Raw genomic sequence first — 121,896 nt, 5'->3', positions numbered from 1 at the left:
GCAATTGCAAATAAACACGGTGACCAACTGTGTCCTGTTCCTGTTTTCCACCACCGAGCTTTATTCATAAGGATTTGGTGGACAGATTGAAACAAACCCATCCCAGTCTATGAGTCCCTTCACGGGGATTATTCACAGTGAGTGAGTGGTCACCAAAGTCACATGGTATTGTTTCTGCTCTATGATTGGAGGACTGATTTGTAAACGGACAAATAATAAAGACCAAATAACTAGAGCAAGTTGAAAAATACAGAAAGCGGGGGAAGAGAGGAGGGAAAAATCGGCATTCCTATTTTTCATATTTTATTAGAATTCAAAATTTCAGTGAAATTCTCCAACTAAGTCAAAACCAAATATCGAACATCACTACAAATAGCGAACAGCAAGTTTTCTTGTGAGCTAATGAATATCCTTGTGGCTTCGAACAGCATCTGGTCCCCAACCAAGAACCTAGGTGTGTGAAGCAGGGATTCAAACCAAACAGCTGGAGCTCCCTTCATAGCTCTTAGTCTGGGTTTTATATGATGATTCCTTCTATTTACATTCTGATTCTCTCATTATAACCTTTGTTTCCTAGTCAGCTTTATGACACCACCTGAAAATACAGCAGGTGCCCAGCTTATTATCTGTGTTGTCATTTATCTCCCAAACTACTGTCCGCTAGCTATCCATCTGAGCTGGAGCTGGGTGAAATGTTTCAGTCAAACAGTTTATTCACTGAAAAATTCAGTTTTGAGGTGACCAAAGCTATCAATTAATTCAGCTTGAGTTCAGCAAACAGTTTTAGCTGATTAAACCGATGGCAAACATTTTTCTGAAAAGTCAAAGTGGTTCATTTTGATTCTTTTTTAACTGAAATGTTTCAACTTTTCATTTGGAAAGGTTTCATTTTGAAATTTAGCTAGATTGGTTTACAAAAAAATTAAAGGGTAAAAAACACCCAAAAACGTCACAAAATCAGAAATCGAGGAAAATAGATCTGTGTTAAATGTAACATTTCATATGACCCAGAACAATTTTTCTTTGTTTTGGCCAAAAAACCAAAAAAATCAGTTATTTGCTCAACTCTGCTACATGTTATTAGAGTCCATTTAGCTCTGAACACTAGCCTAATGTCATTGAAGCCAAGAACTTACCAAGATTCAAAACGGGATTGGACAATTATGTGAATATAGAGAATTATCATTATTAATTACAATTTTTTTTGGCAGGAATACTAAACCTTGTGTTTCAAATCTTAATTCAGTCTCTAACTATTAGAGACCAGGATGAGACCTTCATGGGGAGCAGATTATTCCACATTTACTACTCTGTGTTCTTACACCTTTGTCTCAAGCATCTGGTGTTGGCCAGTGTTGGAGATGAGATACAGGACTGGATGGCCCTTGGGTCTGATCCAGTCTGGCAATTCCTATGCTGCTAAGATCATGAATAGGTTGAAACATGTTGCTTTATGAGTGCAAGGTCCTACTTCTCCTACCACCTCTGTTTCAAGGCAATAAAAAGAAACTACAAAAAACAAATACTGGACAAGGGGCACTTCCTGTCACAGCATTATATTCATGGCACAAAATCATACAGCCTCAGTGTATAGGATTTTCTTGCATTAATAGTGCTGAAATACAGGACAAAACGCATCCTATATTCACTTGAGATGGGACACAGCAAATTAAACCCCAGTTAAGGCACACCCTTGGATCCAAATCCAGCTCCGAACTCTGCGAGTTGGGGCCTGCAGGCCAAAACCAGAACAGTCCCCAGTGCCTTCAAACCACTAGCTAAGTTTGGAACTGGATCCAGATCCAGACCCAACATTCACAGCTGGGCCCAGCTGTATAAAAGTCTTAAATTAGATGCCTAGATCCAAACCCAAACTTTGGGTCCTGTCCTGAACTTTCTAGGGCAGACCCAGAGCAGAACAGTGTATCCAAACACCCCAAAATTCTGGGGAAGAGTGGGCTGGAGTTGGGGTCCAAATCCTTCTGAGCTTGGTCTCATCTCCTGGAAAAGAGTGAGCTCTAAACACAGGCATCTGATGACTCTATCGAATAGTAACGCACCACCTAACCTATGATTTCGCTGCCCTGGCACCTTACGCTTTTGAAATGGATGAATGGGCATTAATTGAAGCGGATGGCTTTCTATTCCTGTGCCTGAGATCAGTGATAGGCCCAGAATGACAGGACCCTGGACACCGCAGGAGAAGAACGTTGAGAGGTTGTTCACATCCTGGTCTGAAGCTCTCATTGGAAAGAGGAGATGTTCCTGGAGATCTGTGGCTGGGCCGTTCCTCAAGCTGTTTTGCTGCTCTTTAAGGAAGGCAATAGACTGTATAGTTATCACCTGAAATGGGATGAAATCCCTCCCACCAAACTATACAACCTACTACCTCACCTCCACAGAGCAGTACAGAGGCCTGCTGAGTGCCACAGCCCCAACCTGGGACAGGGTTGCGCCCGAGCTTGGCTGCGTCTCCACTGGCAGCACTGGGGTGGTTGTGTGATGACCTGACTGTCTCCTTAGGAAAGACAGTAGATTGTATAGTTAGCTCAAAGGGAGGGTAGGACTCCACAACTATTCAATCTACTACCTCAGCCTCAAGGACAGCACAGGGCCGTGATGGCCCATCCTGGCGGCAACAGCTCCGGGAGGAGGTGGGCCATGTGGGTTCTGCAAAGAGAAAAAACAAGCAGGGTCAGCCTTCATGGTGACTGAGGCAACAGCGAGTGCAAAGCATTAGTTCTGCCCCCATTGCCCCTCACTCGGGCTCCCTCTCCTTCCTTAAATGCCCTTTGATTTGCACAGGCCAAATGAACCCCAGACAGCAATTAAGTTGCCTGCAAACTTTAGCCATTTGAACTATCTGAGTGCTTCTGAATGTACCATCGGTACCCAGGGACCCATTGTAAACTGCATCAGGGCGACTGCAGAATATAGGGAGATCCATGCAGGCAGAATGTCCCTGCTGCAGTACCAAGTCTACCAGGTACCATCTATCCAGTTAGAATGCAATGTCTGAATGTACCAGGTGAGTTTGGAACACACCTGCAGGGCCACAGAAATGGACCAAGTCAGACAAGGCAGAACACATCTGCTGAGGCACTGAGCGTACCAATTAGATGAACAGACTAGATATAAGCAGGTACAATGCAGCTTCCCAATGTACCTGGTGTCAGGTACATCTAGGTAGAGCTCATTTGCAGAGCTAGTGAATGCACCAATGCAAGCTACAATGTTCCTTCAATGTTATAACAGAGGGCGGCAGCACAGGAGGGCAAAGTTTAACAAGGGATGAAAACATGCTGGCTTTCATCCAGTCCCAAGTGCTTGATGTATTTCTCCTCCACTTAGCACACAATGAGCACCATTTTTATTCCCCAGCCACCCAAATACTGATGCAAACTGGCTGGGGGGGTGCATTTGATTTAAAGAAAATTAATGAGTCTGGGTGTAGTAACAATAGCTAGCTGCAAACAAACTAAAGTTCTCTGGAAGGGCAAAGAACATCTGGGGCATAAGCAAAAGACTACTCATTTTAGCATAACAAATGAGGTGAGCATGTAGACCATTTTTTCTAAAGAGATCAGGTCCAAATCCTCCAGATTTCAGCACCTAATTCCCATTGATTTCAGTAGGAATTAGGTGCCTAAATATGTCTGAAGATTTGGGCACTTTTTTTTGTAAAGTGGCCAGATTTTCAGAATTGCTCAGTATGTTGGATGCACATTGGGTGCTGAGCTCTTCTGAAACTATGCCCATAATGTGGGTCCAATGAGAGCTGAGCCCTTGAAAATCTGGCCCTCGGTGTAGGTTATAGTGCTCGTTAAAAAATGCCAGTTATTTTGGTGGAAAACTTTCAAAATAATGTGGAGGGTTGTGGGTTTTTTTAATTTCCTGTGAATGTTTCATTTTTTCAATGAAAAAATAAAACCTGAAAAAAATCACTTTTTGAAAATTGTTTCCAGCATAAAATTTCCTTTTTTTTTTAAATATATACATAACCCAAAGCCAAATATTTTTACCAGAGCCTTCTCCCCCAAAATTTTCAGCGTTTTATTACAAAAAGAAAAGAAAAAAGAAAAAATTTTAACCAAATCAGGGAAAAAAATTGCTTTGGTCAAAAAGATATTTTTCACCCTCCCCCCGAAAGGGTTGATGAAAATTTTTCAACCAACTCTAGTAAGTTACTGTAGTAGTTAAGTTAATTCAAAGCAATAGTGGGGAAGGTGCAGAGGAAGAGAGAAAGTATACTATGGAAAAGTGGGCAAGCACTGAGATGCCCAGATACCTTCAGCATATTCTGTCCAACTCATCTATTCCAGCAGTCGCTTGTTCTGGGGAAATTGGGTTGAAATTTCCCAGTTTCCTCGCATCTCCCAGCTAACAGTTGGACTGATCAGAGCTCTGATAAACATTTCCGTCTCTGCATCCTCAGTGCAAGCATCTCCATAGTTAGACTCATTCATTGCTCTCATTTTAGGAAATACCAAGTCTAGATTCCAAATGCTGAATGGCTGCAAACTGGATGGTCCCCCAGGGCATCTCAGGACATTAAGGTCCAGCTCCTCAAAGGTATTTTGATGCCTACCTCCCATTGATTTCAGCGGGAGTTAGGCACCTAAATACCTTTTAAAATCTGGTCCCACTGTTTTGAAAACATTACCCTCTGAACAGAGAGTTCAGAGGAAGTGACACCAGCTTCTTCCCTTCCAGATGCACATACAAATGCACCAGAATCAGCCCAAACTGAAAACCTGCATGAATTTTTAAAAGTTTGGTTCTCCGTCTTTGTATCTAACAGTTTCTGAGAGGAACAACCCCAAGATTTCAATACTCACACTATTACCTAGCCAGGAATCTGAAGCATTATACATGGGAATCTAAATTCATTTGGGGATGAGGGCTTGGGCAGAAATACTAATAAGTTCCCCCAAAGCCCATAGTAACAGCAAGTTCCTCAGGGTAGCAAAGAATTTGATGCATACTCATTTCTGGGGGAAATGACTGCTCTTCTTTTGTTTGGGATCAATAAACCACTGACCATGATCAGCACTTCAGATTCCTTAAGAGAAGCCCCATAACGGTGTCCTCAGAGTTTTTAAACATCAGCATATGAGGCAAGTTTGAGCACGAGTCAATGATCTGATCTGAAAACATTGGAGGCACGGCGAGATACTGAGGTCACCTCAAAGGCTCTGAAAATATCAGGAAAGGCTCTGAAGGTCTGACGTGCTGATCTAGTTTATTAAAGAGTCCTGAGTGAATGGGAGAGGATGGACGGGAGAGCCACGAAACAACAAATTAGCTGCTTTAAAAGCAGACACTGCTTTCAGCTTTTGTTTAGTCACAGGCCTTGCGAGACAGTGCCAAAACGATCTGGGGACAGGTGGAGTTTTCCAGCAAGAAATCAGGGCCTTGCTTCTCTTACAACTTTTTCAATCTCCTCAAGCAACAGCTGAACTGGGACAGAACCAGCCTCAGCTTTTAAAAAAAAAATCGGTATTAAGTCAGCTGTCTGCATTGACACAAAATGGCTGCCTGTCAGCCATTTTGTTTCCTTACACTTACCTATATGGAAGCATGCAGCCCCTTAACATTGCATTCGCCTCACTGTTTTGCTAAAGAGGAAAAAAAAGTGTCAGTCCCAAACTTTTCAACGGCCCGAGAAGTTCTTCTTGTTGCAGTAACATCATTTGTCTGTATAAGCCCCTTCTGCTGTGTGTAGTTCCTTCATTTCCTCAACTCACAGCAGCTGTTTACATGTTTTGATTTGCCGTGCTTCCTGTGACAATACGGTATTGGTTTTGTGCATCTGGGCATGGCACCATTTAGAACTGGCTCAGTTGCACATGCCAGCAGAGTGAGAAACCTGACTATAGAAAGCAACCCGTGGTCTAGCATTCACCTGGAGTTGTCCCCACATGAAGACAAAAAGATCATTTCCAAACTAGCTAAAGAGAGCAACAGGTCTCCTTTAAGTATTTTAGTTTAACTTTGTGTAGAAAAGCAACAGAACCTAACTTCATTTCACAATCCGGACTCAAGAGTGTGACTTAAACTAATACACTTACAAGAGTTAATCAGACGTGCAGTATACAGGGAAAGAGAGAAGACAAATGCAAGCAGAGATTCTTAAAATTCATTCTTAAAACCGTCTTGGTGCATCTGTGGTAATTTTTCTCCTCCGTGTTTTATTAATGAAACAGATCACACTTTATAATAAGGATACATTTATAAAGGGCTAATACATGATTAAAAGATGTTTCTATAAACGGCTAATCAATTGTTAGAAATTGCTCTGGACTCCAATAGGCTGTTAATAAGCATCTATACCATCTTCTATGGATGTACTATTCATATCTGTAACAGGCTTATCACATCTGCTCATCCTTTATTAACCTTTTAGAAACCCTTTGCAAATGTGCCCTAAATATAAAGAGTGACCACCAAGATAACACATTGGATAGACTTCCAATCAGTATCTTTACCATATATTCATATATTCTGCTCTCCCTTGCAAAAAAGTTCTATAGAATTTATTAGAATGAAACCAGCAAAGTTCTGTTGACATTTAATAGAAGTCTAGAGACATTTATTCTAAAATAGAGTAATTTTAATAGAGAACGGGACCCTATGGATTGCTCTATTTTAACAGTTCTATAGATTTTGATAGGAGGGATAGAATTCTCTATTAAAGTCCATACGCTGGTTTGAAAATCCTACAAAAATAGGGTGACCAGACAGCAAATGTGAAAAACCAGGACAGGAGGTCAGAGGTAATAGGTGGCTGTCTATATAAGAAAAAGACCCAAAAATCGGGACTGTCCCTATAAAATCAGGACCTCTGGTCACCCTATACAGAAAGAAGATTGCTTTCTGTTAAATTCTATAGAGCTTTTCCATAGAGGTTTCATTCAGGTATCGTTATAATTCAGACATTACTCACACACGGTGTCAAATAATGCAAGCACCAGTTGTATACCATCCAAAGTATTTTCATTTAAAATCAGAACTAAACACCCCAAGCCTGCAGATACAGTACCAGCTGCATGATTGCCATTTCCGTTGCAACCGTCCACCTTGTCCTTTTATGACAAAGCTATTTACATATAGAGGCAAATCCCTTTTCAAAAAATAAGTCTCTGTGTGCTGCCCTCAATCCTGGCTCCTTTTTCAAAGTATCTGGGGCTGTAACGTACTCCCCCAAAGAAAGGTGATACTATCACCAAAAACCAATGAACCGCCTGTCTTATCGAAATCTGATTGCTGCTGGACTGAGATATGTTGATCTGAACGTCCACAGACCAACTGAGCAATGTGATTGTTAGCTGATAAACACAATCATGCTACTGGGGGGGAAAATGCAGACATACTACTCTTTTTTTGGATGCACCTTTGCCATGATTCTGCACAGAAACATATGGGAACAGCAGCAAGTTCCCCTCAACTTTCACAGCATACCACTTTTCATGGCGCCTCCACCATATATCACACCTTAAAGGTCACATCTTGGTACTGGAAATGTCTTGTTATTATAGTACCGCACCAGCAGCATGATAAATAACTAAACTATTAGCAGTCAAAAAGCAAGAAAGACATGTTTTTAAAATAAATTCACCTATTATAATGCTGAGCTGAAAATTTTTAAGGGGACGCATTTAAACCAAACCAAGCCAAACCAAACCAGAGAGATCACTTTAGCTAAATCCATGTGTTACTGGATCCGAGGAAAGGTCAAATCCTATTTTCATCTACAGCAAGAGGACACACAACAGGTTAAAGGCATTGATCGGTTCTAATCATACCGAGCCCCTGTGTAATACTGCCTGCCCGTCCAAAAACAAATTAGACAATAGCACTCGCTGGTATTTTATAAACACACAAGAAAGGAGGGTTGCTTTATTGAACATACCAAACAAACCTTTCCATCCGGCTATACTGTGCAGCCACACATTTCTGCATGCCCCAAGTAGCGCTATATTGATAACACAATAGCTCAGTTTGGCAAACCAAGGCATTTTCAATGCTCAGCATATGCCAAAACTACCCACTCTCTGTCTCCGACTTTGGTCTCCTTCCAAACAGGTCCCTTTTTTTTTCCGTTACAGCCGGTGCCACGTAGAGACAGAAGCGTTAGGCTCGAAAATGGCCACCGTCTCCGACAAGAGCCAAGTCCCAGCATCCTCGCTTCCCCCTTCCAGACAGCAAACAAAATGGCCCAGCAGCAGCCATTTTGTTTGCTCTGGAATGGGAGGGAGAAGGGAAGGGAGGGGAGGCGCAAACGGGGGCAGGGGAGTATAAATTAGACAGGAATCAAAGCTCCACAGAGATGTACTGCTGCATGTTTGCTTCCTGACGCTGGGGAGCGAACGGCCCATCCAGCCCAGCAGCAACAGAGAAACGGATCAGGTCCTGAGCTTTCTAACTTCTTATAGGCAACTGAGCTTGAATCTGCTGAACTTAAAAAGGTAACACAGCATTCCCAAGGCCAGCTGGGTGCCCCCACCTCAGCTGTCGGCACAGGCAGGGGTTCTACTCAGTCCACCCACCTGGACGGAGGGGATGCCTGGCTTGCTCTGTGTAAAAGTTCCTGATGAGAACACAGCAGGAGAACGGAAACCAACCCGGGAATGTCAAACTCCTGAACTTCCCTGGACAGGAAACTGTGCAAATAACACCCACGTAAGGGCATGGGGCGGGGAGCCCAGAGCAAGCAAAAGGGCCCTCGGGAGAGAGATTCATTGGCAATAGGGACAGTACAACCTATAGACTGGCTCCTTATGCCAGCTGCATAGCAGTTGCGGGGGAAAACGTTTTTCTGGCATTTATTAGCTAGGTTAAGGTTTCCCCGATAAACCAATTGTTTCTGATACAGCAGCAATACAGAATGGTTTGGCTTAGTACCTGCCACTGTTCTGTGCTCCCAGAGCCAGGTATTTAGTAACACCTCACTTACTGGGAGCTTCTTGAACTAGGGCTGGATCCTAAGCCCAGTGAAAGCAATGGGATCAGGCCCTCAATGCTTGATATTGAAGTACCTAACAGTGCTAGTGAACACGTCCACTTGGTAGTGCCCTATACTGCCTGAAGTAAAGGCCCCACATTCCCACTCAGGCACAGGCAAAGGGCACAAACCTGGGGCAGATTCTTTTGGGGCTGGTGGTCTGCTCTGGTGGAATCGGGAGAAGGATCTTTCCCAGGACCTTGCAAGTAATCCAGTGCTGTTGGCTTTCATTAGCCGCCCTGCGCTCTCTGGGGCTAGAGGGAGCCCGGTCTGACTTAATGCTGAGACTGTGATGAAGGAAAGGCACTTGTTGCATGCATCATCTATGCCTCCTTTTCTATTCCAGCCTGGTGAGGAGGCAGCAGCCCGGCCTTTCACAGAAGTGAACTCCTGGTGAGATAGCTACCAGGGCGTCAGCCTGGGTATGTGAAATGCTGCTGTCAAGGTAAGCCCATGGCAAGGACTGGAGCCCGAGGGAGCAGGGGTGGCCCTCACACCATTGTCCCTCTCACTAGAAGGGAATCTGGATGCATTCTGAGCACCTGTCCAATGTTACGCTACATACAGGCCCATGGGGAGAGAGCTGGAGCATCACCCCAGTAGATCACTCCCTGGTCTACTGCCTGGGGTCACAGCTCACAAACCAGGCTCAGTTAAAGTCTCCCTCCCTTTGGCAGCAGAGAGGACAGGAGAGGTGCAGAGCGAAGCCCGAATTGGGGTGAGGCACCTCTCCAACACACCACTCATCTCCGCCCCTCATTGACAGTCTTAGCAGAGAGGCCCAGGACTGAACTCACCCTGGAGATTGACCTCACCCTAGGCATGGATCCTTCCAGGTCTCAAGCCAAGGGCGATTCTGAGACCGACTGGACGAAGAGGACTGTGAGTGGTAGCAAGTGTTGAACCTCCATAGCTTAGAGGTCTTCCATAAACAGGAGAAACACAGCACTTGCCTGACACACCATGACAATGACAATGGCCGTGAGTTTTAGGATTCTGCCAAAACCCTCTCTGCCCTCACCTCCTGCTCTTGCATTGTAATGGCCCATCGCATCGTGACGTTGTAAGGACACAATGAGATCTGGAGGCGTCTCGTGTGTAGCCCAGTATAAATTCACTCTCAGTCTTTAGGTTTGCAAGATGCAGGACAAATCTATGGGAATCAAGACTGTCCCCTCAGGATTTGGAATGGGTGAGAGCCCTGCTCCAACTATCAGCTCCAGCACCCAGGCTGAAGCAACTGTAAATGCCAAAACCTGGCAGAGAGATTGAAAACCTTAAAGACGCCATGGCAAAATCTCCAAAGAAAGGGTGTTAACTGGGCATGTCACTTAGTCACCCAGTGCCTCAGTCTCCCCATCTGTATAATGGGGGTAAAGAAACTGATCCACCTTTGCAACGTCCCCCAAGATCTTCAGATGAAAAGTGCTATGCAGGACATGGGCCAAGTTCTATTATCTTTTTTAAAAAGCCCTCCTCTTTCTGTCCTGGTGGGGTTGCAGCCTGGCTGTTAAACATCCCTCTCTTGCACCCATTCACACTCTCCTTGCTCGTGCAAACACACCTTCCAGCCCCGTCACTGGCTCAGGCACACACACACTCCCTCCCTTGTGCAGACACGCACCCACTAGGGTGGCCAGATGTCCTGATTTTATAGGGACAGGCCTGATATTTAGGGCTTTGACTTATATAGGTGCCTATTACCCCCTACCCCCATCCCAATTTTTCACACTTGCTGTCTGATCACCCTAGCACGCACACACACATGCATTCAATGTCCCTCACACATGCATGGACCCTCTTTCTTGCTGGCATCCTTCCTTGTACAATTGTCCCTTTCCTTGTGTATACACGCACGCGCCTATAGTGTACATGCACACAGTACCTGGACTAAATTGTACTGACGACACAGCAAGCACTCTGGGGCGGAGTGTGACTCAAGCACTGTTAATTGTCTCTGCCATTCATGCACCATCTCCCTCATGACCCTCATCCCCACCCTCACTGTAATGTTGCCTGGGAGGCTGCCTCGGCAGCCCATAGCCCATGTTCTCAGAGAAGGTTGCCTTGCAGACAAAGTGTCCTCAGTGTGAACTCTTCTGGGCCCGGCTGCAGCTGTTAAGTTTTTATTTAAAATGAGGCTAAAAATAAAACCTGGTGCAAGTTCCCCATTCATCAGAGATCCACTGGGTTTGTTTCCCTCTAACTGAGAGCATGGCAACACGGCCAGATGGGAGTGGCTCCGAGCTGCTCCTGTTTGCTAGCTGAGCTCTGTGCACTGTGCATGTAATAGCACCAGGATCACTTGGCTCAAGAGCCCAGAGCCTTCTGTCTAGGCTCAATGCTCTTTGTTCTGCAGGCTGCCTGGGCACTTCCTTGGGGGGACTTTTGCACAGTCAGTGAAATATACTTTGCCCACAATGGCTGGGATTTCAAATAAGCTTCAGTTAGGCATCCAAATCCCACTACAAGTGACTAGGAGCTACCTCCTGTTCGTTCCAGGAAGAGCTAGGCAATGGCAATGCACATCAGTTCTCGGTGCAACTAATAGAAACCCCAGAATATTTTACATGGAGGTAGGCAGTGACTAAACCAGACACCCCACCACCCAAGTTTTGAGAGACATACTGCAAAGGGTATTGCCAGACGGGAGCTGCTAGGGATTGGTGGAGCAGAGCTATTGAATGGGAAAGGAACAGCCTGGCCCAACCTTGTACTGGGGTGGGAGAAAGTAAATACCTATCACCCCTAACAATCTGCGACTGAAGCCCTTAGGGCTGGGTTTGCAAAGCTGCTTTGGGGATCTGGATGTGCAGTTCCAAATAGTTACCGTGGGAGCTGGGATCCAAATCCCTGAGTCTCAGCCTTGGTCTTTCCCACTTAGGGTGACCAGATGTCCTGATTTATAGGGACAGTCCCAATATTTGGGGCTTTGTCTTATACAGGCTCCCATTACTCCTCACAATGTGTCCCAATTTTTCACACTTGCTGTCTGGTCACCCTATTCGCACTGCAACTGACTAGGGCTAATGAGATCAGCTGCTCACCATCTTGTGGTTCAGCCTTTGGGCCTCCCCGGCATCAAGATCTCATTCAGAGAAATCCCACAGTGAGGATGTTTGCTGGAGTCCCTCCCAGGCTTGTCCTAAATCCTTCTGGCTTATCCAGGGCTCCATGGGCCTTCTGGGACACATCTCTAGTGTCTCTTTGCATAGACGTTCTTCTGTGATGCTCTCTCCCCACAAACACCGACCACATTGCTTCTGGTTTATGTAATATACAACTTCTGCCCATGTGGACAGGTAACAAAAGGGCTTGATTGGTTTCATCAGTGGAAGATGCCTCATGCATCCCCTATAGAAAGGGAGGAACAGGGCTGTTTTCTCCTCACACAGTACAAGTGGGTGGATGCAGAATTAAGTCTTGTTAAACGGATGGAGTTATATCTGTCCAGGTTGTTATGGCAGCACCTTTCATTGTAATATTTGAGCACCTCCCACCCCAAGAGTGTTTAAGAAATCCTAGAATGGCAGCACTTTATAGTAGGGTGTCTTCACAAAGATCATTTGTGAAGAGAAGGCAGAGAGGCAATGTGGTCTGTCAGTCTGAGCATGGGACTGGATTGCATTCACCCCATGTCCTATCTGCCACTGACTTACTGGGTGAGTCACCTTGCCTATCAGTGCCTCAGTTTCTTCATCCGGGAGATTAACACCCGCTCCCTGTGGTGCTGGGAATATTGATTAGCTAATGCCCTACTGTGCTTTGAACAAGTAAAACATTTAAGGTGCTAAATACTGTGAAGCTCTGAACCCAAGACTGGCTTCAAACAAGGGTGGGCTTCCAACTAGTATAAATCTGCAGAGTGCACCCAGTCCTGAAACAAAAAATCAATCTTGTTTTCATTTTTCAAGATCTATTTCCACAACTCTTGAAGCTACTAAGTAAGAGCTGTGCCCAGAGCCCATTCTAATTTACTGAGCCACTGACCTAGTTCAGAGCCCTCTCCTCTGAGGATCCATCACACAGGAGCCTAGAAATGCGGTTGAGGTTCTTCTCTTCCTGGTGTTGGCATTGAGGGTCCGTCCCAGCTGGGCACAGAAATCCAGTTCAGGATCTTCTCCTATGGCCTACAGCCAGAGCCCATTGAACTTGTACATATGACTTTGCCTCTGAACTGTGCCCTGAGTCCATTCTGGATGATTTCCCAATCCCAGCTCCTTCTCTTCCTTCCAGAAAGCTCACCAAATGAGACAGACCTCCACCAGCTAGAAAGAGTGATGCTTTCACCTGGATCAAATAAGTGGGACACATTCCAAATTGGATTTGGATGTATAGTAGATGTGGATGCTGTAGATCAAACTTCTTTAGACATAGGCCTGTGTTGGACACATCAAAAGAGCAATCAGGCATTTTATGCAGCCTCAGACCCATCCGGATGTCTGCCCAGGATTTCTAATAGGGGTCACCTAGCAATTAGATTTACGAATGACTGCTAAGGTCCAGAGTCAACTCTCAGGGTCATAACCTAGCTCTGACGTATCTAAATCAAACACCCGACCACCATGACTGGGTGTCATACAGCAGGGGCAGAAGTGTTGGTTTTGACACTCTTGCACTGATCCTTTCCCATTCATTCCATCTGAATTCTGCACTTCAACATTGCAGAGAAAATCACCTTCCTAGAGCAGAGTTTTTGTACACAGGTGGGCATGGGGTGGAGAGGGGGAAAAAAGCTAGTTTTCTATCACAAAGAATGTTTTGCTCGGAGATGCAAAAAAAAAAAAAAAAAAAAAAAAAAAAAAAAAAAAAAGGTGTTTGTGCCTCAAAGGGAAATCTGCCTTCATATGCCTGGCTTGCAGACCTAGTTTAAGGGGTCTAACAGATGCATCTAATATGTTAATGAAGAAAACAGATACAGCAGCCTCGATCATTCCGCTGCAAGAAATGGCCATCCAGTGATTAAAACCGGCTTAACCGTAAGCCATCGAACTGCATTTCCAGTTAAAGAGCTTTCAGGTATTTGCTGCACAGGTGTTTAACTCATTAGTTTTCAGCACACGTAGGTGGCCCTTGTCTCTTTTGGCCGATCCTGGAGCTGGGCCTTCGATCATGCAAAGAAACGTCCTAAATGGAACCTCTGAAAGTCAAGATCTCCAGTGGGTTCTGCAGGGCTCTTCCCAGACAAGAAGACACAGATCCTGGCCCAAGGATCTCCCCATCTAGGCTGGACAAATGTACTGGCCATAGTGGGAGGGATGGATGGAACATGAAGTCGTGACAATTTGCCTTGTTGGGGACTTGAGTCAGGCATGTCTGTGGCCCTAGAAAAGAGATAGAGCCTGATTCTCTTCTCTCAGCAGTTATGTATATCCATGGATTTCAACTGAGTTACTCCTGCTTTGAAAGAATTGTACAGGGACGAGAATTAACTCATTTTTATAGGTCAAATTTTCAAAATTCCTAGAGTTAGACACCTAACTCCACAGTTGGAACAACTAGGCACTCACAGCCTGATCCAAAACCCTTTGAACTCAATGGAAAACTTTCAATGGATCAGCCCTTACGGCTGAATTTTTGAAAGAGCTCAGATGCTTAAATGGGAACTAACTAGGAGCCAGATTTTCAAACATACCTAGCTGTTCCTAGCGTGACACTATGGCCAGGTTTTCAAAAGAGCCCTGCACCCGAAGTGCTGAGCTCTTCAAAAATCTGGTTCCATCATTGTGCATGCAAAGTTCTTAAAAATTTAGTCAGTAGTGCTAAAATAAGTATATAGGGGGACTACCTTTAGCTTCCACTTTGCAACACATATATTTACAACATAGCCCCAAAACAGTTGCATTTCTCTTTCCTTGCCGTTGTGACTAACAACCTCACAGAGGCTTGTCGTTTATATTTCTTTGCCAACTCACAGAATCCTGTTCAGTTTTGTCCCATCAGCTGTTTGGACGACATCGACAGCTTTTAACCCAGTGCTTCTTATGTTGTTGATCTTCCATACCCTTCTGTGTGTCCTGCCATGCTCCAGGATGTCAGCAGGGCCCGGAGAATAGGGTGGATCTCTTGGAGTTCAGCAGTGGCAGACCACAGAACAGTGCAGGGCCTATGCAAAACAAGGACTGCAGCTTTTGTTTGCTTTTGTTCATCCCTTGTTGACAAACGAGTGCATATCAGAATCATAGAATGATAAAATTTAGAATCCAGAGGACACTCCCATCCAATTTTGAGAGGATTTAAAAGAGGTTAAATGTTGGGCCTAAGCTAGTAGCATTCCTCGAACATCGAGTGAAATGTTTAATTCATACCAAGTCCCTCAAATTGTTTCTGGCTGAAAATGATGCAGTTCCTCTTCAGTATGAATTGTGGAACAATGAGGAAATGTCAGAAGCGCGACGGCTTGGGACGTTTAAAATGACACTGAGCCTAGAGTGTCGACTCTTTGGGGAGGAATTGTCTTTTTGTTCTAGGTTTGTATAGCCCCTGGCACAGCAGGGGCCTGGGCCAGGACTTGGGGCTGCTAGGATGTACTACACTGCAAATAATAAATAATCAAGCACTGAAGCATAATATGTGGGGGGAGGCATAGCTCAGTAGTTTGAGCATTGGCCTGCTAAACCCAGGGTTGTAAGCTCAATCCTTGAGAGGGCCATTTAGGGATCTGGGGCAAAAATCTGTCTGGCGATGGGTCCTGCTTTGAGCAGGGGATTGGACTAGCTGACCTTCTGAGGTCCCTTCCAACCCTGATATTCTATGATCAAGGAGATGGGGCACAGGGGTAGGAAACAGAAGGGCTGGGTGACCTTTCAGAAGTCACCATGCTACTGTACCTCACAGCAGTGTTGTGAAGAATCATTAGCTAATGGGACAGATCCTCCATTAACTTAATTCATACCAGCTGAGACACTGGCCCAGCAGTTGTAAAGCACTTTTGACAAGGTGCTACATAAATGCCAAATTTTTATTATCAGGGTAGGACAAGTCCTGAATAAAGACAGGCTCCAAACTCCATTATTTAGGCCTGATGGGAGCTGCTGGATACTCACTGCTTTTGAAAAGCAGGCCCCTTATTTAGACCCCTGTACAGTATAAGGCCTTTGGAACCTAACTTTAGGCCCCCTTTTAAAAAATCCTGGTGATGAACAGCAAGCTTGCACTGGTGTGTGTGTGTGGGGTGGGGGGTGAACATGATGACATCATCCACCTTGAACTTCTCAGAGTGAAGTCAAGGAGCAACTAGCTGGAAAGCTCAGAGCCTACAACTGTCTTAGAAAGGGCACCCCAAAGACAACTCAGGGATCATAAAGCAGATTCTGATCCCCCCAAATGGGATATCTGCTCTTTCGTGGGTAGAGAGGACATTTTACCCAGGTCACTACTGCAATTCACAACAGCCATACTATTACTGACACTGCCATTCAATTAGCTGTAGTTCTCATTAAGCCGTTTCTGAGCTGCTGAATCACTGATCAGCATTGCTGGCTGGGAGGGGAGGATTGGACTGTGGTAGGGTGTCCTGGCTATTGATGTCAAGCTGTGCTGGTCAAATGTCCCAAAGTATAAAGAAGCCTTCTGCCTGTGACTGGGGAAGCACTGCTGATGTGTAAGGACAAACAGATGGGTCAGTTTCACAGGGAGATTGTGAACTCCAGACTCACCAGCTGAAAGATTTCCTCCTAAGTCCACCTCCATGTCTCTGGGCATTAGTCCCCTTCACCTGGAAATCCCATCTCAGATAATTCCCAAAGATGGGCCCTGTGCTGCAGAGCTGAGATCCAGATGGGAACTCCCACAGAGTTCTGGGGTGTTAGGTCCTAAACCTTAGACTGGATCCAATCTCAAACAGCAGTTTCAAATGCTCCATGCTATGTTTTTCCCTTACTTTGCAGCCTCATGTTATGGCTCTTCCTTCCTCCCTGCATCTCCTAAAACCTGGGGAGCAGGCTGGATTCACAGAAGCAACTCCTTCAGCAAAGAAACCTGCAGGATTCCTGCATCCTGCAGGACTCAGGAGCATAAAACTGCTCCCACAACAAGTCTGATGTTTCTGTTGCCCTGGCCATCATCCCTGAAGAATGCCAAAGTGCTACAGACTGTGCTGTCAATTAATATGTTCAACATAGGTCGGCAAATGTACAGAGTAAGGCAGGTACCTTGGGCAAGACACAGGAAGCGCTGCATCCTCCACTGAAATGCAGCCACCTCTGGGGTAAAATATAGCAAGCGTTGAACAGTGCACAGCAATCCTGCACAGTAAAGGAGTCAAGAATCCCTCAATGTATTGAAACTTCAGAGGGAATCTAAGGGTAGGTGGAATATAATGGATCAGACCCAACATCAGTTCTCTAAGTAATAGTCTTGCTCTATACAACGGGAACTTTAATGCTCGCAAGGGGTTAGGAGCTCAGTTTTACAACTCCCTCAGCACTGGTGCATTGGTACAGTTCTGCCTCAGAGGGAAGAGGCCCAGAGGCTGAATCATGAGCCTTGCAGTGCTCTGGGTTTCCTCTGCACACCTCTGGCAGCCACCTACCATCTCGGCCCCCACCTGGCTTAGCTCATGAGACAGATGAGCCCAGCATGCCTGCAATGCTGGCTGCAAAGAACAACAAAGATTCTGTCTGCATGTATTTTTGCTATTCAGCTTGTTTGTTCCCTCACTAGTCGGCCAGCTGGGCACCTCTGGCGCAAAGGGGAAGCTGAGGTGGATTCCAGGGAACTCCGCTGTATAAATAGCTGCCCTTAAATCAGCAGCTACAGTCCTCTTTAGCATTTGTCCCTCAATGATTAACTCTGCCTGCTGGAGACCAGCTGCTTGAATGGGAGCCCAGCCTGCATTCCAATGGGGCTGCCGGGACTCTCCTCCCACTGCGCACTCAGGGTTCTCCTTCCTCTTCCAGAGAGTTCCTTTCAAATGCCCCCTAGATGCCTGCTGCAGGGTTGGGACAAGCTAATTCCCCCTCCCTGCCCCCATACACGCACTCCCCCAAAGTCATTCCTTGGGTCCCTGCAGCTGAAAGCTTGAGATTCCATGCACTGCCCCAAACTCTCCTATCTCCCTTCCAGCCCCTAGCTGGCACAGATTGTATCCAGAGCTTGTATGCAATGGGGATATAGGGGTCCAGCCCAAGCCAGGGCAGAGATAAAGGAGACACACTCCCTCCCTGAATCCTCGGTGGCAATCATGTTATTCCCATGAGTTCTCAGGCCAGCGGAGGTCACTCACACTCTTCACCACCTGGCCCATGGAACATCCCACAAGTTCTGTTAGGACTCCATGACCCGGAAAGCCCTCGTGCCTCCAGGGCAGCTTTGGCTGAGCTGAGCGTGGACACTGCCCATCAGGCAGAGAGAAGAAATGAGGTGCCCCCGTGCTCTAGTGCACAAACCCTAGGATGGTGGGGGAGGCTGAAGGTTCATGTGGAGCAATCTATCATGCAAGAACCGTTCACTCGGACAAGCCGTAGGGACAGGGCTGTGCTGCTGTGCAAAGAATCCTGGGAGTGGGAGCCTCTCCTTAAGGATCAATGTATTTTTCACTGCTCAAACCTAGAGCGGTGAGGACAAGGTAAGCAGCAGAGCAGAGCCAGTCATGAAGCAGTAATTGCAGGGGGACCTCCAAAGGTGCTGGTCCTCCCACTGCATTAGGTGCCTAAAGACCTTCAGCCATCTGGGCCCCACTCCTTACTCATGTTACAATGCAACACCATCACCACCGCCACAAAGGTCTTTTTGAGCAAGTTCCAACTTAAGGCCAGTAAAAGACACAATGATCCAATTGCAAATTCCCTCTTAATTTAAAGAATTTATTATTATCGTTTAGCCACGGTCTGGGAGCTCAAGTCTTATTTTGCTGCTCGCCGTACAGAACACAACAGCTGCGTCCCTTGGCAGAGCCCTGAAGGGCGCTTGCAGGGGTGCCAGATGTTTTGCTTAGGACACGTCAGAAATTTCTTGCTCCAGCTCAGCCTCGCCCTGAGGGCCTGATCCAAAGCCCACTGGAGTCAATGGGCGTCTTCCCGTTAACTTCAGTGGGCTTTGGATGAGGTCTCATGACTTCTTCTTAAGAAAAAAAAGGGAGGAGTAGCATTTCATGTAGCTTGGGAAATTAATGTCCCTGACCCTAGGCTGTATTTATAACAATAATCTGCTGGGGAGAATGGAGACTATTAAGAGTCCCCTTCTCGTTATCATTGAAGAGTCAGATCCTCTGATGATGTAAACTGGCCTAGCTCCATTGACTTCAACTGAGGCCTGGTCAATCTACACTAAAAAGTTAGGTCAACCCAGCCACGTTGCTCAGGGATGTGAAAAGTCCACACCCCAAGTGACATAATTAAGCCGACCTAACTGCCAGTGCAGACAGTGCTCCCTCAATGGACGAATTCTTCCATCAACCTAGCTCCTGCCTCTCGGGGAGGTGGATTAACTATGCCAACAGGAGAACCCTTGCCATTGGCGTAGGCTGTGTCTACAGTGATGTGCTACTGTAGCATTTCAAGTGTAGACAAGCCCTGAACTAGGCTGATTTAGACCAGATCTTCAGCTGGCACCAAAAGTCCTGTTTGGGACCTGATCCTGAGAACTCCTGAGCAGCCCTAGCTCCTGCTCAAGTTAGCATCAAGCCTTGACTGCCAAATGTATCTGAGGTGAAATCCAGTGACCTGTTTTTCAGAGGTGCTGGGCATCTGCAGCTTTCATTGCCTTCAGCTGGACATATGGGCACTCAGTGCTTATGCAAATCAGGCCTTGGGATTGGACTACCGTCCTTTGAGTCGAATGCGTTATTTCTAGGGTCCAATTTACATGGACGTCATCAGCACTCAAGTCACCACCCACAGCACTTCTAAAGGGATTCTCATCGGGGGGCATCTCAAAAAACAAAATGGTCCATCCTGTGTCCCTTCAGATCATTGAACAAATGGAGAAACTGAGGCTTTGAAAACTTATGATGTATTAATTGCCTGTTGTATGCTCAGCAGTGTACAGAATATGGCTTATGGGCCAGTTTGACTTAATGGGACTTGGCCACCTTGATGCTTTTGAAAATCTAACTAGGCAGCTCTCTGCATCTTCAGGGGCCTAATATCTTTACAAATTTGGCCTTACGTGACTTATCTACAGTCACGCAGTACTGGCATAATGGAGTCCTGACTTGGCTATTGCAATAAAAATAGTACATTACCAGGCGAGGAACCCAGGAGTCCTGGCACCCAGTCACCTTATTCTACTATTCCCCAATGACTTCCTAACTGGTTCACATCCAAGGGGACCAGAAAAGCATTTTTCTTTCCTTCCTCAGTCGGATATTTTAATGCTACCTTAAAGAAGAGGTTTGAGTGTCTTACACATTTTGCCAGGGCAAGCCTAAGGTGAACAGGGGGATCGTTTCACCCTCACTTCCCATTCGGGAGCAGGCGGTGAGTGTTCTGCTGGGAGCGGGTGACAATCTGGAAGTGAAAAAGGGGATTTTCAGAGCCCAGTTTGTGTCTCTGTAGGAAAGGCCTAGTTCAATGAAAGGCCTAGTTTCCCAGTGCTTAAAAGGGACCCTCAGTGCATTTCACACGTTTCTGTTCGGGTTCTTCTATCACCTCAGCACCGTAGTATCTGAGCTCCTGCATGCAGCACTGGTTAAGAGCGCAGCAGTGCTGGGGAACCCAGGCCCAGGTGCTTAGTATTCAGCATGCATGCTCCTTAAAAGAAAAACCAGAGGCCAATTTTAAGATCTCACTGTACACATGGCAGGGGCTTTCTGAGGGATGTATTTGGAGGTGTGGGGGGCGGGGGGGCAGAGGGATGCCCTTACTGCTTACAAACATTTCCAGAAAGAGTTCAGGAGGGAGGAAGGCGCAGTGGGGGGTGGGGGGGGGGGGGAATCTGTTGCTCTCACTGAAACAATCTGCTTTTGTTGCGTACAAAACAGGCCTAAATTAAGTTTGACATAAAGAGGCCAGATTTTTAGAGGCCGGGCCAAAATCCTGAGCTGTGTTATGCCAGAGTCTGGAGTGGAATTGCTCTGGATTTACACCAATTGCCAGGGAGGACAGGGTCTAGCCCCACAAAGGGAGGAGCCCTCCAGCAGGAGAGACAGTGTGCACTCTACAAAGTGCCCTCTGTAATCCTGCCCAGCATTCCCAGATGCCTCTGTTATCTGGGCAGATTCCGCTCAATAAAGCCCCGTCCAGGTCCTTCTCCAAAGGCCACCACTGTGCTCCAGAAACCATCCCTCCTGCACGCCTCGCTCTCCCTCGCGCCTTCTCTTGGCACTTTAACAACCCGAGCCACCTCTGGGCAACACAAGTGGGCAAACCAGAGAAAGATCCCCAGGCACCTCCCACCCCGCTGAGACCTCGCGCCCCAGTAGGCCCCCCCGAATCTCTGCCAAGCAAGCCAAAGGGATGGAAAACGAGCTAGCTTTTAAACAGTTAACGCATCACAAAATGAAGAGAGAGGATCCAGCCATCTTATTTCCCTCCTCCTCCCTCACTCCAGATTAAATTCTCCCCAAAATATTCTCCCCCTCTGCCCCAGCCTGTGCTGGATTCCCTCCCACCCCACCCTGCATGATGGAAAAGGAGCACGGGCCCAGGGGTCGGCTCCGCATTGTAAGCTTCTACCACGTTAGCTGCGGCTGCCATGTTGAATGGCAAATCCGACATGATTCAACATTTTCCCTCTGCGTTGCATAGGGTGGCGAAACGAAACACACACCCAGCCCCAAGCACCTCTTAAGAGCTGCAAATGGCCCAATCTGCAGGTGGAGGGGAAGGGGAGGCCAAAGAAAAACGATCATCGAATCCTGTTTCAAATATGTTTTTTTAAAGGCAGATGTTTTAGCCCCAAGGACCGAAGGAGCAAAAGGAAGAGGAGGGGTGAGGGTTGCAGCAACAATAAAGCAACTGAGCATTTGGACAAATGAAACATTATTTAAAATTAAAAATAAAATAAGACAAATGTAAGAGCTAGGTTTGATTTCGTACCAAGCCAGCGAGAGAGACGCACCGTGGAGGAGAATAGTTTGGTTGTTGAAGTAGCCACTGGATTTAGCTCCGCTTTTCCGGACAATCATCGGGGAAGGATCCTTTTTCGAGAAAGGCCAGTTTGAGGGAGGCAGCTTTTTTTTTCCTCCTCCTCCTCTCTCTCTCTCTCTCTCTCTCTCCCCTTTCCTTCTCCTAACAGCTCGGCGCTAAGAAATGGGCGGTGCCTTCATGCCAGGCTTCATCCAAACGAGACGCCAAAGGCCGAGCAGAGGCTGGCACAAAGGGACACTGGCAGGAATTCCAGCACTCAGGAGCTGCCTTTCCTTGTGCCCTTGGGACAATCTCTCTATTACATAGCTCGAATTTAAAAAAACAAAAAATAAAAAAAACCAACCCCATTCTGGCTGCTCTTCCGAGAGCCATGCTCAGAAAAGTTACCCAAGCCCAGTTGAAAACACCCCAAAGGACAAAAACTTCCTTTAGATCAACACAGGTTAAACAAAAGGCCAGTTTTTACCTCCCCCCCACCCCGCCCCGACCTCCCCAGCATGTCAGCCCAACGTCTGCGTGAAAATAAATCCTGGTTCCCTCCTTCCTGGTTTTCAGGAGGTGGCGGGGTCCTTTAGCAGGAGAGAGAGAATGAGACACACCCAAACAGAGAGAGATCTATAGCGAAAAACCTTACCGCAGAGGAAGAATCGGTTTTTGCTGCCTTTAAGTACCTGGGGGTGTGCCGATAATAAAAGGGGGTTAAGTAGTGGAGGTAGGAGGTGGGGGGGGGCAGCTGGGGCTGGTAACGCAGCTAGGCAGATGCCAAAAAAAAGCAGAACAAAACACGTTTTCGTTTTGTCTGCACCAGCCTGCGACAGAGAGCGAGCGAGAGATGCACAGTGAAAAAGCTGCTGTGCTCGGAAACGGGCCTACAGCCACTTTGGAAGCCTCGGCAATAATTCTCTCCCTTCCTCGCCTTCACCCTGCCCACTCTGGCTCGACTGCCAAGTCAGAGAGTTGGCACGGCTTCCTAGGCAGCGCGGAACAAAGCCATCACCCATCCCTGAACAGGCGCTGATGGCAGGCTAAGTGACAGGCGCATCTTCTGCATGTTAATCCAAGGGGTGAGAAGGAGAGAGCAAAATCCACTGGCTCCCCTGCCACCGGCCACTCCTTTCCAACCCAAGCCCCGGTGGGCCCCGTGCACAGTTCGGAAGGCAGGAGCCCTGGAGAAACAGAGCTGGCCGCACCGGCAAGTCAAGCAAACAACAAGCACAGGATTTAAATACAAACCACCACCCGACCCAGCAGCACCCTGGCAAACAAGGCCGCTCGGCATCTGCTGTACCTGTTCCCGCTGCCTTCATCTCGCCTTGGAACCGTGACAAGAGAGAAGCGTCGCCTCTGGTGGGCTCTCACAGCCTCGGGTCTGCAACCCTGTGCAGGAAGTTGGCACCGATCCCAGGTAGGACTTTACTCCCACATCTCCCCCCCCCCTCGCCTCCCGCGTCTTTCTCTCCCCTCCCCTCCTCCACCCACCCCATTCCTTGGCAAATCCCCCCCACCCCCATTCTTAACTTACTCCCCTCCCTCGGCTGCACCGGCGCAGGGCATGCTAGCGACCAGACATGTTCAATGCCCTTCAGAGCACCAGCCAAGAAACACGCACACGCACACACCCCTTAAGGGTGACCCGGGCAGCACAGAGAAAGCAGCTGGCTCCCCTAAATGCCTGTTTTGACACGAGGTTGGGTTGGGTGAGTCGGGATGGCGGGTTTGGGGGGGGGGGGTTGTTTTGGATTTTTTTGTCCTTGGCAGTCTGGTCCAAACACAAGAGAAAGGGAGGGGAAAAAAAAATATTACAGCCCCGACTCTGTCCAGGACAATCACTAGGGAAGGTGGAGATTAGTGCAACTCCCAGATTACAACCCTCCCTCCCAGCTTCCCCCCCATCCATTCACCCCCCTCCCCTTCGTCTTTTTTAATATTCCCAGCGCCTGCATTATTCCAGTCCACAAGCGGGAAGGAGTTTACAGTACAGGCTCTCTCTTGAGGCTGCCAGCAGGAAAGAGAGGGAGTTCTCACAATCGAACAGCGAGAAGAGCAAGGAGAAATTAACATCCAATTAGCGCCGTGTTTAACGAGGGAGACAGAGGCAGCCGTTGTTTTATTGCCCTGTTCTTTTCATTCGGATCTGACAGGCAGCGCGGCAGGCACCCCCGGTTGCAGTGACGTCATTTTCCCCCCCTTTTTCCTCCTCTAAGTTTCCCAGAGGTGATCGTCAACTCAGCTGGGGAAATTCGTTACTTTGTTGCATTAAAAATTATTCTCCTTCCTCTCCCCCCCCCAAAACGAACAAAAAAACCGTCTCCCTTCGTTCTTGCAAAAGCCAAACCGGGAGAAGATTTCTCTGCGTCTGTCTCGCTCGCTTGTTTTCCTGCTCTGAGACAGCTCTCTCAGCTTGTAAAAGTTTGAGCCATGTGACACTCCACCCAGCCTCCTTTGGCAGCGTGACAAGAACCGCTTTGGTGTATCAAAGAGAACCGGCAGCTTTTAAGGAAGAAACTCGATTCAGAAAGATTAAAGAATTATGATGTTTTAATCAAGGGAGAGAGAGTGGTTGGGGTGGGAAAACTGCTCATTGCATCTGGATCAACATGAGCGGCCTTCACAAAAGGCTGTGGCAGCAGGAGTGTTTGAGGAGGTGGTGGTGGCGGGGGGCTTTGAAGCAGAATCGGGAAAAACATATTTAACAGTTCCAAGCTTGTCATTTTCCCTGCTCCCGCTCCCCTTCTTTAAGCTGCTGTGAAGATAGGCTGGGAAGCGAGCGTCACATTTACAAGGTCTTCACCATCTCTTGTGGAATCCTGCAACCTGTCACAAAACTCTCATGGAACTTTTCCATCTCCAGAGAGGCAGGGACAGAGAAACACACTGCCCAGCACACATACAAACCTAAGTGAGCTTTGCATATGGGAAGATGTGGCTGCCTTTGCTTCTCCTCCACATCCCGGCTCCTTATTCCGGCACCACAGAGCGGATTTGTTGCTGCTTTCACAGCCGACAAAAGGGCTGGCTCCCTATAATCATCCATTAAACCTTCTCAAAATCCTAAAAAGTCTTTGCCACTTCAAAGCTGGTCTTTTTCAGCAGGAACAATAGGACTGGATAAGTCTAACAGGAACCACCCAGCTTGGTATTACTTGTTTTGGGTAGTTTCCCTCCAACTCTAGCATGGGGACGTATTTTCCCCCAATTCCCAAACTGGGCTTACCAACCCTGACAGAAAAACCATCCACCCTCCCTCCAAGACACCTGAGCTGTTCCCCAGCTCCAACAGGCAACTCCAGGCTTAAGCGACAGAATCCCAGGTTTCCAGTACTATCTCGTATGAGCTTTAGGTCTGCTCTACACTACATGGTTAAGTCAACACAAGGCAGTTTACATTGACCAAGTTGTGGATGTGTCATTTAGAAGATCAGTCTCTTCTATATGACTGGCCCCTTCGGCGGTTGCTTAAGACAGATCTTGTTAAGAACATAAGAACGGCCATACTGAGTCCATCTAGCCCAGTATCCTGTCTTCTGACAGTGGTCAATGCCAGGTGCTTCAGAGGAAAATGAACAGAACACGGAATCATCAAGTAATCCATCCCACTGCCCATTCCCAGCTTCTGGCAAACAGAGGCTAGGGACAACATCCCTGCCCATCCTGGCTAACAGCCCTGTATGAACCTATCCTCCATGAATTTATTAGCCTTCACAATGTCCATTGGCAAGGAGTTCCACAGGTTGACTGTGCGTTGTGTGAAGAAATACTTCCTTTTGTTTCTTTTAAACCTGCTGCCTATTAATTTCATTGGGTGACCCATAGTTCTTCTGTTCTGAGGGGGAGTAAATAATACCTCATTTACTTTCTCCCCACTACTCATGATTTTACTCTATCATATCCCCTCTTAGTCATCTCTTTCCCAAGCTGAAAAGTCCCAGTCTTATTTCCTCTCCTCATCGTGCTATATAAGCACAGCCCACTCCTGCAAGATGCTGAGCACCTAGAACTCACAGAGCCAGTGGGACGTCAGGGTACTCGGAAGCTCATAACCAGTAATTGCTACGTCATGGGGGTTAGTACATCCCTGGGTTTTCAAGGGAATTCCAACAAGGCGGAAGGGTCTCAGCAATGAGTCAACCAAGCTTCCTGGCATAGAGGGGATCAGAACCCAGGCTGTTGGCCTCAAACAGGAGGCACAACGGAGGAATTAAGCACTAAAGGCTGTAAATTAGCACTTCAGGCCTCTTCAAAGGCTCCACAAACAGCCATGGCCATCCAAGGAAAGCCACATACTCTTCTGATTGCAAGGAGCACCTATGGTATGGCCTCGTCTTGTCAACATCCCGCTGCCACGTGAGGATACTCTCTTGGGGAGGCCACTCCTCACTCTGCTGATTGTAGCATTATGATTATACCTGTACATCCGATGGCATAAGCCCCAGTGAACCAAGGTTTTGCACACTCACGTATTGAGAAGGGCTTCGTCTCGACTCAGTGACTTTGCGGTCCTGGACCACAAGCTCTTTGAGATGGCACCCACTTCGTGCTCTGTTGCGATTTGGGTTAGGAGTGAGGAGGCCCCAAAAGGAAGATGAATTAGATGTGATTTGGCAAGATCACCTTGATAGGATTCAGTGCCTGAAAAAAGCCCTGAGACTGGATGCTCAAAAAGGTCCTCTACCTCTCTCCCATCCACCCAAGCTGTCTGCCATTCCTGTCTAGGCCCTGCCATCACTTTCCCCACTCCCTCCTCCCAGGTTCCAAGAACCTTCTCTTCTACCATCTACCCTTCCCCACATCTAGGGTGAGATTCTGGCTCAGATCCTCAAAGGTATTTAAATGCCTAAATCCCATTGATTTCAATAGGAGTTATGTGCCTAAACAACTTCAAGGATCTAGGCCTCTGTCCCCATCAGATACTGAATTGGATACCCATATACATACCCAGTTATGCCCCAGGATCCAGTCATTTTGCCCAACTACAAAGGCAGCAATGAGATCCAATTCTATCCCCTCTTCCCAGCCCCTCCGCTGTAGATTTTCTTTCCAACACAACATGAGCACCCAAAATGCTGCTGGCTCATGCCTGCCTTTGCTTCCCCTTCATAAACAGCACCTTACAATGCACCAGGGTGACCAGATGTCCTGATTTTATAGGGACAGTCCCAATATTTGGGACTTTTTCTTATATAGATGCCTATTGCCCCCCACCCCCGTCCCGATTTTTCACACTTGCTGTCTGGTCACCCTACAGTGCGTTCTCTGGGAGCTGCTGGAACCATAACAGGCAAGGCAAGTGGCTAAAATTGCCCATCCCAGCCTAGTCTATCGAATTAGGCGCCTCGCAATGTCCCAGGCTTGCATTGAGCTGGAACGGCTCACCTTCACACTAGGTCAAGCACAAACTGACCAGGATCACTGCTGCCTGAGCACCACCCTGCTCCCCAAGGCACAGCTAGAGCAGGAGAGGAGCTCTTAAGGCTCCTCATGCCTAACAAGCCAGTTTGCCCAACCAGGTGCTGTAACAGCGCCAGACACAGCCAAGCCCTCTCCCCCCACCTTCCAAAGCAGGAAGGATTAAAGCCTGGTGACTCCACCTCCTCAAAAGCAGGAATCAGCCGCTCTTTGCCTACATGCAGCTCCTGTGGGAGGAGAGAAAGCAAACATTCCTATCTGAGTTAAGGGCATACTCTGCAGGAACACGCCTGGGGGCTGCAGTAGGAATGAGACTACAGCTAGCTGGGGACTCATGAGAATCCTCTGTGCATGGGGTGTTGCAGCATCTTCCTTTCTCCTCATGCACTTCGACACCACCGCAACAGGCCCACCAGAACCACTTCTATTTCCCTTCACACAGCACTTGCGTGCGTGAGAATCTTCTCGGACTCTCTTAGCAGAAAGGAGGCTGTGAGAGGCCACAAGGGAGCAGGGCTGTGGGAAGGGAAAAGAAAGTGAAGCCAGGCCAATTGTGGGAGGCTTGGAATGAGACACCAGCCATTATGCTTGGGGCTTTCATAGCTTCCCTGTGCTTAAATGAAAACCTCGGGCTGGTTTGACACCACTGCGGTGAAGTGGAAGCCACACTAACGGAAGCCCAGCTGAGAGAGTCCCATCAGAGCTTCCTTGTAATTAGTGCAACAAAGCCGTGATCACCTAGGACTTTGACAGCCATGCAGTGTCCACAGGGAGAGAACTCAGCCTTCCACTGCAAAAGCCCGAGGCCCTTACCCTTAAGAGAATCACTGTTAGCAGTACAAGGCCCGTGACACATGGTTGGGCAGGGCTGACTCCATCCAGCAGTGCCTAGACACTGTTATTCTTTATTCTTGAGCAACCCTTTCATACTGAATTTGCAAACTAAAACAAATTTGAAGGGTAGTTAGCTACAAGGATTCCATTGCCAGAGGAAAATTAGGTGCAACCCTGATCCACCTTTTGCTTTTTTACCATGTGTGTGATCTCAGTCATGAAGCCCTGTTTCTGGCCTCTCTCCTTCCTAGACATTTGAGAGCTGATAAACCCAATCTCTCTTCCTAGCTAAAGGCTTTTGATAACAGCTGAGCAGCAACAGAGAAGGGTGAGCCCCACCCTTCAGATTCCAGGTAAAAGGTGAGAGAAGAGAATCACTATTCAAACACTGGCTGCTCATTTGCCCACTAGGTGGGAGACGACAAACTCTGAGACATGTTCTCATAGGTACCCATTCTCTGTACTGATGTCTCTGGGGAACTGGGCATCTTTATGTAGCTATAGCGTCACCTCCAATCCCCACTTTGTAGCTGGCTCTGCCCTCTCCAGAATGGACTGACACCTAAATTCTTCCAGTGCTTGGGATCCCAAGCCCAGGTCACCAGAGGTATTTTAGACTCCTAAATTTGATTCAGGTGTATCGGATTCATTTTGCTCAACCCGTACTCGGCCTAGTGAGTTTCCTACGTGGCAAAGTTGGCCTAGAATGATAGAAATGCAGGGGCTGGAAGGGATTCGGAGAGTTCATCTAGTCCACCTCCCTGCACTGAAAGCAAGACCATGTATACCTAGACCACCCCCATCAGTCGCTGAAAGGCTTAACAGAAGGAATCTGAATTTCCAGCAGTCACTCCCCTTTGGAATAACACTGATTGACCTTAAATAAGGAACCTTCAGATGACTGGAAAGCTGACAGACCTGGGGTTTAATAATAAATGAATGCACCACATTATAGACAATGATGAAACTCCCAAAGCCCAAGAGAGGTTGTTCTTAATTTTATTTTAGAGTACAGTGAAATCCTCTGGAACTAATCTCACAGTTACAGAATATGGCCATGCATTTCTTGTTCCTCTTTAACAAAGCATATAAAAGGGATGATGGGGGGGATGGGTAAAGGGAGGCTAGGCCTGATCCCATAACACTGGTGGGAAGTGAGGTTCTTGCTTGAAGTAGCTGGGATTCCAAAGGCTGCAAAGCCTTTCAGTTACGCATCTCACTCAAAACATATCCTGCGGTCAGGCCTTGGAAGTGTGAAAGAAGCCCATCTGTACCAGTGAAGCACCCCAGTAATGACAGCTCAGGACCCTGCGGCCTTAGGTATGGAAGATGCTGGTTGTCCCACTCACCAAATGAATCCCTGCATATTCCAGGAACCACAGTCAATCCAGACAGAGCTTTCTCTGGCCACCCTGGGGGCAGACTATGCAGGAAAGCACCACAGGGCAGCCGTCTCTCACTTCATTGTGCGTTAGGAATATTGCAACAATCACTAATGCATTTGCTCGTGGTCCCAGAAAGCTCTTCTGGGCCCACTTAAGGAAGATGAAAGCACACGTTTGGAATGGAGTACGAGCAAGACAGGGATTAAAATGGAGGGGAAGCTGCCTGTAGTTAGTAACAGCACAGAATCAGGTAAAACCTATCTCAGAAGCTGTAGATAAATCGCACTCCGCGACCAGGTGAGCTCTGCTACATGAGGCCCCAATGAAATTCACTGTCTGATATTCTCTCCACTCTTCCTGCTTTAGGTTTGTTCCATTACTCTAGTCAGCGGCTAATAAACAAGACAATGTTCACATTTGAAGTGAAGCCAATTCATTTTGTAGCAACCTCACCTATTAGCAAATTGAACTAATAAAAAAAATGCTCTTCATTGGCACCTCGGAAGTAAGATGGCACATTTCTGGTCTAGCTGTATCAAGTATTGGTGCTTCGATCTGACAGAGGCAGCAATTGGAGCTGTTGTCTGAATTTGGTCCTGGTTGACTTTGAGTCACTGAGACTCACTAGGGCCAGTCCGGGAATAGACACATGCCAGCTCAGACTAGTGGTCCATCTAATCCCATATCCTATCTCACACAGCAGCCAGGGAATATTCTTTTTGTGCACACTTGCGTGTCAAGTTTAGTTGTCTAAGTAATATCCAGCAGCAGGAAGTCCCATAGATTATATTCTTAAATCCCTATTGCAGCAGGTTCACAATTAGAGTCAGGTCTTTCTTCTCACACCCCTAGCCATGCAGTAGCTGCATAATCCTCACCAAAATGCTCTGCTCATTCTAGTTCGCGCCCCAACACTTCCCCTGAGAGACCCTTCTAGTCCTACTAATCTCACTGTGACTTCATTGTTCTTGTCTCAGCCTCAGTTTCCTTTTAATTTAATAAGGTTATTTCCCATAACACAGCCTTGGAAAGCATCTAGGTCCTTGGTGTTCACATACCCTTCAAGAGTTTGAATGTGGGAGACATGGGGTACTCAAACCCAGGATGGAGCTGGTTGGCTGATGAAATGTCCTCCAGAGCGAAGGATGTACTACTGGTTATCTGGAGGTGGTACTTTACCAGGAATGAGACTTAACATCCTCATCCCAGCCTGGTCTCCGCCTCCGTTTAACCCTTGCTGGCTCTGACGACTCCCATTCACATTAAGACGTAAGGTGCTTCAGTAGACCGATAACTTATAAAGAGGATGTTCACTAAGGTGGAGGCTGGAGACGAGAGTGCTAAGAAGCTTAGGCTCACTTATTGTATCACTATGCGGCACAAAAAGGGATGGCCAGGGTTTGGCGTGATCCGATCAGCAGGGCAAATTCAGACGTTGCTGCTTTCCAGTTAACATCTCTCAAGTATGTGTTGCCTAAAGCAGCTTCTTGTCTCTGCACCTGGATCCCTGATAGTGTCTCTGGGCTGGGCTGTTTAAACACCTGGGTATTATCCAAACAGACTGTCCCTTCTGACTCAAAAACTGCAAGCTGAGCCGAAGAGCCAACACCCTTCTGCTCTCACTGGTACATCATGGTCAAACTAACCACCAGAAAGGGAATTCAACCCAGTTGCAGCTCAGAAGCCAGCTCTCCACAGGCTGATTCATTTCCAGCCTCGCTGGACAGGAGGTGGCTTGTTCCTGCACCTTGGTTTTCAGATGTAAAAGAAAAATACCAAAAGAGGCTTTAAGGGTTCCTTACAAAGAGTCCACATTTGTCCCTTTCTTTTAGCCGAGGTAATGAGTTAATAAAGTGAAAGCAGAATTAGTCAATGGGGAACCTTGCTGCTGCAGACACTCTGCGGAAAAGCAGGCTGGAGCCCCGGAACAACTGCCCCTAGGAGAGAGAAGAGCAGAGGGGTTAGGGGAGGTAGGCACAGCTGCCTAGAAGCCTCTCAAGTGCCAGGACTGCACTGACCCCCTTGCCAATGGCAGTGCTGTGTTTGGTAAACAGGAACAGGGAGCCATAAGATTAAGCCCTGAACTGTACAGCAGGGATTGACTCCTAGCACCCACCACTGGAGTACCTCAGTGCCTCCATGTGACTGAAGGGTGAGGATTCAGCTGAACTTCATCTTTTTAATTGCTAGAGAGCTCAAACAACTTCTGTCCAACGGACAAGAGAAGCAGAAACAAACATGGATGTGTACTATGCAATTGCTACACTCTGTAGATATACAAACAGGGCACAAACCTCACGCTTCTTGCAAGTTATCAATATAGCCCTCGCAGTCCTGATTTATAACATCAGTGACCCCTGCTCATCTTCTGGCCTGATCACTGAACTCCTTCAACCTCAGGATTCCAAGCCTGCAAGTTTGCACTCTTTTGTGTTTAATAAATTTTCCTTTCCACAGGACTTTTCAGCTGAGGATCAAAGCCCCGTTATACCCCAGGAGCGAGGTAAAGGATATATATCTAAATCTATAGAAGCCAAGGGGTCACACGCACACAACTTGCTATACAACAGGAAGGATGAGTCTGGTTAGGCTGAACGCAAGGTAAGTTGGGATCTGGCAGGACGCTCCTCTACCAATCCAAGCAGTGTCATGGAATTTTTATTTTGAATGATGCAAGTTCCAGGGAAGTCTCCCATCCAGGCTCAGTTAGTCAAACCCCAGCATAGCTTGCAAGATCAGGTGGGAACATAACACAAGAGTTTTCAAAATTGCCCTGCACAAGTGGCCTCCTCTTTGAGGTGATAAAGGGTCAGAATGAGGAAGGATAATCCAGTGGGTAGAGGGCAATAGCCTAGGACTGAAGAGACTGCGGTTTGAGTCCCTGCTCCACTTCCTGTGAGATCTTGGGCAAGTCTGCCTCTGTGCCTTGTTTTCCCATCTGTGAGATGGATAGTGGCATTGCCCTGTCTCACCCGGGTACTGTGAAGATAACATTCAAGTTTGTGAGGGAGTAACGGGAGTCATAAGTACCTTAGAGAGACAAAATGAGAGCAATGGAAAGTGTTGAACAACAGCCTACAAAGCAGATTAGACAAGACAGGCTGCTGGCGCCTGATGTTGGGCTTCTCCTAGGCAGATCAGGAGACCTTTACAGCCTAAGTATAAAAACAGCCAATCCCACACTGCCAGGGAAATCTTGCTGTTGGCTACGACTTCAGCTAAGTAAAACTGCCCGCTGCAGCCCTCACCTGAGCACTGAGGTGTCTCCAACACTGAACCCAGGATGTAAACACAGGAGAGTACGGAGGAAGGCCGGCATGTAACCTGCATGGCAAAGAGAGAGGGTCAAGGAGGAGAATGGACACAAGCTGCACTATGCAGGGAGAGAGCATCAGACAGCACACAGGATTAGGTGTAAGTGGGAATAATGAAAGTGTCAGCATCAGGCTAAAAGCCAAGTTACTGATAAATAATTCATACCATGACATACTACATAAGTCAATTACAACTGACGTGTGCAAATACTGAGTTACCGGGACACATTAAAAACGTGGCACTATAACCCTGCATCCTCAGCTCCATCTGCACACAAAGGAACTAGCTGTTACCCAGAAAATGCTAGAGCAAAGCTTCAGCTCCCGTTCCCCTTTAGGTTTCCCTCCATTCTCAATCTGCCACGTCTGAGGAATCAACGTGAAGATAGTGTGTGTGTTTCGGGGTGGCAACGCTGGCTGAGCTGGGGAAAACAGCTTCGCTTGTTCTCGTTTCTCCCCGAAGCCCTCGTTGCTCAGATTCTCCTCTTGACCGTCTAGTCCTCCCGCCCCCTTTGCAGTGCTGCCCCCTGTGCTAGAGCAGTCTCTGATCCTACCTCCCTAGTGCCCTCTCTATTCTCATTCCTATTGGACCACATCACTGAATATCTCTGCATCCCTCTTTAACTATTGTCTCATGTCTTGTTCGTGCCTTCTGATCAAAGAGTCTCTGGGACAGAGAATGCATCTTACCCTGTAAGGGACTATATAATTTATGGTTCCATTTGCAAGTGTTAAGACTATTATTGAAAACTACTGTCGATCTCTGTCAAAAGAAAAAAGCTCTCACAGAATGGAGAGCAAAACATTAGGCCTGAGAATGATAGACATACCCGCAATTGTTCACGGCCATGAGATCTCCCACTAGAAGGAAGGGATACGTCAGCATGCTCACAGCAATCTGAAACCAAGAATCACCAAACTGAGCCGCTCCCTTCTGCACTACTCAACTCTAAAAGCAGCAGGAAACAATAAGGTCAAGCAGGAAGGCTTCATGCAACAATAGGATAGGTTGCAAGTGCCTAGCACATTTTGGGTGCTGTAAAAAACAAAACAAAAACAAACCAACCATCAGGCAACTTCTAACCTCTGCTGTGACAAAGGCTATTGGCTAAAGAAAGTTCTGTTGTATCTCTCTGCTAGTATTTATTCAGGCAGGGAGCTGACTTTTCTCAAAGACCCCTCTCCTGTGCTCCTTCCACCCACAGAGCTGCCACGTGATTGGCCTGACTGTGTTATACAAGAAGAGGAAAGTTTAGTGGTGCTGCATGTCACACTGAGTAAGTCAAAGGAGAGGGGTAGCGTCTCCCTGTTACTCAATAAATCTAAACTATAACATTTTGGGTGTTAGTGAAGTTACTCTGATCTTTAGGTCTAAAGCACACCCATTCGGATTTGGAATGTATTGGGAAAGAGACACACTGGAACCAATTCACAGAAATGATGAGCACCCACAACTCCAACTGTAAGTCAATGGGACCTATGCATTTCTGATACTCAGTCCCATGGTACATGGAGACTAGATATGAGCCTACATCAGTTTACCTACAAACAGGAAGGGGGACGCACAGAATTACCCACATCCACAGCAGCACCCATACATAGCACGTGCGCACACACGCCTGTAGCCTGGGAACCTCTATGCATGAGCGATCACACCAGAAAATGCGGGACAGGGGAGGATGAGAAGTAGTGTGCCGACCATCTACATACCCCCATCACAAACTTCGTGTAGCTCCGGATCACAGATGCCTGGCTGAACTGCAATGGAGAGGAAAGGAAGAAACCAGTGGAGTCATGGAAAAGGCAGCTGATGTCAGCATCTCATTTTGTCCTTAAGTTAAACCCACCTCATACAAAAGCTTAGCACAATGAGGTTTCAGTGTACTGAACAAGAGAAAATAAACTAAATGGCAGAAAACCAGAGGTAGCCACGATATGGCATATACGTGGAACACCCAAGAAAGGAGTGTGGAGTTAACAGATGGACAAGGGCACCCTTCAAGCCAACCATGGCAGTAGCTCATGTGAAGACATCTTTTTACTAAGACATAAGCTGCCCCTTTCCTAATTTTATCAAGGCCACCAGTCATTGGTTGCATGGGAGTAACTTTTGGTTACTCACAACCTGGCTTACGTTTGATCCAGTAACCTAAGGAATAAGGATTCTGTATGCCATATCCGCAATGTAAAGAGCACATAGGGGAAAAAATGAACAGTTCAACCAACTGGCTCTACTTTCTATGTATTCACAGTTTCATCACACTTTCCTACCTGTCTTGTACCCTGAAACCTGGCTGCTTTGCACAGCTATAACGTAGCTTAAGAACTTATCAAAACCACTTGTAAGTCTGTTTCCATTAGGATATTTGGGGGAGGGAGAGGTAAAAGTGGAGGCCGAGCATCTGAGTCAATAGATCTAACACAGCCCAATGGTTTTAAACCAAAATGAAAAGGGTCCATTTTCTAGTTCAGATGCAGCTGAGCTTGTGATGTTCACACCATTTTAGGCTGAAGATTTGGAACGGCAGAGTCTGAACCCAAACTCCAGCCCCAATTCATGCTTGAGTCTGACCCCTTCGCCTCCAAATCTCAACCTAAACTGGACCCCGATCTGAACATAACATCTTCATCCCTCTTTTAGGGTCTAATCCGAAGCCCACTGATTTCTACGCACCTTACTTTCCATTAACCCCTCTATTTTAAGGTCTGACTACAAACCACCTGATGCTGGAGCTAAGGCATCAAAACCCCCTGCTGCTCCAGTTCAACAGAACCACCACTTACATTGTCATCCACTGCATAGGTGTTGATGAAATGAGCCAGAATGTTACAGCACCACAAGAAGACCACGTCTCCCAGGATGTGAGGGACTAAACCACTGAAAGAATAAGAACATGAACATAAGGCAGAGAAAGTCTCCTGGGCAACTAAGATGGGAGAGAACACCGCAGAAGGGCTTTGTAAACTGGGTTTGTTCTTGATTGTATATTTAAGTCATGTATTGCTGATAAAATATGCCAAACTGACAGCCCTGAAAACATGAATCCTGCTTATTCAGGGACAACTCAGGTAGTAGCAATGAAAGCTTTCCCCTGCCTCTCCCTCACTAACCCACAAAAATGGGCCTCAACCCTGACCAGCCACTGAATTCTTCATCCCTTGTAGAGATGTCTTTCTTCACACATATTTGGTCCTTGATCTCCCTGAGAGCGACAGTAAGGGTGCTCATCAGTACCAGCTGCGGTGGCTGGTTCTGAAACCTGGGTTCTCTGCACTGCAGAAGAGGTTTTGTTCACAGAAGTATAATTTACACCCGATAGTCATCCCATAATAAACAAACACTTTTGGCAGTGAAGACAAAGCCCCTGACACCTTCACCCTAGGAATGGACTCCAACTGCAGAGAGACGTACTGAGATGATCTAACAGACGTTAGAATTGGAGGCCCCTCCCATAGCTATGAACTGGACTAAGAACTACCAAGTCATCTCAGCCCACTAAACAGTTGCTGAGCAATGCCTTTTGGCCACTACCAACCTATGGTGGATCTGAACAAGTGATCTATAAGTAAAAGGCTTCAAATCCCATGATCAGCCCATCTTACTTGTTCTTCCTTAAGCACCATCTCATCGGTTAATCTCTATTTTGAAGTCTCAGCAAGATTCTTTGCTTGATAATTTCCTGTTGGTAAGTTTGTTTCTGCCTGCATTTCCTCAGCCTTTTCACAAGGCCCTCTTAGAAGGTGGGAAAAACTATTTCCTCTTCAGATTTCTCTGTCTCTTTTACCATTTGGGGAACTACTTTCCTGCCACTAGCGCCATTTTAAGATGAGCAGTTTGCAGCCCTTTTTAGCTACACAGGTTCATTAAAGGCTCTTTTGAAAATGGGTACAGCCAGTTTTGCTCAGCGTGGGGGCACCATTATTGAAGTTCTGCTACTTTGAAGCCCCATAACAGAACATTGCCTACACAGTGTGGGGCACAGCCAGCCAGTCCTGCATGGATCATGCAGCTGGAAGCATTCCACTTAAGCCAATGGTGAAGAATTGGGATGCAGATACCTTTGGTTTTACCTCTCTCTCTCATTTTACTGAGCAGGCCAGTGCTCGTGGTACCCTAATAGCAGAACTCCACTATTCCCATTTTTAATGGCACTTAAAAATTAATGAGGCTTTTGGGAGATTAATTTTTTTATTTGTGTACCAGCCTCAACTACATTAGTGCCTCCACCACAACAGCCACTTAATTAGTTTATGCTTCCTCTGCAGAAACAGAGCACAAGCCCAATGCTTTAGCCTAGGTCCTACTCACAGCTATTGGTCATGTATTTTAATTTCTCAGTGACAAAGGCTTTGGAAGTTATCACAGTAACCAAAGTAGATATTCAGAATATTCCTCCCAAAATTAGAACATTTATGGTAAATGAAATGTGGGGGCTTTCAGAGCTTGACAGAGCCTCCTCTGACCATTTCATTCACAGAAGTTCAGTCCCCTTCTACCCACCCACTCCAAACAGATTGCCTTTTTTGGACAGGAAACAAACAGATTTCCTGTTCCATTTGTTGAAGCAAGACAAACTTAAACAGAACAACATGGTTTGGTCCATCTTGTTTACATTAATGGTTTGTTTTTATATTTTTTAATGAATCCTGTGCTGTGAATGGCTGAACAGCTTTGAAGACTGCAGAGGAACAATACAAGCAGGGATATATAACTGAGGATTAGCTATATAATGAAGTAATTCACGCGCACGCATGAGCAAGAGATACGATAGAGAAAGTGAAGGTTCTAATTTTTCAGATAGTTTGGTTTTAATTTACAATTTTAAAATATGCATATAGTGTAAAAATATTCTCTCTACAGTAATTCACAAGAAAAATTTGGAAGGTAGTGCCCTGAATAGCTGCAAATACAATGCAGCTGTGCTTAATGCTAATGAAGGAGGGAAGATTCTTGACATTGTTACTAGTCCGGAAGTAGTGTTTACTGGGTCTCTGCTTTTGTAAATAGACCTTTCCTCCATTTTCTCTGTACGGAGCTGAATCTCTTCGGTTACATTTATGGTAAGAACCATAATGCGTTACTATCCTTACTCAGTTAGAGATGGAAAAGTTTGCATGACGTTATCAAAATCCAAAGACATCTATTATGCAAGGACTAGCACTGGAACTCCTACTGCCCTAAGAGAGAATCAGGTATAGCTTTCCAAACAGGTCTGAGAAAGATCAGCTTTGCTCAGCAGTTTTCACTTAACAGCTTAAGGACTTCATTTTGGAGAAGAGAGATCAAATGATCAGCCTGTCACACTGGCAGGCAGGGTACTACTGACATGATAGAAGCAGAATAAGGAGGACATGGAATTCTTCCTCCATGGAACCACCAAATGCAACTCATAGCCAGTTGAGTTTGATGACTTTAGTGCTAGTGGATTTGCATTGGCGCACTTCCTATGAGCTATTAAATTTAAATGGGTTACCAACAGAGTTTATTTTATATGGGGAAGGGAGCACGATCAGCTTCTTCATACAGCATTTCTTAGTGCCTGCATCTTTCTGTACAAGTTCTAATGAAAGGAGAATGTGAATAGAGGCTAAAGGGAAGCACGGCTCTCTCTTCTGGGCTTGCGGTCCCCAATACCACCACCTTCTTAGGCTCAATGTGGTTCCAATCCACCAGCCAGATAATCTGAAGAGGGAGCAGTGGGAGGAATTGGTGTTTAGTTGAAGAATTTCTGAGACTTCCAGCCTTCGCAATCAGGCAGAGAAGTCCAGCTGGGAGTCTTCTATTCACAGTCACCTTTACCAAAAACATCTGTCCCTCCCTTCCACGGGGAGTAGGTGTAAGAGACCCTGCTACAAGAGCCCTTCCCCTCACCAGGGGGCAGCAGAGAACACAGATTTTGCACAAACTCTTCTGAACAGTCTTTAAATCTTCTCAAGTGCAGAACATTTGATGGGGCAGTACAACATTTGCCAGGAAACACCTGCCATAACCCCCTATTTTTGTCTGTGCTTTGACACAGCTTCCCCATCGTGGTCACAGAGAGCATCAGGGAGGTATTGCTGCGCAGGGACTCACACACTTTTTTTTCGCATGGATGGCTATGGCCCTGCTAAGTGATTGAAGCTCCTTTCAAATATTTCTTCCCCTTCCTCTTATCATGTCCAACAACATAAGATACTGCAATGCTGCCATCACCACGGGACCTCAAGACCCATCCCCATGGCAAACAGAAGTGATGAGCTCCCTCCTCATGTTGCTCTACGTTAGCCGCCAAAGGCAGGAGGGCTATGGACTCAAGGCAGAGGAGAAACCTGCAATTTGTGAGCAAGGAAAGAGGCATAAAAACAGCAAGGGGGAAGTACACACACACACACACACACACACACGGATGCTGAACTGTTGAGCAAGAATGCAACGAGACAGCAGAAGCATGGGAAAGCTCCTAGAGGAGACGTGTGGCCATATGACAAGGCCAAAAGCTGTTAAAACTGAAACCTGGATGCGATACAATACATAGCTGGGACCAAATCCTTGATTCAGGAAAGTATCTCTATTCAGGATAGTGTTTAAGTGCATGCTTCAATGGGTCTTAAGCACATGATTAAAGTCCCATTGTGTTCCAGAAGTTCAGCATGTGCTTCAGTGTTTTCCTGACCCAGCATCCAACTAAATAGGCCTTTCCCAGCATCAGACCATTTTCACTTGAGAATTCAGACTATTACCAGCATTTAATGATTGGTTGAGAAACACAGTCATAGAATATAAAGGTTGGAAGGGACCTCAGGAGATCATCTAGTCCAACCCCCCTGCTCAAAGCAGGACAAAACCCCAGTCATGACAACCTGGGCTCATTTACAATCAGGTAGTACCTCTTAACCACAATGTGCTGGCTAACTTTTCCAGGGCAGAGAATTCCCACACCAAAAGCCTCCTGACCAAAATCCCCTCTTGCAGTTTCAATTAGAGACTATTTCACTATTATTGATGTAATTAAAAAAAAGACGACTTACCCAACTGTTGCTAATCAAAGCAGCAGGTGACTGTTATTAGATATCAAAAGGGGAGGAATGTGAAATTTTGCCTTAAACCCTTAATTATCTGCCAGACTTCCTCTTTTGTTACATTGTCAATTCATCCTGCTTCATAACAAGGTCAGAAGCACCTTTGGCTTTACCGCTGTTTGATTTCGACAACATTGTCTTTAGAATTCTACATTGCTATAGTGAAGTCAAATCTACTCACAGTGTGAAGCACTGCTAATTCCAACCCAGAGTGCGTCAGGCATTTGAAATGTACCTCTTGCCATGTTTTAACTATTTTATTTCAATAGTGCACCTCTTTCATTTTTGCACTTAATCTATCACTAGCATCTGTTGTACAAACAAGTGCTTTAAATGTCCCTTCACATCACTGGGACCTAACATCAAAGAAATGTATAAAAGAGGGTTTCCCTTGCACACTGAAATTTTGATTGAATAAACTGAAAATCGCATGTACACTCCTCTAAACCTACAGGCCAAACTGGTGCTCACACAAAGGAAAGACTCAATGCTCCAGCGACAGGGAAGTCACTTGGGCAATGAGGTTTCAGATAAGAGACTTGAGACAGGCTTTTTGATGTTTAAGGTTTGACTGCTTCCCCTAACGCTTTGCGATTAAGGAATAAAATGCAAAAATTAAACAGACTCACGTACACAAAGAATCCCAAGATCCCTTCTTCTTTAAAAATCCTGCCAATGGAGCTGAACACACCACTGTTGAGAGAGGAAACCAGTTATAAGTAAGTGGAGTGCATAACCTCGTTCATGATCTCTGGGCAATAGCATCCTTGCAAATGCCTCTGATATCTTCCAGCACCAGAGAGAACCACCCCCATTCCCTGGGAATAATTCTATTGCATGCACAGCTGGGACCACCACCTTCCTGGGATAATCCTATGACTGGGGTTGCGGGGTGTGTGTGTGTATGAAAGAAAGCCGTCAATTCTGCAACTGTCCACCAGTTCACGTTCAATCCAGAGCTCTGTCCACACTGGGATCAGAACTGTGCTAATTCCAGCTGTATTTAACCACTGTGGCTTGGAGGGCTCTAGTCTGCCGTCCATCATGAGCATGAAGACTTGTTTTCCCTCTGAAACCCATCTTGTAACTGTGCTATGGTACGTCTTTAGCATGCTCCCTCTAGCATGATTCTCAGGAGAGGAACTGGAGGAAGGCATGCTAGAAATCACTATTTAAACACAGATGTAGTGACCAGCATTGGGAGCCAATTACATTTTTGGGATGAAAATGTAACACCGCCACCACCTAGCTCTTATATAGCACTTTTCAGCAGTAGGCCTTAAAATGTGTTACAATCTTTAACATACAGTATATACCCTTACACACCCCTATGAGGCATGGCAGTGCTATTATCCCATTGTAAAACTGGGGAACTGAGGTACAGAGAGACTAAACTATTTGCCCAAGGTCACAACGGAAGCCTGTTGTGGAGCCAAGAATTGAACCAGGGTCTCCCAACTCCTAGGCTACTGTCTTAACCACTAGACCATCCTAGATGGTTCTTCTAAAGTTACAATCGTCACAGTGGAGCCAATGCTCTACTATGGTCCTTCTGCGACAGGCTTGTGGAAAAGTGTCCCCCAGACAAGCAGCAGGAGCAGCATGTTGTGAACTATACAGCCCTTCAGCCCAATTCACCTCCTTGCTGTTTTCAAAGTCTGGTCAGGACAGTGATCCAAGGAAAAATCCAAAGTAATTGGAGTGCACCTATGAGCAGACCTGCGTAATCAGGTAGACATATTACAACAGTTGGCGAAAACCAGAGACGGGATACTGGACTTAATAGACACAGCGAACAGAACAGAATCCAGTCTTCCCTACTCCCTGCACAACACTGCTGGCCACAAGACCAGTCATCTCCTAGACAAAGCACAGATTTCCGTTAGATTCCTGGCTGTGCAGCACGGTACGACCTCGTGCATTATTATTTCAGCTCCTCCATTCTGAGGGAAGGAGGAACAGACCTTAAGACTCCTGACTCCAAGTCCTGTGCTTTAAACATCCAACACAAATGCCAGAGCTGCTTACCTGTATTTGACTTCCCGACCTACAAACTGGACCATGCAGCGCATCGAGATTACTGTAAGAAAAGAAACAAGGCAGCAAATTAAGCTCAACGACTTTTTAAATGGATAGGCATCTGGTCTGGGAAGTGGAAATGATACCATCAGCCACAGCGTCCCACCATCATCCTGAGAATAGTGAACAACTAGTCCTCCCCAACCACCCCCTAGAAGCACTGATGGATTTCATGTCATTGTCCAATAGCAGGAGAACTCATAAGAAGTGGATCACCTGCGTCCAATTGTTTGTTGACTCAAAGAACTCCAATAGATTGGTGAGGCATGATTTCCCTCCACAAAAGCCATGTTGACTCTTCCCCCAAAAATCTCATTCATCTATGCATCTGATAATTCTATTTTTACTATAGTTTCAATCAATTTGCCTAAACTTGAAATTAGGCTTACTGGCCTGGAACTGCTTTTTTTTTAAAAATTGGCATTACATTAGCTATCCTCTAGTCATCTGGTACAGAGGCTGATTTAAGCAATAGGTTACATACCACAATTAGCAGTTCTGCAATTTCATATCTGGTTTCTTCAGAACTCTTGGGTCAAAACTATCTGGGCCTGGTGACTATTAATTACTGTTTAATTTATTCCAAAAACTCATCTACTGACATCTCCATCTGGGACAGTTTCTCAGATTTGTCACCTACAAAGAAAGGCTCAGGTGTGGGAATCTCCCTCACACCCTCTTCAGCAAAGACCGATGCAGAGAATTCACTTAGCTTTTCTGCATTGGCCTCGTCTTTCTTGAGTGCTCATTTAGCACCTTGATCATCCAAGTGCCTTGCAGGCTTCCTGCTTTTGATGTACTTAAAACAAAAAATTGCTGTTAGTTTTTGCGTCTTTTGCTAGTTGTTCTTCAAATTCTTTTTTTGGCCTGCCTAAATTATACTTTTATATTTGTAAAACTCCTAGTATAAGCTACCAAGTGAGCTGTAAGAGACAGCCTCATCTCCAAGCTCTGAATATCCCATCACTAGGATGCGGAATACTTTCTTTTCCTAGTATCAGTTTGTAGCTCATGCTCTTCTTATGGGTTCAGATGCTAGGAATCACAATGGGCACAATTGCAGCAAGGGAGGTTTAGGTTGGACATTAGGAAAAACTTCTGTCAGGGGGATTAAGCACTGGAACAAATTGCCTAGGGCAGTTGTGGAATCTCCATCATTGGAGATTTTTAAGAGCAGGTTAGACAAACACCTGTCAGAGATGGTCTAGATCAGTGGTCCTCAACCTTTTTGTGGCCAGTAGCACATTCATGTTTTCAGAAGAGTGTGGTGGGCACCAACAATTACTCACATACAGGGCCGGCTCTAGGCACCAGTGGAGCAAGCACGTGCCTGGGGCAGCACATGCTATGGGGCGGCATTCCGTCCATTCTGCAGAGTCGGAGAGGTTTGGGTTTTTTTGTTTTGTTTTTGTGTTTTGGGTTTTTTTGGCACTAGCTCTGGGCAGCGCAAAGAGAAGCAGGAGAGAAGCCGGGAGGACAGAGAACACTGGCGCCCGCAGCCCCGGAGTTCTCTGTCCCCAGCAGGCGCGGTGCCGCGGTTTCTCTCCTCTGCTGGGCACTAGGTGGGTGCACATAAATGCCCTGGCGGGCGCCATGGTACCCACAGGCACCACGTTGGGGACCACTGATCTAGATACTACTTAATCCTGCCATGAGAGCAGAGGATTGGACTAGAAGATCTCTCGAGGTCCATTACAGTCCTATGAATTTGAATAATTTTTTTTTTTGAAGTCAGAAACAAGCACAATGAATTCAGTGACTAGAACTGGCTATCCAGCATATCTCAGGGCAGGCAAGGGGATACGCTTTTAAATCAAGAGCAGGCAACAGGTCAGAAGAACAAGACTCACCATGCAGGGGATGCGAGATAACCCGGGACATACACTGCATCAGCATCTCATGAGAGGTCTGGAAAAAAACATACCAAATTAAAAGCTGCAAAGAAGCTAACTGTGTTACAAGGAACAGGCCTATTCATGGCAACTGACTCTACAATCATCACCCAGCTACAAGAGATCAGCTACCGCCATGAGAAAATGTTTTCAGATGGCTAAATTAACTGATTTGTTTCTCACACACGACTCCTATGCCAATTTTAATATTGCTGAATTACATAGTATGTTCTGAAGCCAGAGGAGTGGGCCCAAAAGAGGCTTATAAATAACAAACATCACAGAAGTACCATGTCCCTACCACAAGGGTGTTAGTACACAGACCCAAAACATTCAAAGCCTGGTCATCTCCTAGGCTGTGTCTCGGTCATTGTCATTCCTGATCTACTTTTCCATCCGTCATCTCTTTCACTCCTTGGTTTCCTGAATGCTGAGGGCCTGGATATTGAGTGAAAAACTGGCACTCACATCTTTTCCCTTTCCTCTTATTAAAGGTAACAAGTTTAAAAGACTCACAGGACTTTATCAACATTAAGCTGCTCATGGTAAACTTCTCAACAATATGTGTATGAAATATTTAATAGCTAGGTCCTAGGGTGCACTCCTGTTTAGTGTCAATACCTTGGTACTCATTATGTATTTTTCCGAGCAATTTCACCCATAGCAGCCGTGTATGCTTTCCCTCAGTGTTTTCAGCCTCTAGGGTATTTGTCGCCACTGTGAGCTCTCTAAATTATTCGTTTACATGCAATATTCATACATTGAGATTGCTCTCAGAGCCTGCATTTGATAAAGGTTTAATGAGGAGAAAATGCTCCTAACCTCTTTCACCACTTTTCTGAGAGAAGTCTTCACATCATCCTTGTTAGAAACATGCTCCATGTCCTCCACAGGAAAGACCTGGGATGGGAGGAGAAAAAAATAAATGAAATTCACAGCAGCTGAAAACAGATGTGAACAATGACTGGTCTGTGCTCGGGGCTGACGGTGAAACCAAAAACGTTTCAGTCAAATTTAGAACTTCCCCTAATGATAAGACTAACAGGCCTGATACGGAACTTTAAGGTTACTGGGGTCAGCCCTTCATACACCACTGATCCTTAACTGCAGACAAGCTCCTACTAGCTACAATTTGAGCATGCAGATGTTTTTAAAGCAACTTGTTCATAACTTCATAAGCTGTTCTCAAAATATGGTCCAGGAGAATCACCAACATGTATGGCTTTATGGACTATTTGCAGTGGTCCATAAAGCCACATGGACAGAGAACACTGGAGGGATAATCAGGAGGATGGAATAAAGAGGGAGCAGAAGTGGTGCACAAACTTTCTTCTCACAAAATCATCCACGCAATAAACAGCTGAAGAATCACCGATGTAACGATGGGCACATCCAGAGAGAATTCACTAGAGGCTAAAGCTGTTTCCTTTTGCTTCCAAGCAATTTTTAGAGCTGACTCAAACTCACTGGTTCTCAGCAAAGCACACACACAAAAAAGTGGGTTTAATGCTCCACATACAGATGTGGCCATAACCACATGTACATGCTACTTAATTCCGTTCCAACAACACTGTGAAATCATGTAGTTTTAGACCCAGTAGGCCCCTTATGAAAAAACAAACTTGCCCTTTTACCTTCTTCACAGTCCCTCGGGTGACAGTGGATAAAGTGCTAGAGAGGATTCGAGGAGCAAGGCCACGAAAGAGGCCCATTTTCCCATCCACTTCCACAATGTGTCTAGCTAGGTAAGAAAACATTATACTGGTGTCATTTCACGAATCATCCTGTTATCAGGGAATCGAACACAACAGTTTGCAGAGTCTCCAACTTCCAATCTAAACCGCACTAGGACTCAAGCACGTTAAAGCATCTGCTTGAAATGATGTAGTATAGCCCCTCAAGTGACCCACAGAAGCTTCCAATGGGATGTGAAAGAGCTCTGAGCTGTTTTTAGTTGCCAAAGAAACTTTAGCATTTCCCCACCACCACCTTTGGCTAGAGATGGAGCATTACCTCTGATGTCTTAGACTAATGAACCTCTTGATTACGTTCTGCCTAACTAAAAGAGTTAAGGCATTTTAATTGGATCAGGACAGGGAGAGAAGAATCCCTTATCTGTTGCATAGGGTTTCTTCCTCCTTCCAGCCCAGAGGGCTTAGTTTGAGATGATGGACGGCTAAGGTGCTAGCCTGGAAGAGGAGAGACCCAGGTTCAATTCCCTGCTCTGCCACAGACTTCCTATGTGACCTTGGGCATGTCATTTAGTCTGTGCCTCAGTTTCCCAGTTGTAAAATGAGGATAATAGTACTTCCCTCTCACAAGCATGCTGTGAGGATAAATACATTAAAACGTGTGAAGCACTCATAATGGGGGCCAAATAAGTACCTAAAATAGATTTCAGGAATGATAATTTATTCAGGTCTTTAAGATCTTTGAATAAGGTGCTGTATAAAACTTCAGTCATTACACAGAACAGCTGACTGCTAGGAAAAGAAGAAAAACAAGTGCATCAAATTTATCCTTGGTGTAACAGCATTGATGTCAGTGGAATTACAGCTGAGGTGAATGAGACCCAATATCTGCTGAGCACTAAAACAGATTGTTCCTGCCCACCCACTCTTTGTTTTCTACAAGGCTGTTTGTTCCTTAGTGGCACATGGGATGGATTCCTTAAACCACAAGACTCTCCCACTCTCCACATCACTGCAAACATATTATGAAAATAAACCATCTGACAACAAGGGGAGACACTGTAGAACTCCCATTGCCTAACATCTCCAGAGCCATAAGAACAGATTTTCAATTTACTGACTTGGATTGCTACTGCATTTTGTATTCCTTCCCTCATCCATTAACAGATATTTCAAGTCAGATTTCAGGATCCCATCCATTTCTGCCCTCTCATTTTAAAAGAGCTTTACACAGACACTCATCTCTCCCTGCCCCTCAAGTATTATGACCATTTTAAAAAAAGAGGCAAAGAAATGTGCCCAAGGCCAGAGAAATTCACTGATGGCACCGGGAGCAGGATTCATGAGTGTATGACTCCCACATCTCTCTCATGCGAATACACTTCTAAAGAGAAATTTAAATGTATTTTTCTTCCAAATAGCTTCCCCTCCCCTGCTTCTTTACTCCTTTTTTGCGTATTTCTGTCCCTTTAAGGCCCTATCTACACTACAAACAAGCACGTCAGAGGATCAAGTTACAACACGTCCATATTTTGCAGCGTAAAGAGGTGCTTCACTGTCCCTTTAACCAGGCTAAATCCTTCATCGCAAAGTTTTAGCTCAACTGTAAGCCACAATTACATTCACCACCTGCGCTACAAAACAGAACAGTGTGACAAGTGGGCCAGGAAATAGAGTTAGGTGACAGTTAAATGTGTAGAGCAGACCTTAATGTAAAGGCACCCCCATAATAATCTCAACCTCACCTCGTTAGTAAAATTACAAACATCTGACAGTTTAGTAAATTGCAGCGGTGTGCTTAAGATTTAGCTCTTCCCAACAACTAATTTTTTCTTCCTTCCAACAACTGTTACACAGATCTAGCCAAAAGCTTTGACTAAAATATTGAGGCAGAAATCAGCCAAAACATTTCAGGTCCCATCTCTGCTTGGAGTTGAACTCAATAGTATCATTAGTAAGAAAAAGAAACTGTGTATGAGTGTTGCCAAAGCATGAGACACAGAAACCCGGAGTATGCATCAGAGACAAGACAGAGCTGTATCAGGACATTACTGTATTGTAACCGGGACTGAGAACGTGGACACTTTAGCTGATTTAAATAGGTCCTAAATGGGCAGTTCTCACACCTTCCCCTTCAGAATATGGTCTCAAGCTATTACTAAGATATACTCACCATATGTGAAAAAGCCAGGTAGGTATAATACTTTTTTTCCCAGCACGTTTCTCCCAATGGTTGGAGGTAGAGGTTCATGCCTGACCTTCAAAAGAAACACCAGTCAGCTACTATCCACTTCTTACAAGGACTCCCCGCAAAGCCATTGGATCACAAGAATGTGAGCATCTGTATCGTGTGTTATAGCAGAGCTGTATTCCTTCACATCTCCAATCTATACCAAACTTAGTGTAAAGATACCACTCCCCCCTTCATACACAAATGCCTTCCCCCAGGGTACCCCCAATGCTTAAAGAAACTCATCTCTTTTTCTCAAACAACCCCATTAATGTAGGCACCCTGGCAAGCCAAGACACCAATATTAGCGTTACAAACATTCCTGAGTAAGCAGTATTTCTGATACATAGCCCAGGCATTAGACTCCACCCATATCCAATGTGACCCAATGGGAAAGACCTACTCTTTTCCTTATGTTTCACAGACTGCCCAACACTCAACTCTTCTATTAACCCTTCCACATAGCACATAACAATGCTTTCACCCTTACACAGCTCAAACACATGCCATGGTCCCTCCCAGACATACCAGTGTCCCACAAACATACATGTAGAAACCCAAGCATGCAACAGGCTTTGAAACTTGTGCATGTTCCAGCCTTCTCATACTTGTACATGGCACGTACCAAATTCTGGACTCTGAACTCTATTCCATTCTATGCATCCAATGAAGTGGGCTGTAGCCCATGAAAGCATATGCTGAAATAAATTTGTTAGTCTCTAAGGTGCCACAAGTACTCTTGTTCTTTTTTCTGACCTCTAAGACTATTTCCCCCATGCCTTCCAGTTCTCCAAGACTCCTTGCACAGCCTCAATGCAAGCACCATCAACTCTCTTCGCTCACACCTCAGAACAGCCCTACACCCCCATCTCACACAATCATGTAATCCTCAAAGTGCCCGTTTCTCCTTCGGTAGCCCAAGCCCGTGGCCATTCCCATGACAGCCCAAGCTCCTGAATCCTTCACACACACCCAGCACTCCTGCAAAACGCTCCAGGCCCACCCCTGTGCACAAAGGTCTCCTGCAGTGCCCTGGATCCCCTGCACCACTACCCCCGAGCAGCCCAGGTCTCCCAGCCCAAGGTCACTCACGTCTGAAGCCCTCCCCCGTCATCCGCACCTACCAACAGCCCCCGCCCCGGAATCCCCTCAGCCCCCCCCCCGCCGGCCACACGCCCAGCTCCCCCTGGATACATGCGGAGTGGCTCAGTGGCCACCTGCCCCGGGTCGCCCCTCCCCGGGCTCCCCCACGGCGTCCCCTCCCCCCGGGCTCATCTCGGGGCTCCCCACCCCGCCCCGGACCTGGATCAGCAGCTTGACGTAGAGCAGCGGGTGGCTCAGCGCCGTGAAGCCGGCCCCCAGCACCACGAAGAGGCACTCGGATCCCTCCACCGGCTCCGGCCTGCCCCCCGGCTCGAGGCCGGCGGGGGGGGCCCGGAGACCCCCAGGCAGAGCGGCAGCGGCGGCGGCGGCAGCTGCCATCCCCACGGTAACGACGGCACAGAGGCCAGCTGGGGCCACCCGCGCGCACTGCCGGGGCACGTACGCACGTGACTAGGCAGAGGCGGGGCAGAAGCGTAACGTCGTGACGTCTCCCTGCGTCCCGCCCGGCGGAGACGGCGTGGCCTGGGGAAGCTGCGCAGGGAGTCTGCTGCCCCCTGGGGGTTCTCGTGCGCCAGGATCGGAGCTCGCAGCCTTCGCCCTGGTGGCTGCACGAGCCCGGGGCTCACTCCGCCTGGGGCGGCCGGGCCCGGGCAGAGCCCATTGGCTGAGTAAATAAACACAACAGACAAACTAAGCGTCACAGGCTAGATAGGCAGGAGCTACATGAGAAAATGCTCATCCTGAGGGTATGTCTACATCTACAATTTTGCAGCGCTGGTTGTTACAGCTGTATTAGTACAGCTGTATAGGGCCAGCGCTGCAGAGTGGCCACACTTACAGCAACCAGCGCTGCAAGTGGTGTTAGATGTGGCCACACTGCAGCGCTGTTGGGCGGCTTCAAGGGGGGTTCGGGGAACACGAGAGCAAACCGGGGAAGGAGACCAGCTTCACCGCGGTTTGCTCTCGCGTTCCCCGAACCACCCTGCAAACCGCAGGGAAGGAGACCTGCTTGCTCGGGGGTTCGGGGAACGCGAGAGCAAACCGGGGAAGGAGACCAGCTTCGCCGTGGTTTGCTCTCGCGTTCCCCGAACCCCCCTGCAAACCGCAGGGAAGGAGACCTGCTTGCTCGGGGTTCGGGGAACGCGAGAGCAAACCGGGGAAGGAGACCAGCTTGATTACCAGAGGCTTCCTCAGGTATGCTGGGATACCTGCTTATTCCACGGAGGTCAAGAAAAGCGCTGGTAAGTGTCTACGCTTGATTACCAGCGCTGGATCACCAGCGCTGGATCCTCTACACCCGAGACAAAACGGGAGTACGGCCAGCGCTGCAAACGGAGTTGCAGCGCTGGTGATGCCCTGCAGATGTGTACACCTCCTAAGTTGCAGCGCTGTAACCCCCTCACCAGCGCTGCAACTTTGTGATGTAGACAAGCCCTGAGTGAGAAACAGGCGGGCAGATTCTTAAGGCACAAGCTGCCTTGGCTTTGCAGCTTGGATTTCCCAGGTTTTCTTACACAGGCTGGGGCCTGGTCTACACTACACGTTTAAACCCAATTTAGTAGCATTAAACTGATTTAACCCTGCACTCATCCACACAACGAAGCCCTTGATATTGATATAAAGGGCTCTTTAAACCGGTTTCTGTACTCCTCCCCGATGAGGGGAGTAATGCTGAAATCGGCATTGCAATGTCGGATTAGGGTTAGTGTGGCCGCAAATCGACGGTATTGGCCTCTGGGCGGTATCCCACAGTGTGCCATTGTGACCACTCTGGAAAGCCATCTGAACTCGGATGCACTGGCCAGGTAGACAGGAAAAGCTCTGCAAACTTTTGAATTTCATTTCCTGTTTGGCCAGCATGGATAGCTCATCAGCACAGGTAACAATGCAGTCTCCTGAGAATCGAAAAAGAGCTCCAGCATGGACCGCACGGGAGGTACTGGATCTGATCTCTGTATGGGGAGAGGAGTCCGTGCTAACATAATTCCATTCCAAAAGACGAAATTGAAAAAAACATTTGAAAAAATTTCCAAGGCCATGATGCAGAGAGGCCACACCAGGGACTCAGTACAGTGCCGTGTGAAAGTTAAGGAGCTCAGGGCTTGGCTACACCGGCACTTTACAGCGCTGCAACTTTCGCACTCACGGGTATGAAAAAACACCTCCCTGAGCGCTGCAAGATACAGCGCTGTAAAGCCTCAGTGTAATCAGTGCCGCAGCGCTGGGCTGCAAGCTACACCTGTAAGGGATGTGGTTTACGCTGCGGTGCTCTGACCACACTCACACTTCAAAGCGCTGCCACGGCAGTGCTTTGAAATTTCAAGTGTAGCCATACCCTCAGACAAGCCTACCAGAAAACCAAAGAAGCAAACAGAAGGTCTGGGGCAGAGCCGAACACATGCCGCTTCTACGCTGAGCTGCATGCAATTCTAGGGGGGTCCACCACCAGTACCCCACCCTTGTCCGTGGATTCCGAGGTGGGGGTGGTAATCTCAGCCATGGCTGAGGATTCTTTGGACGGGGAAGATGAGGAGGAGGAAGAGGAGGACGAGCTTGCAGAGAGCACACAGCACTCCGTTCTCCCCAACAGCCAGGAGCTTTTTCTCACCCAGACGGAATTTCCCTCCCAGCCCTCACAAGCCATTAGCCCAGACAATGAAGCCATGGAAGCAACCTCTGGTGAATGTATGTACCTTTGTAAATATAAAACATGGTTTAAAAGCAAGCGTTTTTTAATGATTAATTTGCCCTGAGGACTTTGGATGCATTCGCAGCCAGTACAGTTATTGGAAAAGTCTGTTAACATGTCTGGGGATGGAGCTCGTGACTAGGCATGAAGCTCTCCTGGAGGTACTCCAAAAGCCTTTGCAGAAGGTTTCTGGGCAGGGCAGCCTTATTCTGTCCTCCATGGTAGGACACTTGACCACGTCATGCATGTAGCAAGTAACCTGGTATCATTGCATGACAAAGCCTAGCTGCGTATGGTCCCGGTGATTGCTGGCTTTGAAGCAACATCCGTTCTTTATCTCGCTGTGTTATCCTCAGGAAAGTGATATCGTTCATGGTAACCTAGTTGAAATTCAGGAATTTAATTAAGGAGACAGACATGGCCATTCCTACTGGGCTGTTTGCCTGTTGCTTAAAAGAAATCCTTCCTTGCAGGTAGCTAAGCGGGAGGGGGAGGGAATTGACGCTGAGCTTTTTCACATTTGGCTAGCAGGGATCTTCCCTGCTACCAGCCACGTGGTGTGGGGGGGAAAGGGGGTATTTAGCAGTGATCTTCCATGATACTAGCCACGCGGTGGAGGGAGGGGTAAAGCGATCATCCCAGAGAATTGGATGTGGGGGTGGTTTCTGCTGCTGCATGTTAACAGGAAAGAAGCAGCACTGAATGGGATTTGCTTGGTATTTGGGAAAGGAGGGCACTGTGTACATTAAGGCTGCAGAAGCCGAAAGACAATGGCTTAACATGGACGGATGCAAGCTGAATTCTGCTGCCTGGACCTGCGTCTGTGAGATCTCTAACACCAGAGCCGCAGGCACTCAATATTAAGATGCAAAATGTGACCTTGTAGTGAAATCACATGTGCTATGTAAGGTGAATAGTGTTGTTCACCGTGAAAGAGTATAAGCATTTGTAGGGAGGTGCCCTGGCTCTCCGCCGCGCCTGAGAGGGACGAGCCAGCACAGGTGCCTCAGTGGGTGGAGCTACCACTGCCTGTCCCCGCCCCCCCGGAAGTCAAGGGACGGGACAGGAAGTATAAAAGCCCGGCCTCAGTGCTCAGTTGGCTGCAGATGGCAGGAGAGGACAGATGCTGGGGCCTGAGCTCCTGCTGGGCCCAGCCTGCCTTGTGCTCACTACCTGGAGGAATGCTGGCCTGAGCTTTCCTCCGCCCAGTATCCCGAGGAGCTGCCTGAGCTTCCCTCCACCCGATATCCTGAGGAACCCGTGGTCTGGGACCCGCCGGACAATGCCGTTGAAGGATGGGTACCTAGAGAGGGGGAGGTCAGAAGTGGCCCCGGGGGTAGCTGATCCTGGTTTGGCTCCCGAAGCGCCTGAACCCATGTCAGTGTGTTGCGGCCAGGATCCCCACTGACAGCAGCGCGTCTTGGCCGCGGCTAGGGCCCTGGGCTGGAACGCAGTGGAATGGGAGGGCCTGTGTTCCCCCTGCCACCCTTCCAAGGATGGCAGACTCCCCCTCTCCCTGGCCTGAGGAGGCCTTCTTTATAGACTTACAGCTTAAACCGCTGCTCAGCCTCTGCCTGAGAGTCTGAGCTCTGTACCTGTTGGTTGCCCACCCTGAGCCAAGGCTTGGGCCTTATAGACTCACTGTTTGAACTGCTTATTGCCCCGCCCTGCTCCAGGGCCGGGCCCAGAGATACTGTGTTTGCTCAGCCCTTGCTGAAAGAGCTGAGCCTGAACTGCTGTTGCCCTGCCCTGCTTCAGGGCCGGGCTTATAGACTCTGTGCTTACCTGGCACCTGCTGACGGGCCGGGACTCTGCCTTGTTTAGAGACTATTTGTTTGCTCAGCTCCCGCTGAGGGATCTCGGCCCAGGATGGATTGCTGCCTATAGGGAGGCGCCCTGGCTCCCTGCCGCGCCTGAGAGGGACGAACCCCAGCCCCGGACTCTTACAGCATTGTTCTGTAAAGTGTAGCTTTTTAAATACTTCTCTCCTTTTTTCCCTCTCTCATGCAGCTGCAAATTTTTCAAGCCTTCCTACTCCATCCCAAAGGCTATCTCAGATAAGGCGGCGGGAAAAAAAAGACGTGAGATGAAATGTTCTCAGAAATCATGGAAGTGACCCGCAATGAAAGAGCTCATCTGAATAACTGGAAGGATGTGGTATCAAATTAAAGGAAAGATGCCAGTGAACATGAGGACAGGAGGAATGCTCGAGATGAGAGGTGGTGACAGGAAGATCTGAGGAGGCATGACGCAATGCTGGGGCTGCTGCGTGATCAAACTGACATCCTCCGACGTCTGGTGGAGCTTCAGGACCAGCACCAGGATCACAGAGTGCTGCTGCAGCTCCTGTGTAACCACCCTCACCCCTCACCATGTTCCATATCCTCCTCGCCCAGATGTGTAAGAATGCATGGGGGAAGGCTTTGTGCACCTGCCCACTCCACCCGTGGACAGCCCAACCAAAAGGCTGTCATTATTTTGAAATTTTTTTAGTGGCCTTTTCCTTCCCTCCTATCCTCCTCCCAAACCACACCCGGGCTACCTTGTCAGTTGTCTCCCTCTTTTTATAATGAATTAATAAAGAATACATGATTTTTAAACGATAGTAACTTTATTTCCTTAGAAAGCAAGCTGGAATCGAAGCGGGAAGGTGGGTTACTTACAGGGAATGAGTCAATCAAGGGGGGGTGGTTCATCAAGGGGAAACAAACACAGCAGTCACACCATACCCTGGCCCATGATGAAACTCATTTTCAAAGCTTCTCTGATGCGCACCGCTTCCTGGTGTGCTCTTCTAATCGCCCTTGTGTCTGGTTGCGCATAATCAGCGGCCAGGTGATTTGCCTCAGCCTCCCACCCCGCCGTAAAGGTCTCCCCCTTACTCTCACAGAGATTGTGGAGCACGCAGCAAGCAGCAATAACAATGGGGACATTGATTTGGCTGAGGTCAGAGCGAGTCAGTAATGTGCGCCAGTGTGCCTTTAAACGGCCAAGTGCACATTCTACCACCATTCTGCACTTGTTCAGCCTATAGTTGAACAACTCCTGACTACTGTCCAGGCTGCCTGTGTATGACTTCATGAGCCATGGCATCAAGGGGTAGGCTGGGTCCCCCAGGATAACTACAGGCATTTCAACATCCCCAACTGTTGTTTTCTGGTATGGGAAGTAATTCCCTTGCTGGAGCCGTTTAAACAGAGTAGTGTTCCTGAAGACGCGAGCGTCATAAACCCTTCCCAGCCATCCCACGTGGATGTTGGTGAAACGTCCCTTATGATCCACCAGTGCTTGCAGCACCATGGAAAAGTACCCCTTGTGGTTTACGTACTGGGTACCCTGGTGCTCCGGTGCCAAGATAGGGATATGCGTTCCATCTATCGCCTCACCACAGTTAGGGAATCCCATTGCAGCAAAGCCATCCACTATGACCTGCATATTTCCCAGAGTCACAGCCTTTCGTAGCAGCAGCTTAATGATTGCTTTGACTACTTGCATCACAGCAGCCCCCACAGTAGATTTTCCCACTCCAAATTGATTCCCAACTGACAGGTAGCTGTCTGGCATTGCAAGCATCCAGAAGGCTATTGCCACTCGCTTCTCAGCTGTGAGGGCTGCTCTCATCTTGGTATTCTGACATTTCAGGGCAGGGGAAAGCAAGTCACAAAGTTCCATGAAAGTGCCCTTACGCATGCGAAAGTTTTGCAGCCACTGGGAATCATCCCAAACCTGCAAAACTATGCGGTCCCACCAGTCTATGCTTGTTTCCCGGGCCCAAAATAGGCATTCAATGGCTAGACCTGACCCATTACCATCAGGATCTCCAAAGCGTAGGGGCCCGCGGTTTGAGAGAATTCTGTGTCCATGTCCTCATCACTCTCGTCGCCATGCTGCCGTAGCCACCTCCTCCTCGCCTGGTTTTGCAGGTCCTGGTTCAGCATAGACTGCACGAGAATGCGCGAGGTGTTTACAACGTCCACAATTGCGGTCTTGAGCTGAGCAGGGTCTATGCTTGCTGTGCTATGGCGTTTGCACAGTTCACCCAGGAAAAAAGGCACAAAACCGTTGTCTGCTGCTTTCACGGAGGGAGGGGTGAGGCTGTACCCAGAACCACCCCTGACAATGGTTTTTGCCACATCAGGCACTGAGATCTCAACCCAGAATTCTAAGGGGCAGGGGAGACTGCAGGAACTATGGGATAGCTATGGGATAGCTACCCACAGTGCAACGCTTAGGAAATCGACACTAGCCTCGGTACATGGACGCACACTGCCGAATTAATGTGCTTAGTATGGCCACGTGCACTCGACTTTATACAATCTGTTTTACAAAACCGGTTTATGTAAAATCAGAATAATCCCATAGTGTAGACGTACCCTGGGACTCTCTCTCCAGCCTGGGACCATCACTTCTCATAGTTCAATCTTTGTCCCTCAGGTGTTTCCAGGTGAGAGTGCCCACCTCCAATGTCATTTCCCCCTTTTGTCTCTTCTTCCCACTTGCTAGAAAACTCTTTTGCTGTGACCTGGGTCCAACAGTTCCCATTGTGTAGCATTATCTTGGAGAGGTTTCTATTGCATACAGTTCCTGGGATAACCCTGCTGTTTGTGTCCATTTTCTCTATAAGCCATTGTTTGACTTCTTTACTGTTGTACCTGAAAGGCTGTTTTGAACCTCACAATGTGTTTCAGGAACAGATACATAGCTGAACTTCATAACTTCACATACAGCGATAGCACATTCAATCTAACGAGGCATTAATGTCCAGCAGATAAAGACTTTTAGAATGCCTTACAATACGTACTTTGTACAAAACATACCCTAATGACATAACAGTGGTGAATATTGGGGTGTCAGGGTGTCATAGCCAGATGTTCCACTTTATCAAGCCCCTGTGAGATCTGCTCCCTCTCTGGTCCAGTTTCACACAGAGCTGCCTGCCCTCCCCAGATAGTCACTCTTGTTGCCAGAAGAATGGCATTCGGCACATCAAAGCCTGAGCAGCACTAAGAGGGAAACTTTCTCACATATCTCCCACTGGCAGCTCCTTTCCATGCTAGCCTTCCTGTTTGTGTCTAATCTCTGTGGGGCATAGGACGAGGTCCAGAAACTGAAGTTTTTGGATTGTATCAGCACCCTCAGCAGAGCCGTCAGGGCCAGGAGCCCAGAGAGAAACCTCGATGCTTTTATCAGCAAAGCCCCTGTGGTGAAGGGTGAGTAAAAATGACCTATTGTGCCGCCCATGAGTGGGAGAGAGGGAGGGTCGCAGGGTACCTTGACATAGTGATCCTTGGAGCCAGTGACGACCAAGTCATGGTTGCTCACGATCTGGTTCACAGTCAGACACATCACGGGCCTGAAGTGGCCCGTCAGCTTCTCAATAGGCTGCAACCTACAAGCAGGAGCCGGGACCGTCAGGGTCTGGGGCACGCTCAGCAGGAGGCGCTCGTTCCTGCAGGCCTTTCACTGGCCCAGTCTCCAAGGCTCCCAGCAGGGACCCTTCCAGCCCCAGAGGGCTCCATCACCCCCTCGAATTGGGACCTCCGGCTCTGAAGCACTAAGCACGGAGTGTCCCTGGGCACACCCTGTCCCTGGGCACCATGGGCTGCAATCCTGGTCTTGGGCTAGAGGCGGAGAGCTGGGCTCAGGAGCGGTGTCAGAGGGCTGCAGCGCTGGGTCCTGCTTTCACCCAGTCTTGGGCCTGATCATCTACCCCAAGAACCTGCCCCCGCAGCTGCTGTAGAGCGAAGCCCTAGCGCAGACAGACTAACCTGCTTGGGGTTTGTGCCAGGGCAGCTGCCTCCAGTGCCAGTCCTGGCTGTGGCCCTTCACCCTGTCTATGTCAGGGGGCACCCTCCTGCTCCCCCTCCATTGGGATTCTGGCTCTGGGCTCCCTCTGAAGAGCCTTGGCACTGAGACCAATAGTCCCAGGCCAAATCCACCCCTGCCTCAGTAACAGAGCTTCCAGCCGGAAGGGAACAGGGCCAGCCCAGCCCAGAACAACTGCTCCCTCTGCCTACACAGCACCTGTCTCCCTCCCCATAAGAGCTGCCATCGCCTGGGGGCCCAAGCTAGCCCCGACCGGACCTGTTGAGCTCCCAGATGCAGACAGAGTTCCCGACGGCGGTGTAGAGCATGGTGCTGACAGGGTTGAGCCCGATCCGGTTGATCTGGTGCTCGCCCTGTACGCTGGCGATGGTGCAGGTTGTGGTCCCGGCACAGGTGTTCCTGGAGATCACCTGCCCCAAAGAGCTAAGCCAAAGAGACAGAAACAGGTGAGCCTCAAGGCAGAGACCTGGGTGCGTGGGGGGTGATAATTTACATTGTATGGAATGGAAGATCTAATCCATTATGGACTGATAAGAAGGCTGGAGACTGTCTGTCCCCAGCCATCTAGAGGGCAAAGCAACACCACTTCCTGGCCCCATGCAGTGCCAGTGGTGCCAGGATGAGACCCCCTCTCAGCCCCTCAGCCCCTCAAACCAGGAGCAATGGCACAGCAAGGGTGACCCAGGCAGCAGCTTTCGAGGGCATCCCCAAGGGAGGTGCCTTGCCAAACAGCCAGCCAGACCCATACCAGCAGGCGTGTCCACTCCACACCAAGGGCAGAGCGACACAAACCCCACCCCTGGCCTGGAGTTGATGTTGAGTGGCAGCCCAGGCACATTCCCACCAGTCAGATTTTTGGTCTGGGGAGGGACTGCAGGCAAAGAGACATCTCAGTCTGTGGCTGGGCACCTGAGAGAGGGGCTGATTCACTGGGGTCTAGAAATGTTGCTGGCCCGTCATCAGGTTCCACATTTTGCAGCTCCAGTCTGCGGGAGGAGGCGGGAGCACATGATGCTGCAGGACCTTCCTGTTCTCAGCAGAGGACCCCCACGGCTCCCCCCGCCCCCACTGCCTCCCCCTGCTCCAAGGAGTCACAGGGGCAAGACGGGAGCTCAGTCCTCGTGGCCCATCCAGCCCCTGGCATTCCAGAACTGCTGACAGGGGGAGGGTCTATTAGTGCCAGGTGGGAGGTGTACATCCAGTCACTAGGAACTGGGCAGAGGCCCCAGCAACTTGCTTCATGGATGTCACCACACGGCTGTTCAACCTAATGACTCATGCAGCATTGCTGCCCTCTGCTAGGGGGACCCAGAACTGCACCGGCTCATTGTGTTTGGGGCTCTCAGGCAGGCCGGTGCCATCCGAGCAGGAGGCTTGCGGCCTGTCCCCACAGTTCGGGGCAGCTCAGCCACTCAAGCTCACTCCCCAGCAATCACACCCAGAGCTCAGCAGCCAGCCCGCCCCCAAGGCACGCACCTTTGGATCCGGAGAAGAGCAGCTCATTGGTGGCATCCACACAGAAAACAGGCTTGGAGTGTCCCTTTGCCATGGAGCTGCACTGCAGGGGGACAGCAGGCACTCCTGGCACTGCCCACAGGGTTAATGAGGCCCCTTCCGTGGGAGAGAGAAAGGGCATCAGCAGGGGGGCGAGGGCTGGGTGACCCAGGATGAAGCCAGATCCTGCCCCGCGAGGCTGCCAGGGCCTGCTGGTGGGGCTCTGGAGCAAAGCAAACCACACACAGAGGCTGCGGGGCAGCCTGCTCCCCAGACTGGCCCCCTGGGGCAGATCACATCCCGTTGGTGCTAAGGGCTCAGGGACTCGTGCAGACCCTCCCTTGGCTGGGGGCTGGGGTTTGGAAAGGAAACGGGCTTCACCCCCAGCCATCTTGCTGCTGGCACAGATGAGCCAGCCCTTCCCCCCCGAGAGCTGTGGGTGGCCCCTGTGCCCCATCCAGGCAAGATCCCGAAGCAAACAGAGTCCAGGTTGCTGCATGGCACACACTGCCCCATCCCCTGTGGAGTCAGAGACTGGCAGGGGCAGGCTGGCTCTGGACCCAACCCCCAGAACCTCCAGGCTTGAATAAAGTGGGGTTCTGCTCCAGCTGTGCTGTGTGGGGCATAAGGGCACCACCCCGTGGCCAGCGGGGGGAAGTGCCCTCTCTCCATCTGACCCACTCTGGTTTCCCAATGAGCTTCACCCTGGTTTGGCAGATGGGGAAGGGATTGGCAGATGGAAGGGTTCCTGGCCAATGGGAGCTGCGGAGCTGGCCCTCAGGGTGGGGACAGCACGTGGAGCCTCCCTGGCTACCCATGCGTCTAGGGGCTGCAGGGACCTGGTGGCCACTTCCGGGAGCTGCATGGAGGTAGGGTAGGCAGAGAGCCTGCCTTAGCCATAGGCCCCCACTGTGCCACCAACCAAACTTTTAATGGCACAGTTGGCCATACTGACCAGAGCCTCTAGGGTCACTTTTCAACCGGGCGTTCCGGTCGAAAATCAGATGCCTGGCAACTCTAGTGCCCTGCCATATCATGTCCCCACCGGTGTGTTATTGTAGGTCCTTCCAGAACCTTTACCCACTGCCTTGTTATTGGGAGGAGATGTTGCCTTATATATCAAAGATGTATATATTGGACTGAGATTGAGCTGGCAATAGAAGACAGACTTGTGGAAAGTCTCTGCGTAAGGATAAAAAACAAGGGTGATGTCATGGTAGGGGTCTACTACAGACCATCTACCCAGAAAGAAGAGATGAATGGGGCTTTTTAAACAACTAACAAAATCATCCAAAGCACAGGACTTGGTGGTGATGGGGGACTGCAACTACCCAGACATCTGTTGGGAAAATAACACAGCAAGGCACAGATTATCCAACAAGTTCTTGGAATGTATTGGAGACAATTTTTTATTTCTGAAGGTGGAGGAAGCTACTAGGGGAAAAGGCCCTTCTAGATATGATTTTGACAAATAGGGAAGAACTGGTTGAGAATCTGAAAGTGGAAGGCAGCTTGCGTGAGAGTGATCATGAAATGAGAGAGTTCTTGATTCTAACAAATTATCGAAGGGAAAATAGCACAATAAAGATAATGGATTTCAAGAAGGCTGACTTTTGCAAACTCATGGAATTGGTATGTGAGATCCCATGGGAAGCAAGTCTAAAGGGAAAAACAGTTCAAGAGCGTTGGCAGTTTTTCAAAGAGAAGTTATTAAGGGCATAAGAGCATAAAATGTGGAAATGGCAGAAGTGCTAAATGACTTCTTTGTTTCAGTTTTCACCAAAAAGTTTAGTAGCAATTTGACGTCTAACATAGTGAATGCCAGTGAAAATAAGGTAGGATCAGAGGCTAAAATAGGGAAAGAACAAGTTAAAAACTACTTAAACAAGTGATATGTCTTCAAGTTGCCAGGACCTTATGAAATACATCCTAGAATACTCAAGGAGCTGACTGAGGAGATATCTGAGACATTAGCGATTATCTTCAAAAAGTCATGGAAGACCGGAGAGTTTCTAGAAGAATGGAAAATGGCAAATATAGTACCTAGCTATAAAAAGGGGAATAGGGACAACCCGGGGAATTACAGACCAGTCAGCTTAACTTCAATACCCAGAAAATTAATGGAGCAAATAATCAAGCAAGCAATTTGCAAATACTTAGAAGATAATAAGGTGATAAATAACAGTCAGCATGGATTTGTCAAGAACAAATCATGTCAAGCCAACCTAATAGCTTTATCTGACAGCGTAACAAGCCTTGTAGATGGGGGGAAGCAGTAGATGTGGTCTGTCTTGACTTTAGTAAGGCTTTTGATACTGTCTCACATGACCTTCTCATAAACAAACTAAGGAAATACAACCTAGATGGAGTTACAAGGTGGGTATATAGTTATCAGTGGTTCACAGTCATGCTGGAAGGGCATAACGAGTGGGGTCCTGTAGGGATCAGTTCTGGGTCCAGTTCTGTTCAAAATCTTCATCAATGGTTTAGATAATGGCATAGAGAGTACACATATGAAGTTGCAAACAATGCCAAACTGGGAGGGGTTGTACGTGCTTTGGAGGATAGGATTAAAACTCAAAATGATCTGGAGAAACTGGAGAAATGGTCTGAAGAAAATAAGATGAAATTCAATAAGGAGAAATGCAAAGTACTCCACTTAGGAAGGCACAATCAGTTGCACACATACAAAATGGGAAATGACTGCCTAGGAAGGAGTACTGTGGAAAGGGATCTAAGGATCATAGTGGATCACAAGCTAAATGTGAGTCAACAGTGTGACACTGTTGCAAAAAAAGCAAAGATCATTCTGCGATGTATTAGCAGGAGTGTTGTAAGCAAGACACAAGAAGTAATTCTTCCACTGTACTCTGCACTGATAAGGCCTCAACTGGAGTACTGAGTCCAGTTCCGAGTGCCACATTTTAGGAAAGATGTGGACAAATTGGAGAAAGTCCAGAGACGAGCAACAAAAATGATTAAAGGTCTAGAACAGTGGCTCTCAACCTTGTAAAACTAGGCAACTATCTAGATGAGTTGATGTACCCCCTGGAAGCCCTCTGCGTACCCCCAGGGGTACATGTACCCCTGGTAGTGAACCACTGGTCTAGAAAACATGATCTGTGAGGACAGTTTGAAAAAACTGGATTTGTTTAGTCTGGAGAAGAGAAAACCGAGGCGGGACACAATAGGTTTCAAGTACATAAAGGTTGTTACAGTGAGGAGGGAGAAATTTGTTCTCGTTAACCTCTGAGGATAGGACAAGAAGCAATGACCTAAAACTGCACCAAGGGAGATTTAGGTTGGACACTGGGAAAAACTTTCTAATTGTCAGGATAGTAAAGCACTGGAATAAATTGCCTAGGGCAGTGGTCTCAAACTTTTGTACTGGTGACCCCTTTCACATAGCAAGCCTCTGAGTGCTACCCGCGCCCCCCAAATTAAAAACACTTTTTATATATTTAACACCTTTATAAATGCTGGAGGCAAAGCCGGGTTTAGGGTGGAGGCTGACAGCTCGTGACCCCCCATGTAATAACCTCGTGATCCCCTGAGAGGTCCCGATCCTCAGTTTGAGAACCCCTGGCCTAGAGAGGTTGTAGAATCTCTGTCATTGGAGGTTTTTAAGAGCAGGTTAGACAAACACCTATCAGGATGATCTAGGTAATACTTAGTCCTGCCATGAGTGCAGGGGACTGGACTAGAAGACCTCTCGAGGTCCTTTCCAATCCTAGACTTCTATGATTCTATATCCTCCCCCATAACATGTGCCTACAGGGTGCACCTGCAAGTTATGGCAGCACACACATTACAAACTATACATACACAGGTGTGTTATAAGAGAGTCTCCTGTAGCATGCAGACCCCTGGCATATTATTGCTGAGTTTCTCATAACACATACTCATGCTTCTCTCATAATGTGCATGCAATGGGATATTATAGGGTCTCTCTATAGCCATGCACACAGTGCTAAGTAGTCATTGTAGGGCATTTGATAACATGTACATTCAAAGTAGCAAAGAGTCCTGTGGCACCTTATAGACTAACAGTCGTATTGGAGCATGAGCTTTCGTGGGTGAATACCCACTTCGTCGTGAACACCCATGAAAGCTCATGCTCCAATACATCTGTTAATCTATAAGGTGCCACAGGACTCTTTGCTGCTTTTACAGATCCAGACTAACATGGCTACCCCTCTGAAACATGTATATTCAAGTGTTTTATGACAGGGTCTCCCAGAGCATTCACACAGTAGCTTGTTAATGTAGGATCTTCCACTGCCATGCACACACTGGCATATTATCACTGGGTTTCTGATAACCTGCACATACCAGCATGTTTTTAGGGCCTGACACACCAGGGGCAAACTGGTTTATTACTGTATGTTCCCTTACAGATTTGCACACACTGGTTAGGCACTGCAGGGTCTACTTTACTTCATTAAGGTCACCCATCCAGCTGGTTTAATTTAGATGTACATTGAAGTCATGTCTGCACTGGACCTATTTCAGTGCACAGTAGTTTTCACATAGTTCCTCCCTGCTGCAGCCTGCATTACTTCCTCTTTACTTTTCCTTTTGAGGCCACCCCATATAATATTTGCAAGAGGCTCTCACTCCCTGGACAACAAGAAGAACTTCAGGTTGTCTTCACTTCTCACAAATCTCCCCAGCCAAGTAAATTTGCATATCCCGGAGACATCTAAAGACAGAAAGAGAGAGGGGCTCAGAAGACGTATCTGGGAGCTGTCTTGGTCTCTCTGCAGCTCTTTCCTACCTGGCTTACTGGGACCAATTCTGAGTCACAAGAGCCAGCCTGATGGAGGGGGAACGAGGCAGTCGAATGACCGTGTTTAATCTCGTGGCTGTGTTTGAGGATCCCAGGTAAGGAGAAAGTTTCCTGACTGCTAAAGGAACTGGATAAATTCATGATGGTTAAGTCCATAAATGGCTATTAGCCAGGATGGGTAAGGAATGGTGTTCCTAGGCTCTGTTTGTCAGAGGATGGAGATGGATGGCAGGAGAGAGATCACTTGATCATTGCCTGTTAGGTTCACTCCCTCGGGGGCACCTGGCATTGGCCACTGTCGGTAGACAGATACTGGGCTAGATGGACCTTTGGTCTGACCCGGTATGGCTGTTCTTATGTATGTTCTTATGTTAAGTGCAAATCAGGACTCAGCAAACAGATGAATGGAGACAGGTTCAAGGAGAACGGGGCTGAAGGGAAGTCTGTGAATTTGCTGAACTCAATTCAGTCCCCACTCTCCCTCTCCTCACAGTGAGTTCTGGGAATATTCTGTTCTGCACAGGACTTTCAGGGTTACCCTGATTTATTATTGCTCATTTAATATCTATTTTAGTGCTGGTGCCAGATTTGCAACCCCGCAATGCCGCAGCGTCACAAAAGTTCTCCGTTCAGTCACGGAAGGGCCAGGGCAATGCTGTGCCTGTTTTCCTCAAAATGTCCTGCCAACATGCCTCCACCATGCCCTTGGGAGACCAGGCCAGTGGCTCAGAGGGAGTTCAGCAATTGTGACTTTTAGTCCGCAGCCTCTCCACTGACACAGCCAGTATAGGAACTAATAGTCATGGCAGGAACTAATTGTCATTCGATGTGGACACTTGGCCACTTAGAACTTTACTAAGACCATAGTCCAGTTTGTTATTTGCAGTGATCTGATTCCCAGGTATGTTTGCACATGTGCCTAAGAAACCTACACCGAGATAGGGAACAGAATATATTAAATTAGAGATTATGTTCATTTTTTGATACCCTATCAGTTTGCAACATTGCCTGGTAAAATAATGTGACAGTTCAGAATAGTTGGAAGACAGAAAGGTAGTGCAGTCCAATGGATAATGCACTGAATGAGAAGTCAGGAGACCTCTTGCTTTGCCCCCAGTTCATTGTATGGCTTTGGGCAAGTCACTTCCTCTCCTTGTGCCCCAGTTTTGCCATCTTTTAAATGGGGATATTGATACTTGCCCTTGTCTATAAAATGCTTTGAGATCTGCGGATGAAGAAGTCTATATAAGAGTAAACGATGATGATGGTGATTAATATGTATTACTGTAATGCAAGGTCGGCAACCTTTCAGAAGTGGTGTGCCGAGTCTTCATTTATTCATTCTAATTTAAGGTTTCGTGTGCCAGTAATACATTTTAATGTTTTTAAAAGGTCTCTTTCTGTAAGTCTATAATATATAACTAAACTATTGTTGTATGTAAATAAGGTTTTAAAAATGTTTAAGAAGCTTCATTTAAAATTAAATTAAAATGCAGAGCCCCCTGGACTGGTGGCCAGGACCCGGGCAGTGTGAGTGCCACTGAAAATCAGCTCGCATGCTGCCTTTGGCACGCGTGCCATAGGTTGCCTACCCCTGCTGTAATGCCTAGAAGCCCCAGTCATGAACCAGGACCCCACTGTGTTAGATGCTGTACAGACACTGAACAAAAAGATTTTGCAGCTCACTCACATATCACGGTTCAGTGTCCTTGAACGTGGTTTCACTACAGATCAGTCAGAATATATTGGGAGAGGAGAATCTGTTGCCCAGGTACAGCCGTTGAATGGTTTCAATTATCTTGTTGAGATAGGTTTGCAGTTTTCTGAACTGATTCATTTCTCTGTGTTGACTTACTGTGATCTCTGTGGCTTTATGCCAGCAGTGACATAAGTAGGTGTAGAGGAAAGTTTGGTACTTAGCACAGCTCATGCCTGGCTTTGTATTTTTCTATTTATTTTAGAGTTTTATCCTGTTGCCCATCACCATAGTATCTGGGAATCTTCCAGGTAAAAACAGTAACAACAGCCAAATACCTAATGGATTTCATGGAGGCTGGCACAGTTCCTATTTCAAGGTCAAAACTCTGCTTGGGGTTAGAGTTCTTTAGATTAAATTTCTCTCTTTGCTTGGCAGGAATGTAGAAATAGGAGAAGGCATCAGGGTTGGGGGCTAGAGGTAGAAGGGGTTGTCAAGGGCTGTGAGTAGCATTCTGATGGCGGAAAGACTCTTTCAAAGAGGAAAGTTTTTCCAGCTTCCTAAAGAAAGTTAGACTCCAGATTCACCCAGTGTGCTCAGGAAGTTTATTCTACAGCAAGATCTCCTCAAATGACAGTGCTTTGTCTCCAGCTCTCACATGCTTTGTCCTGAGCGTTGGGATCTGCATGATCTTGGCCACGTGCAGCTGTTCCTGAGGTCCAAATTTGGTCTGTGATGTAGCTGGGGCTTGATCACTTTCATTGCTTGATCTTTTCATCAGATTTGCTGCTGTGGCAAATTTTTGTTGATCTCCAGCTATGCTTTGTAAGAGGAAATGAAAGTGGGGTTTGCGGTTTGTTTGGGAGATGGGGAAGCTGGAAATGAAATGTAAATGGCCATTTGTGGAACAGAGAAAAGAGTTTAGCCGGGATAAGCACAACTGAGAATGCACACAGAAATGGAGAAGTTTCCCACCAGTGCACAATACTAGGTGTACAAATGTTCTGTAGAATAAAGGTCTGAAGGAAGGACCCTCAGAAGACCCAGCAGCTTTAGAGAGAAAGGCAGGCATGCTCCTGATGTCCCCTTGTGAAGGCATTGTGTATGCATGTGTGAAGCGTGTGCATAAGGGGTTGTCATGAAAGCATGTGCATGTATGGGGTTGTGTACATGGTTATGTTTGCATGTGCAAAAGTGTGTGCATATATGAGTTTGTGCATTAGGCTGTGTGTACAAGGATGTGCATGCATGAGAATGTGTTTCTAAGTGGGCTGTATGCCCTCCCACACATTAGGGATGTGTGCACATGGGAGGGTGTGTGTGCATTCTTGCATATACACCTAAAAAGGTGCAGGCCCTGCTGGCATGAAGAGAGTATGTGGATGAAGATGTGTGCTTGTGGGAGATGTGTGCACACACAAGAGGTGCATTGGCAATGAGCGAGTTACAAGAACTTATACAACTGGGGGGAGGAAGGATGGTCTACAGAGAGGGATGTGAGTGGGTCCTGGCCTGCTGGAGGGTGTATCTGGGCTAGGGTGATCAGATGAGAGGGAGAAAATATCGGGACACATGGAGGGGGGGTGCCAGCGGAGCAAGAAAAAAAAAGGCGAGTGCTGCCGGTGGAACGAAATATCAGGACAAATTGTGTCCTGACCAAAGATTGGTTGGGATGTGGGACAAACACCTAAATATCAGGACAGTCCTGATTTTATTGAGACGTCTGGTCACCCTAATCTGGGCCTACAATCATAGAATCGTAGGACTGGAAGGGACCTCAAGAGGTCTTCTAGTTCAGTCCCCTGCACTCATGGCAGGAGTAAGTATCATCTAGACCATCCCTAACAGGTGTTTGTCTAACCTGCTCTTAAAAATCCCCAATGATGGAGATTCCACAACTTCCCTAAGCAATTTGTTCCAGTGCCTAACCCACCCTGACAGTTAGGAAGTTTTTCCCAATGTCCAACCTAAACCGCCCTTGCTGCAAGTTACACCCATTGCTTCTTGTCCTATCCTCTGAGGTTAACAAGAATAATTTTTCTTCCTCCTCCTTGTAATAACCTTTTATGTACTTGAAAACTGTTCTCATGTCCCCTCTCAGTCTTCTCTTCTTCAGACTAAACAAACTCCATTTTTTCAATCTTCCCGCATAGGTCATGTTTTCCAGACCTTTAATCATTTTTGTTGCTCTTCTCTGAACTTTCTCCAATTTGTCCACATCCTTCCTGAAATGTAGCGCCCAGAACTGGACACAATACTCCAATTGAGGCCTAAGCAGCGTGGAGTAGAGAAGGAAGAATTCCTTCTTGTGTCTTGCTTACAATACTCCTGCTAATACATCCCAGAACGATGTTTGCTTTTATTGCTACAGTGTCACACTGTTGACTCATATAATGTTTAGCTTGTGGTCCACTCTGACCCCCAGATCCCTTTCCGCAACACGCCTCTCTTGGTAGTCATTTCCCATTTTGTATGTGTGCAGCTGATTGTTCCTTCCTAAGTGGAGAACTTTTCATTTGTCCGTACTGAATTTCATCTTATTTATTTCAGACCATTTCTCCAGTTTATCCAGATCATTTTGAATTTTCATCCTATCCTCCAAAGCCACCTCTCCCGGCTTGGTATTGGCCACAAACTTTATAAGTGAACCACACTCCGGGTTCATGTGTCTGACGAAGTGGGTATTCACCCATGAAAGCTCATGCTCCAATACATCTGTTAGTCTATAAGCTGCCACAGGACTCTTTGTTGCTTTTTACACTCCGGGGAAACCTTTCCATTGCTGCTCTGCCCTCTGGGTCCCGCTGGGGAATGGTCAGGATGTCCTAGATGCAGGCCAAAGCTGCCCATGCCCTGGGCATGTGATGAACCAACAGCCAGGTCTCATGCCCTCCCTGGCCTGTACTGCTCACATTTTTGGGCTACAGTAGTCATCTCTGCCTCCCCTGGCAGCAGGGCCGCCCAAAGGGGTGGGCAAGTGGGGCAATTTGCCCCGGGCCTCACAGGGGCCCTCACGAGAATTCTCTGGCTCCAGCCCCGCCTTCCCCCAACCCTTGGCACCTACAGGAGCGGCTCTGGACAGAGCTAAAGTGGCCTGGCTTGGGCGGGTCCTGAGCGTCGCCCCACTCAGAGCCACATGGTAAGGGGGCAGGGCTGCAAGCTCAGGTCCCGATGGAGCTTGGCACTGCAGTGCTGTCTGGGGGCCAGGGCAGCTCTTGGACACAGCGCGCTGAGGCTCCGAGAGAGGGGAGAGGCGGGGGTAACCCAGGAGCGGCTCTGGACAGAACTAAAGTGGCGTGGCTCGGGCGGGGCCTGAGCTCCTCCCCACTCAGAGCCACGTGGTAAGGGGGCGGAGACTGAGCTCCTCCCCACTCAGAGCCACGTGGTAAGGGGGCGGAGACTGAGCTCCTCCCCACTCAGAGCCACGTGGTAAGGGGGCAGGGCTGCGAGCTCCGGGTCGACCAGCGGGAACTTAGGCCCTGCTGGAGCCACGCCCTGCAGCGCTGTCCAGGGCCACTCCTGGATATAGTGCGCTGAGGCTCAGGTCGAGGGGGGAGGTGGGGGTAAGCAGCATGGCAGGGCGCTGGGGGGTTGGATATGGGGCAGGGAGTCCCAGGGAGGGGGCAGAAGTTCTGGGGGGCCGGTCAGGGGCCGGGGAAGGGGGGTTTGGATTGTGGGCATTCCGGGGGTCTGTCAGGACTCGGTGGGGGAAGGTGGGTAGGGGTCAGGGCAGTCAGGGGACAGGGAACAGGTGGGGTTGATGGAGGGTGGGATCCCGGGGTGGTGGTTGGGGAGGTGATCTCAGGGGGGCAGTGAGGGGCCAAGGAGAAGGATGGGTCAGGGATTCTGAAGGGGGCAGGAAGTGGATGGGGGTCAGATAGGGGGCCAGGCCAGGCTGTTTGGGGAGGCACAGCCTTCAATACCCTAAAGCTCATTCAGCAGTTTGAAGCTTGCAGACAGCTGTTTAACACAAAGAGCCAAGCTGTTATCTTTTCCATGGGGGAGGGATCACATGAGAAGAGCAATATCCTACACCACCTACCTCCTTCCCAACCCTACCAAGGGAGACCCCCTCCTCACCTCCCCGGCATTCCCTGAGGCTCCAGAGTGGTTAATTCAGTGGCTCTCAAATTTTTATACTGGTGACCCCTTTCACATAGCAAACCTCTGAGTGTGACCTCCCCTTATAAATTAAAAACACTTTTAAAATATATTTAACACTATTATAAATGCTGGAGGCAAAGCGGCATTTGAGGTGGAGGCTGACAGCTCACAACCTCCAGTAATAACCTCAAGACCCCCTGAGGGGTCCCGACCCCCAGTTTGAGAACCCCTGGGTTAATTTAATTTTAGCACCCTGTGTCCATTTACATGCATGTGCTATTTTGAGAATTTCAGTTTTCACAACATAGGTTCATCCCAGATTCTGGAACAAGCTCAAATGCTCAGTTCATGGAGTATGTACATAAGCTATACTAAAGACAAACCCACAGTAACCGTCTCCAGTTTGAGAGGGAACCCATGGAGCCAGTCTCTAGGAAACAGATACATTCATGGAGGTTAAGTCCATTAATGGCTATTAGCCAGGATGGGTAAGGAATGGTGTCCCTAGCCTCTGTTTGGATGGATAGCAGGAGAGAGATCGCTTGATCATTACCTGTTAGGTTCACTCCTTCTGGGGCACTTGGCATTGGCCACCATCGGTAGACAGGATACTGGGCGGGATGGACCTTTGGTCTGACCCAGTATGGCCATTCTTATGTTCTTATGTTCTAAGCTAAATGAACCCAAAGTTATGGAGACAGATATAAGTCAAGGAAGCCAGCAGAGTATCAGAAACCTGGAAAAATCTCTGACTGGATGGGCTTAGGCGTTTGGTCACAAGCTGAGGTGGTTCAAAAGTTTTGGATTTTTTTTAAGCAGAATTTTTTTATTGTTTCTTTAAACAATCAAATACAGCAAGCAGCAAATATTTGGCCACATGCCTCTGAAACCCCAAACCATATTCAGATTTTGGCAGGCTAATTTCAGCTTTTCAATTAAAAAACCACAACAAATTTTGAAGGAAAGCAGACACTGTCCGTGATTTTTTTTTCTGCTTTTTAAAAAACCCTAGTTTTCGATCCAAAAAAAGTTTTGACGGAAAATATTTGTCCAACCCTTTTAATGAGCTTTAGTGCCTTTTAGCACTAGCTGATCCTGAGAACCAGTGATACCTTGTAAAGGTGACTTGAAAAGAAGTTTTCTCAAAACTGGGTTTGTGCCGAGATGCGGAAGGTTTTTAAATATTTATTTTTCCCAGGGCTGCCCGGGGGTGGGGGGAAGAGGAGGCAAGTGGAGCAATTTGCCATGGGTCCCGCAGGGGCCTCCATGAGAATATAGTATTCTATAGTATTGCAACCTTTTTTTATGGAAGGGGCCCCTGAAATTGCTTTGCCCCAGGTCCCCTGAATCCTCTGGGTGGTCCTGCTTGGCAGAGCAGACGTGACAGGTGCCCTGCACCAGTCAGTGACCCCTTTGGCCCCAGCCCCATGTAGGTGAGATCACTGGTGGCTGCAGCGGTGGGCTGCACAGAGCGTCGAGGCTGGCACTGGACCATGACCAGAGGAATAAGAATGCTGTGCTGTTTCCATGATCCTAGGGCAGAAAAACCCTGCCAGAGTCCCCACAAGGAATCGAGACAGCCCCCGACCAAGACCAAGCCAGCAGCACCGAACTCCACGGCATCCGCGCTCCCACCCACAGCAGGCAGGGAAGCTCCGAGCAAGGCCAGAGGGGACAGAGCAGAGCTGGAGAACCAACATGAGGGGCACCAGCCTCCCCTGAGGGCAATCCAGCCACCCCAACATCAGGAGCCGGAGGAGAACCCGCCGCAGGGCCGGCGAGGGCTCACCGTCAAGTGTCTCAGTTCCTTCAAGAGCAAAATCAACAGCAGCAACTGGCGGAGTCAGCAGCCAGTGGATTCCCAGCCAGGCAGCGAGTTAAGCCCAGGAGGCAACAGGAACCAGGTCATTCAATGCCTCTTTCCCCGAGGGGGTATTTAAATGCTGGAGGGTAACTGAGGGGATACACTATTAGCCCCCATTACTGATGGTTATTGTTCATAGACGGCCATCGGTGCACATGGCGCCGATCCCAAACAGAATAGCAGTGAAGCTACAAGTCATAGCTTGGTAATGAACTGCTGTGAAGCACTGAAGCCTGAGGCTCAGCCCAGGGTGTGTGGTTAGAGCAGAGACCTTGGAGAGGCAGAACTGTAGGTTTCGAATCCCAGCTCTGCCACTGACTCTCTGTATGACCTGGGGCAAGTCACCTCACCCCTCTGTGTCCCAGTTTCCTCCCCAGGAAGGCTGAGCTTTTCAAAAATCCAGACAGAGGCTACTCTGAGAAGAGGCCAGATTTTCAAACGTACTGAACAATCGCTGGCTCCTGGGGAGCTCTGCGGCAGCTTAAATGGGGAGAATACTTTACCCGCTGCATCGAAGGGAGCTGTGAGTCTTAATTCTTGATGAGGGCTTGTACAGTGCGGGAAGCTCTTGGATAACTAGTGCTGCAAAAAAGCAAAGTCTTATTAACCCTGGGTATAAGACAGTAATACTCTGCGGGCCCAATGTAAATCAACCTAGTTCTGTTGACTTCTATGGTGCTACGGTGCTTTTCACCAGCTGAAGATCTGGTCCTGCATTTCTATAGTTATTCCCATCTAGATATCAACACACTTTACAGACCACAGTGAGTTAACCCTTAGAGCACCTCCCCCCCCCCCCGCAGCTTGGTATCATTATCCCTATTTTACCAAGGAGGAAACTGAGGCACAGATCTCTTGATTCCCAACCCGAGTGTGCTTTCTCCATCTGTCCTGGGGCAGCTTCTGTAAACAAATACAGGCACATGGATCTTGTATGAGCGGAGGCACTTTTGCTTCATGCGTTTGTTAAAATCCCTCCACGTTCCACTCAGCTGATAATGAGGTCAGCCTAATGCCTGGAGTAATGGCATGAAAACCACTGTGTAAAACAGCTGTCCCTGGGAGGGAGAGAAATCAGAATGGAAGCCTGCTAACGTGGCCCTGAGCATGGCAGGATGGGGAGAGACCTGGTCCCTGAACTTCAAAGCTATTTAGATGTCTAATTCCCATTGAAATCAGCCAGCTGCTCTTACTAAAAAGACCTCAAACTCTTTAATATCCATAGAGAGCAGGCAGGATGCTGTTTTTTAAAGTTTTAGCCAAAAGACCTTTCCCCCCTGAAAATGTAGTGGAAAGGGGTCCCAGCTTGTCTCCCCGAGCGCGCTGAGTCAGCCCAGCTGGCATTTGGACTTGTCTTCAGGGAGCCCAGGGGTAGATGCTTAGACCCCTTAGCCACACGACACCAGTTCCTCTCCTTTTCTCTCTCTGATGTGTTAATGAATAATAGGACTGCTCTGATTTCATGTCACATATATGGCCTAAGGAATGCCAAGGGGAATTGCCTTAGACCATTGGGACACATTCATCCCTAAGCTGATCTGGAAAAACTCCACTGACTTACACCCAGGCTGGCTTTGGTCCTCTGTCAGGTTGCCCATTGTTCCTACCTGCCTGACCAAACCCATTTTTCCCTCTGCCGTACACGCAGGATCCTGAAGAAAAGAAAATTGCATTGGAGCTGTTGGAAACAGAGCAAGCCTACGTCAATCGACTTCACCTTCTGGACCAGGTCAGGAAGTAGCAGCCGGTCTCTGATGCCATTTGACCCAAACAGTTCAGTACAGGGCTGGAGAGTAAGAACCCAATGGCCTAGGGCAGTAGTTTTCAAACTTTTTTTCTGGTGACCCAGTTGAAGAAAGTTATTGATACCCGCGACCCAACGGGGCTGGGGATGAGGGGGTTGGGGTGTGGGAGGGGATCAGGGCTGGAGCAGAGGGTTGGGGTACAGGGGTGAGGGCTGCGGGATGGGCTAGAGATGAGGGGTTTGGGTTTGGTGGAGCTCAGGGCTGGGGCAGGGGATTGGGGTATGGGAGGGGGGCAGGCTCTGGGCTGGGCCGGGGATGAGGGGTTTGGGGTGTGGAAGAGGCTCAGGGCTGGGGCAGAGGGTTGGGGTCTGGGGGTGAGGGCTGTGGGGTGGAGCTGGGGATGAGGAGTTTGGGATGCAGGCAGGGGCTCTGGGTTTGGGGGGGCTCAGGGCTGGGGCAGGGATTGGGGTGTAGGAGGGGGTCAGGGTTCTGGACTTGGGTTGCAGGCTCTGGGCTGGGGTCGGGGATGAGGGGTTTGAGGTGCAGGAAGGTGCTCCAGGTTTGGGGGGATTCAGGGCTGGGGAAGGGGATTGGGGTGTGGGGTTGAGGTACAGGCTTACCTCAGGCAGCTCCCAGTCAGTGGCACAGCAGGGGTGCAAAGGCAGGCTTCCTATCTGTCCTGGCACTGCAGACTGCGCTGCACCCTGGAAGCGGCCAGCAGCAGGTCCGGTTCCTAGGCGGAGGTGCGCAAGTGGCTCCGTGCAGCTCTCACATGCAGGCACCACCCACCCCGTGCTTCCATTGGCTGTGGTTCCTGGCCAGTGGGAGTGCGCAGCTGGTGCTCAAGGCAAGGGTAGTGTGCAGAGCCCTGTGGCCCCCCGCCTATGAGCCAGACCTGCTGCTGGCCACTTCTGGGGTGCAGTGCGGTATCAGAACAGATAGGGACTAGCCTGCCTCAGCCAGGCAGCACCGCCGATGGGACTTTTAATGGCCCGGTCAGCGGTGCTGACCAGTGCCGCTGTGACCCAGTGCCTTCCATTCCGTGACCCAGTATTGGGTCGCGACTTGCAGTGTGAAAACCACTGACCTAGAGGCTGCTTGCCTTAACAGTAAGGCACAAAGATCTGATGGGACTATCTGTTACGCACCTAAGGCCTGTAACCCTATTCCTTGAAGACACTTCTTCATCTCAGTGTGTCACCCCAGGCTGAACAAGTTGTCTCTGCACCCCAGGCTGAGCAACCAAAAGGAATCTACCACACCCCAGACCCAGAGCAGTCACTTTATGGATGCCTGGGTGTGTACGCTGATAGGATCACAGAAATGCAGGGCTAGAAGGGACCTCGAGATATCATCTAGTACTGCTCCCTGTGCTGAGGTAGGACCATGTAAACCTAGAGCATCCCTGACAGAGGTTTGTCCAACCTGTTCTTAAAAACCACCAAGGATGGGGATTCCACAACCTCCCTTGGAAGCCTGTTCCAGAGCATAACTATCCTGATAGAAAGTTTTTCCTAATATCCAACCTAAATCTCCCTTGCTGCAGATGAAGCCCATTACTTCTTGTCTTACTTTCAGTGGACATGGAGAACAACTGATCCCCATCCTCTTTCTAACAGCCCTTCACATATTTGAAGACTGTTACCAGACCGCCCCCCACCCCCTCCACCGTGTTTTGTTCTCAGAACTAAACATAGCCCCCTTTGCTCCCAACCATTCACCACTGTCACCCCTGGAACATGCTACCTTGCCTCAAGGACATCTCTGCTCCTAGGCCAGCTCATCTGATTACCTCCTAAGGGAGCACAGCTCCTTCGCTCATTAGGGAAATGCCTACGCCGCTGACCTATATTCATCCCTGCAGTGTATCCCTGATAGCCCCACGCCTCTTTGGTAGCATCGCCCTTCAGGAAGTACCTTTGTCCCCATTAGTCCCTGAAGCATCCCTGCATTTCTCCCTGGAACACTCCATTACCTCTCGGTCCATTCCTCTCTTCCCAGCCCTTTTGTTTCTAGGACCAGCTGTGAGTGTCCTTCCACTCTAGACACTATTCCACCTGGAGCCATATGGTCCCCAGGCTGCTTGTTTGTCTCTAAAGGAGCCTCTCAATTCCCTTCCTCTGTGGAGTGAAGCCTCCCCACTCAGGATGCTGAGGAGCAGCAGAAATGTTCACTGCCTCTTCCTATTCTGTACAGTTGGGTATGTGTCTTTCCAGGTGTTTTTTACAGAGCTGATGAAGGAAGCCAGAAGTGGGAAGAGCATCCCGGAGGACGTGGTGAAAATGATCTTCTCCAACATCTCCTCTATTTACCAGTTCCATGCCCTGTTTTTCCTGCCGGAGCTGCAGAAACGCATGGAGGATTGGTGAGTTGGGGGAGCCAGGACGTCTGGGTTCTATTCCTAGAATGAAGGGGTGGGTGTCGGGGGGGAATTGGGGCTTACGATCAAACCTGAATGCTGATCCCAGTTTCCTCTGCAAGCCAGTGTGCTGGAAAGCACTTTCTCAAGACAATTTGAGCCAGATGCTGATACTCTTCCTCATGCTGAGTGTGACCTTATTTCATTGACTCATGGAGTCAAGTGCTACTCAGTGTGAGTAAGGGAACTGGATTCCTGTCCATTATTATTTTTATTTGCAGGTGCTTGAAGCCCCCTTGACATTTTGGCCTCCACACACAGTTAGTTAGCAAATCTGACAGGAGTTAATTTTTTTATAATGCTGTAGGAAGTGCCAGATTATTTCCCCAGGGCTGCAAAATCTCACCGAACATGGACAGTAGCAGTGTCAGCTTTATGTACACACACAGAGACACACTATCTCTCTCTCAACCCTGCGCTGTATATAGAATCCTAGGCATGAGAAGGGTGTTCAGTCTCCACGACCCTTTCACCCTTGGCCTCTCTGCTGAGACTTTCGACACTGAGACGCAGGGGGAGTGACTTCCTCAAGACCATACAGTGATCAGTGGCAGAGCTCGGAAGTCTGATGACTCCTAGATCAGGTCCTGTCCAGGGTCAGTTGTGATGGGACTTTAGTACCATGGACACCTGTCCTCTAGAAACGCAACTGATGCCACCAGTTCAGCTCCCCAATGCCACTGAATAGTCTTCAGATGATAACACTGAGTGATAACTCACTACCAGCCAAGGCCAGCAATCCAGATGTGGAACACTGTTTCCCATTACCAATTCCCAGAGCCTCCCAGCTCCCCAGACCCTGATAACTCAGCAGCTAGATAGAGTGATTAATAATAATAGTTATTATTAAATACCTAGCTCTTAATAGCCTATTTCATTTATAGATCTCAAAGCACTTTACAAAGGAGTGTCAGTATCATTACCCCCATTTTTACACATGGGGAAACTGAGGCACTGAGCCGTGATGTGACTTACCCAAGGTCACCGGCAGGCCAATGACTGAGTCAATAATAGACTTCTGGTCTCCTGTGTCCCAGTCCTGTGCTTTACCCACTAGGCCACATTACCTCAGTTTTGGGTTGAGCCAGAACCTCATAGGGTGCTTGGCTCTGACATAGAGGGATGAGAGCTGAAGATCCATTGAAACACTGTCTGAAATGTGTAATGACTCTTAATGCAACCCCGCCCCTGAGCCATTCAGCCCCCATCCCTCCTCTGGCCTTTTGCTAAGTCAGTGGCAGGTGAAAAGCCTATTCAGTTTCTCTGGGCAGCTTCCGCGGCTCGTTCCGCTGACCTGGCAGGGGTGCTGATCTTCTGGGTTCTGCCGGCAGGAGCTCCAATCCCAGGATTGGAGATGTCATCCAGAAGCTAGCCCCATTCCTCAAGATGTACGGCGAGTACGTGAAGAACTTCGACAAGGCGGTTGAGCTGATCACCACCTGGTGGGAGAAGTCCCCACCCTTCCAGGAGCTCATTGTGGACATTCAGGTGACGCTCCACTAGATCTGGAAAGAGGCTGAGACCCACCTGGCCTCCTTGGCTTTGATGCTCAGCATGTTTCGTGGGGGAGCCCCTTCACACAAACAGGCTCCTCCAGGCTGAGCTGAGGCGGGTCGGGGTGTGTGCGCGGAGCCTGCACTTCCACTGTGTGGGTGTCTCTCTAATTTTGGTTCTTTGCTGTCCCTTTCCAGAAGAGGGAAGTCTGTGCTAACCTGACCCTGCAGCACCACATGCTGGAGCCGGTACAGAGGATCCCACGCTATGAACTCCTGCTGAAGGATTACGTCCGGAAATTACCTCCAGAATCACCAGACAGGCATGACGCAGAGAGTAAGAGCTCACCCTGGGGGCATAGGCCAGTTGTGGGGCTGGGAGTCAGGAGACATGGTCTAGTGGCAGCTCTGCATGTGCCCCTCTGCACAATGTGGGTAGTGACATTTATACCCCTTTGCGAGGCACTTTGAGATCCTCAGATAAAGGGGCAGGACAACTACAGTCCCTCCAGTGGACATCTCTGGAAGACCTGAAGTGACTCAGACCAGGGTTCACTAGCTAGGATGCCCTAGAACTGGCGCTGCTAACCACAATTCCAAATGTCTTGTGATGTTCTCCTTGGCCCATTCAGTAGCAAGAACACAGAGAATCAGACAGCAGGTGTAACCTACTTCCTGGACCTGTCTAGTGCCGGGGACCAGCGTTTAGCTCCTTAAAGTCAAATCACCCAAGTGATCGACGTTGTCTTCGGTAGTGTCACTGGAGTGTGTTGACTCCAGCCTGTCTTCTTCAGGGTGTGGAAGGGCTGTTGCTAGAGAGATGAGGCCAGCATGTGCAAGATGCTGTGATTTTTGGTGCCTGGGTTGAGACACCTCTGATTGTCAGATTGTTCTGAGCCTCTGTGGTTCCCACTGACTTCAGGTGGAGCAAAGGGGCTATCAGCAGGAATAGCAATCCCCAATGGCCCTGGAGGCAAAGGTATTCCTGTTACCAGGCTGTGGCCTCCCAGGAATTCACAGTGCAGCACACCCCAGCCACTCCACAAAGTTGAGCAGTTATGATTCCATCCAGTAGAGGGCAGTAGTGAGACACCCACATTCTCAGCAGACTTGGGCTGTATTAGTAGGAGCATTATCGAGGGAAGTGATCATTCCCCTCTATTCAGCACTGATGAGTCCACACCTGGAGTATTGCGTCCAGTTTTGGGCCCTCCACTACAGAAAGGATGTGGACAAATTGGGGAGAGTCCAGTGGAGGGCAATGAAAATAATCAGGAGGCTGGAGCACATGACTTACGAGGGGAGACTGAGGAAACTGGGGTTATTTAGTCTGCAGAAGAGAAAAATGAGGGGGGATTTAATAGCAGCCTTCAAACACCTGAAGGGGGGTTCCAGAGAGGATGGATCTCAGCTGTTCTCAGCAGTGGCAGATGACAGAACAAGGAGTAATGGTCTCAAGTTGCAGTGAGGGAGGGCTAGGTTGAATATTAGGAAACACTATTTCACTAGGAGGATGGTGAAGCACTGGAAAGGGTTACCTAGGGAGGTGGTGGAATCTCCTTCCTTAGAGGTTTTCAAGGTCAGGCTTGACAAAGCCCTGGCTGGGATGATTTAGTTGGGGATTGGCCCTGCTTTGAGCAGGGGGTTGGACCAGATGACCTCCTGAGATCCCTTCCAACCCTGCTATTCTATGATTCTATGATTCGTCTCTGCACTGTACTGTTGGGGAAAAAGAAAGGCGCCGCCCTCAACCTAGTCCTTTTGGGGATTCTAAGCCCTTGTTCCCCTTCTGGTCTCATTGCAGAAGCCCTGGAAATGATTTTCTCTGCAGCCAAACACTCAAATGCGGCCATTGCAGAAATGGTGAGTACCAGCCCTCATGCTGCTGTTATTTATGATTTGTCTTGTGCTAGCTCCTAGATTCCCCCCAGCCAGAGACCAGGGCCCCACTGTGCAAGACACTGTCCACATATGTAACAGAGAGCACCCTGACCATATTCGACTCTCAAGAGCCCGTGCTGGAACAGGGAGAGTCTTATGGGTACAGGGCTGCCCAAACCCTACCTACCGTAGGTCTTTAAATGCCCTCCATCACTGCAATATCTGAGCATTTCCTGATCATTCTCCTCACGACCCCCCTGGGAGGCAAGACAGGGCTGTTATCCCCTTTGTACAGATGGGGAATTGAGGCACAGAGAGACTAAGGGATTTGCCCAAGGTCACACAGTGAGTCTGTGGCAGAGCAGGGAATTGTCCTGATCCTCTGTGTCCCAAGCTAGTGTCCTAACAGCTTGACCATCCTGCCTCCCAGGAGGCCAGGCAGGCAATCAGGGAATACATGGTGTAGCAGTTAAAGCAGAACTGGGGTCATGAGAGAGAGATTCTATTTGTGACCTGCTATGTGACCTCGCTCCCCTTCTGTGTGCCTCAGTTTCTTTATATGTCAAAGAGGGTGATAATCCCTTAGCTGTGTCTCCTGAGGCTGTGAGGTTTGATTCATTAATGGTGGTTAAAGTGCTTTGAGATCCTCGGATGGAAGGCAACAGGGAAATGCAAAGTATTACGATGGAAGTGCCGGGCTCAATGCAGGAATCACTGTATGATGTTCTCTGGCCTGTGCTATGCAGGAGATCAGATTAGACCAGAATGGTTCTGTCTGGCCTTGAAGTCTATTATTTCCCAGCAGCCCTCGTGCTGCTCCCCGTTGGTATGTAAATGTCACACTGGTCTCTGAGAGACAAGGCGGGTGAGATGGTATCTTTGATTGGGCCCACTTGTGTGGCCAAGAGGGACATGCTTTCAAGCTTACACAGAGCTCTTCTTCGGGTCGCAAGACCTTGTCTCTCTAATGTCCTGGGACCAGCACTGCTGCAGCAACACTGCAAACACTTGTTTCTGCCCGCAGGTGTATAGCGGTTGCTTCTGGCTCAGAAAACTGCCAGTGGATGAGCCTTTATGCTGCAGTGATAGGGAGTGTGTGGGCAGCCACATTGTAAGGCTCATTAGCCTGCATCTGGAGCATCCTTGTATTCTCAGGTCCTCAGATGGTGTAACTCAGTGGAGCTAGGTCAGTTTACACCAGCTGAGGATCTGACCCCAGATTTCTGTGTAGACAGTATTGGAAGCTGCTCTCAGAATGGGTTAAGGAGAAATCAGTCCCAGCCCAGCCTGTGCAGGCCGTGTGCTAAGACATGGAACCCCTGCGTTCTGAGGTAGGCACGAGCCGCCTGTGCCTAGAGAAAGAGAAACCTGCTTGAGCTGGGGTCTGAAACAGATGTGCTGGTCCAGAAAGATCCAACCCATCCCATCTGTCTGGAGTGAGTGGCCAGCTCCATGTGGCCAGAAGAGAAGGGAGACATCCTGCCTTGCCAGATCGGGGGTGGGCTGTAGTTCTCTGGCCGAAGTCAAGGAGAAACCCAACCTGCCCTGGTTCTGGGGTGTCCAACCTCTTCCTTAGAGATCCTCCTGCGAGAGGAGGAGACATTGAATGCCAAGGTGGTAGATTTGGGGTATTTTTTCTCCCTCTCCCCATCACTGGATCCTTTTCCTCCTCTTCTCCATTGGCCCAATCCTGCTGAGTTCTCAGTACCTCCTGCACAGTGCTGAGCACTGCCGATTCCTAAGACAAACAAAGGAAGTCGTGGCACTCAGCACCTCTAGGATGGAGCCCAAGGTCAGTGCCTGCTGAGGGTAAGGCTCAGCACCTTGCAGCATCTTGCAGCATCAGCACCTTGCAGCATAAGCCCCCACCCAGCGTTTTTCCTCCCTCACCCCCCTCTGTTTTCTTGGCTCCCCAGGAGCGTTTGCAGAACCTATGGGAGGTGTATCAAAGGCTGGGGCTGGAAGATGATATCGTCGACCCTTCCAACGAGCTCATTAAGGAGGGCCCCATTCAGAAAATCTCCTTCCGCAACAACACCACATCGGAGAAGTATCTCTTCCTGGTAGGAGGGCGGCTGGGCCAGCCGAGGCGGGGTGGGAGAGCAGGGGAGGAAAGGAGAGGGTCAGCAGCACTATGAAGTGGAAGGCCGTTTCTGGGCAGAGGATCAATGGAAGATGACAGGGTTGAGGGGAGAGAGAGAACAGAGAACCCTGACCACTTGCAGGCTTTGTCGTGCTGGAGACTGTGAGCCTCATGTCCCCGCTGCTGCAGTTCCAATGTCCAGAGCAGTCCGGGTGCATGGACTGTACAGATCTGGGAGTGTTGGACACCCACCATGTCCAGGGATAAATGGCACCATAAGGGGCAAAGCATGGAGGTCCGGGCCCTTTGCTTCCAGAACCTCTGGTCCCCCAGGCAAGTGAACCCTTCGGTTGCTCAAACAGTGCTTTGGAAATCCCTTGTCTTTGGGGGGAGTGCGGGGGGTGTTGGGATGAGGAGAGCAGACGAGCCATTTGGGCTGATTATTTTTGAAAGACCCTAAATGAGTTCAGCACTCAATTCCAATTCCATTGGGATTTCAGCACCTGACTCCATAGGCTCCTTTGAACCCCACTCCCCACCCCCAGCATTGGTACCTGTAGATCCAGAGCATGTGCTGCCAAACGCTGTTCAGTTGGACATTTGCTCTGGGCACCTGGAGATCCTGACTGGCGCTGCCAGAGGAGGGTGGCCCGGTCCTGCCCTGCCCGTGCTCAGTATACCATTGCTGCATGGTCCCCTTTAGCGGCTCACATCTGCTTCCTCACTCAGTTCAACAACATGCTGCTGTTCTGCGTGCCAAAGGTCATCCAGGTGGGGGCGGAGTTCCAGGTGCGCTGGCGGATCGACGTGGAGGGCATGAAGGTCAGACAACCCTCACACGTTATTATCGCTTACATTTATACAGGGAACGGCTTTTCCCCCCAGAGCACCCTGAAAGGCAGCCACCTCTGGGGCGGAACATGGCTGCTGTTTAATAGGGCACAGCAACACTGTATGACAGGAAGTGAAGAACAACTCTGTGTCCAGTGGAAACTGTAGGAAGGGGTTGAGGGAAGCAGAAGGTGATTTGGCCAGGGCAGCTGGTCTAACGCTTGTGAAAACATTCCCAAGCGACCCGGGCCTTGAATTTCCACCTCACCTGAAAGAGCACCTCCCCGGTAGCACGACACGCACTGCTGACACAGAGGGAAGAGTGCCTCCTGCTGCATTGCCCACTCTACTTTCTGGAGCACTTGGAGGTTTTTTCTTCTCCTTTTCACATCCCTCATGCAAATACTTCCAGGTGTGACCCTGCTTAGCTCCCAGTATCTAAGATCAAAACCTGCACTGTTATGACGTACAGAAGCTCCCTGCAGACTCAGGGCATGGCTACACTTGTAGATGTAGAGCACTTTGAGTTAAACCAGCCTTCGTAGAGTGCAGTAGGGAAAACGCTGCAGTCTGTCCACACTGACAGCTTCAAGCTCACTGGTGTGGCCACATTCGCAGCACTTGCAGCGGCTTTGGGAGCGGTGCATTATGGGCAGCTGTCCCAGCATGCAAGTGACAGCAAATGGGAGTGGGGTGAGGTGGAGTGTGACAGGGAGTGTGTGGTGTGTATGTGGGAGGAGAGAGAGTGGATTTTGGGGGGCTGAGAGCATGTCAGCATGCTGTCTTGTAAGTTCAGACGTCAGCAGACCCTCCCCCGCTGCCTCTCTCTCACACACACAGCATTCCACACTAATGATTGCTTTGTCTCAGAACAGATAAGCAGCCGGCTGTCAGAAACGGAGCTTTCGAACGACATATCTGCATTCCTACAGCGAGTTCAAAACAATGACAAGAGTGGCCACTTGACTTAAGGGGATTATGGGACGTTTCTGGAGGCTGATCAGAGTGCAGTAATGCAACACCTCATTCACACTGGCACCGCGGCACTCCAGAAAGGGCACGGCAAACGTTATTCCACTCGCCGAGGTGGAGTACCAGCAGCGCTGTAGCCATGGAGTCAGAGTGCACTAAGTGCCTTGCCAGTGTGGACAGGGAGTGAGCTAGTGCACCCAGGGCTCCTTTAATGCTCTGTAACTCACAAGTGTAGCCAAGCCCTCAGAGCAGGCCTTCCTGGAGCTACGTCCAGAGAGCAGGCAAAGAGTTCTTTGGAGCCACAGTCAGCAGTGTCCATAGGGGCATGTTCAACCTGTGCTTGGGCCCTGAATCCGTGGACTTAGAGCCACGGCATAGACCATACGCACTTAGAGTCCTCAGAGCCACCGGGTGTCTGTACAGCTGAGAGGGAGGCCCAGACTGGACCTTCCCCGGGGGTGGGGGGCTGTTGGGGTGTAGGCTTTGATCTGCCTCTGGCTCTAGTTCTAATGTCCATGTCCCTCCCCGGATTCCAGGTGCGGGTACTGAAGGATGTGGAATTCCCTCACTCCTTCCTGGTCTCAGGGAAGCAGCGGTCGCTGGAACTGCAAGCCAGGTAAGGGAGCGAGGGGCCCTCCTCCTCCAGCCCCAGCTGAGGAGCCCAGGGCCGTGCTCTAACCACTGTCTCCCCTTTGGCACAGGTCGCAGGAGGAGATGAACGCCTGGATAAAGGTACGACTGCGCGCCAGAGCCCCTGGTCCCTGGCAGGGGTGGTGATGGGGGAAGTCATGTGATTTTAAATATGGAGGTACAGAGTCTCCTCCTGTGGGTCCCAATCCCTGCTCTGCCTCTGCAGGTGGGATGAGTTCCTTGCGCGCAGGTTTTGGTTTGCAACGGGCAGGGCAGGCGGTGGAGGGACTGTGCTGGGATCTGCATCCGTGGGGTTGCATGGAGCCATGCTCCAGGCTGATCTCCTCCGTGGCAGTGCAAAGGGGTGGCTTTGGGAGTGTGTGGTGGCTTTCTGCGCTGATGTGTTGCTCTCTGGGGGAGGAGTCCACCCCCCACCAATCCTGCGTTGGTTCCCTGGCCAAGCCCCACTTAATCAGGTGTAGTGCCGGGGCCCAGAATTTAAGTGCCCGTGGCCCCTGCAATCCGTAGTCTCTTCTGTGGCAGCCTCCAAAGGGGCCAGTTGGTGCCAAAAGTGGAGGTGGTATCTGCACTCCCACAGGGAACTGGCCTGAGACCAGCTGCTCATGGAATTGGGCTGCCATTGGGATGGGCTATGACAGCCCTAACCCCCAGCCCCCCTTTGTTCCTCAGGCCTTCCAGGATGCCATTGCCAAGAAAGAGAAGCAGAGCGAGAGCTTCAAGACAGCAGTTCACGGGCCTGATGGGGAGGACCAGGAATTTGCTGTAAGCCTCCCCGCACTTGTCCTGTGGCTACTAGCTGCTCCAGGCTAAGGCTCTCAGAGCATCCTTTTACCCTCATGAAGCCCTGAAGAGCTGGGAAGTCCTGTGGGGATGGGCAAGCTTTCCCCTTCGCCCCATGGGGTAGAAGCAGAGAACGGCTGGAGGCAGAGGAAGAGTGGGCTAGCGGGGAGAGAGGTTGCATTATGTTCATCAGGTTCCTTTCATGATGGCTGAATCTGGGCCAGGATTTCAGGAGACCCCTTGCAGTGACATTAGGCAGCACAGGCTAGGAGCTAGAAAAACCCACAGGATCTGCCTGTGTCCAGCCACCTCAATAGAGAGTCCCCTTCATAGCCCCTGTGACGCATCCCAGCTCTGCTCCACCGAGGTGACCGAGCCGTGCTCTCTCCTTTCCCCTGCGCAGTTCAAGTCAGAGGAGCTGGGTCGACGGGCCCCGCAGTGGGTGCGGGACAAGCTGGTGACCATGTGCATGCGCTGCAAGGAGCCGTTCAATGCCATCACACGCAGGAGGCACCACTGCCGGGCCTGTGGCTACGTGAGTGACCCCACTGCCTCCTTGTAGGCCCAGCCCTTTGGAGGGGCCAGCGAAGGGTCTGCCTCCCCGCCCCCTGCACAGGCAGAGGTCACGCACTGCCCTTTGGAGTGGGCAGAGGAGGGAGAGTAAAGCCCCTCGGTGTGGGGTGGGGGCAGCTAAGGGTCACCAGGAGAAGGAAAAACCCTTCCTCACAGGGATCCCCCACCAGGGGCCGAGAGATTGCTTGTTCACTGGTGGTGTGGGGAAAGAGGTGGGGGCTGTCCGTCAGGGCCCCACAGTGCCTGGCTCATCCCCCTCCCTGCCCCTGATCAGGGTCTCTCTTGGGGGGCAGGTGGTGTGCGCCCGGTGCTCCGATTACAGAGTTCCACTGCAGTACGACGGGAACCGGCCCAACCGCGTCTGCCTGGAGTGTTACATCTTCCTGACGGGGCATCTGCTGCCCGAGGAGCGAGAGGGGAAGCACAAGGGGATCCTGGAGGTGAGGCTGCAGCCAGGGAGGCCTCTTGCTCTGCAATCTATCTCTGCCCCTTTCCAACCCTGCCCACTTCCCACCCCGGGGTCTCTGGCCTGCTCCCTCCCTTCTGCAGGGGAGTCCGCGGCTACGTCAGCCCAGCTGGGTTAATGTCAGGCACAGCACTCCCACACTGCTGTGGCGGTCACCAAGTGGGGTGCTTTGGTGAACTGCCCCTTGCCTCTGGGAAGCCCTGAGCAGGGGATTTCATTGGGCCCGTCTGCCCACAAATCTGCGGGATGTGTGTGTGCATTTTGCCTTTGTGTTCCCTGCATTACAAACGCAGGGATCGTGCTTGTCCCACCCACGGTGCAACATGGGTTAATCATTAGAGCGGGGGCCTGGCAGGCGGGAGTCCTGGGCTTTCTTTCTGCCTCTGCCACTGGCCTTGGGCACCTGTGAGCTGCTGGTGCTCATCACCAGCCATGTTTAAGTCAGTGAGAGTCTGGAGTGCTTAGCACCTCTAGAAATCAGGCCAAGCGCCTCTCCGTGCCTCAGTTTTCCCATCTCTATACATGAAGCCATTTACCTCTGAGTGCCCCAGATTCCCCAGTTTTAAGGGGAGGGCAGGAATATTTATCTACTGCACGTTGGGGTTTGTGAGGCTTGTGAGCTCCTGATGGGGAGAAGGGGCGGCTGATACCGTCCCTCCTGGATCACTGGATTTTGCTGGCTTGTGGTGTTGCACACCCCCTCCTCCGGCTGCTTGGGCTGGGGTTAAGGTTGCATGGCGGGTGGTGTGACCCAGTGTTTCACATTTTGGAGCTGTCTTAGCCCTGGATGTTAAAGGCTTCCACTCCTGGGGTGAGTCGCGAACCCCACAAGCCTTTCCTGGCTGCCATACCTTGGCTGTGACTTCCAAGGGGAAAGGAGAATGTTCTGTCCATGGTGCTGAACTGAGGCTGACGCAGAAAAATCCACCTCTGCCACCACAAATCTCCACGCAAACAGACCCCGGCAGAGACACTGCCACACCCAGAGACACTACCACTCACACGCAGACCCTCACCCCCACGTGCACCTGTATTGACATGGCCACACATGACTGTTCACACCCATTGATGGCCCCATGTGTGCGGAGACAAGGTGGGGAAGGCGATATCTTACTGGACCAGCTTCTGTTGGTGAGGGCGACAAGCTTTCGAACCACACAAAGCTCTGCTTCCGGTCTGGGAAACTGGCTCAGAGTGTCACAGCTAGATACAAGAGGGAATGGCTTGTTTAGCATAAGTAGTGACCACGTATTTCAAGGTATGTACCCAAAGACACGTACGTACGCATGCATTTGAACACAGAAATATACACATGTGCTCCTGCAGACACACAACTGCACCCATTTGTGAATATCCACGCATAGGCAAACACAGATACACAGACGTGTGTGCGCCCATGAACACACAAACATGGGTGCAGCGGTTGTCCCACTGCTAATGGGATAGGCTCAGACCCGCTCCAACAGAGTAAGGTGCCTCTCACTTTAGGATCCATTCCAGACTAGCTCCCAGCGAGATGGTTAGATCTGGGCACTTGCCCTCTCCATGTTCCTCAAAACAGCCTGGATTTGCTCTTCTTGATTCATTCAGAGCCCTCTTTGACATGGTAACAGATGCAAACCCACCTCCCAAATTTGGATCTGAAGCTTGGGGGACGTGGCATGGCTGAGAAACAAGCGCAGTGATTTCAGGCACTCTCTGGTGCAGCAACCTTCCTGGAACCCCAGGGTCATGACCCTCTACAGTCCCCCTGTGTACTGTGCGTCCCAGGAGCTAAAACGTGTCAAGCTGGCTGGGTGCTTGGATGGGAGACCTCTGAGGAGTGTCCAGTAATGGGCTGCTGCTTCACTAGGCGGCACTCTACTCTCCTAGTCGTACTGAATGCCGTGCACCAATGTGGCACTAGGGGGTGATGAGATGTCCAGGTTCCAGAATTTGGATGAAAAACATCAATCCAAGGTGCTGTTCGATCATGGTTATTAAAACTCTCAGGCAGTGTTTAACAGGTGGGATGTTAGACCCAGCATTCAGGCCATATTCCAGCAGGGACTGTTACATTCTACCAGCCTTTCATTCCCCTCTCTGTTCCAACCAAAAATGGGATTTTCCACAACCTGTACAAAGCTCTCACGTTGCCATGTCATGTTAAACAGCTGCTGCTTTCCACCTCAGAGATGAGTGCATTTCAGCCGTGGGTGAAACAATCCCTAGTGACTCTGTACATCGGTTTGCCAGGTGCTTTAGGACCCTAGAGGATAAAAGGTGCTGGATCAGACCCTCTGTCTCATCTCAGACAATGGCCAGAACCAGATGTTTCAGAGAAAGGTGCAAGAAACCTTTATAGTGGACAATTTTGCTTATGCACTAAAGTGCCTATGAGGGATGCTTCTTCCTGACCTGAGGCAATGGCTGGCTTGTGCTCTGAAGCAGGAGGGTTTATAACCGTTCTAAAACATTACTCTCTGTACTGTGGGTAGACACAAATGCCTAGCTCTCTTTGGCAACCTATTAAGCTTTTTGCCTCTGTGACATCATGTGGCAGTGAGTTCCACAGGTCAAACCTGCACTCTGCCTTTGTATTAGCTCACTAGGAAGCCTCAGGGGAAGTCTGAATCCATGAGCATGTGGAAGGATTATAAAGGGGGATTGTTGGTTTCTTGGCAGAAAGAATCAGCGGAAATCTCGGGGCAGAGCCTGATGTGCAGTTTCCTGCAGCTGCTGGATAAGAACGGGAAAGGGGGGACACGGGGCTGGTTCGTGATCCCACAGGATGACCCCCTGGTGCTGTACGTGTATGCGGCACCCCAGGTAGGCGAGGGTTTGGTTCTCCTATTGCATTTGTATTGAGACCCTGCTCGAGCCACAGCAGCCTGGCAATTCGGCTGAGTTGTGCAGTGTAAAGCTGGTGCTGGTTGTCTCCACTGGTGGGAGGGAGCAAATGCTGATGCGAACAAGCCTGAGCCCCTGACTGTCCTTCCCTCCCTCCAGGATGTCAAGGCTCACACCTCCATCCCTCTGCTGGGCTACCAGGTGAAGGAGCCTCCCCAGAGTGACCCCCGTCACCTCTTCCAGCTGGTTCAGTCCAAGCAGACCTACACATTTGTGGCAGAGACGGAGGAGCTGAAGCAGCGCTGGATGAAGATCATGGAGCAGTCAGCCAGGGGCAATGCTCATCTCTCTGGAGAGGAGGAAGAGGACGATGACTCATTCGATGACCTGGAGTGATTGGGGCTCTTGGTGACCTCTTCTAGACTGTCTATGGATGACTCCAGTCCTTCATGTCGGAGAGCTCAGACAGCGTGATCTAGTGGTCACAGCAAAGTGACAGGAACTCAGGAGACCTGGAATCCTATCCCCAGTGCTGCCACTCAGTTGATGTCAACTTGGGCGAGTCACTGGACTTTTTTTTGTGCCTCAGTTCCCCCACTTATGCAGTGGGGATGAGGGTACTTACTAACCTTTGTAAATTGCTTTGGGGTCTATCAAGGCAGGGCAGCATAGTCCTTACTGTTCCCATTGCCCAGTCTGGGGGTACGTCTACACTGCAGAGGAAGGCATGATTGCAGCAAGTAGTAAAAAGTAGTGTCGTTTGGCACCATGGGCGAGCAATCCAAGTACATAGCCAGGCTCCCTGGCAGACTTATACACGGGTTGCTAGCCCATGCCGCTGTGTCTACACGGCTATTGTAAGCCATGCTAGATAGATGGGCGGGCTAGCTAGGTGTGCAGGCCAGTAAGCCTCTGTCTCAGGCAAAGACTGCTCAAGCTGCAGAGTTTGGATCCCGTGCAGAAGGAGCCATCTGCAAAATTCAGATGTGACAGGAGGGTGCGATTTGGATCCATGAGCAGAGCCTTTCTAGAGGATCTGATAAATGCCCCAGGACCCAGTGGGCAGTCCTCTTGGCTACTTAGTCATCCGCTTCTTCATGGGAGGAGATGGTGGGAGGAGGGGAATGGGCTGGAGGAAGCTGGGGAAACAGACAAGGAAGGAGGCTGAGATGGGGGAGGTGCTGCGAGAGTCATGTGGGGGAGGGATTGAGGGGGTGGAACTGGATGACGAAATAGAAGTGGGAAGAGAGGGGATGGGGATGGGGGGTCACGACAAGAGGTTCCTCCCATGATTAGCTTAACCCAGCCACTCCAGCTGGATGGGAACCAGGTTTCCCGTCCTGTGACAGTTTTTCAAGAAATCAAAACATTTTCCTGCCCTGACTTGGGATGAAAAGTTGAAATCTTGAAAAATGTTGTAAACCAAAAATGTGGAAGGAGGAAAAAATACCCCACCGCCCCCGCTCCCCTCCAAAAGCAATCGGTTCAGGTCAATCGACATGTTTGGTTCCACTGTGGACCTTTTTTCATCTTCTTACCTTTATTTTACTATCATTAGCTTGCATTTCAAACGAAAAGCTGCTTCAAACCAGAACTTTTGGTTTTGAAAATATCCAAATGAAATGCGGTGACAACTTTGAAACTGTTTTCCTTTTTTTCTTTCTTCGACTTGAAAAAGTCGTGGAAACTGCCCCTTTCCCAGGAGAAGTTTTGGTTTCGACAAATTGGCGTTTTCTAGTGAAAAACATTTCACTGGAAAATTCCCAACCAGTCGTCCTCTCATCTTCCAGTGAGAGCACTGGTAGAATTGCAGTTCTAATGGGTGATCCGTCATTCCACCGGTTGCCACCAGAGAGCAGTAAAACCTAACTGTTCTGCTGCACTTGGCTGTGCTAGGAGTATCTAATAGATGTGACTTCTATTCACATTACTTTGGGGGAGGAGATCTTAAACTTTTCTAGCACCGCCGCAAAGGGAGTGATAGTGGTGACAAACCTCAAGGGTGATGAAGCGCAGTTTCATTCAAGCTTTTACTTTGTCTTACCTTCTTGGTGAGTTTCCCAGGCTGGTGTGATGGAGATTCTGGTACCGCTCTCCATGTCCGTAGCGTGGGGGAAGGGGCTGTGCATGTACCAAGGTAGGGCTCTGCCAGTGCATGCCTACACAACCTGCAACCATCCCTGGCCTGGGACCCCACACACCCCTGCCAGTGAACCTCCACCAGGCCCGAGTTGCAGAACACTTTGCTAGTCCAGTTCTGGGACCCCACAGCTCGGCCAACACACTCTATTCCAGACCAACTACTCCTGCAATTTCTGTCTTAGGCTCCCCACTTTGCTCTGTCAATGCACCCTAATTCTGACTTGCAGCAGTCCTGGGACCCCCAAATATCTCCCACAGTCCCCCTTGAAACTGAACTGCAGCATGCTCTGCTATTCCATTCCTGGGACCTCCTAGGGTTTTATCAATGTACCTCCTGCGAGTCATGCCCGATCTGCAGCCCACATGCTTTTCCACACCTGGAACACCACACACCTTTACAAGTGCCCCTCAATCCTGACCTGTGGCACACCTTGCACTTCTCTCCTGCCCTTCCACGCCCTCTAGGGTAACCAGATGTCCCCCCACCCCCTGTCCTGATTTTTCACACTTGCTGTCTGGTCACCCCAATGCCCTCTGGGATTGTAGTCCTGTTTGTCCCTCAATCCCAGCCAGCCAACTGCACCAGACCTCTCCTGGGACCTGGAATTAGGGCAAGCAGCTGCTGCCATCTGGGTGACAAGCTTGCAATATGAACCAGCTCAGCAATGCCGAGCTGAGCAGGTAGGGATGGTGCTAACTCGCTGTGACAGCCAGCCTATGGGAGAGGGGCTGGGGAGAGCAAAGTGTTGATTTTCTTTCAAGACAAAGGTAAGGTCATTAGTCTGCGTATTAAGGTAGCCACTAGGGGCCATGTTCAGGGCCCCACTATGCAAGGTGTTGCACACACATAACAAAGAGACAGTCCCTGCCCCAAAGACCTTACAATGGACGTATAAGATGAGCGCCAATAGGTGGATGCAATGAACGAGAAGCATGAGAAAAGAGAGACAGTGATAATCAGCAGAACAAGCAGTGGCCATAGCACACCAGCTGCCTGAACAGTGCCAAGCTGCTTGTAGTCAGGGCCGGCTCTAGGCACCAGCAAACCAAGCACGTGCTTGGGGTGGCACATTTTCAGAGGCGCTATTGTGGCCATCTTTTTTTTTTTTTTTTTTTTTTTTGCTTCAGGTGGCAAAAGCCTAGAGCCAGTCCTGGCAGCAGCAGCGCGTCGTGTGCAGGAGGCACCCTGTGGCTGCTGCGGTTCACGCCACGGGGGAGCAGTGCTCGCACCTTGTGGCTGGGCCGAGCGGGCTCTGAGCAGGGGAGCAGGGGAGCTCTGAGCAGCTCCATAGCCGGGGCTGGGTGAAGCGGCCTGAGCTTCCCAGGGGTCGCAGCAGGGTGGCCAGAAGCAGCAGCAGCAGTGGCGCCATAGAGGGTGGGGTGCGGCCCAGGAGCTTTGCTGCTTATCCCAATCCTGCCAGCACCAGACTGGCTGGAGGTGAGGGGGGAGTGGGCAGAGTCAGCACTGGTGGCGGGGAGCCCAGCGCTCTAGTGGCAGGGGGTGCGGATGGGGTGGGGTGGGGTGGAGAGCCCAGCACTGGGGCGGCAGGGGGTGCAGGTGGAGGGGAAGAGAGAGCCCAGGGCTCGGGCAGCAAGGGATGTGAGAGGGCACTGGTGTGGGGGAGTGAGAGCCCAGGGGTGGGGGGCAGCCAAAATTTTTTTTGCTTGAGGCAGCAAAAGACCTAGAGCCGGCCCTGATTGTAGGCAGAGGAGAGTTTTAGGAAAAGCTGTAAACATTCGCCCAAGGACCTACCCCGAGAAAGAAGATGCCTGGCCTGGAATTCCTTCAAACAGAAGGAAGTACTTCTTCACATAATGCACAGTCAACCTGTGGAACTCCTTGCCAGGGGATGTTGTGAAGGCCAAAAGTATAACAGGGTTCAAAAAAAGAATTAAATAAGTTCCTGGAGGATAGGTCCATTAATGGCTATTATCCAGGATGATCAGGGATGCAACACCACACTCTGGGTGTCCCTAGCCTCTGACTGCCAGAAGCTGGGACTGGACGATAGGGGATGGATCATGCCATGTTGTGTTCATTCCTTCTGTTGCACCAGGCATTGGCCACTGTCAGAAGACAGGATAGTGAGCCAGATGGACCATTGGTCTGACCCAGTATGGTCGTTCTTATGTTCCACCAGCCTCCTTGCTTATCCCAGCGAGTCAGGGAGGGGCAAATGATAGCTGCTTTGTGACCTCTCTGGGACATACAGGACCAGGAATGATTAGTCCCTGGGAGCCCAGGATCGCACAGAGGGATCAAAGATTGACTCGTCCTTGTTAGGGCTGGAATCCGATAACCAGACTAGGAAATTAGAGCTTCACTTATGGTGGAGGTTGGAAATCAGGGCAATCTGGAGAGAAGACAGAACTCCTGTATGCATGGGGAACGGGAGAAGGTCTGTAATGCGCCTTCTTCACACCGGGGGGCAGCACAGAGCCAGAAGCAGAGCGGGGCAGAGCCCAGAAGTGGTGTCAGCGCCTTTGCGGACAGTGATGGGTGAAAAGCGAAAGGGCTGAAGGATGGAGGTGAAGGTCCAGGCCAAACCGGGTTGCAGTTCCCGTGCTCCGCAGCCTGGCCCTGTGGTGGGTGGGCGCTCTGTAACGTGCCCTGGTGCAAGAGGAGTGGGCCGTTACTGCAGCGAGGTGGTGGTCCCTCCTGGGCCCTGCTCCTAGGCTGGTGGAGCATGGCCCCAGCCCACCCACCCCGTTCATACAAAGCTACCTCTGCAGAGACAGCCAGTGCCCGCACGCACTGCCCCTGGGCTGGAGAGGGGAAAGCTCAGTCTCCACGGCCCAGGCAGGCTTTGGTCTCCACTGAGATGCCCCACTCTTGCCAGTCCCGCCCTGCCCCACCTTGCTTCTCCACCTCTGGCCCTCCCCTGCCATCTGCATCCCGTGCCCCCCTTCCCCAATATATGGGCCCCACCCCCCTTCTCTCTTCACCCTGGACTTCTCAGGCATCAGGGAAGCCTCAGCCCCTGGCCAGCCTTGGAAACTCCCCCTCGGCTGTGGTGGGCGGAGAGGGAGTGTTAACGAGTCGGGGAAGCCGGCATAGCTGGAGCATCTCCCCTGGCATACTTCCTGCTTGGCATCCCTCTGCGTGTGAGAGAGAAACAAAACAAGCTCCCAGGGCTAAGCTGTCATTAGCTGGCTCATGAATGGGCACCTCGTAAACAGACTTCCTGTTTACCCAGGGCCCGTAAACTGCAGAAATTGTGTCCGAGCAAAGGTCAACCTGTTTCTATTTTTACATCCATCCATTCATCCCACTCCTTGTGCTTTACAGTTTGATCCCTGCCTGGGTCCTGTAGCTGCCAGGGCCAGGGCCGGGCCAGCGGGAACTATTGCAGTAGCAGCCAATACGTGCCTGGCACTGTACAGCCCCGCTGGGAGGGGCTGTTCCGGGAGCTGGCCACCTGTAAAGCCCGTAGCACAGCCACAGGCTGCCCTCCCGCAGGGCAGTCAGCCTTTTTGTCCCTCACTGAAGAGATGGACATGGCCATCCTCCCAGTCACCGGGGGTGGGGCCACTGGAGGGACTGGGGCCAGTCAAGATGGAATGGATACAGAGAAACCAGGGCAGGGTGCAAACACGTCAGGGAGGAGAGACAGGGGGAGCAGCAAGCAGAGAATGGCAGAGGCGATGGGGTGAACCAAATGCCAGCGCCTTGCAATGGGAGCAGGGAACCATGGGATAGCCCTGCTGCAGCCTCCCGACTGGGTCTGTCCGACTCCCACAGCTCGCAACGCGTGTTGAAATCCTCTGGGGGCCTTGCCCCACTTTTCTCCTGCCTGCAGCCCATCACCCCTCCCAGATCTACCTGCCTCTAGCTCCACTCTCTCTCCTTCTCCCACTCCCCCCACGCCTATGCTCTCCCAGCTGTTACTGGAGCAATTCACAGCCTGTTTCAAGATGCAGATGTGCACAGCTGCCAGGAACCCACAGCTCTACCCCGCCCGCCCCCCCGCCTGGCGTCCTTAGGCCAGAACATATTAGCTAATCTCTTGGCAACACCATCTGTCCCAGAAGCAGCATCAAGCCACCAGCCCTTCCTGTTACTGGAAGACATCTCCAGGAGCAGGGTGGGGGGAGAGGCTGCTCCATTTAGAGGCTTGTGGTTTAAACCCAGAATTCCGTGGAATCCATCCCAGCTCTTGGCCTCGCAGCCCAGAAGGGACCATGTCACGTGATAAGGAACCCCCAGCAGGACAAGCTGTCAAGGTGAAACTTTGCTAATCAAGAGTTGTACTAGGTCCCAGGCCCTCTGTGGAGTCAAACGGGCAACTCAGCTGAGTGAAGAAAAGATCCTTGATGATTCACCTGTTCTTCCTGCTGTTGGGTCTGCACCTGAAGATGTTCTGCTCTCCTGTAATTAGCTGCCATGGAGATGGTGCTGATGACACATGGCTGACGAAGGCTCCAGGTGGAGAACAGGCAGCTGGAGCAGATGAACAGCGAACCTGAGCAGCCCAGCCCCTGTTGTCACACAAACATCCCGAGTCGTAAATGACAAGGGAAGCGGCTGGTTGGTTACCCTTCATTATCGTTCATTTTCCCTGCTGCGCCTGCACTTGTGTTGCCGGGAGCTGCTTCCGTCAAAGCACCAAGACTCGAGAACTAGGTGCAGAACTAGGAGCTCTGGTGAGCCATTCCTCACTGCCTGGGTCTCCACACTAAAATCCACAAGTCCTGTCCCGGCATGCACTGGGCTCAGTGTCAAAACAGGGGTTTCCCTGGGACCCAGCCTTTGCTCCAAAGTCCTGGGGCGGAACATGGAGGGGATGTCCTCGGGTTCTTGCACCAGTTTCTAGGCTGAGGAAGTGGCAGAAATCCAGGCCCCAACCTGCAATGGGGTCTGCTCAGATGGATCGTTATGCCCAGGTGGTGTCCCATTGACATGCTGCCTGGAAGATGCAAACCGAGAAGGGATCGCTGGGTAGGAGGCCATTGTTAAGGCCTTTGTTGAGGCACATGCTGCCTGTGTCTGTTCTCCGCACACGGGCACAGGGGGATCTGACATCAGGATCAGGGCCCTGAGAGCCATGGGGCTGTGGTAACGTGCCCAGCGTTGGTTCCGTTGCTCCGTTTCATGTAGGAATTGCTGCTGTTTTGTCCCTGGCCCAGGGCAGTGGGGAGTGTGGGTGGAATGTCCTTTTTCCACCCCAAAGGTCTCAGGTTTTCAAGGCCAAGTGTCTTTGGTTGGAATGCAAAATGGCAAACCCCCAGCTGAGGCTAGGCGAATGTTTGGGGTGCAAGTGCCCCTGGCTTTTGTGGGCTGGGGGGAAGGAGGAGGTGGAAGGCATTGACTATGTGTGTGCCACTCCACTAGGCCCAAGCCATCTGGACAAGGGAAGGGGGTTGTAGTCAGGGAACATGAGCAAGGACTGGCGTGTTCTGGGGAGGCTGCATCAGAGCAGGAGAGAGGGGTCTGGGACATGCCCAAGCCAGGACATAAAGAGGAGACACCCTGCTTCTCTCGGTGGCTCGAGTCATGAGCTCTCAGCCCACTCATGCCCTCTGCCCTCTGCCAAGGACGGCCCTGCCTGCTGAGGCTGCAGGCTGGGCTGAATTGTCCGAGGTGGCCCCATGCAAAAATCCTCCTGATTCGTGCATCAGGGCCCTGCATTCCCCTCTCCAGCTGGCCACCTGGCTGTTTGTTGACATGCCAAGGATGCTTCACGTTCGAATGGAGTCAAGACCGGCAGCCCTGGGAGAGCGTCATTGCTGGAGTGGCTGGGAAATGGGCCTGCTGTGGCTGTTTGCACCCAATGGGCTTGCTCGTGCTCCCAGCAGGGGAAAACCCCGGCAGGGTTCAGAGAGGGATGCTTCCTGGGGCAGCATTGCCAGTCAAAGCATGGCTCGGGTCATAGTGCGAGGCAGGGGAAGAGATAATCGGGACTGCGTGGAACACGTTGTTGCTGCTGCGGGGGGGGGGGGAGGAGGGGAGAGAAGCGGTCAGAGCAGTTTGGCCTCTTTCCTCATTAAGCAGAAACTGAAAACCCCAAGGAGAAGTCGAACAACTTCCTATTCTCGAGAATAAGGAAGGGCTCGAGGCCACTTACTGGAATTCCCCCAGCTGCTCCCCCCCCAGGCCTTTTCTTGTAAATGCCGACCAGAACACATTGTGAAACCCACAGGGTGAGGCGAGTCACGCTGGGGAAGTGGGAGCTGGCCACCCATTGATAAAACGGGTGCGAGGGAGGGGAATTGGAGATTTGTTGAGTGGCAGGTCTTTCTGCAAATCCTCTCCACTGCCCTCTTCTTCTGCTGGGCCAGTCCCTACAAGCTGCTCATCCCCACTATGGAGCTGCCTCCTTAGCCAGACTGTAGGGGCAGGAGATGGGCAGGGGACAAGAACAGTTCATAGGGCCCAGTGACCAGAGAAAGCAGAAGGGATGAGACACGTGGGAAATCCTGCAACTAGAGAAAGAGGACAGCAAAAGCCAAATTCAGGCCTAGTGTAATCTGCATCAAAGGATTTGTGTCCATTTACACCTAAGGTGACCAGATAGCAAGGGTGAAAAATTGACATAGGGGGTGAGGGGTAATTGGCAGCTATATAAGACAAAACCCCAAATATCGGGACTGTCCCTATAAAATCGGGAATCTAGTCACGCTATTTACACCAGAGCTGAATTTAGCCTGGTGTGATGGGGCTTGGGGGCATGGGATCATACAGCAATACACACGTCTGTGTGTGTGGGCGCGTTTAAGGGTGGGCATTTGTGTTTGTCCCTGTGTGCAACTCTTAGATCTGGGCATTGTGTGTCTGTGTGCGGCCATGTGCATTTGTGTGTGGCCCTGACTTACGGCTGTGTGTTGTGTGTCTCTGTGCAGCCATGTGCGTTTGTTTTGGCATCCATGGGCGTGTGCGTGTTTGTTTGTGTGAGGAGCGGACATTTGGGTTACGCCCTCTCTCCTTGCCCGCTCCGGCCAGGAGGTGGCGCTGCTCCATCTACTTCTGCAGCAGAGAAATTTGGGGCAGAATCCAGGCCTCAGCAACACTTCAAATTATTTAGCGCTTTGGTCCTCACAGCATCCCCCAGGGCAGGTGCACAGTCCAAATCAGGCAGAATTTCATATTGTAAAAACCCAGCCAAAACTCACCGCCCCCTCTCTGCTCCACCAGCCAGAGTCGGCTGAGCTCCCTTCACCCTCTGGGAAAAGCCAGGGTCAAGAGATGAACTGTGCATTGAAGATGAAGATGATTGGGGTATGGGGGAGGGTGAGCTCCAGGGGTGAGGAGGGCCCCTTACTGAGCATACCCAGCACACATGCAGGTACCACTAGGGAGAACATGCCCACTCCTCCAGGCATGGGAAGGTTATCACAGAAGCATGAGGAGGATGGGCTGAGAGCAGCTGGGCTCGTCCTCTGGGCTATGTGTGACAGGTGTCCTGCCCCACCTCCTGTGGGACGGAGGGGATGGCTCGAATCCAGAGCACCAGGCCTGGAGGACCTAGCCCTCTTCCCCTTTTATCTGGCCAGTCCCTGCTGGGGTTAATCAAATTCAGAAGCAGACTGGAGAACCCACTCCTCACGTCAGAGACTAACCATGGGCCCCAGCAGGGAACCGGAGGCCCTGATACATGTTGATCTCCAGCAGAGACCAACCCACCTGCTCTCCAGATAAGCCTTTCCACTCAGCCTGCACCACGAGCCCCCTGGTAGTTCTTGAGACCCCACCAGCCCCTCCACTTGCCCAGTGCTGCCGTGGACACCCAGGCTTTACAAGATTCCATGTGCAGCTCCATGCACCCTGGGCCCCCTGCATCCCCCAGGCCCCCTCCATCCAGTCTGTACTTACAAACAGCGAAGCTCCTAGCCCCACTAGGTGCCCTCATCTAACAGAAACCTCCTGGCCTAGCTGCATAGTGAGATGGATTTGCCCTGGTGACAGCAGCAGCCTCCTTCTCTTCTGGCCCCCTCACTTTCCTTAGGGCATCCCGAGCCACAGGACCCCCATTTTGTGCACTTGGTCCATCCCAGCCTTGCCACCTGAGCTGGCCCCTCCCCCCCAGTCACTCCCTCCTGCCATCTCCAAAGACAGCGGGGAGTCCCAGCCCCACCTCAGGGCTTCTGATTGCAGCCCATTCTCTAGTTAGACAGCACGGGGCACACTGAAGGCTCTTCTGCTGCGGGTCCATGGTCCTCACAGCTGCCCATTCGGAGTCATTTTATTGTGTTTCCAGTGGGGTCTCCACCCTCAGGCCTGGCAGGGAGGTGCCGTCTCTCGCCACTGGGGGTTTCCAAGGAGCATGCTGCCCAGGGGGCTGTGATTTGGTATTCTCAGGCTGTAACAACCATGGGTATTTGGTGGGATACTTCATAGGGTCCTGCCTATCTATCTATCTATCTATCTATCTACCACGGATTGGAGTGAATTCTTCATCACTGACAATTGTTAGCTCAAAATTGGCTGGTTTTGTCAGAGCTCTGCTCTAAGAATTATTTTGAGGACATTCTCTGGCCCGTGTTACACAGGAGGTCAGGCACTTCTGGCCTCGGACTCTATCTGTCCTTCCGTCCATCCCCAGACACTCCCGTCTCTCTGTCCCTCCCCCTGCACTGTATCTAGGCCGGGTTTGATGGCGTTATAGGGCTGAGCAAGAGATTGCTTTGCCTCCCGCGCTTCGGCCGTGATTCCTGCTCCTGTTCCTGGCTGGGCAGAGGATGGGGGGGCTGGGAGATTTCCCGGGTGCTCAGTGCTGCAGGGGTCGTTCCGGGTCCCCAGCTGGAGGAGACTGGCTGAACTGCAGCTGGGTTGCCTTGGCAGCTCCTTTGACAGCCTGTTTTACACTGAGAAAGTAGCGCAGAACCTGCTCTGGGTATAAAGCAGAGACTAAAAATATCCCTGTGTGCAAGAAGCTTCCCAAGGAGGCGGTGGCAGAGGCATCTCTAATGAGTGAGCGCGGAGTTCATCCAAGGACAGGAGAAGGCTCCCTGCCTCCGCTCGCTCTCCCTCCCCTCTGCTGCTGCATTAGCAGGTGCTGCCGGCTGGGCTGGATGCCGCATGGTCCGAACCGTGGCCTGAGAGGGAGGAGAGCCACTCTTAAAGGGGGCTGTGCTCTTGGGCGGGGCCAGCTGCACCATGAGGGGGGAGGATACTCCTCATGGGGGGCCCAGCACTCTGAACGGGGCCTATGCTTTAAGGGGAGCACCGGGGCTGCATTATGAAAGGGGCCTTTAGGAACTATCTCAAGGGGGTGTGATGAAGTGGGGGATTTTTTTTTATTTTTTTCGTGGTTTTCCAATGGTTTTTATGTAGAGGGAGGGGGACTCGGTGTCTCCGGGTGTTACTGGCTTAACGAGGTGAGGGGAGTGGGAGTTTGCTGTTACGGAGGACCAGAGAGGGAACTTGGGACCCCAGTCCATGGCCTGGAGGATGGAGACCCCAGCGACTGGTGACCCGGTGACCCGGAGATGCAGCTCAGGAGTCACAGCCGGTTCTGGCCAGTGGGAGAACAATGGGCTGCGGAGAGAGGACCCCATGACCTAAGCAGCTGGTTCCAGCCAGAGGGCTAAGAGGAGAGGAGGCCCAGGACACCCAGTTTACGACCCTGTTTACCTGGAGAGAAGACAATGGACAGAGGCGGGGTTTGGGGCCAGGGATATCAGATGCTCAGCTGGAAAACATGTGGTCTCTGGTCTGGAGAGAGGGAGCAGGCAGAGCCCATCTGGATGTAGGGGAGATTGGGATGTGCTGGGCTGAGGGAGGCCAGGCCTGAGGCCCGGAGAGTTTCCTGTGCTGTGTTCAACACTCAATAAACCCTCCTGTTTTACGCTGGCTGAGTCACTCCGGTCTAGAGAACAGGGTTGCATCATCCCCTTAGGGAGGTGGAGGCCCCAGGGGTCCAGAGCAAGTGGACTCCCTGAGGGGGCCCACAGCAAGAAACAGATGTGCTAAGGCTCAGGGGCCAACCTCGGGAGAGAGCGGACCCCTGAGAAGGGCTGTCTCACTGAAAGGCGCACCCCCCACGGACCCAAGAGTTGGCACGATCTGTGAGTCCGTGATGGGGGAGGCCTGCATTCTGAAGTGTCTGTGCACCATAGGGGCCTGCCCTGCATGGAAGTGGTGCTCCATAGGGGCCTGTGCTGAATGAGAGCTGGGCTGTATAGGTGCTTTGCTCTATAGGGGCTGTACTCCACATGGGTCTGTGCTCTATAGGGGATTTGCTCTATAGGGGCCTGCTCTCAAGAGGGGTTGTGCTCCACAGGGGCCTGTGCTGTATAGGCACTTTGCTCTGTAGGGTCCTGTGCACCACTGGGGCTGTGCTCTATAGGGCTTTGCTCCATAGGGTTCTGCATTCTACCAGGGTTGTCTTCAACAGGGGTCTCTTCTCAGTTGGGCTGTGCTCTATAGAAGTCTGTGTTTGATAGGGGTCACGCTCTATAGGGCGCCGCTGAGCTTTTACAGACATCATTAAAGAACAAACAAAATCAACACCAATAGAAGCTTCCAAAGCAGGCCCGGCAAACACGCCCTCTCGGAGAATGGGAATTGGCCCACCGCCTAGTCCAATGGGCCATCTAGTCCAGGCTCCCGTCGCCAACGGCAACTGACATTAGATGCTTCAGGCCTCCACGTGCTGGCGCTCACCCACCCTGTCGTGCCATGGGGAAAGGGGCTGAGATTCCAGCTCCCCCTTCTCTGCCCTCACCCAGCAGCCTAGAGTCAGAGATGCCCGCTCAGCCTCTCTACCTGACCCTGAGTCTGAGATCTGGAGCAGCCCCTGGTGTTGATGGGTCTGCTGCATCTCCTTCTGCCTCTCCCTGCCATGCTGTGAATGTTCCCCCCAGCCACAGCCTGACCTCCCTGACCCAGGGCCCGCCCCATTTCGAACCCTCTTCCTAGGTTATCCTGGCTCATTTGCTCTTGTGCAAAAGTGACATGGGCAGGGGAAGAACTCACGTGGCCCCAGGAACCAGCTGCCTTATTTCTCCTGCATCCTTCCCCTGCATGCCTCCCCGCCAGCCCCACCACCCACACAGCCTGTTTGAGATGGGGGACCAGTGGGCCTCTCTACGGGAGGCCTCAAAGCCTCCCATGCAAGCTGGGGGCAGGCAGATGTGATGGGGACTCGGGGATGCAAGGGAGAGGCTGTGCGATGCTGGGACAGAGGGGTGATTCTGTGTCACAGCAGCAGGGCTCTACCTGTGGGGTGGCGACAGGCGGTGGCCATTCATTTTCTGCGTTGGCATGAACATGGCTTTGGTTTGAAGCCCCCTGAATTACCCCTTGTGGGTGGGGAGGAAGAGTCAGGGGTTAGCTGCAATGAATGTAAAGGGGATTCTTTATGGAGGCTGTAGGGTCTTTCTGGCTCTCCAGCTCCCAGGTGAGCAAACACACATGGTGTCACCGGCTGGGTCTCCCTATGTCCCTTCCTGGCCTCAGCAGTCGTGGATGTAGGGTTACCAGACAGCAAATGTGAAAAATCGGGACAGGGATGGAGTGGTAATAGGAGCATATATAAGAAAAAGACCCAAAAATCGGGACTGTCCCTATAAAATCGGGACATCTGATCACCCTACGTGGATGGGACCTTCTGACTGTAATGCAGCCTCTCTCCCCACCATCCCAACCCTGCTTTGCCTCCAGCCCCTTCCCACTCACCCTGCTGGGCAAAGGGGAAAGCTTGCCCTGACCCACAGGGTTCTCCCCAGCTTTTCATGAGGGTAACAGGATTCCCGAAGAGCCTGAGCAGGAAGCAGGTGAAAACAGTGACAGGAGGTGAAGGGAAGTTACGCTGAATTCCAGCTGCAGTGAATATAACGGGCATCCTTTACTGAGGTGGCTGGATACGGGCAGACCCTGTGGTTCTCTCTGGCTCTCTAGTTCCCAACCTGGTGTTTGCCTGGGCACTGGCCTGGCCTGGACTCCACTACTAAAGCCCTGCAGTCCTAAAGCCTTCACTGACCCCATCTGACCACAGGCATCCAAGGGGCAGGACAAGGGACTCTGAAGCCCCTCACACACACACACAGGCAACAGGGAGCCTGTGTGGCCTTCTCCCTGGGAATCCTGTGACTGTGTCACCACTTGGCGGGCTGGGATGCCCTGCCCGCCTGGGAGGCCACATCAACCCCCCCTTTCACACTGAGTAGGGCACCAGCTTGGCAGCTCCCCATTCAGGGGCCTGTTACAAGAATAAAAGGCTTGGCTGCAGCCAGTGTAGAGCTCCCCCCACTGTTCCCAGAGGAGCCGGGCCTGGGAGCACCCCTTGGCCAGCGCTTCCCGTGGTGTCAGGGGAGGTAGGGCCTGGTGGGGCTGAGCTTTATACATTGTCCCCGGTGAGCTCCCAGCAGCCAGGGCTCCTCTAAGATTGGACTCAGGGGTGTTTTAGCTCATGGGCATCTGCACTGCAGGAAGGCCCTGTGCTCAGTGGCTGTGTGTGCACCGTGTGGGCATGGGTGTCTGTGCCAGGCGTGTGCTTGGCGTGCGTGTGCACCATGTGTGCATGTACACAGGCGTGTCTGTGTGCCAGGCATGTGCTTTGTGTGCACCGTCAGTGTGGGTATGTGTTCAGGGTGTGCATGCGCATCCATGCTCAGAGTGGGTGAGTGGGTGGGTGTACACAACTAGTGCATGCATGTGCCCAAGTTGGGCGGGGGGTCCAGGCTGGAGAATGTTGCCTCGGCAGTCAACTCTAAGCTTTTATTCTGGAGGGATGTCAGGGGCTGGGGGGGGGGGGGAGGCGGACGGTCGCTTAGGATCAAATAATCCCCCGCACGAAAGGACTGTTGGCCCCCCGGCCCTGCCAGGTTCTGAAGAATTCCTCCCCACCAGTTGGAGCAGCTGCCTTTGTCTCCATCAATGGAGGTTCCCGCGGAGATGCCGAGGGGAGGAGTCATGGAACCCCCAGGACAGCCCTGTATTGTGCCTCTGCCCTCACCCAGCCGCCGGGAGTCAGAGATACCTGCTCAGCCTCTCTCTCAGGCAGCCCTGCGGCCCTCGTGGAGGGGAGGGCGGGGGGATGGCCAGGTCTCCATTAAGGGAGCAGTGCAGGTTTAAACTGCAAAGGCAGCAGAATTCTCTCCTTGCTTTGCAGCCTTGTGCGGCTCATGGGGGCTTGTCGTTCACGGCCTGCTGCTCGCCCAGAGCACTTTAAATAATAGATTACCCAGGTCAAAGGCACCCCTGGCATAAGGCCATCAATGCCCCGGGGCGGCTTTCTTCACTGGGGGCTGTTCCCCTTCAAACACAGATGCTGGCCAAAGATCTCAAAGCACCTCGTGAAACGCTAGCCTCCCTGAGATCTGTGGGTGGAAACTGAGGCACAGAGCAACAAAGTGACTTGCCCGAGAATCCCAAGGCAGAGGACGCTGGTGCTCATCATGGGTAGGGTGACCAGGTGTCCTGATTTTATAGGGACAATTCCGATTTTTGGGTCTTTTTCTTATATAGGCTCCTATTACTCCCCCACCCCATCCCGATTTTTCACACTTGCTGTCTGGTCACCCTAATCACAGTATGCTAGGGAGGGGGCAGGCGGGAGGCAGGAGGTCTCGTATGCTGCGAGGGGAGGTGTTAGAGCAGGAAGAAGGCAGGAGGGAGTCATGGTAGCCCTCGGCATCTTGCAAAGAGCTGGACTCTCGGATTCAAACTCCCCAGGAAAGTCTCAGCCCTAGTCTGCTGCTTCGGGGCTTCTTTAACTTATGTGCTGGTTTCCACTGAGAAGCAAGGAAAAGCCACGGAGCTATGGACTCCATCCCAGCTGCACCCCCTCCTGCCTCCAACGCTGGTAGCCCTACCTGGCTGGGGAGGCCCCCTACACAGGAGGAACCCCAGTGGGCTGTTCCCATCCTGAAGGCCCCTTTGCACTGCCCGGGCAACGTAAAGGAGCCTTAGCATAGCTGAGGACCAAGGGAGATGCCCACCAGGTGCCTGGCCAGAGGCTGCAAAGTGAAAGGCCAGCAAGCAGGGGAGGCAGTTCCCATGGCGATCACGTTGTCCCTGGTGTGTGCGTTCCGTCGAGGCATCTCTCCATGGCAGGACATGCTCAGCCTGCCAACCGAGGGGAGAAATCCCAGTGCCGCCACCTTCGCGGCCCCGTGCTTAGCCAGGGAAAAGCGAGGGGGAGTAGACGGGGCAGGCACAGGGGCAGGCAGAACCAGCCAGCGCCCGAGGGAAAACACTCCAGAAGGGAGGCAAGAAATAGACCCAGCTGCTGGGGGTTATAGGCGCTGTTGGGAAAGGTGATAGAGCCAGCTGAGCTCGTCTGAGCTGGACCAGCTTCAGCAGAGACCAGGGGCTCACGACAGAGCTAGAGTTCAGAGGCATTTGGATTCCAGGGTCTGGTTTTGCCCGTTCCAGGACTAGGTAAACTCCATTATCTTTCAGGGCCTGATCATTAGGGAACGCACCCCTGCACTTGGGAGGGCGGTGAACGGGGGGAAGGGGAAGTGCTTGGGGAAAGAGACAGGAAAGGCAGCTTTAAGCCATCTTGTGTGCCCCATATTCTAGTCCCTGACATATATCCTGCTTTCCAGGGCCCCTCAAAGGCTCTGGGAACCAGCAGTGCATTATGGCCAGGCCCCTTCCCCACCCCAGCATGCTCCCCGCACTCCAGGATGTAGAACCAGTTCCCTAGTTTCATGCCGGTTGGCAGATCCCCACCCCACACAGTGGGGACACTCTAGAGGGTTGTTCCCACCCACTTTAAGGCCTTGCCAGAGCAACATAAGCAGCCCTGACTGTAGGCCTGAGAATTGGGCCCTCTGCTGTTGAAAGATTGAGTCCTTCCGAGACAAGCGGCCAAGTAGCCGGAGAGCCAGTGTACCCTGCCGCATGGGCATTCCCCTCTCATTTGGGGAATCCCCAGGTGCTAGTCAGCACAGTAGCACTATGCCCCTTGCCTCCTGGCATGCCTCAGTTTCCCCATCTAGGGATAACGATGCATCCCTGCCCCTCTGAAGGTTAATTTGTGTTGTGCTTTGAGATCCATGGATGGCCGATGCACCTTTTAGTATAATATTATCACTGGAATGCAGCAGGGATGAGAAGGAAGTGCAGCGAGGCTGGGGGGAATGTTTGCCTGGTACCTTCCCCTGGGGATAAACCGCCCCCTAAAGGACAGTGCATCATTCCTCCAGTGTTTGGCCTACAGCCTTGTGTGGAGTCAGGCTCCCATCATCCTGGCTCGCAGGGAGATCCCCCAGCTGATTTCCAAAGAGTTTGCCATTGGCAGAGGCAGTACACACTCACAGCTGCATTGCCCTGCCTGTGGAACCCCTAAGGGGCTTCTCTCCACAGCCCAACTCCTCTGAGACGCCCAGCAAGGGATGGGAGGGGAGGGGTGGCAAGTGGTGCTAACAATGGACTGAGATCCAGCAAATTCGCTTCACACAGGCCACCCACGAGCCCTCGGATGGGGCACTGCTGCCCAGCTACACTCAGCCTTTGTGACAGTCTCTCTCTGTAGCCTTCGTCCCCGTGGGGACCCTGTCCTTTCCTCCCTGGACACGAGGCTGCCGAGGATGAGACCAGCTGCCCCTGGCCATGGCAGATCCTGGCAGCCTGCCCCTTTCATGCCCGAGCAGCGAGTCTGTGTCGTGCCGGAGCTTGGGTGGGGGCGGGGGGGAAGCTGTTTCTGCAGCAGCGTGTCCTGGCATGGATGGCGCTCGGTGACTCGAATGCTGATGAGTTGCGGGGGAAGGCGGGGGCGGGGAGGGGGGACTATGGGCAGAGCTGCGGCCTGCTTCGCAAGCAGCCAGACTGAGACACTTCAATCACTTAGCCAGGCTGCAGCCAGAAAACAAGGCAAATCGAATTAGAGGCAGTTCCCAGAAGGCAAACCCTGCTAATCCCACTGTGCAGCACACGGTCCTGCAGCACACCAAAATCCCTGGGAAGCACAGAGGGGCTCCATGTGCCGCCGGCTCCAGCAAGCAGAAGGGAAATGGCCCATAAACTCTGTGCCACCCTCCCTCCCTCCCCCGCTTAACAGCTGGGGATGGGGTTATTCTGCTGGCAAAGAACAATGCTGCAGCTCTACCCCAAGGCAGCACAGCTGGCAGGAGCATACTCGAGTATTAATAGCTGTTACTCAATGGTACTGTGGTATGTCCATTCATTCCATTGCACTGACTTGCAGAGGGGCGAATATCCCTTGATCCACTCCCCTCCCTTCCCTGTGGCTTATAATGGCTGCAGCATAAAATCCCCTAGTCTTTACCCTGTGCTTTGCCCTGTACTCAGTGCAGCTTCCCCATCCATCCAGGCCTTGCCCCAGGCACAGAGATCAGTGGAGCTCTCACCAGGCACCGTCGGGCATAAACAGGGGGATCTCTCAAGTCAGAGTCGAGAGGTTATTTTACCTCTGTGTTTGGCACTGGTGCGGCCGCTGCAGGAATGCTGTGTCCAGCTCTGGTGCTCGCAATTCAAGAAAGATGTTGATAAATTGGGAGAGGTTTCAGAGAAGAGCCATAAGAATGATGAAAGGATTAGAAAACCTGCCTTATAGCGAGAGACTCAAAGAGCTCAATCCATTTATCTTAGCAAAGAGAAGGTTGGGATGACTTGATCGCAGTCTGTAAGAACCTACGTGGGGAGCAAATGTTTAATAATGGGCTCTTCAATCTAGCCAAGAAAGGTCTAACAAGATCCAATGGCTGGAAGTTGAAAGTAGACACATTCAGACTGGAAATAAGGTGTATATTGTTAACAGTGAGGTTGGAAAATTTTGGGCGACTGGGGTGAAAGTTTGAGGGTGTTTAGGTGCATGGTTTGGGGTGTCTGAGATGGAGTGTTTGGGGATCTCCAGGTGGAGGGTTTTTGAGTCTTTGGTGCAGGGCTTTGGGGGTGTTTGGATGCAGGATTTGGGGGTATCTGGGTGCAGGGTTTGGGGATCTCTAGATAGAGGGTTTGGGGGTCTCCAGGTGCAAGATTTCGGGGTCTGCAATTGGAAGGTTTGGAGGTATCTGGGTGCAGGGTTTGCGGGTCTCTGGGGTGAAAGTTTGGGGTCTGCGGTGCAGGGTTTGGAAAGTCTCTAGATGGAGGGATTGGAGGTGTCTGGGGCCAGGATTTGGCATCCGAGCCCATGTTTTGGTTACCAAGAGGCCAGGAGGTGCTTTGGGCAGGGCTGCAGCCAGCTTTTGATGTCCCGCCCGCACTGTGTCAGCTCAGATTGTGACATAGTAACCAGGCAGCAGGGCAAGCCAGTCAGGAGCCCCTCCCTGGCCCAAGACGTCTGCTCCATAAACCCATCAGCACATGGCTCGCACCCTGGCCAGACCAGCCTTGGGCTAGCACTGCGTCTTCAACAGAAGCCACCCCCAGTCTGGCAGCAGCTGTCTTTGTCAACAGTGATTGAAAGCCAAACCCGGCTGGCGTGCCTTCTCTGTGATCTTGTTAATTAAGAAATACATTTAATTAGCAGCACCCCAGCTGTGACTCAGCTAATAATCATGATATAAACATGAGAAGGACTCAAACGTTTCTATCAGGGCACATTAATATCAAACCCAGGCAGAATTCAGGCCACGTACTCCCAGCTGCAGGGCTGAATCTAACACAAAACCTTCCCAACGGTGGGAGAAGGAAAGAGGGACTTCGCCGACCTCATGGCCTGACTGGGCAAGAACACAGGGAGTGTTTAGGGTTCCGAGACCCAGATCTTGGCTAACAGTCACTCGTTGGAGAGAGGGGGCCAAACCCAAGTCCCTGCTCCTGGGCAAAAGGAAAGGATGGCTGCATGGTTAAGATTCAGAAGAGTTGGGATCAATTTCCAGCTGTGTCACAAGCCCCCTGGGTGAGTTGGGGCACATTGAGCAGGGCCCAGTCTTCAGGTGCTCAGGACCCAGGACTGGGTCTGGATTTTCACCCAGGGTGCTGAGCTCTTTTGAAGACACAGCCACTCGCTCAGCCACTGAGCCCTGCAGAAAACTTGTCTCAGGTCCCCACCTGTGACATGCAGCTGGTAATACCAGTTGGCTGTCGTGTCTGTCTGGCCTGGAAGCTCTTTGGGAGAGGAAGTGTGTCTCTGCAGTGCCTTGCACACTGGGGTCAAGAGTGCCTCTAGATGCAGCTGTGATGTACCTGGAGAGAGACAATATTGGGCTGAGGTTTTGGTTCAGAGCTGGTGCCATGTGGTCTCTGTGATGCTTCCCAGGGGTACGCAGGGTTGGGAGGAAGCTTTGTCTGTGTCTGCCTGGGTCAACTCCCCAACTTCACAGACCATGGGCAACCCACACTCTAGGTCTCAGAGGCCTTGCTGTTACTCTACAGGTTAGCAATAGGCACACTCCAAGCCTCCACTGGCCGCTCACAGAATTCACAGACTCCCTGCGTCCGGAGAACCAGTTTGCCCCGCTTACCAGTCCCACTTCTGATCACTGCTCTGCTTATCACACGGCACTGAGGCCTGAAATCACAACTATGCAGAGATTCGAGTAGTAGCAAGTAGCCAGATTGGACACAGAGGGTTACGTATAAAATAAAATCATAACACACATTCTAGAGTCTAGACTTACATAACTAGATGCTCCCATGTCTCATAGAGGAATGCTCACCCCAAATCCTTGCAGTGCTTTACAGCCAGGTTGACTGGGACCCTCCTTTCTGGAGGAAGATGCACTGTCAGCTTGCCTCCTAGGAAAGGATTCTTCTGTCCTTTGCACCCCAAGATACACTGCTCCCATCCTTTGTCTTTATACATAAACAGGACCCCATCCCCTCCTGTTGGTTTCGTCTAGTAGATTTCCTTTTCTTGGTAGATTTCGGAACCTCTTTTTTAACTTAGACCCCTTTGGGTTCTGTGCCCACCTCCCCCACCAGCCCCAGGAGCTCACTCTTCCTTCCCCCCCTACCGCATGGGGGCCAGAGGAGTTCTATGCCCCTGACAATTATTGGGGGCATGCCCCTGCTTGCCTCCCCTCTTGCATACCCCTCCCTCTGGCTTAGTATGCAAATACACCTATGCTGTGAGTCATACGATACACAACACACAAATGACCAGAGAGGCAGATAGGTGTCTGTTATCTAATCTCTGAGGTGTGTCCTCTCCTGGTGACCTGCCTTAACTCCAAGGCCAGAAGAATATAATTTTCAGTGTAGATACATAACTCCTTAAATATTATCTCTACATACATTTTGCAAGGATTACGATGACCGGTAGGCTAGTGGCTCTTGATAAAGACCTCACCTGGCAGCCTTTGGTGAACTATCATGAATGTTTCTGACCCGTGGGATCCTTGTAAAAGTCTATGCACCCTCATCCCCCTCACATCAAGGGGGCCCTGGGTTAGAGTCACCATTCCGTTTTTGGCCCTTACTCAAAGATCCTGGGTATCAATTCAGCCCAAAATCTAGGTGATACCTGTGGTTGACACAATGGATATTATGGACTTGATTCTCCTCTTGAATTGACTTTACACTGTGTTGCCCCATTGCCTTTGGTGGAGCGACTCCAGCTTGACACCAGCATCAGTGAGAGCCAATTCAGGCCCACCAGTTAGAGCCAGGCCCCACGTGGAACCTCTGCTCTGGATCATCCCACCCAATTGCACTGACTTTCAGGGAGGGAAAAATTCAGCTCCTCGGGTTCACACTCAGACCTGTGGGGTTTGGTTCTGGTTGTGGATCCAGCACTGTGTGGGCCCTGTTTTCTAGATCCAGTTTGGATGGAGCCCGATGTAATAATAACGCTTAGCTCTTATGTAGCTGCTTTTCACTCATCGATTTCAATGATTTACAAAGGGGATCAGCATCATCCCCATTTTATAGGTGGGAAAGTTGAGATACAAAGAGGGAAAGTGACATGCCTAAGGTCACCCAGCAGACCAGTAGCAGAGCTGGGACTAGTATCCAGGCATCTTTTGAATCCCAGTCCGGTGCACTATCCATTAGACCACATTGCTCTGGAGAGAAACCACCGTAGAGCAGAAAGCCTATTGGAACAGCTCATGACATTTCAGATCCTGTCACTAAAATTCCAGCCTTGATCTGGCTTTGAAGCCAGAGCTGTAATCTAGTGCTGGATCCAAACACCACCACCTCAGATCTTTGTTGAGTTTAACGAGGGCTGGGTCCAGTTTTCAACACCACACCCCTCGCCACACCACGAGCTCAGCAGCCAACTGCTCCCTATTAGGCACTTAAATAAGTATCTTTGCTCGAAGTCACCCAAGAGTGTCTGTGGCAGAGAGTGTCCTGAGCGCTAGAGCACCAACCCATCATCCTACAGCTTGGCCTTGCTCGTATAACAGCCCCCCCAGTCCTGCTTTGTATTTCCTGAGAGGTTCTCAAAGTGCTGTGCAGTTCTTTAAGCCTCACAACCCCCCGCCCAGCAAGGTAGGGAGATAGCATTACTTCCAGGGCGCAGAGAGGGAAACTGAGGCATGGAGCCTGAGACCCAGACCCTCAAAGGGCTGTGGAAGTTAGTCAAGGGTATGTAATCAATGAGAGTTAGGAGCCTAGTTACTTTTATGAATCTGGGTCCAAGGTCACCCAGCAGAGCCAAGAATAGAACCCAGGAGTCCTGGGGCCTGCTGCTTTAATGATTAGACCATATTGCCTCTACTAATCCATACTCCTTTCTCAAGGCTGCAGCTTCCAGAGGCACCATGTTCGGAAAGGAAGAGGAACAGCTCTGTGGGGGCAGAGACCATCCTGGAGTTTGTTTGTACAGCCCCTAGCACATGGTCCAGGGCTGGGGCTCTTAGGTGCTACAGTAATACACATGGTAAATAGTAATAATAATATTACTAACAGCCAAATGCTTAGCGCTTCCCATCTGTAGCTGTCCAGATGCTCCCTATTTAACAAAATGGGAGACTGAGTCACAGAGCAGGGAAAGGGACTCACTCAGGGATAGAACCCAGGAGCCCTGATTCTCACTCCCTAACTATGGGGCAATCCTGCCTCTCACCTGAATCTATTCCCTGTCTAACAAGGGGATTTTTTTCCCTTGTGCAAATTGCAGCAAAATTCAGATCAGAGCAGCCCAGGATCAATCAGGGAATCCGCTTCTAATGCCTGCGATGGATTTTCTCTCTCTCTGCAGCATTCCCCGCCGCCCCCACCCCACACACGTGTATGCGCAGAATTCTCACCTGCTGCAAAAGAGCTGGCTGCCAGGCAGCTGTGGAATTCGCTTCCAAATAAACCGTCATGTAAATGAGCCCTTATGTATATTTATAGGGAGCGCTCCTGCCAGCTGGAATCTAATAGGGTGTAAAATAAACTGTGAAACTGCCTGGAACAGGAGGACTTCACTTCACACCTCTGCATTCCAGTCAGGTGCCCACGGTGGACGTGGATTAGCTGGGCTACCGCCTCCTGGGTGCCCACGCTGACTTGCCAACCGGGGCAGGGCGGGGGATGGGATCAAAAAGCTTTGCTGGGATCCAGATCCCGAAATGCCCCCAGCCTGGGAAATAGATGCCACACGGTCTGGGGTGTTGCAGGCCTGGGATAAGGGCCCTGCAGGCTGTGGGTGCTCTTTGTTTGGAAGAGGGGTTCTGGACAAGGTAGGGTGTAGTTTGCCTGGCACAAAGGTCCACCCTGGGTGTCACTGTCCTGAGTTGATGTCCCTGTAGGCTCTGGGGTGTCACTGCATGGGATAAAGTACTCACCTTCCTGGGACCTGTGCTAGCAGCACCTCCACTTATAGCAGGTCCTATTGCAGGGGAGCTCACAGAGCTGTGGCTGTGATGCTGTGGGATCCTGGCAGGTGTGTTTGCTGCTAGTGGGGCAGGGAGCTGCAGTGCAGGGAAGTGGGATCACCCCGCTCGGATGCAGGAAATTCAGCCTACCTGGCCCCAGGCCTCCCCAGTGCAATCAGCAAGGCTGCGCAGGTGGAGAGGGCTGCTGGGCTGGAAACGTTCCCAGGTTGCTTTCTTGAGAGGCTTTTTGCAAATAGCAGGGATGGCTCTCAGGGAAAGCGCAGCTTCCTGGGGAAGGGGGAACAAACACAGGCACTTCACCCATCTGGACAGTGCATCTGCCACACTGCCCTGGATCACGCCTGCTTCCCTGAGCTAATTAATCTGCAACCCAGCCTGTCCAGCCTGCACAGCCAGGAGCTGCTCAGAGATAGTCATGGGGGGAGAGGGGAAGCAGCGTACGGGAGACTGAAAGCACTGAGCCAATGGGTATGGGAGGGGGATTGTATTTGTGAGTGCATGTGCAGGGACAGGCATAGCCGGAGGTGGAAGGGAGTTGGAAGAGGTGGGTATGTGCATAGGGGGAGCTGTAGGAAATGGCGAATCATCACCCTCATTGCTAAAAATGTGCACCCTCTTAGTAATGTGTCTAGCTTCCACTTCTAGCCCCCAGATCTCATGCTGTCCTTTCCTGCTAGATTAAAGAGCCGTCGACCATCAGAAATCACTTCCCCTACAGCTGCTTGTGGATGGTGATCATGTCACCCCTTGACCCTCTGATTGAGCTTCTTCAGTCTCTCACTCGAAGGCAGGTTTCCCCGATCTTGAAGCAACCTGGAGCTCTGTTTGGAACCCTTTTCAAGTTGTCAGCATCTTTTTTGATATATTGACCCCCCAGTTGAACACGGTATCCAGTAACGGTTTCACTAATGACATATATGGGGGTAATACTATCCCCCTACTCCTACTTGAGATTCCTCTGCTTATACAACCAAGGAACAGGGGCCTCTTAGCTGCAGCATAGCATCGGAGAGCTCGTGTTCCACTGGGTATCTTCCATGACCTCAAAGTCCTTTCCAGAGTCACGGCATTCCAGGATACAGTAAGCAGTCTCGTTGGTGTGATTTACATCCTTTGTTCCTAAACGTCTGATCTTACATTTAGCTCTGTTAAAACCCATCTGACTTAACAATCCAGGTTGGCCTGTGTAACTGACCTGTCCCCCATCACTATGTACCATTCCACCAGTTTTTGTGTCATTTGCAAATTTTACCAGCAGTGTTTTTATATTTTCTTCTAAATCATTGATAAAGATAGTGAATAACATTAATCTGAGGACAAATCCCCCTGTGAACTCACTAGAGATACCCCTATGTGAGATTTGTCCCCATTTTGAGCTCTATCAGTTAGCCAGTTTTTTTATCCATCGCACATGGGCTACATTGAATTTGTATAGTGCTGATTTTGTAATCAAAATGTCATGGACTATTAAATCCTATGCTTTCTAAGGATATTATGTCAACACAGCTACCATCATCAACCAAATTAGTAATATCAGAAAAAAACAAATAGCAAGTTTGTTTGACAAGACCTATTTTCCATAAAACCATGCTGATTGGCATTAATTATGCTCCCATTCCTTAATCCTCTACTGATCACATTCAATATCAGCTTTTCCATGATTTTGCCCAGGATCAATATCAGGTTAACTGGTCTGTAGGTACCTGGTTCATCCCATTTACCCTTATGGAAAGTGTAAGAGTGAGTGAGTGAGTGAGTGAGAGAGAGAGAGAGAGAGAGAGAGAGAAACAAGTGAAGTTTTGTGAGGATAACTGGAAATTTTTGTATACTTATATGTGAATGTGTGGGCTATGATAATATAGTGATAGATAGATAGATGCAGTGTAGGGGGGTAGATAGATAGATAGATGAGAGTAATAATAAAGAATGAAGGGGGAATCTGTCTTTAGGTGAAAATGCTTGGGAGGAATACATATATGCAGATGTGTCTGTGTGTGAGAAAGGGAATGTAGCAGGGAATGAGCACAGGTGCATGTGTCTGGGGTGTGTTTATATGAGGGGGCCAGAGATCCAGTTGAACATATGTGCCCAGGAAGAGGTACAGCCCACCCTTGCATGCTGGCTGCGGGACTAATGGCATGAGACTGACCCACCTGCCTTTGTATTGTGGGGTAGCAGCCCCAGGCAGGGCAGAGCCCAGAGGCCCCGCATCCTGCGAAGGTCGGGCTCATGAAGCTGTTTCTTTCCCCCTCCAAGTGGAGCCTGCAGAGCTAAGCTCCTCGAAGTCTCCTCTGCAAGGATTTCCCTGCTGCACTGGGAGCTGCTGGGGAGAGAGAGGGGCCTATTAGAAATGCAGACAGCGCAGCTAGGCTAATGTCTTCCTGTCTGGAGAGAGACGGCAGCCAGAGCTCATTCCCCCTCAGCTGTAAATCCTCATCCTCTGGCTCAGCAGGTCAGGAAGAGTTTATTGCTTGATGCCTCCAGCTTACTGCTGCCACATATGGCAGTGGGCACAAAGGAGTAGTGGGGCTGGGGGTGCATCACATAGTGATGTGGGGGAGACCCCTGGGAATGTGGGGGGCACAGAGGGGCCAGGAGTTACAAACACATGGCATATACAGGTGTATATGGGGATAGGCACATGGGGAATATGGGCACACAGGGTTCTTGAGGATGTGGGCACACAGAGATAAGGGATATGCGGGCACACAGCCATATGGGCACACTGGGATACTGGAGACAGGGACGTATAGGAATAGGAGGGACACAGGTGCTCTAAGACCTTGGCACCAGGGTGTGAGGGATATGGCCGTATTGGGATATTGAGGGTTATGGACAGCACTGTGATGGGGTGGCTGCCCTGCACTGGTAGTGAAAGGGTTAATGGGACCAATTAACCCACTTGGTTGTATCTGGAGAGCAGGCCAGGCCTAATTAAAGATAAAACCCAGCTGAGGAGGAGCTGGGTGGTGCTCTAAAGAGAGAAAGTCTGGAGCAGAAGGGGCTCCGGGGGTGGAGGAGCTCCGTGGGGAACAGGAAGGCCCCTCCAGTGGGAGCGGCAGCCCAGGGAGGGAAGATATTTGGAAGCCACGGGACTGGAGCAAGCTCCGGTGGCTGAGCCCGACACAAAGGCAGGAACTAAGAGTCCAGGAAAGGGCAGGGGAAAAGGCCTGAAGACAGGCTAGTGGCAGGGAGGAGCCCAGGGAGACAGTGGCAAGGTCTCCAATGGAGCTGAGCTTGGCTCCCTGCCCTAGGCCTCCTGGGCTGGAGCCCAGTGGAGCAGGTGCGCCTGGGTTCCCTGACCACCCACTGAGAAGGTGATGTTAAGCCCACTGCTGCTAGGGGATAAGGAGGGTTTAAAGCCCTGAGAGGAGCGTGCGAGGACCAGATGTATGGACACTGTGGGACTTGCTGTTAGCCCAGAAGGGCCAGGACTAAACTAGGACCTCGCCAGATGGCCGAGGCGCTGGAGAGGAAAAATCTGCCATGCCACACCCAACCACAAGGGGGCGTGCCTCAGGTGAGTCAACTCGTCCCCAGGCACTGTGGGGCAGGGGGGATACAGCCACCCAGACCTGCCTCGGTAGGAGCACAGGCCTGTAGTTCAATGCTGCAGTCCCATGCCAGGGGATGGATTCACTCCAGTATGGGGATGCTGGAAGATGGCGCAGTGGGCTAGGGCCATGGGGCTAAGCGGTCCCCCGTGGGATGTGATGAGAGAGAGCCCTACGCACTCCTCTCCTTGCTGCCCTTCCGGGGTTGAATGAGGGAGGGGAGCTCCCTGCTGGAGTCATTGGAAAGCTCTCCAGAGTGGGCTGGAGGGGCGCAGGTGGGCAGAGCTTGGCCGACCGAATGCTGCTCAAATGCCTGGCGTATCCTCCGCTCCCCATCACCCTGTGCCAACAGCACCAAGATTCCCCTGCAGCCTGCTAAAAATAACTCCAGCAGCCGCGTCCACAGCAGGAGCCATCAAGCAGACCTGGTTATAAATAGCCCATGGGGCTGCTGGCCCCACTGCGCTCCGGTTCCCTCCAGCCTGGCTGCAAGCGTGGGGCTGGGAGCCCTCAGAATTGCCCTTGGTTTCATCTCCCTGACCCGTTACAAGGCTTCAGATGGAAACGCGGCTGGAAATAACTCAACGAAGTAGTTCAGAGCTGTCCTCTCCCCTTCTCCCTCAGGTTGATCTGTTTGGCAGAGAGGTAAGGCAGGGAATTTCCAACCCCCCACTTCAAACTCTCTCCTTTTCCAATGCTACGGGGCTGGTAGCTCCCAGTGGGGACAGGCTCCGTCTCCTGCTCTCTCTAGGTCTGATGTGGTTTGCAGGATCATTTCTTCACCTCACCTGGCAGCGCTGAGAGATGGGGCAGCTTCCCAATGGTGATGGGTTGTGGGGGCTATTGTAGGGTCTCTGCAGCAGGCTCTTCCACTCAACTTTCCTTCTTCCCACACACACACAGAGGGCTTCCGCTGATTCCCGCTCCCACCGATGGAATGGAAATCATTGGCTTGAACAGAAGCTGGAGCAAAATCTGCCCTCGGCTGTCTGCATAGCACAAGCAGGATTTGGTGCACTGAGGTGTTGTCTGCTGTTCTGATACAGACCCTCTTGGGATATTGCATTAACAGTGGTGAAGGGTTGTAACTGAGTCTGTATAGTTTCTGGCCTTGGCTAGCGCACTGGACTGAGAGTCAGTCGATCTGCGTTCGATTCCTGGTTCTGACCTGCTGGGTGAGCTTGGGCAAGTCACGTCCCCTTCCCCCCGCCCCCTTCTTGTCTATGTCGATTGGAAATCCTTGGGGCAAGGATCATCTCTTGAGCTGTGTGTCTGCAGGGCCTAGCATAATGGGGCCATGATCTCAGATAGGCCTCTCTGTGCTACTGTGATATGAATAGTCATCATACATTAATACCCAGCTCTTCTCATCAGTGGGTCTCCAAGTGCTTTACACAGGAGGTCAGGATCTTTATCTCCATTTTACAGATGGGGAAACTGAGGCACAGAGTAAGGAAGTGACTCACCTGGCAGCTGAACCAGGAATAGACTCCTGAGTCCCAGGCCAGTGATTTAGCCACCAGACCACAGGGCCTAAATGTAGCTGGCTTGGCTGACTGGTGACTAAGGGGGAATATGAAACCTGTTTGTGAGTGTCTTAATGGTGGGAGAGGAAGTGGTGAGCGTGGTGGGAGGTGGGCTGAGTTAGAACCAGCAGTGAGGGAATCGGATCAAGATGAAGGAAATCTAGACTGACTTGGCAAGGTGCCCAACTGGGCTGAGTCGAGCTCGCTCGGTGGAGATCCATGGAGCTATGCTGACTTACACCCGCTGAGGATCTGGCCCGGGATCAAAAAAAGCTTCCTGACCAGTCCCTTGGAAGCTGTGGAAACCCCACTACATCTAGACAGGATAGAGCACCAGCCGATAGACTGTAGAGAAAGACCCTGCCCCAGCTGAAAAGGGGATGGTGCATCCTCACAGCTCTTCATCTTGTCTAGGTTTGATGTGGGGTCAGCCGACCACACCTGCTCCCTGGGGTTACGTCGGTAGCTTTGCATTTCCTTGTGGCCACCTGGGGAAATACCAGGGGCTACCCATGCACTTTGGTTTGGAACAGAAGCATTTCCTGCCCGTGTCCACGGTGTTGTTCCTTACCTTGAAATGCTCTGGTGCAAAAAGGAAGCAGAATCAGTGAGACTCCGACGTTGTTATCCTTGCTATAGAGATACTAGGTCCCACCCATCATTGCCCTGTGCTTCGTGCGGTCTTTTACGCTGGCACACAGGGAGTGCAACACCAGTGAAAAATCTTACTACTCTGAGGCCCCATGGAGCACATGCTTAATTTTAAACACCTGAGTATCCAAGTTGTTGTGCACATGCTTAAAGGGAGGCCCACGCTTGCCTGCTTTGCTGAACCAGGCCTTATCTGGTAGTTTTACACCACTCAGCACTGGTGTAAATGACCACCCAAGCTGCTGGGCAAGGATGAACTGGACCTTCTGCATGGAAGCACTGCAGGAGACTATCCATGGGCACCTCTGATCCATCAGGCATTGGTCAGCAGGATGAGATGGTCCAATGGTCTGATCCAATCTGTAGACTTCACCGCTTCATATGGACTTGAATTCAAGACCCTCTTGAACAGGGTTACCAGACAGCAACTGTGGAAAAAACAGGACAGGAGGTGCGCTATATAAGAAAAAGTCCCAAAAGATGGGACTGTCCCTTTAAAAACGGAATATCTGGTCACCTTACTCTTGAAGGCATCTTAACCAACTGGTACAGCTGATACTTGCAAAGCACCTGGAATGAGCACTGGGCATGGATGCAGCCTTGCACAGACATTGCAGGCCTCCAGTGTAAATTAGAGCAGACTCAAGGCTGCTCTAACTTGTGTCCAGCTGCCTATAGCCGTGAGGCGCAGTTCCAGCTGTTGAGAATTGCAGAAGCATTGGCCACAAAGCCCTTCTCCTCTGCACCAGGAAGTTGGGGCTGGATGGAGGGATGGAGCAGAGTAATTACTGGCTCTACAGTGATAGGGAACATTCCCAGGTAACTGGTTACGCTTACTTTACAGTCCCTTTGTGGCTGCGGAGTGGTGCAAAAAGGCTCCAATGCAACTGAGAATCAGGCCTGTTGGGAAGGAGTAACATGCAATTGTGCATCTGTCCCCCTGTCTCTCTTTCCCCATTAGCTCCGTGTGCCTCCATCTGTCTTTCTGCCCCACCCCACCAGGACCACGCCTGCCAACATTTCAGGGCAAACAGGGACACCCGGGGAGGATAAAACAGACAGTGATTTCTAACTCAGGCGAAATCCATGGGAGCAGGAGGGGATGTTTTGGAGGGACCACATGGAAAAAATGCCAGCTTCCTTGCTGAAAAGCAGGGACTGTTCCTGCCCGATGGGACAGCTGGCTGGGGACACCTTGGCATTTCCTCCCAGCCAGATAACAAGCCTTGCTAATAAATATTAGCATTCTGGTAAGGGATGAATCATACACACACACACACACACACACGGGCTGAACACAATGTTTCTTTCCAGATTCCTGGCCTGCTTTCAAGATGGCCGGGATCTCTGGCCAGTAAACAGACTGCAGCCCCTTGCGCTCAGCAGCACCGTGATGCAATGGGCAGTTTTATTCTCTGCACAAACATGTTTGGCCACATTCCCCTGGCTCCCACCCCAGCCGGGTGACGGGAATTAGCTCAAAAACATGTTTTGTGGGAAGGGACTGCTAGGTAATAACATTTCACAAACCTGCACGGAGCTGAGTTATAGACCCCTGGGGAATTCCTCTGCCAGCTGCCAACCCCTCCCCTGCCTTCTGAGGGTGAGATGGCTGGAAAGGGAGACATTCGTCCAGCTACAGCACTGCACACAGACTGGAGACGCTTGGGTTGATCTGATGTGATGCCCGGGATGCAACTGGCCAGTTGGATAACCCATAGTACCTTGCAGCCAGGGCATAAGAATTATGGGCCCTCTGAGCAGCTAGCTAGCACGCCCTGCTGTGCCCGTCTGGCTTCTGACCTGTTAGAGAGCTCCAGGTGCCCACGTAGTAGCATATTCCAGGCTGGCACAACCAAGTGTTTGTCCTGCTTGTCTGTCCACACTAAGTGTGGTTGGATCAGCATGCTCAGGGAAGCTCGTCTAACATTAGTGTGAAAGCCAATTCAGATCTGAACGGAACTTCTCTGCCTTCTGAGCTCCAGCATTCATCAGGCAAGATGCCACATCAAACCCATTGGGTCTGGGCACCCCTAAGCTCTGCGCAAGGTTGGAATCGAGGTCCAAACATTGTGGCTACCTGACAGCCCAACCTGTGGATCCTGGCTTTGGGGTGGGGGAGTTCGGATCTGGAGTTGGTGGAACTCTACTGCCTGGGGCCATGTCTAGTACTCACAGCCCTTGCCCAGCCCTCTAGTCCTGATTGTGGGCCTACTCCAACACCCACTGCAATCAAAGATCTTCCCATGCTTTCCCAATCGAGAGATTGGTCGCGGAGCAGGCCCTAAATCTGGCCTTGGTTTCTTCCCAAGCCTGGCTCACAGCACCTCAGCTGGAGCCTGGCTCAAAGGAATGGGAAAAAATCCCTGCATTGAATACCTGGCTGGAACTACAAAAAGAGCCCCCCAATCATCTGCTAGTGGAGCCCTGGTGCAGGGACGGCCTATTGCAGGCTTTTGGGCAGGGCAGGCAAGGGCTGGGGAAGCTCCCTTTTTTCCTTTGTCCCAGAGGGATTTCTCCATCCCTCTGCAAGCTGAGCCCCTTGTGGAATCAGAGGAGAAGACAGAGGATGGGCAAAGCATCGGGTGAGCACTTCCTAGAGGTTGGAGCACCAAGAACCTCAGGGATCTGGCTCTGACATTGCCCCGATCTGCCTGTCTGAATGGGGACACCATTTACCTGCCTCCTAGGGGTGCTCTGTGGTGTAATTAGGTGAGGCTTGATTTTTTCCAGAAGTGCTGTGCAGCCACAGCTCCCAACGACTCGAGCTGGAATTGCAGCCATCCATCCGGCCCTCTGAACATCAGGCCCTTACATGTGAGGAGTGCTGGGGTGGCAAGTTATGGCAGGAGAAGCTGCGACTGGATGGGTGATTTGAGGCGTAAACTCTGACAGGGGATGCTTTGTACAGTGGATAAGGCAAAGGCTGGGGAGTCAAGGGGTCTGGATTCTATTCCAAGCTCTGCCATTAACTCGCTGGATGAGTCACGTCACCGCTCCATGCCTCAGTTTCCCCACAGGATAAATGGGGAGACACGGTCGTGATCTTGATCTAGATGTTCCCAAATACCAGCCCAGGGTGGAAGAATGATCAGGACCAGGTGACCAGCACTGGCACTCCAGGCCGAGCGACTTACAGGTTCAAAACTAGGGACCCAGAGGGGGATACCGAGCAGAGAACCCTGGACAGCACCCACTGCTCCTCACAACTGTCTAGGGAGCCAGCGGATGCTGCCAAGAGAAACTCCACCCCAATGTGTGAGATCAGGGAGGAATGGAATAGCCCCCCCTTGTCCAGCATCCTTCTCCTGAGGTTGTAGGTGGCCATTTTGGTCAGTGCCAGGAGGAGGTTGACAAGGAAGTCCTGCGAGTTCATGGGGCCACAGACAAGGTGTGATGTACTCGGGGCAGCTGCTTGTGCCACTGAGGCTACACTTCTATTTCTAGCATGCTAGCCCAATCAGAGAGAGCAAAGATAGCTGGGCTTACACCTCCAGAGCCAGTGTAGCCACCCCTCTGAGATGCGGGGAGCAGGGAGGGAGTGGAAGACGTAGGTAACGGTGTCAAGCTCATGGCTCTGTGTAGCCTGGTGGTTTTGTTGTTAGAAAAGGCTTAATGTAATGTTTGGGATGTGGTGTGACTCTACAAAAAAAATCGTTGGGTAGGGTAGAAACAGAGGGGAGGGTTTGTGAGAGTTAGTGTGTCTGTATAATAGGGTGTGGGTTTTTTGTATAACTGTGTGTGTGCATGAGTGTAAGTAGCGTGTGGATGTGGTGCACTCGTGTATAGTTTTGTGTCTATGCATGTATTAAGTGGCAAGTGATTGTGCATACACTATGGCGTGTGTGTGTATGGAGGGGATGTGTGTTTGTGGTGCAAGTCTGTATAGATGGATGTGTGTGGAGGGTGTGTGTGTGGCACAGGTATGTATAGGTGGGTGTGCATGGACAGTATGTGTGGGGTGCAGGTCTGTATAGGAATGTGTGTATGGAGGGGATGTGTGCAGGGTGTGGGGGTGCATGCAGGGTGTGTGTATGGAGGGGATGTGTGGGGTGCAGGTCTGTATAGGAATGTGTGTATGGAGGGGATGTGTGTGGGGAGTGGGGGTGCATGCAGGGTGTGTGTGTGACACAGGTCTGTATAGGCAGGTGTGCATGGAGGGGATGGGGGCGGGGGGGC

General features: G+C 50.3%; 2 protein-coding genes and 1 long non-coding RNA gene across 6 annotated transcripts; 1 reads left to right on the top strand and 2 right to left on the bottom strand.

The window, feature by feature from the left end:
- Window positions 1-286: 286 nt before the first annotated feature.
- LOC127052661 (uncharacterized) lies at window positions 287-23,414 on the bottom strand. 3 transcript variants are annotated; one of them, XR_007774838.1, is made up of 4 exons: window positions 23,324-23,414; window positions 5,569-5,618; window positions 1,676-2,670; window positions 287-1,222 (listed from the first exon to the last, which is right to left on the bottom strand). It is a non-coding gene; the product is annotated as an uncharacterized LOC127052661 (long non-coding RNA). The 3 variants fall into 3 exon arrangements; XR_007774839.1 differs by lacking the exon at window positions 5,569-5,618; XR_007774837.1 differs by lacking the exon at window positions 5,569-5,618 and having other exon boundaries at window positions 22,007-23,351.
- A 6,567-nt stretch (window positions 23,415-29,981) lies between these two features.
- On the bottom strand, window positions 29,982-49,447 carry MTCH1 (mitochondrial carrier 1). Its single transcript, XM_050956383.1, has 12 exons — window positions 49,231-49,447; window positions 47,872-47,956; window positions 45,642-45,748; window positions 44,830-44,907; window positions 43,966-44,023; window positions 42,065-42,116; window positions 40,670-40,729; window positions 35,759-35,852; window positions 34,685-34,732; window positions 33,805-33,872; window positions 32,909-32,984; window positions 29,982-31,597 (listed from the first exon to the last, which is right to left on the bottom strand). Exons 1-12 carry the CDS (start codon window positions 49,408-49,410, stop codon window positions 31,526-31,528), a joined length of 978 nt encoding a protein of 325 aa, XP_050812340.1. The 5' UTR covers window positions 49,411-49,447; the 3' UTR covers window positions 29,982-31,525.
- Window positions 49,448-63,693: 14,246 nt separating this feature from the next.
- FGD2 (FYVE, RhoGEF and PH domain containing 2) lies at window positions 63,694-89,387 on the top strand. 2 transcript variants are annotated; one of them, XM_050956172.1, is made up of 16 exons: window positions 63,694-63,925; window positions 71,168-71,534; window positions 73,143-73,223; window positions 75,456-75,604; window positions 76,990-77,146; window positions 77,350-77,488; window positions 78,956-79,014; window positions 80,949-81,095; window positions 81,845-81,937; window positions 83,455-83,534; window positions 83,620-83,650; window positions 84,239-84,331; window positions 84,753-84,884; window positions 85,216-85,362; window positions 88,053-88,196; window positions 88,377-89,387. In XM_050956172.1, exons 1-16 carry the CDS (start codon window positions 63,861-63,863, stop codon window positions 88,611-88,613), a joined length of 2,121 nt encoding a protein of 706 aa, XP_050812129.1. In that variant the 5' UTR covers window positions 63,694-63,860; the 3' UTR covers window positions 88,614-89,387. The 2 variants fall into 2 exon arrangements, with proteins under 2 accessions (XP_050812129.1, XP_050812130.1); XM_050956173.1 differs by lacking the exons at window positions 63,694-63,925; window positions 71,168-71,534; window positions 73,143-73,223; window positions 76,990-77,146 and having other exon boundaries at window positions 75,531-75,604.
- Window positions 89,388-121,896: the final 32,509 nt, after the last annotated feature.

Source organism: Gopherus flavomarginatus, chromosome 5 (genome assembly GCF_025201925.1).
Source record: "Gopherus flavomarginatus isolate rGopFla2 chromosome 5, rGopFla2.mat.asm, whole genome shotgun sequence".
NCBI classification, from domain to species: domain Eukaryota; kingdom Metazoa; phylum Chordata; order Testudines; family Testudinidae; genus Gopherus; species Gopherus flavomarginatus.
This window is presented reverse-complemented; position numbering and strand designations above follow the sequence as displayed.

Bases quoted from the DNA above. Each gene is read 5' to 3' on its own strand.
- MTCH1 (XM_050956383.1), bottom strand. From the start codon at position 49,410: ATGGCAGCTGCCGCCGCCGCCGCTGCCGCTCTGCCTGGGGGTCTCCGG. The intron at 35,853-40,669 runs GTACGTGAGTCT...TTATTCTTTCAG, and splicing joins GGGATCTTGGGATTCTTTGT to TGGTTTAGTCCCTCACATCC. The intron at 34,733-35,758 runs GTAAGTGGTGGT...TCTCCATTGCAG, and splicing joins CCTATGCAGTGGATGACAAT to TTCAGCCAGGCATCTGTGAT.
- FGD2 (XM_050956172.1), top strand. From the start codon at position 63,861: ATGGAGGGGGAACGAGGCAGTCGAATGACCGTGTTTAATCTCGTGGCT. The intron at 77,489-78,955 runs GTAAGAGCTCAC...GTCTCATTGCAG, and splicing joins AGACAGGCATGACGCAGAGA to AAGCCCTGGAAATGATTTTC. The intron at 84,885-85,215 runs GTGAGTGACCCC...CTTGGGGGGCAG, and splicing joins ACTGCCGGGCCTGTGGCTAC to GTGGTGTGCGCCCGGTGCTC.